The sequence below is a fragment of the Zingiber officinale genome, chromosome 3A, assembly GCF_018446385.1.
Source record: "Zingiber officinale cultivar Zhangliang chromosome 3A, Zo_v1.1, whole genome shotgun sequence".
Taxonomy (NCBI): Eukaryota; Viridiplantae; Streptophyta; class Magnoliopsida; order Zingiberales; family Zingiberaceae; genus Zingiber; species Zingiber officinale.
In genome coordinates this window covers 162,449,387-162,585,016 of record NC_055990.1, presented here as the reverse complement: position 1 = coordinate 162,585,016, position 135,630 = coordinate 162,449,387, and the positions used below count along the sequence as shown (strand labels likewise).

General features: G+C 39.5%; 11 protein-coding genes across 17 annotated transcripts; 5 read left to right on the top strand and 6 right to left on the bottom strand.

Annotated features, from left to right (window-relative positions):
* Nucleotides 1-6,940: 6,940 nt before the first annotated feature.
* LOC122053227 lies at nucleotides 6,941-11,063 on the bottom strand. Of its 2 annotated transcripts, XM_042615171.1 has the most exons (3): nucleotides 10,427-11,063; nucleotides 7,314-7,366; nucleotides 6,954-7,136 (listed from the first exon to the last, which is right to left on the bottom strand). In XM_042615171.1, exons 1-3 carry the CDS (start codon nucleotides 10,807-10,809, stop codon nucleotides 7,105-7,107), a joined length of 468 nt encoding a protein of 155 aa, XP_042471105.1. In that variant the 5' UTR covers nucleotides 10,810-11,063; the 3' UTR covers nucleotides 6,954-7,104. The 2 variants fall into 2 exon arrangements, 1 of the variants encoding a protein (XP_042471105.1); XR_006132179.1 differs by lacking the exon at nucleotides 10,427-11,063 and adding an exon at nucleotides 8,760-9,097 and having other exon boundaries at nucleotides 6,941-7,366.
* Nucleotides 11,064-44,667: 33,604 nt separating this feature from the next.
* LOC122054219 (uncharacterized protein At2g34160-like) lies at nucleotides 44,668-46,440 on the bottom strand. 2 transcript variants are annotated; one of them, XM_042616032.1, is made up of 5 exons: nucleotides 46,261-46,440; nucleotides 45,571-45,619; nucleotides 45,392-45,454; nucleotides 45,258-45,322; nucleotides 44,668-45,160 (listed from the first exon to the last, which is right to left on the bottom strand). In XM_042616032.1, the coding sequence occupies exons 1-5, from the start codon at nucleotides 46,384-46,386 to the stop codon at nucleotides 44,864-44,866; spliced, it is 600 nt and encodes a 199-aa protein (XP_042471966.1). In that variant the 5' UTR covers nucleotides 46,387-46,440; the 3' UTR covers nucleotides 44,668-44,863. The 2 variants fall into 2 exon arrangements, with proteins under 2 accessions (XP_042471966.1, XP_042471967.1); XM_042616033.1 differs by having other exon boundaries at nucleotides 45,571-45,607.
* Nucleotides 46,441-49,830: 3,390 nt separating this feature from the next.
* LOC122053226 (beta-galactosidase 5-like) lies at nucleotides 49,831-55,722 on the bottom strand. The gene is made up of 19 exons (XM_042615170.1): nucleotides 55,266-55,722; nucleotides 55,031-55,126; nucleotides 54,792-54,904; nucleotides 54,644-54,710; nucleotides 54,393-54,485; nucleotides 54,164-54,307; nucleotides 53,668-53,756; nucleotides 53,433-53,538; nucleotides 53,263-53,350; nucleotides 52,684-52,802; nucleotides 52,420-52,584; nucleotides 52,092-52,270; nucleotides 51,817-51,926; nucleotides 51,640-51,749; nucleotides 51,450-51,560; nucleotides 51,243-51,356; nucleotides 50,965-51,170; nucleotides 50,464-50,800; nucleotides 49,831-50,316 (listed from the first exon to the last, which is right to left on the bottom strand). Exons 1-19 carry the CDS (start codon nucleotides 55,440-55,442, stop codon nucleotides 50,185-50,187), a joined length of 2,556 nt encoding a protein of 851 aa, XP_042471104.1. The 5' UTR covers nucleotides 55,443-55,722; the 3' UTR covers nucleotides 49,831-50,184.
* A 26,976-nt stretch (nucleotides 55,723-82,698) lies between these two features.
* On the bottom strand, nucleotides 82,699-85,167 carry LOC122053225 (IQ domain-containing protein IQM2-like). The gene is made up of 9 exons (XM_042615169.1): nucleotides 85,055-85,167; nucleotides 84,623-84,974; nucleotides 84,355-84,535; nucleotides 84,197-84,285; nucleotides 84,016-84,106; nucleotides 83,791-83,937; nucleotides 83,623-83,715; nucleotides 83,449-83,550; nucleotides 82,699-83,358 (listed from the first exon to the last, which is right to left on the bottom strand). Exons 2-9 carry the CDS (start codon nucleotides 84,940-84,942, stop codon nucleotides 82,855-82,857), a joined length of 1,527 nt encoding a protein of 508 aa, XP_042471103.1. The 5' UTR covers nucleotides 84,943-84,974; nucleotides 85,055-85,167; the 3' UTR covers nucleotides 82,699-82,854.
* Nucleotides 85,168-85,939: 772 nt separating this feature from the next.
* On the top strand, nucleotides 85,940-88,238 carry LOC122053224. The gene is made up of 2 exons (XM_042615168.1): nucleotides 85,940-86,265; nucleotides 87,885-88,238. Exons 1-2 carry the CDS (start codon nucleotides 85,986-85,988, stop codon nucleotides 88,037-88,039), a joined length of 435 nt encoding a protein of 144 aa, XP_042471102.1. The 5' UTR covers nucleotides 85,940-85,985; the 3' UTR covers nucleotides 88,040-88,238.
* Nucleotides 88,239-91,881: 3,643 nt separating this feature from the next.
* On the top strand, nucleotides 91,882-94,720 carry LOC122053223. 3 transcript variants are annotated; one of them, XR_006132178.1, is made up of 4 exons: nucleotides 91,882-92,223; nucleotides 92,842-93,417; nucleotides 93,566-93,676; nucleotides 94,439-94,720. XR_006132178.1 is itself a non-coding variant. In XM_042615166.1 (4 exons), exons 1-3 carry the CDS (start codon nucleotides 92,062-92,064, stop codon nucleotides 93,629-93,631), a joined length of 786 nt encoding a protein of 261 aa, XP_042471100.1. In that variant the 5' UTR covers nucleotides 91,882-92,061; the 3' UTR covers nucleotides 93,632-93,676; nucleotides 94,439-94,720. The 3 variants fall into 3 exon arrangements, 1 of the variants encoding a protein (XP_042471100.1); XM_042615166.1 differs by having other exon boundaries at nucleotides 92,842-93,399; XR_006132177.1 differs by having other exon boundaries at nucleotides 91,883-92,223; nucleotides 92,842-94,330.
* Nucleotides 94,721-95,594: 874 nt separating this feature from the next.
* Nucleotides 95,595-100,984, bottom strand: LOC122053221 (transmembrane ascorbate ferrireductase 2-like). Its single transcript, XM_042615164.1, has 4 exons — nucleotides 100,701-100,984; nucleotides 98,658-98,706; nucleotides 96,275-96,474; nucleotides 95,595-96,194 (listed from the first exon to the last, which is right to left on the bottom strand). Exons 1-4 carry the CDS (start codon nucleotides 100,956-100,958, stop codon nucleotides 95,889-95,891), a joined length of 813 nt encoding a protein of 270 aa, XP_042471098.1. The 5' UTR covers nucleotides 100,959-100,984; the 3' UTR covers nucleotides 95,595-95,888.
* Nucleotides 100,985-101,147: 163 nt separating this feature from the next.
* LOC122053222 (V-type proton ATPase subunit e1-like) lies at nucleotides 101,148-109,054 on the top strand. Its single transcript, XM_042615165.1, has 3 exons — nucleotides 101,148-101,378; nucleotides 102,315-102,362; nucleotides 108,767-109,054. The coding sequence occupies exons 1-3, from the start codon at nucleotides 101,281-101,283 to the stop codon at nucleotides 108,831-108,833; spliced, it is 213 nt and encodes a 70-aa protein (XP_042471099.1). The 5' UTR covers nucleotides 101,148-101,280; the 3' UTR covers nucleotides 108,834-109,054.
* An 800-nt stretch (nucleotides 109,055-109,854) lies between these two features.
* On the top strand, nucleotides 109,855-111,345 carry LOC122053220 (transcription factor MYBS1-like). Its single transcript, XM_042615163.1, has 2 exons — nucleotides 109,855-110,507; nucleotides 110,670-111,345. Exons 1-2 carry the CDS (start codon nucleotides 110,032-110,034, stop codon nucleotides 111,100-111,102), a joined length of 909 nt encoding a protein of 302 aa, XP_042471097.1. The 5' UTR covers nucleotides 109,855-110,031; the 3' UTR covers nucleotides 111,103-111,345.
* Nucleotides 111,346-113,102: 1,757 nt separating this feature from the next.
* On the top strand, nucleotides 113,103-115,655 carry LOC122054218. 3 transcript variants are annotated; one of them, XM_042616031.1, is made up of 4 exons: nucleotides 113,103-113,295; nucleotides 113,385-113,875; nucleotides 113,974-114,068; nucleotides 115,472-115,655. In XM_042616031.1, the coding sequence occupies exons 1-4, from the start codon at nucleotides 113,202-113,204 to the stop codon at nucleotides 115,491-115,493; spliced, it is 702 nt and encodes a 233-aa protein (XP_042471965.1). In that variant the 5' UTR covers nucleotides 113,103-113,201; the 3' UTR covers nucleotides 115,494-115,655. The 3 variants fall into 3 exon arrangements, with proteins under 3 accessions (XP_042471965.1, XP_042471964.1, XP_042471962.1); XM_042616030.1 differs by having other exon boundaries at nucleotides 113,358-113,875; XM_042616028.1 differs by having other exon boundaries at nucleotides 113,352-113,875.
* A 10,999-nt stretch (nucleotides 115,656-126,654) lies between these two features.
* LOC122053219 (protein kinase and PP2C-like domain-containing protein) lies at nucleotides 126,655-132,527 on the bottom strand. Its single transcript, XM_042615162.1, has 12 exons — nucleotides 132,349-132,527; nucleotides 132,146-132,272; nucleotides 131,887-132,053; nucleotides 131,265-131,332; nucleotides 130,954-131,177; nucleotides 130,237-130,288; nucleotides 128,569-129,091; nucleotides 128,428-128,497; nucleotides 128,138-128,357; nucleotides 127,949-128,053; nucleotides 127,611-127,706; nucleotides 126,655-127,180 (listed from the first exon to the last, which is right to left on the bottom strand). Exons 1-12 carry the CDS (start codon nucleotides 132,473-132,475, stop codon nucleotides 126,986-126,988), a joined length of 1,974 nt encoding a protein of 657 aa, XP_042471096.1. The 5' UTR covers nucleotides 132,476-132,527; the 3' UTR covers nucleotides 126,655-126,985.
* Between the last annotated feature and the right edge of the window lie 3,103 nt (nucleotides 132,528-135,630).

Below are 135,630 nucleotides of genomic sequence, written 5' to 3'. Positions count from 1 at the left end.
ATGACCTTCAGGCAGAAGGCGTCTTCAGCTGGGCTGAAGGTGCCTTCAACCAGCCATGGAAGGTGCCTTCCAACCCATAGAAGGCGCCTTCGACCAGGCAAATTTTGCCATTGGTAGTGGATAAACTTTTATCCACTACGCCTCGCTGGAGGCGTCTTCCAACTCTGTGGAAGGCGCCTTCCAGCCAAGAATAAGATTTTCCAAGGGTTATAAAATGACCCCTGGACCTAGAAAATAGGTAACAACTGCTGTATTCATTTCCTAGCTACTTTCTGAGCTTTCAACAAGTGTAAGAGGCTTGTCCGCCTTCAAAGAAGAAGATCTTTAGTGTGTTTACTTGCCTTGGATTAACAACCTCTCCGGTTATAACAAAGTAACTCTTTTAGCCTCATTTTTTTGTTATTTATTTATTCTATTTTTTTATACTAATCTAAGTTAAAAGTCGAGGAAGGTTTTTCTTAACAGCCAGTTCACCTCCCTCCCTCCGGCCTACCTTAGGTCAACAAGATTGTTGATATCCCGTGGTAGTTTTAATGTAATCAACCAAGTTAGGTTAGGTCCTGTTAGTATTTAACTCTTGTGTCTAAGTGTACAGAAGCTTAGGAACACAAGAAGTCGAGCGGAAGACGCAGCTAGCGAGAAAGATGGCACGAGAAGGGAACTGACAGGCTCGGTGCATCCGAGGGACAAGGTGCTGCGGAAGAGTACACCGGTGGACGAGAAGGGTGTGCACGATGTTCGAGGGACGAGAAGTCGGAGCGGAAGCCTGCTCGAGGAGAAGGTCAAAAATTGGGTTCGGGTGAGCCCTATTTCGATTAGCCGAAATCACCTAGGCAATCGGAGCAGAGGAAAAGCTAAAATGGAGTTATGGAGCTACTGGAGGCGCCTTCAACAGGAGTTGAAGGCGCCTCCAGGACCTTCAGGCTAAAGGCGCCTTCAACCAGCCATGGAAGGAGTCTTCCAGGCCATGGAAGGCTCCTTCCAACTCTGTGGAAGGCATCTTCCAGCCACGGATAAGATTTTTCAGGTGCTATAAAAAGACCCCTGGACCTAGGAAATAGGTAACAACTGTTGTATTCATTTCCTAGCTACTTTCTGAGGTTCCAACAAATGTAAGAGGTTTCTCCGCCTTCAAAGAAGGAGATCTTTAGTGCGTTACTTGTCTTGGATTAACAACCACCCTGGTTGTAACCAAGTAAATCTTTTTGCCTCGTCTTTTTTAGTTGTTCATTTATTCTTTTTTTTTTATCTGAGTTAAAAGTCGAGGAAGATTTTTCTTAACAGTCAATTCACCTCTCCTCCCCTCCGGCCTACATTGGGGCAATAAGTGGTATCAGAGCCAAGTTTGTTTCAGGAGGACTAACCGTCGAACGAAGCACATGAGATGACCGGATCAAGTATCTACCAACTAAAGTTCGAGGGAGATTTCGTCAACCGGAAAAAGAATATGAAGGTATTTTTCAAAACTAATTTCGATTTGCTTTTAATAATGAAATTTTATTTTGTAGCACCAGAAGATAAAGAAAAATACCACTGGACAAAAAAGGAGCAAGCCGATTTCAAATGGTAAAGTAGAGTTTCATCTGCTAAGCGTCTACCGCCACAAGAAGTCAACCAGATCAGGGCCTACAAGTCTGCAAAAGAGCTCTGGGAGAAATTTTTGGAACTATACAATGGAACCTCGGAGGCGAAACTCGCGAGATAGGATCTGCTTAGAAACCAGATCAGCAACATCAAACTGGAAGAAGATGAAATCGTTGCACACCTTCACTCAAGGATTAAGGAGCTCATCACTGGACTCACGAATCTCAGAGAAAAGATAAGTAACCAAGATTCGGTAAAATACGCTCTTAACACATTCCCTAGAAATACTTAATATGTATCATTAGTAGATACTTATTATATCGAAGGATCTAGATTCAACTACTTTAGAAGAATTATTTTTAACTTTTGAAGTCTATAAAATAAGATGTGCAGGTTTGAAGAATGAGCATACCATTGCCTTAAAGGCAAAGGCGGGCGAACAAGATTCAGAATCTTCTCTCGATGATAGTGAAACAACATTGATGGTACGTAAATTTAAAAAGTTATTTAAAACTAAAAGATTTAATCATGTGCAGGGTAGGAAAAGAAGGATAAGATGCTACCACTAAAATAAAGAAGGGCATGTGAAAGATAACCTCTCTAAATTGAAAGACAAGGATAAGAGCAAGAACAAGAAGCCGATCCAAGCGAACAAGTACAAGAATATGAAAGCAATGTGGGACGAAACGTCGTCCGAATCAAAAATTGAAGTCATCACCGGACTTGCGCTAGTGGCAAGTCACCAAAAAGAAGGAGACGAAGCAAGCTCGTTCGAAATGAGCATCGAAAGCATCGATAAAGGAGGAGCGATATCGGAAGAAAGCAGTATTTCAAGAGAAAATTTGGATCACGAGATTGACAAGATAAGTCAAGTACGATATCTTCCTCTTGACAAATTATTTCGATTTATTAAATTATTAACAAAAAATTACTGTAAATTAGTAAAAGAAGTTAAGGAATTAAAATCAATACTAGTTGAATCTTGTCGATTAGAAGACTTTGATAAAGTTAAAATTGAGAACGAAAAATTATAAAAAGAGATAGAAACTTTGAAAAATCACACATGCTCAAATATTCAACATATTAGAAAATATAGTGGATTGAATTAGTACCTTAAATATCATAAGAGCTAAATTAGAAAATTTTCAAAGAAATACATACATAAGAGATTCCTAGTTAACCCGGTTGGAAGGAATCTATTTTGGATTCTAAAATTATATCTAGATTATTTGCTTTTTGACTTAAGACTTTCAGAGAAAATTAAATATTGAATTTTTTTAAGAAGCTTTATCTAGATTAAAAAAATACATTTAATTAATTTTTTTAGCAAAAAATTAAGGTATTTTTATAACTTCTAAATGCTTAACAATTAGTCAATTAAATACTTATTTTAATAATTTGCTTCCAGGTTGTGACGAGACATATCCCAATGAAATTAAGCTTCCCGTGTTCGCCCCGAACATACAACTTAATTTCATCAATAATAATTCATACCACTAAAGAATTATTATTGAACTACCGCATCAATCCCAAATTACATTTTGAACTCCTTCTTATTATAAGTGTGTTAATCTCCTGTGTTTAAGATGTCGGATGTCCACTAATTAATTGAGTTACTGACAACTCATTTTAATTAATATCTTAGTCCAAGAGTAGTACCACTCAACCTTATTGTCATGCCGGACTAAGTCCACCTGCAGGGTTTACATGACAATCCTTATGAGCTCCCCTTGGGGGCATTATCAACCTAGATTACTAGGACACAATTTTCTTCTATAATCAACAACACACACTATAAGTAATATCATTTCCCAACTTATCGGGCTTGTTGATTTATCGAGCTAAATCTCACCCTTTGATAAGTCAAAGAAATAAATACTAAATATATGTGTTTGTAATTATATTAAGATTAAGAGCACACACTTCCATACTAACTAAGGTCTTGTTCTTTTGTTAAGTCAGTATAAAAAGAACTTTCCTTAAATGGTCCTGCTCAATACACTCAAAGTGTATTAGTGTAATTTTATAGTTAAGATAAACTAATATCAAATTACACTACGACTATTCCAATGGTTTGTTCCTTTCCATCTTAGTCGTGAGCTACTGTTTATAATTTATAAAGAACCGATAACATGATCTTCTGTGTGTGACACCACACATCATATTATCTACAATATAAATTAATTGAACAACTATACTTAGCATATAAATGTAGACATTTTTGACCAATGTGATTCTTTATTTCAAAATAAATGTTTACAAAAGCTAGGATTTTAGTATACACTCTAACAGCGTCTTCCTCCACATCTCTTCCTCTCCACTTCTTGCTACGATTTCTCACAGGTTCACGCCAGATCTTGAAGCTTCTTGGAGTAAAGTGTTGCTGCACTTCCAAGGTCAAGTGGCGTTCCACACAAGGAGAAGCAAGCTAGGGTTTTATAAATCTTGTAAGATTTGTATTGTATAAGCTTGTTTTTCTTTCTTCTTGTATTGAGAGGTTATACAAGCTTCTTCGTCTTCGGTAGTTACCGAGAAGGAGTGTTTTATTAGTGGATGAATGAGTGAGGGTCGGATCCTTGGATTAGTCACCTCTTCTTGAGTTGGATACCAAGTAAATTCTAGCGTTAGCATTGTGAACGTGCTTTGTGTGTATTTCCGTTGCATATCACCATCATCAAAGTAAGACAACGAAGCGCGACGAGCTATTCACCCCCCCCCCCCCCCCTCTTACTACAAATCGACCCTAATAGCTAGTTGCGTCTTTCACTTGACTTCTTGTGCTCCTAAGTTTTTGTACACTTAGACACAAGGATCAAAACACAACATGGCCTAACTTGATTTGGTTGATCACATTAAAACTATCACGGGGGTACCTACAACAAGTGTCCTAGAAATTCTAATGACGCTCGGCCGATAGACCTATCAATGTTTTCTATTTTCAAGTTTCCTGGTAAGATAATGGGTGCGTCTAGTTTTAGATGGTTAACTCAACAAGAACACCATGCTGCAAGAACATACTATGTTAATAACTTTAAATTTCACGTGACACAATGAGATTCACACAGACTAACTTTCAATTATGGTGTTTGTGTAAAAGTATCTATCAACAACAATAATTCCTAATTTGATTATTATAGGAGACTTGAAAAAATCATAGAGGTTGAATATCCTACCTTATCTATTAAAAGGTATGTGTTATTTAAATATTCTTGGTATGATCTAACTTCTAGGATAGGTACCAAAGTACATTCAAACTACAATTTAATTGAGGTAAATATAAACAAAAGTTTTAATAAGTATGAATATTCCATTTTCGCGGTATAAGCGGGTCAAATTTTCTATCTTAAATATCCAACAAAGAAAAAAAGAACTAGTGAATGATTAGCAGTTTGTCGAATAAAGCCTCACTCTACCATATAAATGTTGAACTTCATCATGACCTAAAATTATGATGCATTTCAAAATGAACAGTGGAGATACATTCAATAAATTCCCAGATTCAACCAACATCTCAATTACTTATATATGTTAATGTACTTTATGAGGAGATGGATGATAAAGAGATGTCCAACAGTGAGGAGTTTATTTAACTAATAGAGTCTAGTGAGAACCTACAAAATGTTAATGCTAATGATCAAGATTCTTAAATCTGACTAGTTATACTCTATTAGTCATTTATATTTAGGTAAATTTCTATTTATATCTAAATTTTACTAGTTCTATTATTTAAGTCATTATTGTTCTGATTTAATTATTACAAGTGTAAATGTGCATATGTTATGATGTAATTGTGCAAATATAGATATATCGGATGTGGTAGCTATACCTGGTGAGTAGACTGTTTTGCGATGTTGGGGGTTAGTAAGTATAGGTGTAATTAGTAATTTTTATTGCATATATTTTTTTTCTATAACATATTTCTAATATTTCTATTTGTTTGATGTAGTTTTATCCTAGATGGTCATCAAGTAGATCACGTTGACATTTAAAGAACGATTCATCCCTGCTGGTATTACGTGGAAGCATGCAGACCAAGAGATGAAGTAGTTTTATTACGATGAATATTTGGTAAGTAATTTTAATTATCAGGATTTTTAATCTTTTTATACTAATTTGTGAATTTATTATTGCAAAAAAGATATATATGGGAGGCAAGGCATGAGACAACATTTTATGCAACATGAAACGTAACTTGTGTCAAATTGTATAAAAATATGTTATACAAAACAAGACAAAAGGGAATAAAGTCATTCTATGTACCATAAGATAGTTGGGATGCATGGCGAGCCATCAGGGCTATAGACAGATGGTAGGAAAATGCAATGGCAACTCGAGCCAACAGAAACAGTGAGTTAGCTGGCCCTAGTACCGGATCCACAAAGCATGATCCCAATCGATCATCGAATCTGCCTTGGACTTGGTGAGTTTACAATTAATAAATTTATATAAAAATTATGTGATTATTAATGACTTCTAATATTTTGATTTAATTGTATTTTTAAATATTTAGAAACATGAGCTACAACGACCTCCTATTTATTGGAAGATATTTACCAAAAACACATAAGTCAAAAGACATAAGAATATAAAATGATTATCTTTTTTTTAATAAATATTTGATAAGAATAATTTTTAATATAAATAGGAAGAAATGGATAATTAGAGATAGAATTTTAATATTCTATCGCCTAATTTACGTTACTATGTTTATATATGATTTTTAAAAAGTTATGATAATTATATTTATATTCCGTCTTTATATAACAACGGATATTTAAAATTCCCTCTCTACTTAGTGATGAAAAATTAACTTCCGTCACTAATGTTCATATATGAAATTTTAAAATGTTACGTTAATTAACGACGATATTTATTTATCCGTCTCTATTTAGCGGCGGTTTTTAATTATTCCGTCTTAAATCTTAGCCATGATATAATGACACCGCTAGCAAATTGAACAACAGAATTAAATTAATCGTCGCTAATTAAAGACGGAATATAATATCCGTCTCAACAATTAGAGACAAGATTAACAAACGTACATCTCTAATTTAATGACAAACTTTTTTAATCTCGTCGGCTAACGACCAATTTCATAGCGATAGCAATAATCGGTCACTAATCGAAAATAGGGATGGATTATCGATGGATAATCCTGTCGTTAAAACTTTTTTTTTAGTGTGAAGCTTAACCATGACCCGCCTCTTGGCCAACAATGCAGGCTTCATGCCATTCTTGTGAATCTCCTTTCCAATGTCAACCATGTCCCTCGGCAACTCAATTCTCTGGAAAAATATGTCTCCTGAGAGTTGACAACAACCAGACTTGAACAGCTTACTGGAGAGTCTACATGTGGATAAAATGATATGGATTTGAGCATGGTAAGAAAGGTAGCAAGAAACAAAAATTCTGACAACTCAATTGCTAAGCAACATTCATCGATACACCAAGTAATAAGAGCAGCCAAGTGATAAGAGCAGTCAATTACACGAAGCTCCCGTCGATGTGAGATAGAAAAGGTCAACAAGCCAGTGACGCAAACAACAAAGCTCCTATTAAATCTAAGGCAACAACAACAGAAATCAAAGGAAAATGTTGAGTAGGGTTAAGGAAAGATTTAATGCATGCATAACATTTTAGTATATGTTATTATCCACAACTAAAAGGTAAGTGAACAAATGTTACTACTCTAATACTATATCAATTAAAACATCGATAGCGTATTTCACCCATTTGGATTTTCCTATGCACTCGTATCAACATGCTTCTTGGTGCCAAAAGCCTACATCATAACAAATATGCCATTAGTACGTATTCAACAACCAGAACCTAACAACTAGAGTGCATCACTAGTAAAATTCTTGTTCCATGACAAACTATGTCTAGGTCCATACACATAATAGGTAGTAACAACAATCAGCTTGAAGTATCAGTATGGCAACATGAGCAATACCCTACTAGAAAAAATTACCACCACATACACTCACAAGAACAACTTTCATAATATAAACCATAAGAATAATCATAATATCAACAATGAAACTAAGTCCACATATCAGTAATGGTGACCAATTCAAAACAAAATATGATGACAAACAACAACAATAAGAGCAAGGGCAGAGCCATGTCTTAGGCTATCCGGGCTTTAGCCCGGGGGCCGGACAACATTGAGAAGGAGTTGCAGCTATAGAAAGGAAAAACGTGAGAGAAAGAAGAAGGCAGCCCGAGGTGACAGCGTCGGCATCGTGGCCTACATCCCAGGATCAGCCCGGATAGATCAGTCATTCTAGCTCCGCCATTGAATAAGAGTATAAATGAAAAGAACATATTGAAAGGGAAAAAAAGAATAGCAAGCTTTTCAATGTTTCCCTGAATCACTATAACAGCTGTCTCCTACCTAGGTTTCAATCCCCTATATGATAGATTCATTCCCGTGTTATCACATCAAGGTTTACAAAAACTTGATTTCGGTATCCGGAGTAGCGGAGGGCCTCTGTGTCCTAGCTATCTCAGTGCTCAAATTGATTTCTTTCTAATAACACACCCTAAAGTGAACTTCGTTGGCCACTCAAACATTTTTTTTTTTTGGCACAGACAACTCCACCTTTATCTCTCTCTCTCTCTCTCTCTCTCTCTCTCTCTGATATGTATGCAACGCAACAAACTCTTATCCTCTCACACTCATTGCCAACCCAGTCGATTACTGTCATTAACACCCACTCGCCCATGGACACGTCCTTGCAGCCGACCAGACTTTGCCGATCAACTCTTCTTGCTGAAGCACAAGAATCGGCCACAGTCCCTGAACTAACCGATCACGCACACTATATTAGTCAAGAGTCCCAGGCTGCTTTACCATCACAACAATAAATTCCACGCGGAGCATTCACAAGTCAAGACCTAATTGCTCAAAAAATACAGAGTCTAACTCCAACTGGACACTTACCAACAGAGTTCTTGACGCCGGAATCAAGAATCGATCACACTGCTGATGAATCAATCATCCATTAAAAGAATCATCGATAACCAAACTAAACACACAAATACGAAATATTATAATCCATCGGGGGAAAAGACCTAAAAAAAAGAAACAACAGAGCATCGCCGCAGGACGAAAACTGACGGAAAGCATCCGAATCCAAGGAAATTAAGGCATAGATCCTACCAGAACTCACAATTACACTCTTAAATTGAATTCTACAAGCGCTTCCTCCGCCCCTCCTTCGATCGCAAGTTCTCAGCCATTCGGGAACTCGAAGCCCACAAGCGAAGTAGGCCAATGCTCACACCCAGTCGCTCGCTTCAACCACCCTCGTGCCCTGCATCACCACTATGTTCGTTCAATAGGCGCCGGAAGCTGCCTTCAATCGGCCTTGGTTTCTCCTCGGCCGTTACGGAAGAGACGAGGAAGGGATCGATATAGTTCGTCCTCCGACACGTTCTCCCTGCTTAAATAGGCCCAACTTCGACCAGTCAGCTTCAATCAAACCGCCCAATTTGACCCAATCCAATCCAGCCCAATCCTCCTAGGCCCAATAAAAGCCCATGCTTATCTAACCCAACACGTGCCTTTAAATAAGCTTGAACTCATTTTTAAACATACAATCAATTAAAATGCTCATACACAAATACGCACAATCATTTATCTTAATAGTATTTTATTAACGGGACATATAAATATTTTTGAGAAAATAAAAGGTATGTAGAATACCCGTAAACTAGAAATTTATCTCAATTATTGTATTATTGTATGCGAATTTTAAACATTATTGTATTATTTTAAATGAGGGATTAAACATTACAAACGAATGGGAACAAACAATACATCTCTGAATCTGAGTTTGTAGCTGAAGGAGTTCTCAACTCAGTCAAAGTAGTTGAGAAGGAACTGACTCAGCCTAAGTCCAACTCTTCCTAAGTTGATTTTCTCGAACTTAAGATGGACATAGAATGTGACTGCCAATGAAGAAGGTCCCCAAAACCTCCCTTGAAGCTATGAAAAAGCTCCCTTTTATCAGTCTTGAAGGCCATTGCCAGTCTTTATTGAAAGAAGGTACTACTACATGCTCGTGGAGAGCTGAAGGCAGGAAAAAGAGTTATCTTTTCTCTACCAAAACTTGTTTGTAGAGTGATATGATTCAGCAAATAATCTTGGGACTTCAAAGGAATAACAACAATGCATGTCTAACTAATCTCTTGAGATTGAACCAAGAGTAGGAAGAAATACACCTACAATCAGGAGCAAGAGTGTTTATGTATGCTTTAAGAAACAACCGAGATCATCGAGCAACACAAAGGTTCATCATTAACAATTGCTAGCTAATTGAGATAGTGAAGAAAGAAGATACAACAAACACAAATGTAACTCACAAATGCTACAATAATTCACCCCGAGAGGAGTTTCTGAAACTGTATTGAGCCTAATAATTCAGAAATGTGTTGGCTGATTGAGGAAGACATGAAGGAACTAAAGTTCTCTTCCTACTACAAGAAATATTACGATCATTTCAAGTTCTAATTAATCTACCAAAGTCAATGACAGTATGGGAGGAAAGAGGGCATTGTTGCTTGAATCCAAACACAAACTTCGCAAGAAAATAGCATCAACCAATTGGGGGAATCTCATAGACAAATCGGAAACTAGAATGATTTGGATCTGTAATTTCACTTCAATCTTTTTCATTTGAATTTTAAAGATATCAAGAGAAGATCATCCAGCGATGCTGCTCAAATTCATCCGATCTCCACAGCTTTGCATACAGATAAAAAGAAAAAAAAAAAAAAAGGGGGCCAGACAGAAACTGGAGAAACAAAGCGACCGATCAAAAACCTCGTCATTTACCCCGAATCCAATCGCTTGCCGGCGCTCAGTCGCCGGCGGGTGCTCCGCTTCCATGGCTGCAACACAGAATCCTTGAACCTAGAAGGCATTGTCGATTCCCTTCTATTCCCTTTCCGCTTCAATCCGCCTGCAAACTCTTCCTCCCTCGCCTCGTTTCTCCCGTTCTTCGCCGCCGCCTCGCCGCCTCCGCTCCTCCCAATGCGCTCCTTCTCGAAAACTCTGTCCCCAAAGATTTCGATCACAGCGAGCACCAGCAGGTCGAGGCCCTCGCAGCGGCTAGAGGAGTCGTCGGAGGCAGGGGAGTGATTGGAAGAAGAAGAAAGGCATGGCGAGGGATCGGGATTGGAGCTCAAAGGTGGAGACTTTGACGCTCCACTTCTCATCGGGAGTGGTCTTCTTGTCGGCTCAGAGGAAAGCTAAGATTTTGGCGATCCTAATTAGGTCAGAATTGGAGGAAGAGATTGGAGAGGGAATCCATGAGAGATGCAAGATTGAGAGGAGCAGCAGAATGCTCGATTCCAAGTAGTAAAGCTTTGGGCCTTCTCGCGTTCCTTTACATGGATGGGAAATTGCTTCTTCTTTCTTCTTTTTCTTTCTTCTTCTGATTCGCACTGTTTTTGTTTCTTAAAACAAGACTAACTCCAACTCAAAAATCTATGGTCGATCTATTTATTGTAGTATTATTTATTGAGATTAATAATATCTATCATGAATTATTATTATTATTATTATTTAACATGCCTGACATTCGATAAGAAGATAACTGTTATGACCTTTATTTTTGTAACTCGAAAATAACTATAAAACAAGATTGACTGTGCAAAAAGATCTAATTAAAGATAAGTTTTTTTTTTCAATAAATTTCGTATAGTTCAGAATTAATCATAAATGATTATTATTATAAAATTATAGTAAAGATTGAAGTACAAACAAACAAAATTATTTAGTAGTTATTATCACAATCAAGGTACAAAAAAGTTTATAATCGCGACTATTGATTCTAAATATGTATTATTACATGAATAGTGATAGTTAGGTGACTATGAATTTACTCGAGCAATTAAAAGTAGTTAAATTTTAATTATTATTTAATGGAGTTAACATAATATTACTTAAGAGATCGTGGAGAATTGAAAACAAATGTGGAAATAATATTGTATAGATTGATTTTTTTTCAAAAATAAGTAAAAAAACAAAGAAAAATAAAGATATGAGAGGCAACATGAGAAGAAAAAAAAATGAAAATGTTAATGAAAAGTTAATTAAACATGCGGTTCACTCTCTCTCGCTCTCTCTCTTTTTAAATGAGCTGGAGAACTATTCGACAATATGTCAAAATTAAATGAAAAGGAATTAAACTATTTGTCAAAATGAGTTATTCAAATATATATAATTTACTTGCCGATCAACTAAACAATTATACAACTTATTTAATTCGTATCAGAAAAGGAAACAAGTATTTGTTTTAGTGATCATGCCATCCCCAAAAATTTTAACTACAAATGCATTATTCATAAATATAATATAATATAATCTAATCTAATATAATATAAGTTTCCTCGGGGTGGTGTAGTGATTAAGGCATAGGATATTGCCACATAAAATTTTAGGGTCGAAACTACTCAGATGATCAAGTCAGGAATGGAGGAAATGAAGTGGTGGCATAAATGAAATAAGTATGAGAAGAGGTGTGCACACACATGTATCAGCGGAGAATGACTCCTTTTATAATATCTCTTACAATCTCCGTATTTAATGAAGTATCATCTCATTGCTAGACAATTTGTCCTATCACCATGCTTCCATTGTATCTAATAGTCACATTGTGAATATAGAGCTTCGTTGCTGTCGGGCAAAACTGGAGAGTGGGGCCCTTTGAGAGCTGGTTCGATTGGCAATAGCCAATTGGGAGAGAACACATAGCAAAGCCCCGTGCCTGTCTAACAGAACTGGGGAGTGAGGCTCCTTAGGAGTTTGTCTAATCTGTCGATCTGGAGAGAACGTGAAGCAGAGTCCCATGACTGTTCGGAAGAGCCGGGAACTGGAGCCCCTTGGGAGCCTGTATGACCGGCGGTAGACAATAAGGGGAAAACGGGGAGTAGAGCTCCATGGGTGTCTAGCAGAGTCGGAGAGTAGGGTCGCTTGGGAGCCTGTTTGATTAGTGCTAGCCTAACGGGAGAGAACAGAGAGCAGAGCCCCATGGTTATTCGACAGAGCCGGGAAGTGGGGCCCTTTATGAGCCGGTTCGATCTACATAGCCGATCGAGAGAGAACGAGGAGCAAAGCCCCCATGGCCGTTGTTATATTTGAGAGGTGTCCTAAGGTAATCGCTTTATAGTTTGTACTTATTTATTAGATAAATAAAGTTTCATTAATTGACTGCACGTTCTATATGTGTATAATTTGATCTTAAACTCATCTACTGAATGTCCGTAATACAATTCATAGCATGAGAGAGCTTGTGATTGGATCACAACTTGTGAGCATCTCTACATGTGTAATTATGAATGTATTGAAGCAATCCCTAGTCGATGATTGATGAGTTCGAGCATTATCAATTCTGTGAGACTAGCACAGATTATACTTCTTGGTCTAACCAAGTAATTGCTCCTCACTAGCTCACATTAAGATATTGAGAGTTAAATGTTAATGCTAGTTATGGTAATTAATTCATTAGAGTGACCTGCTAGGAGACTTCATATGATTTTCTACATATATAGATATGTTAATGAAGATCTTATTGCACCTCGAGTGTAAGTTTCTTTTGACTCAAGGTATTCAAGTCACCTTGATCATAGAGACTTATACTTTGACATCTTAAGTAAATATCTCTGTAGAAGTATGGACCCAGGATTATTGGGTATAAGTCGAAGTGCTCAAAGGTGTTTGGATAGCTCACAGAGGATTCACTACTCCTTGCGAGAAAATATATAACCTATGACTACTTATCATGATTATTATTCAAAGTCTTTGGTCAAAGCATCACATATTAAGAGTATTGTACTCTTGGACACATGTACGAGTAATTTGAATCTGCAAGACAAGGAAGTATTTCTTGGGATAGGTGTGATGTAGTTAGTGTAGTGGAGACTAACACATAGACAGTGTCTTGAACTAATTTGTACAAGACGAGTGAAATGAACAAGACATGACTCACTGTAGCTGGTTCAAAAGTGGTTCTAGAATTAACTTTGATTATTCGATCAATTGGGGATTATGATATACTACTAGGTGTCACTCATGATCAATCCATAATTAATGGTTAATTATGGACGACCAATATAACTGGGAACCTATAAGGACACACGCATTATAAGTTTATTTTAAAGACTTAAAATGAGTTTGAGAAATTAGATTCTCAAATCGAGAGAGTGATAGAGATTGGTTAGACCAAACTAAAATGACAAATATGGAAAGATATTTATCGAAACGGAATCACGGATGGACCATGACTATTGTAGGAGATATGGATTCATTATGGTTTGATAATAAATCAAAAGAAGTTTGGTTTAGTTATGAAATAAATTGGTTTAATAATAAACCAAAAGTGTTTGGTTTAATTATGAACTAAAATGATTTAGTTTTGAACTAAACTTAATTTTAATGCTAATGAATAGAGTTGACTTTGCTTATTGGGTTTGGGAGATGACTTGCTCCCCAAGTCATGTAGAGTTGTATAATTACACCTCTATGAGAAGAAGAGAGAAGTAATTTTTTTTGAAAGAAAACTCTAATTTGAATAGGGTTTTTTCTCATCCTCTTCTCCCTCTCCCTCTCCCTCTCTCTAACAGCCACCCAAGCTCTTGCTACCCAAGTGTTACTGTCGGCCATCTCCAGACATTGAATTCAATGTTGACGAATTCGATGCCGACGATTTCAATGCCAACGAATTCAATATCGACGATTTTGGTGCCACACCGCCCACTAAATCATGCCATGGGAGTTCTCTCGGTTTATTTCGTCTTTACGCTTGGTTAGTACCGATCGGAGACAAACGACTTGTGGTTTTGTGAAGTCGTTTCAATGACAACTCGATGTGGATACAAGTAGAGGCAAACTCCGTTGAGTTTACTAGTTGATGTCATTTCCACTTCACATCATTTGTCAGATATACTTAGAGTAAAAGTTATTTTAGAAAATTTTATTTTATGATAATGTTTTATCGTGTTGTATCCTTGCATACGTGTGATATGTATGATGTAATAATTATGAATTATTATATTTTTATTTCTGCTGTGCATGTTTCAGAAACATGATTTAGAACACACCACATCATACATTTTTCCAACAGTGGTATCAAATACTGATCGTGTTTCGACATGATCGTAAAATTATTTTACGAGTCATAGTTGGTCATAAATTAATTTCTAGAAATTTTCCTAATTTATTATGAATTTTTATTTTTGAAAAGTTTCTTAATTTGTTAAGAAATTGTAATTTTGTAAAGTTCAAGATAGGAAATTTTATTTTATAAATATTCTGGAAATTAATTTTTAGATTTTTTCCTAGTTTATTATGAATTTCTAATTTTGAAAAGTTTCCTAATTTATTAGAAAATTCTAATTGGGGAAAGTTATGAAACAATTTAGAAAATTTTAATTTTTAAAATATTTTGTAAATAATTTAGAAAATTTTATTTTGGAAAGTTTTTGAATTTATTAAGAAAATATTATTTTTGGATAGTAAATTCTCATTTTATAAAGTTTATAAAATAATTTAGAATAATTCTAAATATAAAAGTTTCTAAATTAATTAAAAAATTTAATAATAGATTTTCTAATTTGTTAAGTAATTAAAGTTAGGGAATTGTTTCCTAATTAATTTATTGGAAAACAATTACTATATTAAATATATAATTAAAATTTGGAAAATTATTTCTTAATTTAATTAAAGAAATCTTGATTTATGAAAATCATATTCTTATTCATATTTTTATATAAATAAAAATTATGACAATTATGACAATATTTATGGCATGCAGATGTTGTTGGTTGCTACTCGGAAAACCTAGAGGTTTCACTGTATAAAAATTTTGTACAAAGGTCTGAACCTTTTCCTAGCTACCATGTGTTCTTTTAAATTAAATTTTGAATCACCTGCGGAACTTAACACGTTTGATCCAAAACTTAATCTATTCGTTCTTTTAGGTTTTGACTTGGGTCTCCTGCGGAACTTAACACGTTCGACCCAAATCACCTTAAGTTATTAATTCCATTAAATATTAATTTCCATAATTGGTTCCCAGTACTGACGTGGCGAGGCACATGACCTTCTTGGATATGGGAGCAACCACCACCGACTAGACAAAACCTTTTATGGAAAGCTAATATTTAATTTCCTAAAATAACTTTAGGTTAACCGAAAAGAACAATCAAATCACAAGGGAAAGAAAAACAAAAGAACACTATATCGAAAACAAATTCGAAACTCTAGAATCGTATGCCTCTTGTATTTAGTATTATTTCCAAAAATAACTAGTATGATGCGGAAACAAAAATTACTACTTATACCTTTTAGAAAGACCTCTTGATCTTCTACCGTATTCCTCTTCTAACCTCGGACGTTGTGTGGGCAACGATCTTCCGAGATGAGAACCACCAAGCACCTTCTTCTTCCTTACAAGTTTCGGCCATCAAAACTTCTCCTAGGATAAAGAGGTTCGGCCACCACCACCATGCTCCAAGGGATGCTAGAAAAGAGGCTTCTTTTCTCTCCTTCTTCTCCTTCTTAGATCCGGCCACCAAAGCTATCTCCACCATGAGAAGGTTTCGGCCACACAAAGGAGAGGAGAGGAAAGAAAGGGCCGGTCACACCCAAGGAGAAAAGAAAGGAAAAATAGAATAGAGTCGTTAGGCTTGAAGCCTCCTCTACCCCCTCTTTTATAATCCTTGGTCTTGGCAAATAAGGAAAATTTAATAAAAACTTCCTTAATTCTTTTGCCATTGAAAAGGAAAATTTATTTAATTAAAATAATTTTCTCTTTTCAAATTATAATGGCCGGCCACTCTTCTCCCCAAAACAAGGAGAATTTTAATTAAAACAAAAATTAAAACTTCCTAATTTGTTTCTAGAAATTTATAAAAATTTCTCCAATAATTTTAATCCCTTCATGATTGGTTAATAAAAAGAAATTTTATAAATTAAAATCTTTCTTTTAAACATGTGGATAATTTCCAAAAAAGAAAGTTATCTAAAAATTAAAATCTCCTTTCAATCTACAAATAAGGAAAGATATTAAATCTTTTCTTAATCTTTTGTAGAAACTAATAAAAGAGAATTTTTAATTTTTAAACTTTCTTTTAAATCATGAATATAATTAAAAGGAAAGTTTTTACCAAAATTAAAATCAACCTTTTAATCTACAAATAAGGAAAGAGATTTTAACTCTTCTCTTAATCTTTTGTAGAATCTTATAAAAGGAAGGATTTAAATTTTTAAACTCTCTTTTAAATTATATTATCCACATAAGAAAATTTTAAAATTAAAATTCCTTTTTATTTTAATAGGGACGGCCACATGAATTCACCCATGAACATACCCATGGCCGGCCCTAGCTTGGCCGGCCCTAGCTTGGTCTCCAAGCTAGCTTGGCCGGCCCCTATAGGATGGGTAAGAAGGTGGGTATAGGTGGGTATAATACTCTATAATTAAGAGGCTACGATAGGGACCGAGAGAAGGAATTGGTTTTGGTCTCCCGATGAAATTAAGCATCCCGTGTTCGCCCCGAACACACAACTTAATTTCATCAACAATAATTCATTCCACTAAAGAACTATTATTGAACTACCGCACCAATCCCAAATTACATTTTGGGCTCCTTCTTATTATGAGTGTGTTAGTCTCCCTGTGTTTAAGATAACAAATGTCCACTAATTAAGTAAGTTACTGACAACTCACTTAATTAATATCTAGCTCCAAGAGTAGTACCACTCAACTTCATCGTCATGTCGGACTAAGTCCACCTGCAGGGTTTAACATGACAATCCTTATGAGATCCTCTTGGGGACATTCTCAACCTAGATCACTAGGACACAGTTTCCTTCTATAATCAACAACACACACTATAAGTGATATCATTTCCCAACTTATCGGGCTTATTGATTCATCGAACTAAATCTCACCCATTGATAAATTAAAGAAATAAATATCAAATATATGTGCTTGTTATTATATTAGGATTAAGAGCACACACTTCCATAATAACTGAGGTCTTTGTTCCTTCATAAAGTCAGTATAAAAGGAACGACTTCAAATGGTCCTACTCAATACACTCTAAGTGTACTAGTGTAATTATATAGTTAAGATAAACTAATATCTAATTACACTACGACCTTCCAATGGTTTGTTCCTTTCCATCTTGGTCGTGAGCTACTGTTTATAATTTATAAGGAACCGATAACATGATCTTCTGTGTGTGAGACCACACATCATGTTATCTACAATATAAATTAATTGAACAACTACATTTATCATAAATGTAGGCATTTGACCAATGTGATTCTTATTTCTAGATAAATGTTTATACCAAAAGCTAGGTTTTTAGTATATATCCTAACAATCTCCCACTTATACTAAAAGACTAAGCTGCTATATCTGCTGCCATACATCTGATTCCTAACCCTCAACATGTCCATCAAAAGCTCTTGCCTTAAGGACCTCAGTAAAAGGATCTATAGGTCATCATCTGATACAATCTAGGCGGCAACAACTTCTCCTCGTTTATACGATTTCTCGTATTGGGTGGTACTTGCGCTCTATTGTGTTTACTTGCCTTATAGACTTATGGTTTCTTCGAGTTTGCTACTGCACCAACATTATTACAATAAATTGTAATAATCTTTGGACAAACCAGAAATCATATCTAAGTCTATCTTGAGGTTATTGAGTCTTTCAGCTTTTATGGCTACCTCAGAGGCTTGCCATATACTAAGCTTCTATGGTGGAGTCCAGAAAAACACCTATGCTTATCACTCTTCCATAGTTATGACTTTACCTCCTAAAGTAAACACAAAACCCCAAGGTTGACTTATTATTGTCCCTATCCGATTGGAAATCAAAATCCATGCAACCCACAAGGACCAAATTAACTGCCTTGTAAGCTAGCATATAATCTCTAGTGCATCTAAGGTACTTCAATATATGCTTTACTGCAGTCCACTGTCCTTGTCCAGAGTTACTTTGATATCTGCCAACTATGCCCTTGGTAAAACATATTTCTTATCTCGTGCATAGCATTCATTAGGCTTCCGACAGCCAAAGCATAAAGAACTGCCTTTCCTTTATCTCCTTTGATGTCTACAGAGACATATCTTTAGATAAAGTTACTCCATCCTGAAAAGGTAAGAAACCTTTCTTGGAGTTTTGAATGCTTTAAAACGAGCAAGGATTTTTCCGATGTATGAAGCTTGGGATAAGTAAAATATTCTTTTCTTGCGATCCCTTATTACTTTGATCTCAAGAATATATACATTCTCCCAAGTCCTTTATATCGAATTGTTTGGACAACCATACCCTTACTTCTGACAACATTTTGATATTGTTTCCAACTACCAAAAATGTTATCTACGTATAGTACAAGAAATATCACCACGTTTCCATCACATCTTTTGTATACACAAGACTTATCCGTTTACTCAATAAATCCATAGGTCTGGATTACTTTGATAAACTGGATGTTCTAAGACCTTGAAGCTTTGTATCATTCCATAGACTGATTGAGCTTGCACACAAGATGCTCTTAGCCCTTTGCAATGAATCCTTTTGGTTGCTTTATATGGATGCTTTCTTCAAGACTTCCATTAAGGAATGCTGTCTTGACATCCACTTACCAAATAGATAAAAGAATCCGGATAGACTTAAGCATGACTACCAGTGAAAAAGTTTCCTTTTTCATCTAGCCTTGCTTTGAAAGTTTCTACCTTCCTGTCTATCCCTCTTTTCCTATTATAGACCTTTTTACACCCAACGACTTTTACACCATTTGGTGATTCTACAAGCTTCCAGATTTTATTAGAATACATATATTCTAATTCTGTTATTCATTACTCTTTGCCAAGATGTTTGCATTTTTATCTTGGAGTACTTCATCATATGACCGGAGATCAGGTTCATGTCCTCCAGGGATCGAATCCAAAAACTCTCCCAAAACATGAACCTATTTAGGTTGCCTAACAACCCTTCCACTACGACAAGGCACTTTCTGCAATTGTGTATCATTTGTGATACGTGTTGTAGTTTTCTTGTGGTATCTCATCTTGTACAGTTGATACTAGGTTAGACATGCCCTTTATTATTTCCTTAAGAACAAATTTACTTATGAGCACGTGGTTCATTATATAGTCCTTTTCTAAAAATCAGTCATTGATGCTAAAAATGACCTTCTGATTTTTAAGACTATAAACCTACTTTTGTTTATCTAGGATAACTTACAAACAAGTGAACTCTTATTCAACTTATCATTATCTCTCTTTAACATATGTGCTGGATTACCCGAATCCGAATATGCTTCAAAATAGGCTTACGCCTATTCAGCAATTCTATATGAGCAGAGAGTTATGACTTTGGAAGGTACTACGTTCACTTCCGTTTCCAGAGCATATCCTTAAAACAAATTTGGTAATTTTCTGAATAACTCATCATCTATCTAATTATTCCATAAGAGTCATATATCTTCTTTCTACTACACCATTCTGTTAGGGTGTACCAGATGCAGTTAGTTGGGATTGAAATCCAACTTCTGATAAGTGACTCCTAAAATCTCTCAAGAGGTACTTGCCACTACGATTTTCCATAGTGACTTTTTACTTTAACATTTCTCCGCATCAGCCTTGTACTCTTTGAACTAATCAAAACACTTAGTCTTGCGGCACATTAAGTAAATGTATTTGTATCTTGAATAGTTGTCTATAAAATAGACGAAATATTCGATACTACCTCTTGTCTGGATTGTCATAGGATCACACAAATCAGAATGAACCAATTCCAATATATCTTTGACTCCATTCCCCTTAGACTTAAAAGCTTCTTGGTTATTTTTCCTTTCAAGTAAGACTCGTAGGTTGGAAAGATTTCCACTACTAATGAACACAAAAATTCATCAGCTACCAATGAATCCTACTTAAGTTAATATAACCTAGCTTTAGATGCCAAAGATATAATTGGTTCATTTCCGAAGGTTGCTTTCTCTTAAAATTAGAAGATGTGTTACTAATTTCCATTTGTTGTATCGTGGGAGTTATTGGATTATAAATTGTCAACCATCATACCAGAATAGATAACTTTCCTATTTTTCTTGATAACAACTTTGTTATCAAAATAGACACAATATCTATAATAGTTTAGAAACTGAAATCAGGTTCTTTCTAAACTTGGTACGTAAAGACAATTACTTAAAATCCATATTTTATTCTTATCAAAGGATAAACATCTCCCACTGCAACAGCTACCACTTTTACAGTAGTGCCCATGTGGACGGTGATTTATCTTTCATTTAGTTGTCGGGTTTCATGGAACCCTGCAATGAATTGCAGACATGATTAATGGCATCTCGTATCTACACTCCAGGTTCTGGTAGATAACACCACTAGACATATTTCAACTAATGAATTAAATACACCTAAATTGTTCTTAGTTCTAAGAAGACAGTCTACCTTAATGTCCAAGTCCTATTTCCAATCATTACAATTGGGACTACTAAGTCTTTTTCTATAGTATGACTACTAGGGATTGACAAACATCCTAAGAATCACAAAAATATTTGGTCAAGATCAACTCCTTAAAATCTCCATGAATTTTGTGTATGCAAAATCGAAGAGGAGATTTTATTCATTAATTTTATTATCTCGTCAACTTTTCTTTATGACGAATAAAATTAATAGTTGATCTGTCTTTGATCAAATATTTGGTCAAAACTCTTTGAATTTAAAATAACATTGATTCCTCAAACAGTATTATTTAAATTCACCAACACCTCAAACACCGTGAATTTTGCATGCCACGTTAGTGTGGACGTATACAAATTCATCATTTGTAAGAGGAGGGTTTTACCCATTGACTATCTTGTCAATATAACTTTTTGACAAATAAAATTACCTCAAACACCATGAATCTTGTATGTCACGTTAGTGTGGACGTATACAAATTCAAACATTTGTAAGAGGGGTTTATTAATTTTATTATATTGCCAATCTAGTTTTATGACAAATCAATAGTTGGTTTCCCTTTGGTCACACAAGTGATAGTAGTGACTCCGTTGGGGAGGATACTATTAAATGTGTCTAAGTGTATACCATTGCTTGACACTAAGTCCATTAATAAGATTATGCCCCTTCCGTTGGGGAAGATCACACGCTCTTAATTAACTTCCTATAGTCATCCAAAAATGGAAGTCTGTTCTAGTGATCCACAAACAAGCTCATCCGTTATGGAGGAAGGCACTCAGAGCCAACACGCAAGCTTGTTTGCATCACTTACAAACCAGTAATGGAGACCATGAGATTTACTTAAAAATCCCTCTCCCACTTAGTTATTTATAAATGAGGAATTTTAACTATGCTAGCCTACTAAATATGTAAACCAACATGCACACACAGCACAATATAAAAGCAATAAATAGAAAATCTAATTTTCAACTATTATGGCTTTTATCTCTAGTTGTCCTCCGTGTATTGTCATACCAAGCTGCTGCCATATTTGGCCACCGCCACCGGGTCTAGCTGTCGCATCCATCTTGCTCCTAGTTCCGCTGCGCCTCTGGTCCTTAGAAGGTTCCACGCTTTGCAAGATTCGATCCGCGACATAAATAGAATTTTACATTTTTGATCCTATATTCCATAAAAGGAATGTACATGTATCTAGATCAAAAATAAAATCCTAATAAAACTAAATACAGCTCCTGCTGTATTTTATAATACAGCTCCTGCTGTATTTTATAATACAATCATGCACACACATATAAATGCCCTTGACATGTCCAAGGGTCCAATCACACACATAATAACTAAAAGCCATAATAGTTGGATCCTGCATCCACAAAGTTAGCACATCCTACTATTATCCTGCCTAAATTATGTATGACATGTGCATAATTAAACTAATACCAAATACACAGAGGCAAAACCCTAGCTCTGATACCAATTGTTGGTTGCTACTCGGAAAACCTAGAGGTTCCACTGTACAAAAATTTTGTACAAAGGTCTGAACCTTTTCCTAGCTACCATGTGTTCTTTTAAATTAAATTTTGGATCGCCTGCGGAACTTAACACGTTTGATCCAAAACTTAATCTATTCGTTCTTTTAGGTTTTGACTTGGGTCTCCTGCGGAACTTAACACGTTCGACCCAAATCACCTTAAGTTATTAATTCCATTAAATATTAATTTCCATAATTGGTTCCCAGTACTGACGTGGCGAGGCACATGGCCTTCTTGGATATGGGAGCAACCACCACCGACTAGACAAAACCTTTTATGGAAAGCTAATATTTAATTTCCTAAAATAACTTTAGGTTAACCGAAAAGAACAATCAAATCACAAGGGAAAGAAAAACAAAAGAACACTATATCGAAAACAAATTCGAAACTCTAGAATCGTATGCCTCTTGTATTTAGTATTATTTCCAAAAATAACTAGTATGATGCGGAAACAAAAATTACTAGTTATACCTTTTAGAAAGACCTCTTGATCTTCTACCGTATTCCTCTTCTAACCTCGGACGTTGTGTGGGCAACGATCTTCCGAGATGAGAACCACCAAGCACCTTCTTCTTCCTTACAAGTTTCGGCCATCAAAACTTCTCCTAGGATAAAGAGGTTCGGCCACCACCACCATGCTCCAAGGGATGCTAGAAAAGAGGCTTCTTTTCTCTCCTTCTTCTCCTTCTTAGATCCGGCCACCAAAGCTATCTCCACCATGAGAAGGTTTCGGCCACACAAAGGAGAGGAGAGGAAAGAAAGGGCCGGTCACACCCAAGGAGAAAAGAGAGGAAAAATAGAATAGAGTCGTTAGGCTTGAAGCCTCCTCTACCCCCTCTTTTATAATCCTTGGTCTTGGCAAATAAGGAAAATTTAATAAAAACTTCCTTAATTCTTTTGCCATTGAAAAGGAAAATTTATTTAATTAAAATAATTTTCTCTTTTCAAATTATAATGGCCGGCCACTCTTCTCCCCAAAACAAGGAGAATTTTAATTAAAACAAAAATTAAAACTTCCTAATTTGTTTCTAGAAATTTATAAAAATTTCTCCAATAATTTTAATCCCTTCATGATTGGTTAATAAAAAGAAATTTTATAAATTAAAATCTTTCTTTTAAACATGTGGATAATTTCCAAAAAGGAAAGTTATCTAAAAATTAAAATCTCCTTTCAATCTACAAATAAGGAAAGATATTAAATCTTTTCTTAATCTTTTGTAGAAACTAATAAAAGAGAATTTTTAATTTTTAAACTTTCTTTTAAATCATGAATATAATTAAAAGGAAAGTTTTTACCAAAATTAAAATCAACCTTTTAATCTACAAATAAGGAAAGAGATTTTAACTATTCTCTTAATCTTTTGTAGAATCTTATAAAGGAAGGATTTAAATTTTTAAACTCTCTTTTAAATTATATTATCCACATAAGAAAATTTTAAAATTAAAATTCCTTTTTATTTTAATAGGGACGGCCACATGAATTCACCCATGAACATACCCATGGCCGGCCCTAGCTTGGTCTCCAAGCTAGCTTGGCCGGCCCCTATAGGATGGGTAAAAGGTGGGTATAGGTGGGTATAGTACTCTATAATTAAGAGGCTACGATAGGGACCGAGAGGAGGAATTGGTTTTGGTCTCCCGATGAAATTAAGCATCCCGTGTTCGCCCCGAACACACAACTTAATTTCATCAACAATAATTCATTCCACTAAAGAACTATTATTGAACTACCGCACCAATCCCAAATTACATTTTGGGCTCCTTCTTATTATGAGTGTCTTAGTCTCCATGTGTTTAAGATAACAAATGTCCACTAATTAAGTAAGTTACTGACAACTCACTTAATTAATATCTAGCTCCAAGAGTAGTACCACTCAACTTCATCGTCATGTCGGACTAAGTCCACCTGCAGGGTATAACATGACAATCCTTATGAGCTCCTCTTGGGGACATTCTCAACCTAGATCACTAGGACACAGTTTCCTTCTATAATCAATAACACACACTATAAATGATATCATTTCCCAACTTATCGGGCTTATTGATTCATCGAACTAAATCTCACCCATTGATAAATTAAAGAAATAAATATCAAATATATGTGCTTGTTATTATATTAGGATTAAGAGCACACACTTCCATAATAACTGAAGTCTTTGTTCCTTCATAAAGTCAGTATAAAAGGAACGACCTCAAATGGTCCTACTCAATACACTCTAAGTGTACTAGTGTAATTATATAGTTAAGATAAACTAATACCTAATTACACTACGACCTTCCAATGGTTTGTTCCTTTCCATCTTGGTCGTGAGCTACTGTTTATAATTTATAAGGAACCGATAACATGATCTTCTGTGTGTGACACCACACACCATGTTATCTACAATATAAATTAATTGAACAACTACATTTATCATAAATGTAGACATTTGACCAATGTGATTCTTATTTCTAGATAAATGTTTATACCAAAAGCTAGGCTTTTAGTATACATCCTAACAGATATATTAGATGTATATATCATGTGATTGATGTGTCATATTATTATTTATGTCATGCATATATGGTGACTTGTCACCATTTATGTCATGCGTATGATATCATATACATAGTACATTTATATGATGACGATGAAAGCTAAATCCTTTATATCAATATTAAAATATATACCTCTGTTAATCTAGTATGAACTATAGTGTAATTTCTTGTTTGGATTGTTGGACTCACTCTAAGCTCAACATGAATTAGATATGTTTGAACCATTGAGATACAATCTCGTGATTAACAGGTTGGCTTTAACTTAAAGCATTAGCTTGTTGGACTAACTCCAAGGCAAATGCGGATAGGAGTGAAATTGGGTGATATGCATATGATGTATGTTGGAACCCCAAGGTTGTTTTGGTGTGATCAACAAGTTAAGTTAGGTCCTGTGTGTTTCTAACCTAGTGTCTAAGTGTGCAGGAGTTTAGGAACACAGGTATGTTGGTGCAACATCCCTCAGGTCAAGGTTGACCTGGTTGACCAAGCTTGAGTCTTGGTTTGAGTTTCGATGTTTGACAATACAAGGTTGATTGAAGAAGAGTCAAGTAGGTCAAGGATGACCGGATACTTGACTGGGAAGTCCTAACTGGGATGTTAGGCAGAAGGAAAGTCCTAGTGAGTGAAGCTAGGTGAAAGTCCTAGTGAGTGAAGCTAAGTGAAAGACCTGGTGAGTGAAGCCAGACAGAAGAGAAGACCTAGTGAGTGAAGCTAGGCAGTGAGGAAAATCCTAGTGAGTGAAGCTAAGTGAAAGACCTGGTGAGTGAAGCCAGGCAGAAGAGAAGTCCTAGTGAGTGAAGCTAGGCAGATTGGAAGTCCTGGTGAGTGAAGCCAGGCACGGGGAAATCCAGACGGGTCAAGATTGACCAGACATCTGGTGAAAGTCCAAGTAGGTCAAAGGAGTGACCGGATACTTGGCAAGATGAAGAAAAGTCTAAATAGGTCAGAGGGATTGACCGGATACTTGGCAAGAAGAGAAAAGTCCAAGTGGGTCAAAGGGATTGACCAGACACTTGGTGAGAGAGTCCTAGCTGGTCAAGGGTGACCGGATGCTAGGTCTTATGTACCAACAAGTCATGGTTAACTAGATGTTGGTTTAGGGGGCTGTGGACTTGGTTTTGGGCAAAAACCAAGAGCTGGATCGATCAGTGGATCGATCCAGGCCTTTCCTAGCGAACATAGAGCCTCTGGATCGATCCGTGGATCGATTCAGAGGTCCCAATCGATCAGCCGATCGATTGGGACGCTGCTGGTTCGCGCGATAAACGCTGGATCGATCCGTGGATCGATCCAGGCATTTTCCCAGAGCACAGAGGCGCTCTGGATCGATCCGTGGATCGATCCAAAGCCTCCCCGATCGATTGGGAGTTTTCGAATCGATCGGGATCCGACCGTTGCGTCGTATTTGAGCTGCAGGCGTGCGATGGCTGCGAGAACTTCCACGGTTCAATCACGATCTTCACCAGCAACTCCACAGCTCTCACTAAGCTCCAGATCGTCAGTTCTTGAAGGTTCTTGGAGGTTCTTCCAAGTCAAGAGGCGAATCAGAAGCAAGGAGAAGAAGCTAGGGTTAGGGTTTTTGTACTCATTGTAAGCTTGTACTTGTATTTCATTACCTTTCCCTTTCTTCTTGTATTAAGAGTCTTGTAGCGCTTCTCCGCCTTTGGTAGTTACCATAAAAGAGTGTTTCATAGTGGAGGGTGCGTGAGTAGGTGTGAATCCTTGGACTAGTCACCTCTTGTGAGGTGGATACCAAGTAAACCATCCTTGTTAGCGTTGCATGTTTTTGTTTCTTGTATTTCCGCTGCATATATCTGAAGGAGCAAGCAACGACGAGCACCTAACACGCGAGGAGCTATTCACCCCCCCCCTCTAGCTACTTTTCGGTCCTAACAAGTGGTATCAGAGCAAGGTTGCTCTTCACCGGAATCATCGCCGGAAGGGGCAAACAAAACAAGCAAAGCTAGAGGGTGAAGAAGTTGAAGCAAATTCATCAAAAGTCAAAGATTTCAAGAAGCTCAACTTCAAGATGCAATTCCAAGATGGACTTGGATTTGACACAAGGGTGGCTCCACCGTACACTTCCACGAGCTTCGATTCTTGGAAATCAAGAATCGAAAATTTTCTTATGATGGAGATAGAGCAATGGTTTACTCTTATGGAAGGCTTCAAGACTCCAACAAACTCAAAGGGCAAAGTTCTCAAGAGGAGCAAATGGAGCCAAGAGCAAGTCCAAAGGTGCGAGGCCAATGACAAAGTGACCAAGCTTTTGGTCAATTTATTGCCAAGCACCATCTTTTGCAAAATTGGAGAATTTGAAGATGCAAAGGAATTATGGAGTAAATTGGCCAAGCTTCATGAAGAGGTCCCCTCCACTGTACAAGAGCAAGAAGAATCTAAAGAGGGTGACTCTTTGGAGCAAGACCAAGAGGAGGACTCCAAGGTTGAGAGATGCTCAACCTCCGAAGAAGAAGTCCAAGAAGAAGTTTCATCTTCAAGGGAGTGCAATGAAGAGAACAAGGAGGGAGCATACTCCTTGTTCCATGTACAAGATGATGAAGCCTCCACCTCTAGGATTGAGGGGGAGTATAGGTCAATTAACCCGGAGCAAGAAGAGGCCTCCACATCCGGGTCAAGTGAAGAAGAAGAAGATGGTGCCACCTCCAAAATTCAAGAAATATCAAATGGAGGAGCAAGCGTCATCCCTACACAAGAAGGTATAAATGTTTCAATTAAAAATAAAAATCATATAATATGTTTTGAGTGTAGGGAAAGTGGGCACTACAAGAGCAAGTGTCTCAACTTGGCCAAGAAGAAGGGTCAAGTGACACAAAAGGGCAAGGAGAAGCCCAAGGAGACCACCCCCGGGACAAAGAAGAGCAAGGAGCACATTGTGTGTTTCGTGTGTCAACAAAAAGGGCATTACCGAAGTCAATGTCCCAAGGGGAAGAAGATGATCAAGGCTCAAGGAGGCACTAGTCAAGGGGGAGCCTCCAAGGTAAAGAAGAAGGTAACATTTATTGAGCCTACCTCGTTACGTTATGGTAAAAAGCATGATAGTTCTAATTTTTATCATTTTAATGCAATTTACTATAAGAATAGAAAGCATGAGGGCATTAAGGAAAAGCATGTGACCCTACATGCCAAGACTACCCAACCTAAGGTTAGAAAGATAGATAGACATTTGGGCATGAATACTAAGGATACTAGATACAAGTCCAAGAATAAAAATGCTCATGGATCAAATGAAAAATCAAATACTAAGGACTTAGTGAGGGAAAATCAAGTCTTGAGGTCAAGGCTTGATAAAATGGAAAAGACCTAAAAAGGATGGAAAATATCCTAAAAGGGCAAAATGAGCATAGTCTAGGTCTAGGAGCACAAAGGTAATCTAATGACCATAGAGATTTGGGACACAAACCCAAGGCTAAGAAGGATGTGCCCTCTTACCATAGGGTTCCATATAGTTATGGAACAAACCCTAAGTCTAGAGGTCAAGTCAAGGATACAAGGGAAGATATCCCTAGAAGTATCTTTGCAACCAAAGTGACTAAGACTTCTCAGAAGTCTAAGAAAGTCACTAACAAGGTCACAAGGGAGACTATCCCTAGAGTTGACCTAGAAAAAGTGACCAAGGCTTCTAAGAAGCCAAACAAGGTCACTAGGAAGGTATCTAGGGAAGTTATCCCTAGTGAATACCTAGAGCATCCAAAGAGCACCAATAGGTTTTGGGTTCCTAGGAGCATCTTCTCTACCCCATAGATGGGTAAGAGAGTGTCAACTCTAAGAAGAAGGGTAGTTAACCCAACTTTGAAGAAATTGACACTCAAGGAGCATTTTCAAGGTTATTATTAATCTTTGAAAATGAAATAAATTTATCATTTGCTCGTTGAAAGAATATAATGTGCCAAAATTTGAGAAGTATTGATCTTATTTTAAAATGACACATATTGGGAAATCATAAGAACTACCAAGTTGGGATTTTGATATGTTATTAGAAAATTAAAGGCAATTTAAGCCTTAATTTGAAGTGCTACTCTTGTGGAAATATGAAATATGCCAACACCTGAGGAATATGCTTAATTTCAATTGGCATAAATTAATCAAGAGAATTAGAAATGGCAAGTTAGGTTTTGGCACTTAGATAGGTTTTAGGATACTTAGATAGGTAATCTAGGTATCTTATTAATGCTAAACCTTGTCATGATTGTTTGCCCATTATATGCCATGACATCATATTTAGTTTTGTATTTTGCATTCATGATTTATTATGAAAAATACAAAAATATCATGTCATGTCATACATACATCATGTAGCTACATGAATCTTTCTTTTGAAAGCTATTTCTTTTTTATGTATGCCATAACATCATCATGCATCGCTTTATTTCCCTAAAATTAAGGATAAAAGGCATTTATCAACATTTGGTTACCAACAAGTGGTACCAACAATTGATCATCAACAAGTAACATCCTTGGTGGATGTTTATCATTCAAAATACCTAGATAGATATGCATGATCCCTAGATTAGGGCAAAAACAAAGTTTACATCTCACAAAGACTTATAAGATGACTTGTATGTATTTTAGTGCACATTAAATACAAGTGAGATGTAAGGATGATGAACAAAACTCAAGATGTTGAATTAGTACATTCTTTTGAGTTTTAAGTTCATTAAAACACATAGTTATGTGTTTTCCCATCATTGGGAAAACTAATGTACAAGTCATGTGCATTAAGCCCAAGGAATATGGTGGGATATTGGTTTTGAAAAAGTTTTTAAAATAATTTTGGAAAACCTTGGTGAAGGCTATCTTTTGATAGTAATCACCATTGAATAGTTAGACACAAACTTGAAGAAAATACTAAAGTTTTTGCAAGTTCTCAAGTTTATGTAAATCTTTGAAAATATAATGTATTTTCATAGAAAACTATTTTTCCATGATAAATTATACCCTAAATAATGTCTACACAAATTTTTACGATTTTTGGAATTTTGTAGAATTTTCTAGGGGTTTCTGAAATTGGCAGAAATTGAATTTCAGCAATTTCAGGCCTTCAATCGATCAGTGGATCGATTGAAGTGCCTCAATCGATCAGCCGATCGATTGAGAAGGCATTTCTCGCGAGCAGAAGCTCACTGGATCGATCAACCGATTGACCCAAGAATACTGAATCGATCAGTGGATCGATTCAGCAGGGTTCAATCGATTGGAACCCAACTCCAAGCGATCGAAGATGCTGATTTTGGCTGGGAAAGCTTATTTTCAGCACTTTGAACCTATTTTAGTCTAGGTAACCATCCCTAACCCCTGAAAATACATTTGTATACATAAAAAGGGTGTTTTCATGTGGAAAACAAGGATGGATTGGTTAAGGAAGGCTAAGTTGAAGTTTAGGTTGAGGTTTGTTTCAAATTTTGAATATTTGAACCTCAAAACTTCTAAAATTTGGGTTTCCTAAAGTTTTAGGGATTCCAAGTCATTGTTGGTGCAATAACAGAAGTTACCACCATGTCTTTAGGGGGAGGGACTCTTTAAAGACATGAAAATTAATTTTCATGAACCTTGGAAGGTGGTTAACCTTCCGTTAAGAACATGCTCAAGGTTGAGCGTTTGAACCTTAATGGGGAGTGGATATCCTCATTGTTCAAGTGGGTTCAAGTGGATAATGCTCAAGGATGGGCATTTGCCTACATTGGAGGGGGGGGGGAATGTAGGGTTAAGGATAATGAAGGGTATGGGACCTTCATTATCATGTTGATCACAACGAGTGAAGTTGTGAACAACGATGAGCAACTCTTCAGGGGGAGAGTTTTCAACAAGTGAATTTGTTGATGTGTACCCAAAAAGGGGGCATGGTTTGATGTGTGCCAATAGGGGGAGAATGAAAGAGAGTAAGTTATTCTTTCATTACCTAGAAGGAGTTTGCCCTCTTAGGGGGAGAATGAAGGGCTTAACTTATGTATTCATTACCTAGTGGCATGAAGAAGGTTTAGGCTATGGGATTAGCCTAACTTACATGTGGTAATTGTAAGTGATAGTGTTGGTATTGTCAAATATCAAAAAGGGGGAGATTGTTAGTGCAACATCCCTCAGGTCAAGGTTGACCTGGTTGACCAAGCTTGAGTCTTGGTTTGAGTTTCGATGTTTGACAATACAAGGTTGATTGAAGAAGAGTCAAGTAGGTCAAGGATGACCGGATATTTGACTGGAAAGTCCTAACTGGGATGTTAGGCAGAAGGAAAGACCTAGTGAGTGAAGCTAGGTGAAAGTTCTAGTGAGTGAAGCTAGGTGAAAGACCTGGTGAGTGAAGCCAGGCAGAAGAGAAGACCTAGTGAGTGAAGCTAGGCAGTGAGGAAAATCCTAGTGAGTGAAGCTAGGTGAAAGACCTGGTGAGTGAAGTCAGGCAGAAGAGAAGTCCTAGTGAGTGAAGCTAGGCAGATTGGAAGTCCTGGTGAGTGAAGCCAGGCACGGGGAAATCCAGACGGGTCAAGATTGACTAGACATCTGGTGAAAGTCCAAGTAGGTCAAGGGAGTGACCGGATACTTGGCAAGATGAAGAAAAGTCCAAATAGGTCAGAGGGATTGACCGGATACTTGGCAAGAAGAGAAAAGTCCAAGTGGGTCAAAGGGATTGACCAGACACTTGGTGAGAGAGTCCTAGCTGGTCAAGGGTGACCGGATGCTAGGTCTTATGTACCAACAAGTTATGGTTGACTAGATGTTGGTTTAGGGGGCTGTGGACTTGGTTTTGGGCAAAAACCAAGAGCTGGATCGATCAGTGGATCGATCCAGGCCTTTCCCAACGAACAGAGAGCCTCTGGATCGATCCATGGATCGATTCAGAGGTCCCAATCGATCAGCCGATCGATTGGGACGCTGCTGGTTCGCGCGATAAATGCTGGATCGATCCGTCGATCGATCCAGGCATTTTCCCAGAGCACAGAGGCGCTCTGGATCGATCCGTGGATCGATCCAAAGCCTCCCCGATCGATTGGGAGTTTTCGAATCGATCGGGATCCGACCGTTGCGTCGTATTTGAGCTGCAGGCGTGCGATGGCTGCGAGAACTTCCACGGTTCAATCACGATCCTCACCAGCAACTCCACAGCTCTCACTAAGCTCCAGATCGCCATTTCTTGAAGGTTCTTGGAGGTTCTTCCAAGTCAAGAGGCGAATCATAAGCAAGGAGAAGAAGCTAGGGTTAGGGTTTTTGTACTCATTGTAAGCTTGTGCTTGTATTTCATTACCTTTCCCTTTCTTCTTGTATTAAGAGTCTTGTAGCGCTTCTCCGCCTTTGGTAGTTACCATAAAGGAGTGTTTCATAGTGGAGGGTGCGTGAGTAGGTGTGGATCCTTGGACTAGTCACCTCTTGTGAGGTGGATACTAAGTAAACCATCTTTGTTAGCGTTGCATGTTTTTATTTCTTGTATTTCCGCTGCATATCTCTGAAGGAACAAGCAACGACGAGCACCTAGCACGCGAGGAGCTATTCAACCCCCCCCCCCCCCTCTAGCTACTTTTCGGTCCTAACAAGGTAGTCGAGCGGAAGACGCAGCTAGCGTGAAGAACGGCAGTCTGAGGGACGAGGTGCTGCGGAAGAGTACACCGGCGGACGAGAAGGAAGCGCGCGATGGCTCCGAGGGACGAAAGTCGAAGCGGAAAGATTGCTCGGGAATCAAGAGACGTAGCTAGCGAGAAGGACGACACGCGGTGCGTCCGATGGACGAAGACTGCGGATGAGTACGCCGGCGGACGAGAAGGAAACACGCGGTGATTCCGAGGGATGAGAAACCAGAGGGAAGCCTGCTCAAGAAGACCGGAACTTGGGTTCGAGTGAGCCCTATTCCGGATAGTAAAGATCACCCAATCAAGCGGCTCCGGAGCAGAGGACTCGGACGAAAGTCAACCAGAGTTGACTCAGCATTTAGGGCGCTCGGAATTGTCCGGGGCACCCGGACCAGCCCGGGGCGCCCGGAAGGGAAGGCGCCCGGAAGTCAGTTTTTTACCAGATCGAGCTTTGACTCGATCTGAACGTTGGGGGATAAAATTTATCCCCCCAGGACGCCCGAAACCCTTCCAGGCGCCCTAACCAAGGCTATAAATATAGTCTTGGTCCAGAAGCTTTTCATTAACTCAGAAATTTATATTCCAAACACTTATGTGCTTCTGTTCTAATTTAGCTTCTATCTTTTGTGTTTTCACTGTTGTAAGAGGTTTCTCCACCTGAAGGAGATATTTTAGTGCACGTTCATTCCTTGGATTAACAACCTCCTTGGTTGTAATCAAGTCAAGTTGTGAGCCTCTTCTTTCTGTTTTATTTACTGCTAATTTACCTTGTGCAAGTGTTAGCTTAAGAGTTCGAGAAGGGTTGTTCGTTTTGATTTTACAGACTATCCAACCCCCCTTCTAGCCGGCCGCAACAGTCCCACAAGTGGTATCAGAGCCGAGACGCTTTAGGAGGACTAACTGCCGAACGAAGCAACAAGATGGCCGGATCTAACATCCATCCGCCAAAATTCGAGGGGGACTTTGCAAGCTGGAACAAACACATGGAGGTATTTTTCAGTACCGATTTTGATTTATTACTAACAATGAAACTCGGTTTTGAAGCTCTCGAGGGCAAAGTAAAAAATTCATGGACAAAGAAAAAGCAGGCCGAGTACGTGGCAAACAAGAAAGCGGAATTCCATCTGCTAAGCGTACTTCCGCCACAAGAATTCAACCGTGTCGGCACCTACAATTCGGCAAAGGAGCTTTGGGAGAAGTTCCTTGAACTACACGAAGGAACATCTGAAGCCAAGCTTGCGAGACGGGACTTACTTCGCAAGCAGCTCACCAACCTCCGTCTTGAAGAAGGTGAAACAATTGCACATATACACTCGAGGATACAGGAGCTCATCACCGGACTCTCGAATCTCGGAGAAGAGGTAAGTAACCGAGATTCGTTCAGGTACGCTTTAAACTCCTTTCCTAGAAACTCAAAATGGGCATCACTAGTAGATGCCTTTTACATTTCGAAAGATCTAGAAAAAATTTCACTAGACGAATTCTTTTCAACATTTGAAGTGCATGAGTCAAGATGTGCAGGAATAAAGGAGCCCAAGAACAACATCGCCCTCAAAGCATCGAGAGACGAACCTGAATCGGAATCTTCTCTCGACGACGAGGAAATGGTAATGATGGTAAGAAGATTCAAGAAACTTTGTAAATCTAGATTTACTAACCATCCGCAGGGGAAAAAGAAATGGACAATCCGCTGCTATCACTGCGATGAAGAAGGGCATGTCAAGGACAACTACCCCAAACTGAAGAACAAAGACAATGAGAAGGGTAAGAAGCCTATCCAAAAACGAAAGGCCCTGAAGGCGATGTGGGACGATACGTCGTCCGAATTGGAAGTCGAAGCATTCTCCGGACTCGCGCTGATGGCGAGTCATCAAGATGACGACTGTGATTCAAGCTCTTCCGAAATGAGCATCGAGAGCATCGATGAAGGGGGAGACACGTCGGAAGAAAGCAGCAGCTCAAGGGGAGAAACAGACAACGAGATCGACAAGGTAAGTCAGGTACGATCTCTTCCTCCCGATAAACTTTTTAAGTTTGTTAAGTTATTAACTAAAGACTGCTGTAAATTAGAAAAAGAAATACAAAATTTAAAAATAATTTTAGCTAAGAATTAGATAAATCAAAATTGAAAAAAAAATTGTAATTAGAAAATCAAAATTTGAAAAATCAAATAGACAACTTGAAAAACTATGCATGCTCATCTAATTTTAGAAGGTTTAAAAGTTTAAATTGGTATTATAGATATCACCAGGGACAAATTAGGAATATCTCTAGAAAATTTGTCCCTAAGAAATTTTTAATCAACCCAATAGGCTGGAACCTTTATTGGGTTCATAAATCTTGCTTAATCTAAATATTAATAAAAGTTAGCGCTTTCAGTGAGAAAATTAAATAATGAATTTCTTTATGAGACTTTATCTAAGGAAGTGATTGTTGCTCCAATAACCAAGAAGGTCTAGTGTCTCGCCACGACCTGGAAGTCAAAATATTGAAATAAATGTTTAATTAACTTTTTGTCAAAGCATTAAAATTAGAATTAATTAATACTTTCAAAGTTTTTCAAACATTTTTTTCAAAATATTTTTTTACTTAGAATTTTTTTTTGAAAATTCTCTTTAACACTTAGAAAAATTCTCAGAAGATTTCTTTAGTTAAAGGTTGTAATGAAATTGAAAATTTCTGCTTAAAGTTTTTATAAAATAATTTTTTTAAAAAAAATTATATATAGATATATATATATATATATATATATATATATATATTTGCATAAATGCCTAAGTTAGAATTTTTTCTTATAATTTCCCTTAGAAAATTTTACTTAATTTTTTTTTTCAGAAACTCTTTGTGTGAAAATTATTGCAAATTTTTAAAGATATCAAAATTTTCTAAGTCTTTAACCCTTAGATTTTTTTTCTTGAAACCCCATTTTTTTGTAATCAAAGGGGCAGAAGGATTAGTATAAGTCTAGGGGGAGGTAGACAAAATATTAACTTATTTTATTTTTGCACTTAAATTGTAAATTAAGTTAATTTACTTAATTTTATTTAATGTCTATTTTAACTCTAGCTTAACTTGGGTTGATCACACCAAAAAGGGGGAGATTGTTGGAACCCCAAGGTTGTTTTGGTGTGATCAACAAGTTAAGTTAGGTTCTGTGTGTTTCTAACCTTGTGTTTAAGTGTGTAGGAGCTTAGGAGCATAGGTAGTCGAGCGGAAGACGCAGCTAGTGTGAAGGACGGCAGTCCGAGGGACGAGGTACTGCGGAAGAGTACACCAGCGGACGAGAAGGAAGCGCGCGATGGTTCCGAGGGACGAAAGCCGAAGCAGAAGATTGCTCAGGGAGCAAGAGACGCAGCTAGCGAGAAGGACGGCACCCGGTGCGTCCGAGGGACGAAGACTGCGGATGAGTACGCCGGCGGACGAGAAGGAAACACGCGGTGATTCCGAGGGATGAGAAGCCGGAGGGAAGCCCGCTCGAGAAGACCGGAACTTGTGTTCGGGTGAGCTCTATTCCGCATAGCAGAAATCACCCAATCAAGCGGATCTGGAGCAGAGGACCTGGATGAAAGTCAACCAAAGTTGACTCAGCATCCGGGGCGCCCGGAACTGTCCGGGGCATCCGGACCAGCCCGGGGCGCCCGGAACCCTTCCGGGCGCCCGAAAGTCAATTTTGGACCAGATCGAGCTTTGACTCGATCTGAACGTTGGGGGATAAAATTTATCCCCCCAGGGCGCCCGGAACACTTCCAGGCACCCCGACCAAGGCTATAAATATAGCCTTGGTCCAGAAGCTTTTCATCAACTCAGAAATTTACATTCCAAACACTTGTGCGCTTCTGTTCTAGTTTAGCTTCTATCTTTTGTGCTTTCACTGCTGTAAGAGGCTTCTCCGCCTGAAGGAGATATTTTAGTGCACGTTCATTCCTTGGATTAACAACCTCTTTGGTTGTAACCAAGTCAAGTTGTGAGTCTCTTCTTTCTGTTTTATTTACTGCTAATTTACCTTATGCAAGTGTTAGCTTAAGAGTTCGAGAAGGGTTGTTCGTTTTGATTTTACAGGCTATCCAACCCCCCCCCTTCTAGCCGGCCGCAATGGTCCCATAGTATATTTGTTAATGAGTTAACAACTCGATGCTTATGTAAATATTCAAATAGTTGATAGCATAATGTGTTAGTTATGTATAAGCGATACATAATCGGTATTTGTGATACTTACCACTATAGCTAAGAATGACTTGTTGGACTCATTCTAATGTTGTTTTTATCTATGGTAGATATCAATCTATTTTGAGAAAAAATCTACATCTGTTGGACTCATTCTAATGTTGTTTTTATCTATGGTAGATATCAACCTATTTTGAGAAAAAAATCTACAATCTCTCTAATTCAAAGTAAGAGCTTGTGAATTTGATAAATGAATGTGATTCTAAAATATATGTCAATTGTTTACAAATACATTATAAAATCATCTTTCTCATATTATTCCCGATTTTGCATTTTCTAGGTTAATCATTTGATCATGACGTCTTTGAATTTGCATTCGATTTTGGATTGACCGGGTCAAACTTCTTGGACTGGCTTAGAACCTAAAAATTATTCTTAAGGTTGAAAAGCTTGCATATATCCTTGATGAGCCTTTTTCCCACTTATATAAGAGATGATACAACTACGGACCAATTGTTGGCCCATCAAAAACATACGACTAATTCTAAGCTTGTTAGTTGCATCATACTAGTCTCGATGACTCCTGAGCTACAGAAGCAGTATGAGCATATGGATGCTTATACTATTATCTATCATTTTCATGAGCTTTTTGATGAGCAAACTAGATCTGAAAGGTTCGAGGTCTCCAAGCTTCTCTTTTGCTCAAAGATGCAAGAGGGTTCGTCTATGGTGCAATGTGTACTAAAGATGAATGACTACATGAGTGGTTGGGATCACTCGGAGTTACGATAGATCAAGAATTAAGTATTGACTTAATTCTTCATAGTTTGTATTGGGATTGTAAGGTTGCAAACATAGTTCCACATTGAAAACACATGGGAAATATCATGGGTTTATAAGAAAAAGATATCTCCATTGGCATGAGGTCTTTTGGGTAAAGTCCAAGAGAAAACCCATGAGGGTTTAGGCCTAAAATAGACAATATTATATCATGCATTGTGGAGATATCTAAATTTTTTTCGATCCAACAGTTTGCCCAATAGTTATTCACAGTTTGTTATAAATTATTGGATGAACAAAATATCTAAATTCTTTTCGATCAAATAGTTTACCCAATAGTTATTCATAGTTTGTGATAAACTATTGGATAAACAATCTTGAATCCACCATTCTCGAAAGGATCAACATGTTCAAGACTATGGAGCCTTCTATTAAGAAAGAGCAGAAGACTGTAATATTAGTTGACCCTTCTAAGAAAGGTTCTAAGAGAAAGTCAAAACATCAAACCAAAGGGAAGAAAAAGGCTAAGAAGGAAAAATCGGCACAAAAGGGATCATGCCACCATTGTGGTAAGATGGGTCACTGACGAATAAATTACAAGATCTATCTGGAGTTGCTGAAGAAGAAATCGGCATCCGATGCCCCATTTGCTTTAGGTATCTTTGTTATTAATTATTCTGCTTTAGGTATCTTTGTTATTGATTGTCATACTATTTCTTCAAACACTTGGATATTGGATAATATGTGTGACTTGCATATATGTAATGACATACATGAGCTAAGAAATAATAGAAGACTTGCCAAGGGACAAGCAAATTTGTGAGTTGACAATGGAGCAAAGGTTGCAGCTATGGTCATTGAAACATATTTGTTGAAACTTCCTAGTGGACTTGTCTCAGAACTAGATAATTGTTATTTCGTTCCTACATTAATAAAGAATATTATTTTTTTTTCTTGTTTAAATAGAAAGGATTTTTATTTGACATTTAGTAACAATTATTGTTACATAACCTTGAATGACGTTCTTTATAGTATTGAAACTTTATACAATAACATCTACGCCTTAGATACATCCGGTGGCGTATTCAATATTGAAACAAGCAACAAACGTGCTCGAAAAGATGATCAAATAACCTCCTATTTGTGGCATTGTCGTCTTGGCCACACTAGTAAGAAACGCATGTCTGAATTATAAAGACTTGTAATATGGAATCATTTGAATTAAATTCGTTTGATATATGTGAATCATGCTTAAAAGGCAAGATAACCAAGTTTTCTTTTTAAGGAAAAGGTGAACAAGTGGGAGAATTGCTCGGCCTTATACATATTGATGTATATGGACCAATGTCAACTCAAGCATGAGGAGGTTATTATAAGTACTCCGCATTAGTTTTGATGTGATCAATCAAGTCAAGTTAAGTCAAGTTAGGTAGCGTTTTATTAAATAATTAGAATGACTATGAGTATGAGTTTGATAGTAAGGTGGAATAGGAATGGGAATAAGAATGAAACTCTCCTAGTTATATAGGGTTGGCTGATTCCCATAAATCTAGAAATCATTCCAAATTATCATTCCCAAACCCACCAACCAAACACCCCCTAAGTGTGCAGGAGCTTAGGAATACAAGAAGTCAAGCGGAAGATGCAGCAAATGAGAAGGATGACACGAGAATTGAGTCAACAAAATCGGTGCATCCGAGGGACGAGAAGCTGCGAAAAAAATACATCGGTGGAGCTAGAAGGACGCATGTGGTACTTCCGAGGGATGAAAAGTCGGAGCGAAAGACTGCTCAAGAAGAAGGCTGTAGTTGAGTTCGGGTGAGGTTAACTCTGGAAGGTAGCAGAATCACCCAAACAACTGGAGATGAAGCCAACGATCAAAGAAGACGTCGGACGGTCAGCATGTGGCTGACTGATCCAGGCCCCTGGACTAGATAGTCCGAGCACCTGGATTGTTCGAGCGCCCGGACCACCTAGTCTAGGCACCCGGACCACCAAGGCACCCAACAGACGTCTCGTCATAGAGTCGTTGTGGATCACCTTCAGGTTCATGCTACCAACTGTCTAGGCGCCTGGAGAAGGTCCAAGTATCCAGACATGAAAAAACTCTATCATTCAACCATTGCATAGAGATAAAGTTTACCCAACTAGGGGCTTGGAGATGGTCCAGACGCCTGGAGATATCACGTCAGTAAACGACTAGTTTCGACTAGTGTGCTATAACTAGAGTTCTAGTCTTCTTCATTCAGAACAACAACACTTGTATTCGAATCTTTGAGTTCTGTTTTTATTTTTCTGAGCTGTTAATTGTTGTACGGGGCTTCTCCACCTCCGAGAATTTGCTCGAAGAAGTTTGGATAGTGCACTTCTTTTGTCTTGGATTAACAACCTCCTTGGTTGCAAATCAAGTAAATTTAGTAGCCTTGTTTACTTTTATGCAATTTATTTATGATTTTCTAACAAGTATTTTTTAATTAAAGTCGAAAATCGTGAGAAAGTATATTTGTAATTTCAGGCAATTCACCTCCTTTTGCTGGCCTAATGAAACCAATAGTTATAACTATTTCATTACTTTTATCAATGATTACTCACAATTTGGTATATACATTTAATAAAATACAAGTCTGAGGCCTTTGAAAAGTTCAAAGAGTTTTGAAATGAAGTAGAGAAATAACTTAATAAAAGTATTAAGATACTTCAATCCGATCGAGGTGGTGAATACTTAAGTCAAGAGTTTCAAGATTATCTGAGGAATAATGGAATATTATCTCAATGAAATCCGCCTTATACGCCACAACACAATGGTCTATGTAAAAGGTTCATGCAATCCTTCCCAAATGGAAATCATGATTAGATTAATGATGAATCATACAATCATTTCCAAATCTTTTTTGGGGTTATGCATTTGATAATTATTTACTTGCTAAATAGAGTCCAGACTAATCCAGTCTCTACTACTCTATTTAAGAAATGGACTAGTAAAATCCTCATTTATCTTATTTGAAGATATTAAGTTATCCTGCTTCTACTACTCCATTTAAGAAATGAACTAGTAAACCCCCCTCATTTATCTTTTTTAAAAATATTGAGTTGTCCTGCTTATGAAAGGAGGACGGTATTGGATAAGCTAGATGCTAAGTTTGATAAGTGTCTATTTCTTGATTACCCTAAGGAAACTAGGAGTTACGAACTCTACCATCCCTTAGAACAAAAGGTGTTTATTTCAAGGCATGTTATATTCCTAAAAAAAGAGTTTCTCTTATAGAAAAATAGTGAAAGTATGGTTGAACTTGAGAAAGTTCAAGAAATTCCAATAAACACAAAAAGGATGCCTAGTCAAGAACCATAATCGATTACTCATAATGATGAGCCATCAGATGAACCAATGGAGGCACAACCTCTTCGTAGATCAAGTGGGAAACATAATATTCTTGAGAGATATAGATTTCTCCTAAGTGAATTGAATGACGTGTTGCTCATTGAAGATGAAAAATCTACTGATTATAAAAAAAGTTATGAAAAGTTTAGGAAGGGATAAGCATCTAATAGAATGAAGTCGGAAATGAATTTAATGTATGAAAACCAAGTTTGGAACTTGGTGGACACACCTAAAGACATTATGCATATTGGGTTTAAGTGGATTTTCAAGAAGAAAACCAACATGGATGGTAATGTAATTACCTATAATGTGAGATTAGTGGTGAAAGGCTATCATCAAAGGCTAGGTGTTGACTATGAAAAAAAAAATTCACCTGTAACTATGCTTAAATTCATTCGAATATTCTTGGTCATAACAACTTGTTATGATTTGAGATATGACAATTAGTTGTGAAATCAACATTCCTCAATGGGAAACTGTTGAGGGTGTGTATATGACACAGCTCGACGATTTCACATCTATTAAAAAAAATAAAGTATGTAAGTTTCAACGGAAGCAAACATCCAAGAATTGGAATATCCATTTTGATGAGATAATCCAAGAGTTTGATTTCTCACAAAATCCTCATGAATCTTGTGTGTACAAAAAGGTTAGTAGGAGTGTGGTCATGTTTCTAGTGTTGTATGTTGATAATATATTGCACATAGGAAACGATGTGCTAGTTCTATAATAAGTCAAAGTTTAATTATCCAAAATATTCTCCATGAAAAATATGGGAGAAGCAACCTATATCCTTAGAATTAAGATTTATAGGGATAGATCCAAACAGTTGTTTGGTCTTTTGCAGTCTATATATATATATATACACACACACACACACAAAGTGTTAAACCAATTTAACATGTCTGAATCTAAGAAAGATTTTATACCCATCATGCATGAGATTCATCTTTTGAAGTCTATGTGTCCACACACAGAAGATGAGCGGATTTGCATGAGTAAGATTCCTTATGCATCAGCTATATAATAGGATTTATTATGTATGCTATATTATGTACGAGACCTGATGTATTATACACTCTGAGTATCATGAGCAAATACCAGTCAGATCTAGAAATGGATCATAGGACGGTTGTTAGGATAATTCTAAAGTACTTAAGAAGAACTAAGGAAGCATTCTTGGTATATGGAGAAAGTGATATGATATCACTGGGTATATAGATGTCAGCTTTCAAACAGACAAGGATAATTCTAAGTCTCAATCTGGATACATATTCATATTAAATGGAGGCACAATAAGTTGGAAGAGTTCCAAGCAAGACACCGTCGTTGATTTGGCGATTGAGACGGAATACATTGCGGCTTCAAAAGCAGTAAAGGAAGTAATTTGAATCAAGAAGTTCATCACTGTACTTGGAGTGATTCAGAGCATTATTGATGCATTACCAGTTTACTACGATAATAATGGAGCCATAGCGCAAGTTAAGAAACTCAGGTCTCATCAGCGATCTAAATATGTATTTCATCGCTATCATTTGATAAGAGAAATTATTAGTAGGAAAGAAATGCAAATCGTGAAGATTCCCATCGAAAGGAACCTAGCGGATCCTTTGACAAATGCTCTATCACAAAATAATTTTGAGAGTCATATCCAGACATATGGTATTAGATACCATAGCGATTAACATTAGGTCAAGTAGGAGTATGTTATATTTGAGAGGTGTCATAAGACAATCGTCTTATGATATATACTTATTTATTGGATAAAAAAGTTTCACTAATTAATTGCACGTTCTTTATGTATATGATTTGATCTTAAACTCATTTACTGAATGTCCACAATACGATTCATAGCATGAGAGAACTTGTGATTGGATCACAACTTGTGAGCATCTCTACATGTGTAATTATGAATGTATTGAAACAATCCCTAGTTGATGAATTGATGAGTTCGAATATCATTGATTCTGCAGTAAGATTAGCACGAATTATACTTCTTGGTCTAACCAAGTAGTTGTTCCTCACTGGTTGGAGATATTGAGATATTGAGAGTTAAATGTGGATGCTAGTTATGGTAACTAGTTCATTGGAGTGACCTGCTATGAGACTTCATATGGTTTTCTACATATATAGATATGTCAATGAAGATCTCATTGCAGTTCGAGCGTAAGTTTTCTTCGACTGAAGGTATTTAGTCACCTTAATCATCGGAACTTATACTTTGATATCTTAAACAAGTATCTCCGTAGAAGTGAGGACCTGAGATGATTGAGTATAAGTCGAAGTGCCCGAAAGACCATGACTATTGTAGGAAATATGAAAAGATTAAACGGAAAGGACAAATATGAAAAGATATTTGTCAGAATGGAAAAGCGGATGGACCATGACTATTGTAGGAGATATGGATTCATTATAGTTTGATAATAAACCAAAAGGAGTTTGATTTATTTACGAAACAAATTGGTTTATTATTTAATAATAAACCAAAATAGATTGGTTTAATTATGAACTAAGATGGTTTGATTTTGAACTAAGTTTAATCTTAATGGTAATGAATCGGGTTGACTTTGCTTATTGGGCTTGGGAGATTAATTGTTCCTCAAGTATTATAGAGATGTATAAATACCCCTCTATGAGGAGAAGAGAGAAGTAATTTTTCTTTGAAAGAAAGCTCTAATTTGATTAGAGCTTTTTGTCATCCTCTCCTCTCTCTTCCTCTCTCTAGTAGTCACCCAATAGTTACCGTCGGCCATATCCAGCCATCGAATTCAGTGCCGACGAATTCAATGCCGACAATTTCAGTGTAGACGATTTCAGTGTCGATGAATTCAGTGTCGATAATTTTGATGTCGCGCCACCCACCAAATCATGCCATGGGAGTTCTCTAGGATTGCTTCGTCTTCACGCTTGGTTAGTACCGATCGAAGGCGAACAACTTGTGGCTTTGTGAAGCCGTCTCAACGACAACTCGACGTGGATACGAGTAGAGGCAAACTCCGTTGGGTTTGTTAATTGATGCTCGTTCCACTTTGCATAATCTATCAGGTATACTTAGAGTAAAAGTTATTTTAAAAAAATTTATTTTATGATCATGTTTTGCTATATTGTATCATTGCATGCGTGTGATGTAATAATTAGAAATTATTATATTTTTATTTTCGCTGTGCATGCTTTCTGAAACGTGTTTTAGCACATACCATATCAGGCCCCAGTTGTCCAACAGAGCCAAGCAATGGATCCCCTCGGGAGTTTGCCCGATCAATGATAACTGATCGAGAGAGAATGAGGAACATAGCCCCGTGATTGTCCGATATACCCAGGGAGTGGGACCCCCTGGGAGCCGATCCAATTGGTAGTAACCGATCAAGAGAGAACATGGAGCAAAGCCCTAAGGTTGTTCGACAGAGCCAGGGAGTGGGGCCCCTTGGGAGCTTATCCGATCGACGGTAACCAATCGGGAGAGAACGGGGAATATAGCTACGTGGGTGTCCGGCAAAGCTAGAGAGTTGGCACGGTAGCTAATCAGAGAAGAAAATAGGGAGCAAAGCCCATAGATATATATCGCGATCGCAATAGAGTGGAATATAGGGGCCTCAAACAAGCACATAATAAAGTCTTCTTCAGGGCAAACAATCTTTTATTTCATTTTGATCATTCAAGAGCCGTTTATGCCAAAGATCGACAGATACAAGAAACAACAACACCCATCAGACCTAAGAACGCTTATTTCTATGCTATGGCATTCTTTTCATCAAGGTCGACAACCTGTATTTACAGAACATCCAACATCACTGAAGCGGCGCACATCCCTCCCATTACTCCTTTTTCCCATCTTCAGCTGCCTCACAAGCTACTTGGTCAGCGGAAACAATGCCATTGGAGATCTCTTTCGTTCCATCCCCAGCTGGATCTTGAGCAACTTTGTCAGCATGCACAATGCCATTGGAGCTGTTTGTCTTTCCATTATCTGATGTATCTTGAGCAGCTTTTTCAGCAGAAACAATGATTCCCTTGGTGCTGCCTTTCGTTCCATTTTCATCTTTCTCTTGAACTATTTTGGCAGTAGCCACGATGTCATTGAAGTTGTCAGTCTTTCCAAGTAAAATCTCAATCTGCACAGCAAAGCAGGGGCGGCAACAAGCTACAACTTACAAACTAGAACAAGAGAGGATGGCATTAAAAGAATGTGCTGCAGAGAATATAAAAAACCTTCGCCTTCCGAACTAATCGCCCCTTTACTTCATCTTTTGTGCCGACTGTAGAGGTCTGGATCACTGTTTGCATAACAACGATATTGTTGGTTAGTTTAGTTCGTATAAGATGTCTGTTCAGATCATGCTTACTCTTCGCAGTAGCAAGTCCATTATTTTTCAAGATTTCTGCAACGGTGACCACCGTGCCAATAGCTATCACCCATAAGAAAACCAAAGAAAAAGGAAAAGCTATACTATTAGAAAATTTCTTTCTTTGAAACCATGTACATGGAAATATAAATAAAGATTCATAGGAAGTGAATACTTACCCATTCCCAAAGCTGAGAGCTCAATCTCATCGTGTTGCTGCATGTACCTCTGTTATCAGGAATGGTTATAGTATCGAAGAAATTGCATACATTGAACATTATGAGAAATCAATACAGATTTATAGTAATAAAGAATGCAAAGTCAAGAGAATCAAAGCAAACTGTGGCACTTAAAGAAAGATCCATCCATTGTGGCAAAGATCCATGAATGAAGGGTAGGTAATCAATGATAACCAAACAATTCTTGTTTCCAATCTAAAGAATAAAGAAAGATCAAATTAAGCGATGCCTGCAAACTACTAGAACGAGACCTCATAAGAAAATTACTGCCACACAACCAAGTCCGGCCACAACTACATGATCACCGAATGCTTATATAAATAGAAAGCAAGAAATATCGTTTTCAAAAATCAAATGCTACATTGATAAAGGCACAATTATCTCATAAACTACGATAAAGCAAAGAACCACTTATCCAGAATCTCGCAATTCTAACTTAATTTCGTGAACTAAATGAAGAAGAAAACAAGATATTTCCGTGCGAAAAAATCCAGATCACATACGAATACGAGAAGGAACAAATCCAAGGGGGGATTGCAAAGCGGAAGAACATTCATCAAAGCATAAAACCAAGATGCTATCTCAAATCCTAATTTGGGAAAGGAAGAGAGAAAATGAGACGAGCGATACCTTGGCGAGATTGACGTAGAAGAAGAGAGGCTTCTTGTTGGTGGATACCTGGATCCGGTTCTTCTTGCTACGCCCCGCCGCCGCCACCACTGTACCGTCGTCGCCAACCGCCGCTGTCGTCGCCATCTCGCTCGCTCTGTCGCTCTCGAATCTCAATCGGCCGCTCGCTGAACATTGTCGATCAGCGCTTGCGGAACAGTGCTTTATAAACTTTGGTGAGCCAAAGATCTCCCGCCACGTGGAGGGATGAGCCAAGCGTCGCCTTGACGGTTGGTAGCGGCCATTTCCGGTGTCTACCGTGCAAAGTGTTCACATGACCAAATTGCCCCTGGAGCGGTCTGAACCCGGTTCGACCCGATGCAGATGTCAAAATCCGTCAAATTTAATCAAATCGAACCGAAGTGTTTTTGGTCCGGCTTGGTTCTCAATAACCGTCCATCTTTAGTTTTTCTTGTGTAGAAAAAAAATATTTTTTGTTTTTTTAATAATAATAAAATTATGTCAGATTCAGATCTCTAATTCAAAGGTATTTAGTGATACATGGTGTTACGTAATTGAAGGAGATTGAAAGGTAGTCCTCTACCTTAGCTTCGATGGTGTGTGGTGGGGGATTGAAGATGCTTAAATATACAATGGATTAATCTTCTGTAAATTAATCAAATTTGATAAATTTTAATTTTATTTTATGATTCCAAATAAAATGATATTCAAAATAAAAAAGTAATCGCTGACTTGACTTTTGTATGGATATCTAACAGGAGAATCTGTTGATGCCATTGGAAGCATCTTAATTTGTTTTAAAAGTACAACGTCTGCGCATTGTTTGCCTTCAACTGGCGTCGTATAATCTTCAATAATATTGATATATATTGATCCCGTGGGAAAGATGATACATTGGATTGATGATTCTGATATTTGTTGGTGCGGAAGGTATTTGACGATCGAATTTAAATTTTAATAATGATAAAGGATTCAAAATTAAGATTATTTGTTACTAATGTGTTTGAATAAACTTGCAAGAAAGTCCTAAGTGTACTTAAGCAAACGTCCTAACTGCGGTTAGGTAGATGAAAAACCCTAGGAGAAAGTAACCCTAGATCCTAGGAGATGGTAACCCTAGGCGAAAAGTCTTGGCGGGTCGAGGGTTTCAGACAAAAGTCCTAGAGTCGAGGACTCTAGGTGGAAAGTACTGGTGTCGCGAACCAGATGAAAGACTGGACGGGTCGTGGAGCGGACGTCCAGCGAAAAATCCTGGAGCCTCGAGCGCTGAGCAAAAGTCCAGTTGGTCTGAAGGATCAACTGACAACAGGTAAACTCTCCTGAGTGGAGTAGGTGAGGACGTGTTCCCCGATAAGGAACAGTAAGCGTCGGTTCGACCTAGAGTTTCCGGTCGGAAATCCGAAGTTAGAACTAGACAGTTCGATAAATGTCAAATACTTTATTTTACATGTCTATCTTGTGCTAACTTTGTTTTGCAGAGTATAGTTGGTTTGTTGGGCTAACGTATCTTGAAGAAAGCAAATTGGACAACTTTGCCTCGGATGAACAGTACTCGAGGCACCCCCCATGGAGCTTGGAAGCGCTTTGGGTCGTATGCGGAGACTGCCTCGTAGCTTGGTGCGAGAGTGCCCTCATGGAGCTTGAGGGTGCCCTCTATGGAGGTTGAGGGCGCCCTCGAGCGGATAAGCGGCGAAGAAGTCAAAGCTCATCCACACTGCGGTTTCGACGGAGATGAGGGCGCCCTCTATGCTGTTGAGGGCGCCCTCCACGAGGGCACCCTCCACGAGCTTTATAAGCAAGTATCGAGCAGTAGCTTGAAACGACAACGAAATTGCAATCTGTCTTCTCCGTGCTGCTCAAAAGATGATCCAGAAAAGCTATAGCAAGACCCCGACGACCAGGAGTTTCAAACTTATTATTTTCTGTTGTCTGTATAAATTTTATTACTGTTTTAATTGTATTTCAAAATATAATATTCTCGTGCTTATAGTGATTGTCCAAAGTAAACGCTCAACAAACGTGGGTCTTGGAGTAAAAGTCGCCCCAGGCTCCGAACCAAGTAAATCTTGGTGTTCGTGTGTTTGTATTTACTTTTCCGCTGCATGTTTTAGTTCTGATTCTTCCGAAACGAAAGTGAAAACCCAACAATATTGACTAGTGGAAGATTTCTAATTAGAAAAAATGATTCTATGCGATATTGCATGTCAAAATGAATGTCAATAATTAGTCAGGGATGGATCTCCAGCAATAGATATTCCGACGCTCAAGTTAATAATCAAGTTGAAGGCAATGAATAGTAGAACAAACAATGATTATAGATGCGTAAAGTTGCGTCACATCGTGTACCTGTGCCTATAGATAGATATCCCATTTTATAGTATTACTGTTTGTCTGTGCGTGAATTTCAAAGTATTTTCAAAAAAGGACAGACCATAAATATGGCCTGACATCTTTCTCAAAATTAACCAACAATCTTCTATGCAAAAGTTTCTATTGTACAGCTGGTACAGGAAATATTCTCTTGATTCTCTGACAGTTGTTGCACAAGACAACAAGAGGGGCTCTTGGTATGCTTAGTTGGTAAGCTGAGCAGATTTCCTTTGACAGTCCAATCGACTATTGTATGTAAGAGCAATCAGATCATATTTAAGGAAAGTCATCAAGGACTCGGTCTTCGTCCGACCTCCCAATTTGGCCAATAAATCTGGTAAGATCAAGTGTTGTGTCCTATTGGACGTAAGATCTAATCAGCTAGATCACCTGGTCAGGACAGTAGCTTACGCTATCTTAAGTGACGAAGAGAACTTTACTCTAAAGGGCACTAGCTTAGCTCGAGGCTTTGTCTATACTGAGGGACTCGAGTTCCTACCGGACCAAAAGTCTGATTGGATGACAGCTTGACCGAGACAACCGACCATGCTAATCCTGAGTGTTGATCTCTCCTTGACTTTGATTGTCATGTCAACTAGTGTCTTAGAATTTGACTCGATTTGGAGGCCCTATCTTATTCACCGTATCATACATGATGGAATTACTCCTGACCATACTGCTAATCCACTGGTCTCTGATCCATTTCTGATTAATCTACACCGTGATATTTCTGGAGTTGATGAAATCTTGATTATTCAATGAACAAAATCTCTTTTTGTGTCTACTTTCAGAGGTCAAACGAGGCAGGCAGCTGCGGAATACTGTAAACAAACAAGAATAAAGAAGAATGAAAAATGTAGATTTGGAGGAGACGGTAAAACTGTGATCCAAAAAAAGTGACATCCGATGCATTGCAAACAAATAGGAGATCAGGACAAATTCATAATCAGGCAGTGGCTGGCACGGCCTTTGCCGGAAGGTATATGTCATCCAAGTCCATTGACACTGTTCTTGTGTAATGGACGTACTGTACTTTAAATTAATAAAACTGCTGGGATTTTATAATCAAACAGTGGCACTGTTAATTGTTTACTATGTTTACTTGAATGATATTTGAATATCAGAGAACAAACCGGACAAGATCCAGCATCAATGTTATGGAATTTCCAATGTTTAGAAGTAAATCCATGGCAGGTCATAGAACAGCAAGAAAAAGGAATTTTGATTCTTGCAACACCTAAAATCACATAAAAATGACAAGTTCATCACCATACTTAAAGTAACATACCTCTATCAAAGCACAAGGAGAGAGAATTTTTCTCTACTTTCCTCTTGCTTTCTATTCTGGCGCTGTCTTCTGATTAAACTCAGGCAGGCCAAACATCTAGGACTCCAAATAAGTAACTTGGAATGACAACAAATTCACACTTACTAATTGTCTTTCTCCTCTACTTGCAAATACCAGAATACAATCACCTATCTTCGACAACTGCGCCGGGATCTTCTGGGTGATCTTTCAAGCTACTAAGAACTTCCTCTATGTGTCTTTGAAGCTCAATGCATTGGCTGAGCAACTGCAGAGCATATGGCTTCAACTGCAACTCTTTTCATGACATTTGGGCATGGATCCCCACCAAAGTTGGTGGTGGAGATCGCAACCATACACCTCTGAAGTCCAATGCACTTCTGTACAATCGAAAAGGAAAAGGAAAAAAAAAAGATTTCATGTTTCCTTGTCAAAAAACAGTGACCAATAATGACTTTGGTGCTCTTCTATGGACAAACTAGAAATGCTTATCCAACAAGAGAAGGATAAAAGAGAGGTGTTGAAACCTTTTCCAAAATGCTGTTGGAATTTGATGAATGGCATGCCCCCTGTTGGAAATTTCCGCATGTTCCAAGGGGTGTTCCATAGCTAGCAAATTTAATGGCTGAAATAACTTGTCCCGGGGTGCATCGGAGGTGGACCTTTGGCTTGTGGTGTTCTTCAGGCTGGCCATAACTCTCAATCTGCCAATTTTTTATCATGGGGTGCCATTCAGATACATCGGCGCACACACTGGAGATGGATCTCTTCACTAGAGAAATTTTTGTCGCATCACCTCCTAGTTCTTCAAACACTACTAGTAGATTTCTTGATGGCTGTAACCACGAACGTGGCACATGGTACCTGAATATCCAACAATAAGCCCCATTATTTACTAAAATTTCCCTACTGAAATTGACAAACATAATCCTACTTCAATCCAACTAAAGGAGTAATAGTATGAGTTCCTTCTGCCAGCATTTCAAAGAATAAATAGAATGCAAATATTTGTTTCTGAAAAAAATTACCATTGTTGGGTTGGTTGGCCGCAGCCACTTTGACACTTTGGTGATCGATATGTCCCTGTGTAACTGCATGAATTGCAATATTCATTAGGGGCAGAGGCAGTCCAGTATCTTCCGATACTTTGTCCATTTATCCAAATGCCGCCCTTTCCCATACTACTCATATCCAAAGCTAATGGCTCATCCCCATCAGGAGCATCAAAATATGCCTGCAAATGGTTGTCGAAGAAACTTAGATGCTAAAAGCTATCATCTTAAATAAGTAAGGTTGATGCACCTACCCTGTACCATGTTAAGGGCTGCTCACTTTGAGCTACCAACGAAGATCGCATCCATTCAACAGAGGAAGCACCCTCCAAGGAGTTTAAATTCATAGCTTCTCCTTTAAGACCAGTCTATGAAAGAAGAAGACGAGGAGAAGTTATCGCTTTACCATGTTCAAAACTTACCGGTTTGTAAACAAAGCTATAATGGACAAGGGCTATAACCTGATATGACCATTGGTGCCATGTTAGGTCTTTACTTCCCCCATCAAACCCATGTAACACGACAGGACCTAGAACTCCAGTATTCCACAACTCATAATGCATGCCCGCGTTCTTCACCAAAAAATCTAGTTCAGTGTCTTATTCCTGACTAGAAAATCTAGTTCATAGAAATGGGAAATAAGTAACTTACAGGTAGTCCGACAGCCACACTTAACAGCGCAATTTTATTAGTTCCAGCACGAAGATTGACATTACCAGAAAATTTGAGCTTCCTATCCTCCCTGGTCCCGTAAGTGGAACCTACATGATAATATTCAAAGTTTAAATTGTTTTGATGATCAAAGCCTTTAAGAACACATTTATATACCTGAGAGTTGTCCATTAATAAAGACATGAAGAGCATGACCAGCCGATCTGACTGTGAGAACAGGAAGCTGACCTCGTTGTAAAAATCCTTCAGTTGGATTGACGTCAAGACTACAAAAAATAGCATAGTATTGTAATTGATTTAGCGAATGAATCATTATAGTGCACTCAAATACTAATCTCATAATGCATTGTAGAAAGGCAAACAAAAAAAACTAAGATTGAATGGATCTATCTATGCTTAAATTGAAAAACGTATGTTGGATAAAGTCACACCTAGTGATGTACCACAAGTAGTCACTCGTATCCCTAGTGACATTTATCTGTTCTAGCAGCCCAGTTGAAGTAATCAATGAGTTTTCTCCCTGTGAAGCCACCTCCTCGTCATAGGTCTCCCACATGAGTGACTGAGCATTAACGGGGCGCATTTGCATTTGGGAAGTTTGAACTCCAACCTGTGGTTATTTGACGACAATAAAACTTTCTGATTAGTGAGATTAACTATGATAGTATAGCTCGAACAAAAAGAATGGCTCAAAAATAACCAACAAAGATGTTTATAGCATCCGACATCATCTGGTAAAAGTAAAACAGTTTAACTTGCCTTTGCAGTGTTGAATACTACATTTCTGCAGTCTGGTAAGATGCTTATCGACCATGGTGGGAGGCTGTAGTGCTTGTTGTTGAACATTACCCTTGCGAAGGAATTTGTATCGTAATTTGCAAGGAAAGCTGCACATCCACCAGATTGGGAGCTGAAAACATGAGCCTAAAATCGAAGGCAATCAATTAGCATTGGCTATTCAGGTTAATCTCCAATATCATGGAAACCTTATTCTAGTTAGTGATAACCTAGAATCCAACTAACCTCTTGGAGGCTTCCCAAAGAAGTAACAGTAGGATCAGACGAAATAAGAGCTTGCTCACACAACTTAATGGCCCTATGAAGCTCTTTCAGATGCCCATATTTTGGTTCTCGAATCAATCCTGCCATTTTGACACAGCAAATCAGAAGATACAAGTAACACAGACCAAATCTTTCTTTCTGAAAACACATTTTCTGTAATTCAAGTGACGACTCATATCGGATTTTTTGACAAGAACCTTAGCTTATGTTCAGCTGACAAATAAATAACATAAAAAAGAAGCAACTACATTAAATGCTTCTGAGAGTCAAATTATTCACCAGTCCTAGATATAAGTAAAGCATCCTAATAGGCGGTTATCTGGTACAGCCATATTGGACGAGTTACAATTGATTTTCTAAGGATTTGTTAAGTTAAAGAGCAAACAAGTTTGCTAGGACCCTATAGCCATTCTAATGTGACAGCAGGTCTATGGAATATGGCTGTTCATCCAATCCAACTCAGGCAAACAATCAATGACAAATTTCAGTCATTTTTTACTCTTCTTGAAAGATGAAAAGAGTTTTTTTTTCCCATCATACCATATTCATCTATCGGTGCATCATAATCATAACTGGTTGTGATGAAGGGTCCTCCAGCTGTGCGCCCAAAATTAGTTCCTCCGTGGTACTTAACAAACAACCAAAGGAAAATTAGCAATTTAGAATCATTAATACGCAAAGACAATTTAGAGATAGATTGCAGTTCCAACCATGTAATAGTTTATAAATGAGCCGCCCTTTTGTATAAAGCGTGCCACAGCGAATGCAAGATCTTGAACTGGTCGTTGACGGATGGTGCCTCCAAATTCTGTAAACCTGCAGTGACAGCACAGAAGAAGTTCGAGAACCCTCAGCATTAATCTATATCCTCATGGACATGACAGACATGATAGTCCATCTACAAATCTCAATTTAAAATGAAACTAAAACTGATTAGCGACTTACCAACCACTCCAAGCTTCAGTCCACATGGTAGGCTTCTCAGGTTTATTAGGAGTGAAACTATGACAGTAGAAACCATTGCACGTATTTATCTGTTCAGAATATTAGAGATTCTCAGAAACATATTGAAAACATATATCAAGAAGAAGGCAAATGCAGTTTAACACAGTACCTAAAGCACAAGCCTAGATGGCAAATGTACTAAATTAAGGTATAAATTTCTTTCTATATACAGCTAAACACCAATTTGTGCTCTTAGCTGAATAGATATCTGTTCTGTTCTATAGTGGCAAATCATAAATACACTTTAGTAGATGGCAATCCACAGCACAGATACACATAGTGGATCATCACATAAGGCAAATAAAAAATGATTAAATTTATTTGAATATAATTAATGACTTTAGTAGCTTTGCATATAGCTCAGTGGGGAGATAAGAGTCTTGTAGCTAAACACAAAGAAAGAACCGAGCATAGAATAATAATATTTGACTCCTACCACTAGATCCGGGGCATCATCCTCCTTGCACATAACCCATGGAACACCAGTTCCCAACCCGACAGCCATTTGTGCAGCCCAGTTTAAATACGCATGACCAGCAGCGCCAAATGCCTTACTTTCAGGCCCATACTCATTTTCAATCTGCATTCAAGACCCCATGAAAATAAAACTTAGGAACACAATGACATTAAGTTACCACATTGAGGACACACGAGAAAAAATATACCTGCGAAAGGATGATCGGACCGCCTTGAGAAGCAAAAAGTGATTCAGTCTTCATCATATCAACAATTTTCTTGGTGAAACCTTGCATAGCCATCTGTATAGAGCATTTAAGCATATACTTGCAAGGCATGCACAAATCCAACAAGTAACCCCCTTTGAAACTTAAAATAAACAGGGAAGACTACATTGTTCTTGCATCAACAATCCAACACAAGAAGAATATAATATGAAAGAGTGGTTTAAGGAATTTACCTTGAAAGGCTCATTGTCTGTTCTGAAGCTGATTCCAGGGACATATTTTAACCAGACTGGAAATCCTCTAAACAAACGGAGAAAGCAAAAATGAGAAACATAACAGTTAGGATGAGTTAACCACACGAAGAATCTGTGAGAGAAGTACCCAAAATTCCACTCAGCGCAGACATAAGGTCCAATTCGGAGGTGGACGTACAGTCCCACCTTCTGGACTGTCTTGATAAACCTCACCAAATCATACCTTCCTTCGAAATTATACTGCCAAAAAAGTAAGAAAAACAAATCGCACTGACTCAAGGCGATCCATCTAAGAAATATACTTCTCCCTCAAATCAAAGCACAAGAAGCAAAAAAAAACAAAACAAGAAATTAGCAGGAAAATACACTGCCAGGTGAAGGCTCATGGCCATTCCAGAAGACGTAGGTCTGTATAACATCCAAGCCTCCATCCTTAGCTTTTTCTGCAAGTCCTTCCCACATCTAACACGCAAACAAACAACAATCAACGATGTGCATCTAAAATTAGGACGAACCCCCTCAACAAGAGTCATCTACAGAGCCAAAAGAAGATTAATAAAAGATAAGGGGATAAAAGGAAGGATTTTTCATGAGAATGTACTTCTGGGGTGCTCCTAGGGTAGTGAATGGAGCCAGAGATGAGAATCCTTCTCTGGCCATTGATGACGATGGCCTTCCTGTCATAGGTCACGCCACATTGCGCCGCGGGGAGGAGAAAAAGCAGCAGGAGGAAGAAACGAAGTGGGGAGAGAAAACGTGGAGAGCTCCGGACTACCATTCTCAATCCCACTCCACTCTCTGAGATCTCACACTCCCTCCCTCACTTCACTTTCCTCCTTCACGAAAGCGAGCCCAAGCAAAGACAAGCCAAGCCACTGAGGATTAAAAAGGGGGAGAGCTAAAGGCCACTGGCATGACCCTCGCTACAATGCCAAGGAGAGATCCTGCGGCTGTGCAAGTGATACGAGATCAGAACACTCAGACAGGTAGCTGACTAGTATTGTAATTTACAATAGAAAAGGGCTAAAGAACAGGTGTATGTGGTGTGGCATCTGCCTTTACCTCCTCACTCGAGATGAGCAAAGGGTGTAGAGTTATGGCAGCTCGACTCCTCAGAGGCCGCAAGATTCCAACTTTTTTTTTTTGTTTTGCTTTTCGCCTACAAGGCATTAAATGAGGCCATTTTTTGTTGCCCATCTTCCATGGATGGTAAAATCTTCTTTACCATTGGCAAGATTTGTTCTTGAAGACTGGCCGACACTCTTGAATGAGTGCGGTTATGGAAGATGGCTGTAAATCTGCAAGTCGAGTAATGGATTTGTCTCGTCGGTGGGTTTTTTGGCTTCGCATGTCAGTGCTGTTTGGCTTTGCATGTCACGCTGCAGTAGAGTTCGGCGTCCTCATGCATGTTGGGTGCGTTCTGTCGTCTTCATGACAACGCCACCAACCAGCTCAAAATTCTGTCCGACTTCCATTGATCAAACGATGATATATCGTTGCCTAAATACTGTACGTACCGAATTGCACGGGAGAAGGAATGGAGAGACATGATGGATATGGAAACGGACGGAAACAAGCAAGTGTGAGTGCATGTGATCAGGAATGAGGACATTCAAGAGGCCGGTTGGGAAGTGTTAACCTTTGAATGACTGGCCTGGTGGTCCATGATCACACATACACATGGCTTGAGATCCAAGCAATAATTAAGTGTGTTTTCCAAGAGAAACACAAACTGTTTCTTCTTCACCAGCTAGCGGCCATAGATCCCCAGATGTTCCCATCCAATTTTCTTTGGTCACAAAGGTCAGCTCGCGCGATCTTAAGAGCTTTTTCATATACATCATTTTTATTTGTTCTATATTCCATCATTAACGGCTTCACGTGTAGGTCTAGAGTTGAGAAATCAAATATAGAATCAAGTGGGCTATGTGAAGCTATTAGAAATTGAGAGTGGATATCAAATTCAAACATTACCAATGAATAGAGAATGTGAATTCACATTTAATAAATTTAATAAATATAATGTCTCAAGAAGCATGGAGTGGATGGAAATCAATTGTGTCGTATTTATGAGTATTTGGATCCACTGTATAATTATTTATGTACCTGAAAAAAAATCTAAGTTAGATGATCGAAATCATAAACTTATTTTATTGGATATAATAAAAATTTTAAGAGAATAGATATATATAGAATTTGATAAAAATGCATTATGTGATTTGAGTTCTAAGTAAGAAGAAGGTCTTGTGATTTTTTTTCTTACTTTGTTGTAAAACAAGAAGTCCAAGAGGAACGTACTCCACTAGCAACTCTACATTCACTCGGGTTATCAATCACACCGAGATCATCTTCAACAAAAAAAATTCTAAAATATTGAAGTCTTACGGATATCTATAATGAGATTCTTGTTATTGATTAAATAAGTTTATTTTGATTAATTACAGATGTTGAACCTTTGAGCTTTGAAGAAGTAGAAAATGATGACAAATAGAAAACAACCATGGATGAAGAAATTCAGACCATTATAAAATTAATACTTGGGAATTAGTATCTCTTTCAAAAATTCACAAAACTATTGGAGGTAAATGAGTATACAAGACAAAAATTAATGTCAATCGAGAAAAAGAAAGGTATAAAGTATGACTTATCACTAAGGGCTATAAATAAAAACAAGGCATTGATTATGATGAGATGTAGTTAGATTGAGACAATTCACATGTTGATAACTCTTGTTATCCAAAATCATTAGAAGATTTATCAATTGGATGTTAAATATGTATTTCTTGATATTTACATTGAGCAACTTATCATATTACAGATATGTGGTTAAAGGGCATTGATCCTATCTGAAATGTTAGGACTTTAACGCCCGCTAGAGGGGGTGAATAGCTTCCTACAATTGTTAGTTGTAGCGAAAATAAAAATACTAATAAATAAAAGAAAAGCAAACTCTAGAAAACAATAAACAAGAAAGCAAACCAATACGCGTTTGTTTAACGTGGTTTGGATATTAGGGCTCTTACTCCACGGTATGTCCATAAGTGGGCGAAACTTCAATCCATCTATGGATCAATCCCCGGCAAACTCCGACTAGCTCGCGTAACTCCTTATAGGTGGAGAAATCTCACCACAACTCGCACAAGACCACACTAGATTACTTTGACACTCTAATTAGGGTTAACTACCATTAACTTCATCACCTTGCTCAAGCATCCCAATCTCCATTAAATAGAGCTCGAATGGAAACATCCAAGCAATGTTTCCACTACTAGTCGACTGCCATATTTACCAGTCGACTGGCCTTCGTGGATTTCGACGGTTACAGGTCAACAGTCCGATATCAATCGACTGATGAAAACACCAGTTGACTGCTACAAAAACACTACAATGATGCTACAGTAATGCTACAGTAATATGGAATTTTACCCTGAGTACAGTCTCTCATGCACTCATCCTTGTCCGCACAACTTAGACCTAATCTTCTAACCTCCTCCATCAGCCTCGCGTCCCTTGGATGTCTCCCCATCCTTTACGTCTTGCCTTCTAGAGCTTCAATCAGCCTTGTCATTATTGTCGGGTATTCCTTTGCCAAGAGGTTGCGCCTCCGGGACTTCATCCATTGTCAATTTACACTTGAACTTACGTTGCCAAGACTACATGCTTGGACTTTCCTCCTTTGCCAAGATCACACTTGGATTGCCCTTGTTGTACTTATATTCTACACACTCATAATGTATATCAAAGATAACAATGAACCTAATTTAAATCTTTGTCCAAACATTAAAATATAAGGCATCTAGATTGCTCCAACAATATCTCCTTTTTAATGTAATAATTGTTGGATCGTGTAGTTCGATAGAGGGGGGAGGGGGTGAATATCGATTTAAAAAAGTCGAAAAGAAGATTGAGTACGCAGCGAAAAAAAGTAAAATTGAAGCAACGCTAACACAAGTAATTTTTTACTTGGTTTGGAGCCTTGGTCGACTCCTACTCCAAGGCCCGCACTCGTCGAGTGCTTTCGTTGGACAATTCACTAGCAATTCGAATAAGTTTTTATAAAAGTATAGGAAATGCTAAAAGAGGTGAAGTACTTGTTGGGACCTTGACGTCCGCTAGAGGGGGGGTAGTGAATAGCGTCTCACCCAAATCGATCGCTTCCTATAATGTTAGTTCACAGGAGAAATACAAAAACAAATACTAACAAGAGAAAGCAAACCTAACACATTGATTTAACGTGGTTCGGAGATAAAACTCCTACTCCACGACTGTCCGTAAGGTGGACGATCCCGATCCGTCGGTGGATGATTCCCCGGAAGACCTCCGGCTAGCTCAAGCTCCTTGTCGGTGGAGAAATCTCGCCACAAACACTTGAATACAAGCACACCGATCACACGAAGGCTTGGGAGACTCTAATAGGCTTTAACCAAGTCTATTTCGTCAACCATGCCCAAACACCTCGAGCTCTATTAAATAGAGCTCGAGAGGAAAATACTAAGCTGTTTTCCCGCTACCAATCGACTGGTGTATGCATCAGTCGACTGGTCCTTTAAGTGAAGCCGATCGTTACCCAACGTTCGGCTACCAGTCGACTGCTACAGTGTACCAGTCGACTGCTACAGTGTACCAGTCGACTGCTACAATGACTAGTACTGCTACAGTGCCACTGCATTTCTGCTACAGTAAATCCAAAAACACATAGAATTTTGCCTTGAGTACAATCACTCAGCACTCGTCCTCGCCCGACTAACCTAGACCTAGCCTTCTAGCCTCCTCCATCAGCCTCGCGTCCCTCGGAAGTCTCCCCATCCTTCACGTCTTGCCTTCTGGAGCTTCTTTCGGCCTTGTCCATATTGTCGGGTCTTCCTTTGCCAAGAGGCTCCTCACCTCCGGGACTTCATCCATTGTCAAGTCACACTTGGACTTACAGTGCCAAGACTACATGCTTGGACTTACACCGCCAAGACTCATTCTTGGAATTTCCTCATTTGCCAAGATCACACTTGGACTTTCCTTTTTTTTTCTTTTTTTTTTATAAAATAAAAAACCATACTAGAAGGGGGGCTAACCTGACCTTCCAGTATAGCTTATTTACAACGACTCCAGCCACTTACATTAATCTCTATAGTAATGCAGAAATTCTAGTACTACTCCTTGTCATCACATAATAAACCGAATAGAACCACATGCACAAGGAGATCCACCAAACACTATCAAAACCAATATTTTCCAACCTATTCCACTTCCTGTTTAAAACAACGACACCTAGCATTATCAGCGGACTTCAACCAGCTTCTCAATTAGAAAAGCAACACCCAACAGCAAAAACTGATGAATTCAACAGCAACTTCAGCTCCACAGAAACTCAATTTTTCTACACGCGGTCTTGCATCAACAAATAGCAGCAACCCATAGTGGCAATTACAACAAATCCAACAAAAACAGCTCACTTACACCAAATCTCAACAATTTACCATTCCTAGCAAACATTCACCGCTTAACATTTCTACAATTAAAGCCTCCATCACCATCGAACTTAATTAAAATAAACCATAATAGAGCCAGCTACATGTCCTAAAATTCAAGTGTTTCAGCAACTTGCCCTTCATCATTGAAAATCCAGATTCTTCTCTTTTCTGCCACTGTTCAATTTGTTGGAGCAATCCCAATGGTTCGTGGGACCATGTGTTTTGGTGTTTGGGCAAAGGGTTTAAGTTAGGTTTACCCTCGTTATTTGATATGTGTACTTGAGTTGTGCAGGACTGCAGGTGACACATTTGACTCAGGTTGACGGCTTCGGGTCCGATGAAGGATGGCATTGAGGACAAGCCGCGGGCTTGAATGCATCTGAGGGATCGTGGACAAGGCAGCAAGGACAAGGGCCGAGGGAAGCGACTTCGAGGCATACGCGAAGGATGGCATTGGAGACAAGCCGCGAGCTTGGATGCATCCGAGGGACGAGAGCCAAAGGAAGTAGGCTTGAAGGCAAGAGGTCAAAGCTGCAAAGAAGAGTCAAGTGAGTCGTGAGGGTCCGAGTGCGAGTGAAATGTACTCGGGATGGGAAACCCTAAGTTTAGGGTTGTACCAGTCGACTGGTACTGGGACCAGTCGACTGGTGGTGAGCACAGAAGCATTCTGTGCCCGAAATGGCTGGGATCAGTCGACTGGTCATGAGACCAGTCGACTGATAGATAGCCGTTGGAGTGCCGTTTGGCTGGCACCAGTCGACTGGTGCATGGACCAGTCGACTGGTAACGGGCAAATCAGCAAGGCTGATTTCCCCAAGCTCTATAAGAAGGAGCTTGGTATGGCCGGCCAAGGCGACGAAATTAGACTTGGTTAAAGCCTAATTAGTAGTCATCTAGCGCTCTAGCAATCCAAGTGTTCTTGATCGAGTTGTGGCGAGGTTTCTCCACCGACAAGGAGGATTGTGCTAGCCGGAGTTTCCGGGGACTAATCCACCGACGGATTGAGGGATCGTCCACCTTACGGACAGCCGTGGAGTAGGAGCATCATCTCCGAACTACGTTACATCGACGTGTATTGGGTTGCTTGTTCTTTTCTTTGTCTTTAGCTTTCGTATTCGTAATTTGTATTCTTTGTATTCCGCTGTGCTAACGAATACGTAGGAAGCGAGTTATTGGGGGCGCCGTCCATTCAACCCCCCTTCTAGCTGGCCACCGATCCTCCAACAATTGGTATCAGAGCGAGGGCGCTCTCCATCGGACTAACCGCCAAGGAAGCATAAGATGGCCGGGTTGATTGTCCCTCCAAAGTTTGAAGGAGGAAGCCTTGGGGACATCACCTATTGGATGATGAAGATGGAAGTCTTCCTCGAGACGGATTGGGACACAATGATGGTCGTCGAGGAACCATTTGAAGTCCCAAGAGACAAGAAAGGAAAGAAGCTCCGATCACGACATTGGACGGAAGAGCAAATCACACGGGCAAAGGCAAATTCAAAGGTAATATCAATTTTAATTGATATTTTGCCTAATGACATGATGAGTCGTGTAGGAAAATATGAGAACGCCCACGATTTGTGGAGCAAGGTGAAGATGGTTCTACGGGAAGAACCTAAACCTACACAAGAAGAAGAAGAACCCAAGGAGATGGGTTTAATTGCTCAAGTTGAAGAGGAGCAAACGGAAGTTGAGCCATGCTCAACATCCGAGGAGGAGAAGGAAGATGAGGCATCATCTACATCCTCAAGAATTGAAGAAAATTCCAAGGCAAGTGAAGAAGAAGAAGAGGTCTTGGAAGTGGTCAATCTAGCAAGCACCTCCACCGAAGCAAAGTCAAAGGACCACATTGTGTGCTTCGGATGCAATGAGAAGGGACACTACAAGAGTAGGTGTCCAATGGGTAAGAAGGTAATTCCTAAACCCAATCAAGTTATTTTAAATGCTAACATGGGTGGTAGGAATGAAGAAACCCAAAAGAAGAGGATGCACATTGTATGCTTCACATGTGGAATGAAGGGTCACTTCCACACCAAATGCCCCAAGAAGGGAGAAATTAAGAAGCTAGCGCATCTAAAGAAATGGGAGAAGAAGGAGAGGAGCTCAAGTCAAGGGGGAGCTTCAAGGGTAAGGGAGGTATACCCTAATTTGAAATGCAATTCAAATTTTCATTCCTCCATGCATGCTAGGAATAATTCTCATTATTTACCCATGCAAAATTTTGGATTTAAATATCATGATAAGAATAGGGTTAATGTAGATCAAAACCCTAGGAGGCCAATTCATGAAAAACCTAGGAATGGTAGACCTAAGGAGGTCCAAGGCATTAATCCTAAGAAGGGGAGACATATGCCTAGAAAGGGTAGGTCTAGGAATGTCCAAGGTGGACATGTTGACTCTAGGTTTAGGAACCTAGAAAGGGAGAATCAAGCTTTGAAGGCAAAGCTTGATGGTTTAGAGAAATTCCTTAAGAGATTCACTATTGGATCTAAGGGATTAAGTATGGTGTTGGGGAGTCAAAAACCCAACAATGATAGATCGGGTTTGGGATACCGATCTAGTGTCTCCAAGGTCAAAAGGAGACCATGTGCTAAGGTGGCACATGATAAAAGCAAGGGAGAGTCATCCAAGGCCAATAAAAATAAATATGCTAGGGTTGCATATGATTATGGCAAGGATGATGTGTCCAAGGTCAAGAAGATAAGGAGATCTTCTAAGGGACATCATTGTGGGTTGGTCACAATAGATGAGTCACCTAGGGAGGTGACTAAGGTAAAGAGCTCTAGGGGGAGCTCCAAATGTCAATTTGGGACCCATGGCCAATGGATCTCAGGTGGGTTCTACTTGGGGGTCTAGAGGAGCCATGGAGTGTGCCAAAAGGTTTGGAGATGGATTTGAGTCTCAAACCTAGGGATTTGGCACACATGGGTTGTGTTTCATGCTTGAAAATATGGCATTGGGGTCATATAGCATGATAATTGGTTTTGGATGTATAGATGCCATATAAACCAATGCTAGGGATGCATTGTGGGTTAGTATGGGCAAATACATCAAAAGGAAGGCAAAACTAGGACTTTAGGTCAAGGTTCAATTGAACCATTTAGCTAGTTTTGGATTTTGTGTCAATCTTGGGATTGGTGATAGATACATTTTGTAATGTATTTTTCCCAAGTAGACACTGGTACAATAGACCTCTCCACAAAATTTGGGAATTTTTGGAGGTCTAGGGAATTATTGGTGCATTTCTGAAGTTGGCCTGAAAAGGCTGATTTTTTCAGAAATAGGGTACCAGTCGACTGGTACAGATACCAGTCGACTGGTAACAGTGTTTTTCGACCACAGAATGTTTCTGTAAGGTTCTGTCGAAGGGGGGCAGTCGACTGGCACTTGGGGCAGTCGACTGATACCAGTCTGAAACTGTTTTCAGCATTGGTATGTGACCATGTCAACTCGATTAGATGTATGGGATCCAAGGGGGATTAATACATGAGTTTAGGGTCAGTTAGATGATAAGGTTTCAACAATTGGGATATTGTTGGAGAACTTTTTGGATGTTAGGCAAAGGGGGAGAAGTAAGGTTTAGTTGGGAAAACCTGAAAGTACCTTTGTGTAGGGGGAGCCTTGGGATAGGTTCTTAAAAAGCCCGTTGTAAACATCCTAGCTCATTGGGGAGCATAGGTGTAGGGGGAGCCTTGGGATAGGTTCTTAAAAAGCCCGTTGTAAAAATCCTAGCTCATTGGGGAGCATAGGTGTAGGGGGAGCCTTGGAATAGGTTCCAATACATGATCCATTCGGCGGTTGCCAAGTGTGTAGCCTTGGCAACGTAAGTCCATTCGGCGGTTGCCAAGTGTGTAGCCTTGGTAACGTAAGTCCATTCGGCGGTTGCCAAATGTGTAGCCTTGGCAATGTAAGTCCATTCGGCGGAGTAAGTCCAAGTGTGTAGCCTTGGCATCGTAAGTCCATTTGTTTTTAGCATGTTTATTTGCTATATGTTTTCCCTAACTTAAACGTATTGCCAAACACCAAAAAGGGGGAGATTGTTGGAGCAATCCCAATGGTTCGTGGGACCATGTGTTTTGGTGCTTGGGCAAAGGGTTTAAGTTAGGTTTACCCTCGTTATTTGATATGTGTACTTGAGTTGTGCAGGACTGCAGGTGACACATTTGACTCAGGTTGACGGCTTCGGGTCCGATGAAGGATGGAGCATCCGAGGGATCGTGGACAAGTAGCAAGGACAAGGGCCGAGGAAGCGACTTGAGGCATACGCGAAGGATGGCATTGGAGACAAGCCGCGAGCTTGGATGCATCCGAGGGACGAGAGCCAAAGGAAGTAGGCTTGAAGGCAAGAGGTCAAAGCTGCAAAGAAGAGTCAAGTGAGTCGTGAGGGTCCGAGTGCGAGTGAAATGTACTCGGGATGGGAAACCCTAAGTTTAGGGTTGTACCAGTCGACTGGTACTGGGACCAGTCGACTGGTGGTTCCTGGGACCAGTCGACTGATAGATAGCCGTTGGAGTGCCGTTTGGCTGGCACCAGTCGACTGGTGCATGGACCAGTCGACTGGTAACGGGCAAATCAGCAAGGCTGATTTCCCCAAGCTCTATAAGAAGGAGCTTGGTATGGCCGACCAAGGCGACGAAATTAGACTTGGTTAAAGCCTAATTAGTAGTCATCTAGTGCTCTAGCAATCCAAGTGTTCTTGATCGAGTTGTGGCGAGGTTTCTCCACCGACAAGGAGGATTGTGCTAGCCGGAGTTTCCGGGGACTAATCCACCGACGGATTGAGGGATCGTCCACCTTACGGACAGCCGTGGAGTAGGAGCATCATCTCCGAACCACGTTACATCGACGTGTATTGAGTTGCTTGTTCTTTTCTTTGTCTTTAGCTTTCGTATTCGTAATTTGTATTCTTTGTATTCCGCTGTGCTAACGAATACGTAGGAAGCGAGTTATTGGGGGCGCCGTCCATTCAACCCCCCTTCTAGCCGGCCACCGATCCTCCAACACAATTTTCCAATCTTCATTCTAACCTGGTTTCGAAGACAGCCGAATATATGAAAGACCACTCTTATCCAAATTACAAATTCCACGAAGCCCCTTATCAATCTCATGATTATAACATATTCTTTCTGTATACTGAATAGGAGGAGCATTCAATCCATCATCCACAAGTGAAATGAACGCTTGATTAGCAATTTGGTCAGCAGCTGCATTAGCCTCTCTGTATACATGAGAAAACCATACCTGATACCTACAAATAATACATTTGATTTTACGTATCAAATTACGCCATTCCCATGAAAAATAAGAAGCTGATATAATTTTCAAAGCTATCACAAAATCATATTCCAGTCAAATCGGAAAGAACTGTTTTTCTACACATAATTCCAAGTCTTTAAGGATTGCCATCAATTCTGCCCTAACATTCGACCCCCTACCAATTAGTCCATACTTTACCATCACGACGTTACCATTATAATCTCTTATAATGATTCCAAAAGAAGATAGACCTGGATTCTGTTGGGACCTTCGGACGCGGCTAGAGAGGGGGGGTGTGAATAGCCGACTCCAAATTCACGTTTCTTCCTACAATTTTAGTTAGCGCAGTGGAAATAAAAGATAGAAACGAAACAGGAGAATATCAAACCTCAAACGCGACGATATAACGAGGTTCGGAGATGATACTCCTACTCCTCGGCGTGTCCGTAAGGTGGACGAATCCTATCAATCCGTCGGTGGATGAGACCCCGGAAAACCGGCTAATAAAAACTCCTTCTGGGTGGAGAAACCTCGCCATAATCTCTCTTGCAACAGCAAGATCGGAGTACAAAGATAAAGCAAGAAGCCAAGAACAATATGAATGTAAAAACACTAGTTTGCTTGCCTTCTCGTCGACTGGTGATGAAGCAACCACTTCACGGATGCCAACAACAACAGCAACTGATCAGTTGGAGTCCAGCCGAGGGAAGCTCACACGAAGCTTCAGCAGTGGAGAGCTCAACAAAGCTCAGATTGCAGGAGCAAGAAGAAGTCAACCTTATCTGTAGAGGCCCTCCACCTCTTGATTTATATGAACCTGAGAAGAAGAAGACACAGACACAGAAATCTAGTCGTTGTGACTCAACGGCTAGACCTGGACCGATCAGGCTCCACCCTGATCGATCCAGGACGGATCTGATCGGTTAGGGGACCGATCAGGCCCTAGGCTGATCGGTCCCCAGACCGATCCCAACTCTCACAGAGAGTTGGTTGCAGAGCCCTGATCGGTCTGTGGACCGATCATGCCATAGGTGGATAGGTCCACAGACCGATCCCTCCTATTCCTTCTCCCAATCTGTTTGGTTACTGATCGGTCACTAGACCGATCAGATGACCCACAGTGAGAATCAGTGTATCACTAGATCGGTCAGCAGACCGATCCAGATACCCATAGTATCACTGGATCGGTCTGTTGGATCGGTCAGCAGACCGATCCAATTTTCCAGCCTTAAACCCTAAAGCCTTCCTGATCTAGAGAACGAGCTACTGAGCCCTCTTTGACCTAGTCCGGAGAACGAGCTACCGAGCCCTCTCTGACTTCCACGTCCGGTCCAGAGAACGAGCTACCGAGCCCTCTCTGACCTAGTCCAGAGAACGAGCTACCGAGCCCTCTCCAACTTCGCCCGGTCCAGAGAACGAGCTACCAAGCCCTCTCTGACCTAGTTCGGAGAACGAGCTACCGAGCCCTCTCCGACTTCCACGTCCAGTCCAGAGAATGAGCTACCGAGCCCTCTTTGACCTAGTCCAGAGAACGAGCTACCGAGCCCTCTCCAACTTCGTCCGGTCCAGAGAATGAGCTACCGAGCCCTCTCTGACCTAGTCCGGAGAACGAGCTACCGAGCCCTCTCCGACTCCATCCAGTCCAGAGAACGAGCTACCGAGCCCTCTCTGACCTAGTCCGGAGAACGAGCTACCGAGCCCTCTCCAACTTCGTTCGGTCCAGAGAACGAGCTACCGAGCCCTCTCTGACCTAGTCCAGAGAACGAGCTACCGAGCCTTCTCCGACCTCCCATGCCAAGCTTCCATACTTGGACTTTTCCCGAATCAGGTCAACTCAAATCGGGTCAACCAGGTCAACCTTGACCAAAGGTTGCACCCACAATCCCCCAAGTTCATATTCTTGTCAAACATCAAAATATAACTTCTCCATTCTTGTCAAACATCAAAATATACCTCGAATCAGGTCAACTCGAGTCGGGTCACCCAGGTCAACCTTGACCAAAGGTTGCACCAACAGATTCCCCTTCGAGCATCCATCCGTATTCAACCTGAACCAACCAACCTTTGTTTCTTCCACGTCACCACTGAGATGGTATTAACAATTCTTGGTTTCACCAGCAACCCCAAGTTTTGAGCCGCCATAATAAAACCCTTCCAAAGGTCTGGTTTAATGATCCTCGTAGCTATACCAGTAATAATATATTGGGAAACATTCCAAATGATCTTTTTAGCTACTATTCTTATCCCACAATGCTTAGCATCATTTCGTACACACCATAGAAACCAAATAATCAAGAATGGGATAGCCTCCCTAATATAACCTCCATAAGACCAATTCTGCCCACATCTCCAATTTTCAAAAACCAAAAACCTATCAACACCAAACAATTGAGCAAAATACCTCCACACTTCTAATGCAATCGCTCCATGATAAAACAAATGATCCCAAGACTCCACAAAATCACAACAATAACATTTTGAAGCTAGGTAAACTCCCCTCCTTTGCAGCACTTCATCCACAGGTAAACATTTCTTAAGAAAGCGCCAAACAAAAACAGAGATATTTGGGAAAATAAGCTTGCTCCATACTGCTCTCCAGACAGCTTGCTGTTGCCCAACTCCAGCCTGTTGCTGGTCTTTCCAGGAACCCTTCCAAGCAGATTTCATAGTAAACTTTCCATCCAAAGATGGCTTCCATACTATACAATCCCTAACACCATTTTGTACAGCCTCATCCACATTTTCTACCTCTCCAGAAATTCCCCCAGGCAGAGCAACCTCCTTAATTTCATCAACAATCTGTTCCGGCACACAACTTTGAAACTTATCTACATTCCAGCCTAAATTACAAATAAACTCGACAATTCTACTATCCGGATTGCCAAAAATTGGACACAAAAGGTAAAGATGACCACTATCCAACCAATTATCATACCAGAAATTAATTTCTCCATTTCCAATAATCCAACCTATATTATTCTCTCCATAATTCCGTAACTTCACAAGTCGACGCCAATATGGGGAAGCATTTCTTTTTAAAGAAACCACACATGGAGAGGCATCACCACAATATAACCTAGACATAAAAATTGCTCAAGAAGATTTTTGCTCCCTAAATCGAAACCAAAATTTCAGAGTGAACACCATAGCAACATCCGAGAGCCTTCGTATCCCCAAGCCTCCTTCCAGTCTTGGTCTACAAATATCATCCCAACTAATCCAATGTGGCTTCTTGTTGGAGCCTAGAGAACCCCAAAAGAAATTAGCAAATATCATTTCTAACTGATGGAGAATGGATAAAGGAGGGAGCAAAACCTGCATTAGATAAAGAGGCACCGAACACAAAACACTTTGAATAAGCATGAGTCGACCTCCATGAGAGAGCTTAGAGAGATTCCAACCAAGCAGCCTTGCCCTCACTTTTTCTAAAAGAGCCTGGAAATAAATTGCCTTTCGATTGCCAGAAAATAAAGGCACACCCAAATATATAATCAGAGCAGTACCTTCCTTAAAACCTGTAATACTTGCAATCTGACCCCTTCTATCAATAGAGATCGATTTTGAAGTGTAGAACAAACTCTTGGCAGCATTCACAGATTGGTCCAAAGAGGCCATGTAAAAATCTAAAAACTTTTGAATCCTTTTAACACAATTTATCGAGCCATTCATCAAGATTAAAATATCATCCGCATAAACTAAATGAGAAATCCTCATAGTACATCCAGATTCAAAAAACATTTGAGGATATTTAACAAATAAGCCATCCAAACTTCTTGATAAAAATTCCGCCATTATAATAAAAAGTAAAGGAGATATAGGATCACCTTGTCTTAACCCCCTTTTTGACTGAAAGAAACCAGACAGTTGCCCATTAATTCTCACCGAAAACTAGGAATCACTAATACATCTCTTGATCATATCAATAACCTTGTCAGAAAAATCGAAAGCAGCCATAAGTCTAAACAAAAAACTCCATCGGATTCTATCATATGCCTTAGTCATATCCAATTTCAAAATTAAGTTCCCTCCTCTAATATGATAGTTCAACTTATGATTGAATTTGTTGGAACCCCAAGGTTGTTTTGGTGTGATCAACAAGTCAAGTTAGGTCCTGCGTTGTATTTAACCTTGTGTCTAAGTGTGCAGGAGCTTAGGAGCACAGGTACTCGAGCGGAAGACGCAGCTAGCGAGAAGGACGGCACGCGGTGCGTCCGAGGGACGAGGTGCTGCGGAAGAGTACACTGGCGGATGAGAAGGAAGCGCGCGCGGTGGTTCCGAGGGACGAAAGCCGGAGCGGAAGATTGCTCGGGGAGCAAGAGACGCAGCTAGCGCAAAGGTCGGCACGGGGTGCGACTGAGGGACAAAGACTGCGGATGAGTACGCTGGTGGACGAGAAGGAACACGCGGCAATTCCGAGGGACGAGAAGCCGGAGGGAAGCACGCTCGAGAAGGCCGGAACATGGGTTCGGGTGAGCCCTATTCCGGAAGGCCGAGATCACCCAAGCAAACGGAGCCGGAGCGAACAGACCCGGACTGAGATGAGCTGGATCGAGACGAGCTGAACCGGAGTCGAAAAGTCAACTTATGTTGACCTTAGGGCTCCGGGCGCCCGGAACCGACCGAGGCGCCCAGAACCCTTCCGGGCGCCCGGAATCGACTTTTCAACAGGATCGAGTTTTGACTCGATCTGACCGTTGGGGGATAAAATTTATCCCCCCCAGGGCGCCCGGAACCCTTCCAGTCGCCCGGACCAAGACTATAAATATAGCCTTGGTCCAGAAGCTTAAAAAGAACTCACTGATTGTAAATCCAGTGCTTGCACACTCTCTTTTAGTCTAAGCTTCTGTTTTCTGCACTTCAACGCTGTACGAGGCTTCTCCGCCCGAAGGAGTTTTATTGAGCTTAATCTTCCTTGGATTAACAACCACATCGGTTGTAACCAAGTAAATCTTTTGTGCCTCGCTTTTCTTTTATGCTTTTAATTTACTGCTTAGTTTATTTATGCAAGTGTTAGCTTAAAGAGTTCGAGGAGGGTTTGTTTTTCTTTTTGTGTTAGCAGGATATCCAACAATCCCCTCCTAGCCGGTCCAACGGTCCTACAAGTGGTATCAGAGCCGAGTACGCCTCAGAAGGACTAACCGTCGTCTGACGCAACAAAAACGATGGTCGGAGCTAGCGACTACCCACCTGCATTCGAGGGAGAGTTTTCCATCTGGAAACAAAACATGGAGGTATATCTTAACTCAGATTCTGATATTTCTTTAATAATGAAATTTGGTTATGAAGAACCAAAGAACACGAACGGAGAAGGACTCGATCTACGCCTCTGGAACGAAAAGCAACGTGAGGAGTCTATGGCAAATGGGCGAGCAAAATATTATCTTCTGAATGTAATATCAAAGGAAGATTTCAAAAAGGTCGCAGATTATGAAAGCGCAAAAGAACTTTGGGAAAAGTTCTTGCAGCTCTACGAAGAACCTTCAGAAGCTGACACCTCAATAGACACCGAGCCACCGACAGAAGAGTCCGAAATCGAGGTAAGTACTACAACAGCCGAAGTACATCCCAAGATCGATGAAGGGGGAGAATCTTCGGAAGAAAGCAACTCGATAGGGGGAGAATCAATTACTGACAAGGTAAGTCAGGTATGGACTCGAACCTCTGATCAATTGAATGATTCAATCGAAGAATTGCTTGAAAATTTTTGCGAATCATCGAAAGAGTTTTTTATATTAGAAAATCAATTGTCAAACTTATCCTGCAAATTTGAAATATTATCGAAAGAGTTCTTCGAATTTCAAAATATCTTAACAAAAGAAGTTTGCAAGTTGGAAACTTTGCTAAAAAACTTTTGTGAATCACAAAGAAGTTTTTCGAAAGAATTATACAACTTAGAAATATTATCGAAAACTTTTTCTGGTCCTAAAAATTTGGAATTACAAATTACTTTATTGAAAAAGTTTTATGAATTAGAAATTGATTCATCGAAAAATATTTTCGGATTAAGAAACCTATTATTAATAGATTCCTGCAAATTCTTATTGTTAAAAAATTCTGGCAAATTACAAAATATTCTTTCAAACGAATTTTTCACATTGCCGAAAGATTTTTTTTATATTATTGAGGAATTTTATCAAGTTAGAATTTATGCTATTTGAATATTTTTGTGAAGTTGAAATTCAAAAAATAATAGAAATTAACATGATACAAATTGTTGCATGTTTAATATTTGTGGCTTTAAATTTGAAACAGTGTGATTTAAGAAGTTTTGATAAATTAAAATAGAAATTTAAATTCTGTTGATAAAGAGCATTAGAACAACAATTAAATAAATGCAAAGAAAATTTTTTTTACGTTATCAATTTTGCTAAATTTTCTTAGAATGATTTTTTTTGGTGAAAATTATTGCAAAATTTTCAAAGTTCTCGAAATTGCTCTAAAAGGATCTTAATGACTTAGAAATTCTTTTGTTTAGAGGTATTTTTTTCTAAGTCTTTAACCCTTAGATTGTTTTTCTTGAAACCCCATTTTTATTGTGATCAAAAGGGGAGAAGAGAAAGTATAAGTCTAGGGGGAGGTAGAAAAAATTAAAATTTTCTGTTAAATTCTGTTAAAATTTAATTTTATCTATCATGTTGCATGTTATTGCAATAAACTGTTTAATTTCATATCTATTTTTGTCTCTAGCTTAACTTGGGTTGATCACACCAAAAAGGGGGAGATTGTTGGAACCCCAAGGTTGTTTTGGTGTGATCAACAAGTCAAGTTAGGTCCTGCGTTGTATTTAACCTTGTGTCTAAGTGTGCAGGAGCTTAGGAGCACAGGTACTCGAGCGGAAGACGCAGCTAGCGAGAAGGACGGCACGCGGTGCGTCCGAGGGACGAGGTGCTGCGGAAGAGTACACCGGCGGACGAGAAGGAAGCGCGCGCGGTGGTTCCGAGGGACGAAAGCCGGAGCGAAAGATTGCTCGGGGAGCAAGAGACGCAGCTAGCGCGAAGGTCGGCACGGGGTGCGACTGAGGGACGAAGACTGCGGATGAGTACGTTGGTGGACGAGAAGGAACACGCGGCAATTCCGAGGGATGAGAAGCCGGAGGGAAGCACGCTCGAGAAGGCCGGAACATGGGTTCGGGTGAGCCCTATTCCGGAAGGCCGAGATCACTCAAGCAAACGGAGCCGGAGCGAACAGACCCGGACCGAGATGAGCTGGATCGAGACGAGCTGAACCGGAGTCGAAAAGTCAACTTATGTTGACCTTAGGGCTCCGGGCGCCCGGAACCATTCCGGGCGCTCGGAACCGACCGGGGCGCCCGGAACCCTTCCAGGCGCCCGGAATCGACTTTTCAACAGGATCGAGTTTTGACTCGATCCGACCGTTGGGGGATAAAATTTATCCTCCCCAGGGCGCCCGGAACCCTTCTAGGCGCCCGGACCAAGACTATAAATATAGCCTTGGTCCAGAAACTTAAACAGAATTCACTGATTGTAAATCCAGTGCTTGCACACTCTCTTTTAGTCTAAGCTTCTGTTTTCTGCACTTCAACGCTGTACGAGGCTTCTCCGCCCGAAGGAGTTTTATTGAGCTTAATCTTCCTTGGATTAACAACCACATCGGTTGTAACCAAGTAAATCTTTTGTGCCTCGCTTTTCTTTTATGCTTTTAATTTACTGCTTAGTTTATTTATGCAAGTGTTAGCTTAAAGAGTTCGAGGAGGGTTTGTTTTTCTTTTTGTGTTAGCAGGATATCCAACAACCCCCTCCTAGCCGGTCCAAAGGTCCTACAGAATTCTTGTGCTAGCAAAATATTATCAGAAATTAATCTTCCAGCCACAAAACCACTCTGTGATGGAGAAATAATTTTATCCAACATCAATCTCAGCCTGTTTGCCAACAATTTAGATACAATTTTATTAGAAACATTACATAAACTAATTGGTCTAAACTCTTGCCAACACTGCGCATTGTCAACTTTAGGAATAAGCACTATTGTAGTTGCTGCCATGCCTTTCGGAAGAGAACCCCCTTGAAAAAATTCTACAATAGCTTGGTACAGATCCTCCTTTATAATATCCCAGCATGCCACATAAAAAGCTGCAGAGAAACCATCTGGACCAGCTGCGCTGTCTTCACTTATCTCCCATACCACTCGTTTCAGCTCCTCAATAGATGGTAATGCTGACAAGGCTTGGTTCTCTTCCAAACTCACCAATTGTGGAATGATGTCCATATCTACAGAATCACACTCGAAGTTCTCCCCTGTTAAAAGTTCTTTAAAGAAACGAACTCCAGAAATCTGGATAAGATTATTATCCTCTAAACAAACTCCTTCATCCCAAATCCTGAATATTCGGCTTGTCATCCTCATTTTCCGTACCAAATTATGGAATAGTTTAGTGTTCCTTTCACCTTCTCCAAACCATTTCACCGCCACTTTTTGTTTCCAAAACATTTCTTCCATATCTAATATGTGAAACAAAGAAGCTTGACATTTAGCCATATATATTTTATTCTCTAACATTGGGGAGCAATCAAAAGCCTGTTCTGCCGACTCAAAAACCTCTTCAGCCTTCTTTACATTCTCAAAAATATTACCAAATACCTCCACATTCCACCATTTCAAATGTGTCTTCAACCTTTTAAGCTTGAATTGAAATTTCTGAAATCCAAAACCTGAGCACGGTAACATCCAATTTAGTCTTACTGTAAGAGGAAAGTTGTGGTGTTTAATCCACATTTTTTGAAACCTGAATGAAGCCCTTGGCATAGTAAAGCTAGGGAAAGAAATATACATAGGGCAGTGATCTGAAGCTGCCCTACTTAAATGCTCCACCCTTACCATATGTTTTTGTTCTCCCCAATATGTTGATACCAAAACCTTGTCCAACCTCTTCCATACTTTGCCATTTGTCCACGTGAATCTATCACCCACATATCCTGCATCTAGAAGTCCAGCTAACATAATAAAATTATTAAATTCATTTGTGGTGCCAGGCTTAGCAAGAGACCCTGCCGAATGCTCACTAACATCTGATATTACATTAAAATCACCACCTACTAGCCAAAATGCATCCATTTCCGGTTTGACAGCCAGAACATCATCCCATAATTTCCTTCTTTTAACTCTATCACACTTCGCATATACCACAGTTACCAATATAGATATAGGAAAATTAGGAGAGCAAATTCTAAGATGCAAAAATTGTTAATTATCCATCAGCACAGTACAAATTATTGAATAAGCATACAAAAACCAAATCTTACCAGAACAATTAGAAATAGCACCATCAAAACCCAATCTTCTAGTAATGAAATTAACATCAAGTGGAATAAATGGTTTCAGAATTCCCATAAAATTAATATGGTGGACCTTCTTCAAGTAAATTAATCTTCTAAGAGAAGCATTATTCCCTATCCCCCTTATATTCCATATTAAACCAGGCATTTAGGGATTAAAGAAAGAAGGAGCTTTAAGTACCTGAGCCTTACTTCTAGTAACCATTCGGCTAACTCCAGGTGGTACGTACATAGTAGATGTTTTCCAAAGAGGGTCTTTCACATTAGAAGCCAACGGGAAAGATGAAGACCTCTGTAAATCCACTGCCTCTCCATAGTCAGAATCATCCTCCTCCTCAAACGACTTAGAAATATCATTCCTATCAACTTCATCCTTCAAATTTCCCCCGGCCATATCAGAAATCCCAGAACCCATAGCTGCATAAGCTTCAGTCCTGAAGATAGAATTATCATCCATTTCCTCTATACTTGCCAAACACATTGGGCTAGTTTGATTCTGCAGAGCAGCCACGCATCCCCCTGCTGAAAACTTCTGCCCTGGTTTTATTACAGTCTGACCTTTTCCATCTGAAACCTAAGCAGCCAATTTAGGACCTGTGGTCTCCTTCAGAAATGGCACCTCCAAATTTTGAACTAAAGTACTACCTTGATTGACTTTTGCAACCTGTTGACCTGCCTCCTTTTCTAACAAACCAACAACAGTTTTACCCTTCCTTATTCCCGCCTTTAATGTCTTGGCCTGATTAATAACAGGAATCAGATCTAAATCAACAACCAAATGCACATCTAACTCATCTAACTTTTGTTCCTCAACTTCAAAATCTTTCTCTGCCAATTCCTGCTTCCCCTCTAAATCACCCATGTCCCCTCTACACCCAGAATCCACAATAGCCACTGCTTGCTTAACCACCTTATCAGCACTTCCTTTTTTTTCCTCCTCCAAATCTGCCAGACAATTAAAACTGTTTCCTTGAGCTTTAACAAAATTAGAGTTAGTAGCTTGTTCTTTTGAAGCACCTTTCTTTTGTATCCAAACTTGCTTTTCAACCCTCTGAATATTACCATCCAGTGTCTCAGTGTGAAACTCAGAATCCACCTTTTCTATAACATCTTCATTCCTTTTGTTTAACTTCTCCCTTAAATTCTCCCCACCAGATTTAGGTCCCAATGTCGAACCCCACCCTATTGGTTTCACATTATTTCCACTTGCATGACATTCCTCAACCGAATGGCCTAGATGCAAACACTGAACACAGTAACTTGGATGTTTCTCAAATTCCACTCTTTGTAGTCTCTTTTCCTCTCTTATACCAATCCAGAAGTCTTCAATCTTTGGTTTAAGCAAATCAATTTCCACACACACCCTTGCTACAGATAGCCTTGAACAGTCTGCTGTAGCTTCATCAATTTTAATTGGCTTCCCAATGATGCTGGCAGCAGAAAAAAGTGTAGCCTTGCTGAACATGTGAATTGGAAGATCAGGAAAATGTATCCACACTGGAACTACTGAAGATTCAGCTGTATATGAGAAATATGGTGTCCATTTGAATATTCTCAAAGGCACACCTCCAATATACCACACTCCTCTAATCCATACCCGAGCCATGTCCTCACTCGATGTGAGGTGCATGAAAACATAACCAGATCTAAGAAATCGGATATTAAAAAAGCTCGAAAGACCAAGATTTCGAAAAGCTTGAAGAACCACCGCATAAGGAGGACGAGATCCAGAAAATTTTCCAATCAAACAAAACTCAAATGGTATGGCCAACGATGAGACTTCTTCTTTCGTATAAAAAATACCTGGCTTATTATTATAGATGATTGCTGGTTTAAAATCCTCTCCAACGCCCTCAAAGTTCTTCTTAGATGCTCGAGGGGAAAGTGGTCTCAGCGCCGCTGCATATGATGCCCTAGAAGGTACCTTATCCGCCTCGTATAAAGATTTAGGCATCATATTTTCTGGATCTGCCCTCACCACAGCAGAAAATTGGCGAGATGTAGATAGAGGAGGAAAATGGGAAGGATCTATAGCCGACGACATAATGCCGTCGGCGACCATCGACAACACAACGCTCCTTGTTCTTCAGCTGCTTCTGAGAGTTGAGGAGAGGGAACTCACAGAAGGCGACAACGGCCCAAGAATACCTGTATCCTGCACACTCATAATGCATATCAAATACAACAATAAACCTAACTTAAACATTTACCCAAACATCAAAACCTAGGGCACCTAGATTGCTCCAACAGTACTAACAATAATGAAAATAAAAGGAAGTGCGTGTTGTCAGAGAATTTCAACGTCGCAGGAGCACAGCACGACAGAGCAAGCGTTGGAAGATCTTGTTGTTCGTTTGTTCTTTGCTACAGGGTGCATCCTCCTTATATAGGAGGCTCCGAGCGTTTGGATCCCTTCCGGGTGCCTGGGGTGTGACGTAGCCCGTCCAACCAGACTGCTCCACGTGGTGACGCATCGAGGGGATAAAGTTTGCATCCCAAGCGTCCGGACCTCCAAGCGCCCGGATCCCTTCCGGGCGCCCGAACCTTTGTTTTTCCAACAACCTGCAAAAAGCATTAGTCCAAGGCAAAATTCAAAACTACCCTGCAAAATAAAGTGTTAGCACAGTTAAGTTATAAGAGTAATAAAGCAATAATTAGATTTCGTCTCCTCGAGACCGGAATCTAGTCACGATTTCAATTTAGATTTCCGAAATTGATCTAAGTTGGATCGACGCCTAATGTTCCCTTCCCGGGAACGCGTCCTCATAGTCACTCCCCTCCAGTGACTTACCTTAACTTACCTGCTAGACGTCCGGTCAACCCTTCGACCCGTCTGGACTTCGTGCCAGACGTCCGGTCAGCGTTTCGACCTGTCTGGACGTCGTGCTAGCTATCAGGTCAGCCTGTCGACCTAGCTGGACTTCGTGCCAGACGTCATATTAGCCCGTCGACTCATCTGAACTTCGTGCCAGCTCTCAGGTCGACCCGTTGACCTAGATGGACTTCGTGACAAACATTCGGTCAGGCCATCAACCAGTCTGGGCTTCTTGCCAACTATCAGGTCGACCCGTTGACCTAGCTGGACTTCTCCTGCACACTTCGTCAAAGTGTTTAGATCAATATGAAACTAACTTAACCTACTTTGTCATTCATTAAAACTTGAGTTAGACCGTTAGTACTAACCGCATCAATAATAAATATGCATATATACTGATGCATAATTCATGGAGCCTAACTCTAGGCTCTCCCTTTACCTAAGCTCCCCCTTGAGCTAAAATTTCCTATAAAATTAAACTTCTCCTCCTTTACCAACAAGTAAGTAATTGCTCCTCCTTTACCTAAGCTCCCCCTTGAACTAGGTTTTCTTGCAAGGGTGTGAAGATTTCCTGCAATGTGAAATCTGTCTTTCTTGATATTTACATTGATTAACCTATCAAATTACAAATATGTGGTTAAAGGGCATTGATCCTGTCTGAAAGTGATAGAAATGACACGCTGGGTAAATGACTCTGTTGTTGACTGAGAGAAGATATTGAGAGAGAGAAGAAATGACACTTGACACTCCTTCCTCACACTCCTTCTTGCACACACCACAAAGAGAGTAAAGGGGAGCATTAGAGTAAGAACTAAGGAGGCAGTTCCTGGCGCAGACACTCCAATGCTCAAGTCAGTACTATAACCGAGCGAAAGCGGAGAAGAAGATGAACTATAGATGCGTGCATGTGTGTAATGAAAATCATACCTAGCCAACAGAAAAGACCCCCTTTTATGTTGCCTCATAACCTCTGTAATAATGAGGCGACAATGAATATATAGTGTCAGAGTATGTCGGATAATGAAAAAAGTACAGTCTGGAAGATGTACAGTCATCCCTTGAGAAATCTCCCGTTATATGTATATGCATAGTCTTTTATAACCTCCACAATAAATGAGGTGGCTGAGAATGTATGATGTCAGAACCTGCCGAGTAACGCCAGGTAATGGAAGCGGTATGACCATCCTTGGAGGAAGGTTCCATTTCATGTATGTGCTTTGGTGACAGAATACTTCCTGGTAAGTAGCTGTTATATTCCAATACGTTGTTGTGATTCCTTGACAATGTTGTCCCCTGGACACAGTCTGACTGGCCTAGTGGCTGACCGACTATTTGAGGGGAGACTGGAAAGAGTAGTGGGCAACTAAGTCACTTAACTTTGATAAACTTTTTGGTCGACTGGTCATATGTTGAAAGTTGCCTTAATACTGAGAAAGGGGAACTGCACCCTTTAAGTTCGACCGACACCTTAGCCGACCGACTATATGCTAAGAGTTGTATTGTAGAAGCAGAGAACTGAGCCCTGTATACCTGATCGTTGCGGGAGCCAACTAGTCTTATTCTGTGTATCTTGACACTGAGGAATGGAGCATTACGTTCCCTAAGTCTGACCGATTGTGAGACCGACTGACTGTATACTGAGAGACGTGCTCGAAGAATGGGAGGGGGCTGAACCCCGTAAACTCAACCGACTTTTGGGGCCGACCGATCTTATTCAGTGTATCTTAGCACTAAATGGAGCATTAAATCCCCCAAATCCGACTGGCTATGAAGTCGATCGACTATATACTAAGAGGCGTACTTAAAGAATGAGGGGCAAAACCCTGTAAACCCGTCCAACTTTTGAACTGATCGACTCTAAAAGTGGAGTGCTAAGGCTCTTAGTCTGACCGGCTCAGAGGCCGACCGACTTCATATTGAATGCCTTAGCGCTGAGGGGTGAGGAGTTGAGTTCCAGTGAGAGTGACTCATTCAACTCCATATGGTTTGACTCTGATTGCCATCTTACTCTGACTTTGACCGCCACCTTACCTTGACTTTGACTACTATATCATCTTGACCATTGATCTCACATTGCTCTTGGGACCACCCGCAACCCACCATATCATGCATGAAGATAAAGTGTTGAAGTTAAAGAAGGTGCTTTACGGGCTTAAACATGCGTTAAAATCTTAGAACAACCGACTTGACAAATATTTACAAGAAAATAATTTTTTGAGATGCACCCATGAGTATGCACTCTATGTAAAGAAGAAGGTCAAATTTCTTACTTATTTGCATTTACATGGATGATTTCATATTTACATGAAATCATTAAAGAATCTTTGAAGAATTCAAGATAACTATGAATTATGAATTTGAAATGACCGACATGTGACTCATGACTTATTTCTTGAGAATCCAAGTAAAGTAAATGGAGGATGAAACTCATATTTCACAGGATAGATATGTGAAAGAGGGTTTTAAAAAATTCAACATGTTTAATTGCAAACCAACTGAATATTAACTACTATGTAATTTAGAGCGCAACTATCCAAAGTGAAGAAAAGAGAAGAGAAGATTGATCCAACTTCGTTTAGAAGTCTTATTGGGAGCTTAAGATATTTGATTTGTACAAGACCTGACATTTTATTTGCAATTAGAATTATGAGTTTGATGTGGTGATATTAAGATGAGGACACGTGGGCAAGGGGGGCACTTTGGTCCTTCTATTGTTGTAGGGCTTTTGGAGGAGGGGGAGCGTCGAGGAAAAGGGGACTTTGGCGGTTCGTGGTTTCAGCTGCCAACGCCGCCAAGCACGCATGGTCGTCTCCCCCTCTCCACGTTGATGCCATCGCGAGCAACCTCCTCTTCTTCCTCTCCACACGGCTGTTGCTGACTCCTCCCCCTTTCCCCTTTCCCCTCTCCATGTCGTTGCCAATGTCGCCTCTCCCTCTCGACATCACACCACACCTCGCCCTCTCTTGCTGCCTCCTCCATTGCTCGTCAGACCTACTCTCCAGGCCATTTCTCTGCCAAAAGCACGATCCAGCTCCCCATCCCCCTCGCTCCTTTGCTCCCTCTCATGGTGAGGAGGTCGATGGCCTGTCTCGCCGCCTTCGCCCTCAACCGACATAGCATCTAGCGGTCGCCATTGCATCTAGCCACTACCATCGCCTCCAACGGCCAAGCGCCACCTCCTCTCACCTCCTTCATTGTTTGCTCGACCACGTAACCCTGACACCTCCTGTCTTCTGATTCAACTAGACGGCAACCGCCATCTCCATTTTTGTGTTGGCAGCCCTCCACTAGCTGACTCTACAACCCCGTGTTGTCTACTCCGTTCGACTTCTTGTGGTTTACTATGTTCGTCCTTCGAGCCGTTCGACCTACGAGCTATTGTTATATTCCAGGCTACGTGCCATGTTCCAGCCTTCGAGTCATTGTTGTATTCTAGCTGCGTACCGCTATCATATTACTACATGTTGCTACTATATTTTGGCCTACATGTTGCTGCTGTATTTCAGTCTGCGTGTTGTTGTCGCCTCCAACTCTGTGTCATCGCCTCCGAATCCATGCCGCATTTGGTTCCATGCTATCATCTCTAAGTCCGCGCCATCACCTCTAGCTCTACGCCATCACCTCTGAATCTATGTTGCATCCGGCTCTGCACCATCGCCTCCGAATCCATGTTGCATCTAGTTTCATGTCATCATCTCCGGCTCCACGCCATCACCTCTAACTCCGTGTCATCATCTCCAACTCTATGCCACTGCCTCCGATTCCGTGTCGCTTCCGGCCCACTCTTGCGGGCCCGGTATGCTACATTCAGTCATTTCATTATAGTACTATTTATTTTCTTTATTTCTATCACCGGAGGTTAACTTGAGTGTAGGAGGACTAGACCGGGGTAGCTCCCGATCTGATTTCTAACAACCTTACAGACACTATTGATCGAAAACTTTTGGACACCTTTGGTCTTGCTCTTTTTTGGGGGTCCAATGACTCAGTCAACATAGAAGACATCTCATTACCCTCTTCCCTTCAGGTCATGGAGACTTGGTTAACATTCCAATCATATCACCGACAGTCCTCCTTCTCAACTTCTAGACGGGATCAGAGTTGATTTATGGATAATCTAACTTGTAGCAACCACATTGACACACAATATTATTTTATTTGAGATTGCATTGCAAAGAAAAAAGTTGATTTAGAGTATATGAAGATTAATGTTATTTTTACAGAGTCACTAAGTTTGGTGATTTTTAGAAGTTGAGATTCATGATTGAAGTCAAGAAGATTCAACTTCAGGGGTGTGATAGAAGTTGAAAAATTAAACTTAAATACGTAAACCATAATAAATGCTTCATGTCCATGAACGAACAGATACATGAATTTTGTAATTCATAGGCGGCAAAAGATGATAACCTCATCCAAGACCCCTTCAAGACTGCCCCCATGTGTATTGGAAGGAAGGTAAATCTAGATTCGACCTCTGCCTATCGATGACAACTCACTATGTAGGTACCAATTTTGCTCATCCATAGGGGCATGGATTTTATAATTTGTATACCTAGATAGAAAATGTGCATGAATCTAATTAATGGATTATGATCTAAAAGTTGACTACAAATAGTCATGTAATATAAAGTTGTCAAAACAATTTGCAATACAAATCAATTGTACTGCAACTCTTTTTCTCTCTGCAGAAAGGTACCAACACTGAAATTCTGTGGCCACAACTCACCACGCAGGTACCAACACTGCTCACCCATGGGAGCATGAAATTTGTAATTCGTGTACTGGATAGAATAAGTGCACGAATCTAATTAATGAATTGTGGTCTAAAGGTTGACTAAAAATAGTCATGTAATAAAAGTTGTCAAAACAAATCATTTTGCAATACAAATCAATTGGACTGCCACTCCTTCTCTCTTTGTGGAAAGCTATTTGAGAGCCCATTGCCTACCAACACAAGCCACAGCTTTCTTGGTGTTAGCCATCTCTCCCAATCAGTGCCAAACTTGGTCCAGTCTCCACTGAAATGTGCTTTCCGCCATGCCAAACTTTCATTGTAATGCTCCTGTGGTCAATCGCCAGCAACAAGTTGTTTGAAGGCGTCGATCACAACAACGACGTGCATTCATGAACCTGTCTATGCAGGAAGAAACCTTCTTCTTCCTGCACTTACTTTTTCTCCTCTCTAAGTTCCATGCATGTGAAGGATGCACATCATAGGAATTTTGAACTAGTTTATTGAAGGGATGCTATTGACTTCTGTTGATACATCTAAGTTTTGATACAGTTTCAGTTGTGCTAGCTATTTCTCTAGAGACCACAAAATAAATGAATTGAATACTCTTTTCTTTTGTATAGAAACAAAACAATTCAAAACTGGGGTGTATCAGTATCCAACCTTGACCTACTGAAATTTCTCGGCGATAGATTTACTTCTTCCATAGCTCGGAATTGTAGCTCCGAGGGATAATCCCGCACGCATCCGATTCGGGGTCCTGCACCGGTTGTCCACTTACAAGAGAGCTTTTTACCCAATTGATATGATCTAATGACCCTTTTTGAGTTTATCCTTCGAAAATTAAACTCTGATGATGTGAGGGTGTGTTCATCCTCTGTGCAAGAAGAGTCCCTGTTTGGCTCTTTGACACTAAGTTTAGACTCGTCCATCTCTTCTTCACTCTCTTTACTGCGATCGATAATTATAGGCTTATCGAGATCGCTGATGCCAAGTGATGCTCCTGGTTTTTCTTCTCCAAACTTTGTACCATCTGGAGAGGCTTCACCCAAAGCAACATTTAGCTCGGCCAAGTTGAGTTCTGATCGGCTGTGCCTTAGCCTAATGCAGAGTTCTCCATCCTCTTCAGTTGGACTTTTCTGTATAAATGAAGAACAAACACAGCCAGAAATTCAATTCCTGCTTATTTTTAAGCCTAAATAAACAAGTAACATCAATGACTTGCTCACCTTAACTTCAGTAAGATCCACATTGTTTTCTTCAAGAAAGCTCATGAACTCTTGGAAGTTCTTCTCCGTCGGACGGTAATGGCCGCTATGAGGCCACACAGCCTGAAGTCAATAACAAGATCAGTATTTTTCTTTTCTTCAAGAAACTCAAACGAAGCTACAAAAGTTCTTCACCTTCAGCACTCCATTCTCTACTACTAATTGTCCGGCAGCCGATGTAGCTCCCCCGGCGAGAAAACTAGAGTGCTGAAATGTGCCTTTCTTCTTCTGCAATATTTCACACATGAACTTACAGAAACTATCCCTGAATTGTGTAGTTTTTTCTAGGATAAGAAGATTCACCTGAGCAACATACAATTTCTTCGATGTGCTCAAGACGAAAATCCACTTAACACCTTTTGGGCCATCACTTGTGTCTAAAACTTGCCTGCTCTGCTCGTATACAAATTTTCGGTCGTCGATAATAACTTCATAAGCTTCCCTTTCTTTCTGCAGAATCAAATAAACATGTTCAGATATGCACACAAAAACTCTCAACTGTATGTTTGGAAAGAGAGTTCTTCTTACAGGGCCAAGATACTTGATGCATTGCTGTTGAAGCTTCGATCGAGCGCATTGCTGCTCGAGGTTGACCTCCTTCCCCTCTCCGACATCAAGCCTGTTAATCGAAAATAGTTTTGTTCGTTGAATACTCTGATTACGGTTTTTGGAGATGAAGCATTAGAACAAATGGGCCGAGCAAACGAACCAGTAGAAGAAGGGCTGCATGCTCTCACTCTGAAGCCAACAATCATAGTAGAATTGGAGATTGTGGCCGTAACGATGTCGCGGATCGATCTGCAATATTGCGGTAAATAAGTAAGAATTTCAATGTCAAGGAAATGAGCAGAAATCTTCGACACCTACTGCCTCAAGCCAGTGCTGCAAAGCAAGTTTCCGAGCTTTCCCATCCTTCGACAAACCCTTCCCGACCTTAGCAGCTCTGGATTTCGCCCTGGACCATCGAGAAACCGCAGATTCCTGTTTGTCGATATCGAAAAACGACACCGAACTCCGCCTGAGCAGCGCGAAATCGAGTAACTTCCACCTAAAATGTGCATAATCTGAGATGTCAGCGAGCTATTCAGCAAGCGTGCGTGCAACCATAGAAAATCAAAGGCATCAAAGGTCGTACCAGCGCTGTTCCACCAGAACTGCGCAGTCCGCGAGCTGTCTCCTTGTCCTGAAGCTTTTGTAGACCTTCTGTAGCTTCACGGCAGCCTCATGCTTGGGGCTGTCAGGTTGAATCAAGATGGAATCCAGGGACCTCTTCCTCAAATGACCAGGCTTCCTAATTTGGAGATCGTGAGGGCTTCTAAATTTGCCTGGCTCAGGGGGAAGATCCATGTCGCTTCCAGTAAGGCCGTTAAAATTGCTGCCTAAAATGAGGAGAGCTTCCAAGCCTCTACTAATGACATCGCAACCTACAATGGGAAACGAGAATGTCATCCCCATTGTCCTTCTTCAGGGATCGATCGGTAGATCCTCTGCGAAAAGAAGAAACTATAATTGTTCTCTTCAAATATTAAGGGAAAAAAATACAGTAAAAATGATCATCAAAGCTCACCTCAGTCGACTCTGTCTTGAAGAACAAGTGAACAACTCCTAATAACAAAGAATAGTCCTAAAATTGCAGGGCCTCCTCCATGCTTAAATAGCAGCAGGTAGGAGGAGAGGATAAGGCGACGGTGGAATACGTTCAAACATTTCCCAAACACGTGGCCGATCATGCAAATGCCTTTTAAATTCTATTCACAAAGTTTCTTTTCCGTGTGACGATCATGCAATCCGAAGCACCGACGCAATGAGGTGTCAGCTTCTGCTCCTGAAACAACGTAACATAACAGTGAGCATCATCCTTCCTGCACGTAACATAACAGTGAGCATCAACTGTTACGACAAGATATCTGGATCTTGTCAATCATTGAGATGATTGATAATTAGTTGACAATCCGTCACATCTCTAGCTAGCACAGTTCGTGGGAAAGTTGCTGGCTGGTCAAATAACAGCTGAGATGGAGATGCGGCAGTGCTCTTCTAATTGATCAAGTTCAACTGCTGATTAATTTAAACGGGACGTTGACGACTACACGTTCCAGGTTGGAAACAGTGGCACAACAGCTGGTCGAACACTGTGCTACTTTTTTGTCTTGTATGAACACCGTCCCCGCCGCGACGACGCCTTCGACCGGTCGCCAAATCACCGACTGTCCTTTTTAAAAAAGTCGAGGCGTGTCGATGGATCGTTGACATTTACGATCTCGAGGACATCGAAAAGCGAAGAATGCTCAGCTCAAAAAAAGTCAACTGGAAGTGAAGTCAAAGGAGGTGTACGTGGCATTTGGTGGAAGGACACGCGTTGCTGGGTGGAAATGTAATTAAGATAAAATTTTGGTGGAAATTAGAATTGACCAATGAGTTCATTTGGGCCAGTTTATGAAGGCCCATCAGATTTCTGATCCGATTTCTGATCCGTTTGTCGAGGGAGAAGAGGAGAAATGGAGGGGGCAGCATCGCCGGCCGTCGCGTTATCCCTCCCTCGCGCTCAACCTTCTTCTTGCCCGCTTGGAACGCGATGGCCAGTGTCCTTGACCTCCTTAACGAAGGGTATTTGGCCCTCGCCGCTTTTCCGCAGGCGTTGCGCCTCCGTCGTGCGGGGCGAAGGCGGCGCTGCCGCTGGGAAGACGGTACTGCGGACGTGTAAGAACTGCAAACGCCAGTTCGATCCAGCTCTCAACTACTCCTCCGCCTGCCGTTTCCACACCGCCCATTTCGGGGGTAAGTCTCCGCCTCCGACTCTATTTTCCCATCTGGCCAAAGAAAAGTTGTTTCTTGGGTTGAGTTGACCGCTAGCTACACGAGATTAATTTGGGAGAATTCATGAGTGAATCTTCGTTTTCATTGCTGATGAAATATTGCTGTTTGGTGAAAATTTACGTTAGTTTCAATTTACTCGATGCAATCTTGTGATTTGACGGATTTGGGAGCTCCGTTGTGAAGAAAAAAGAACAACTTTATGTGTTCGAACAAACTGTCCGATATGTTGATTTGACTGGAAGATTAAGGATTTGACTAGGAAGATGGGTATTGTATAGAATAAAACAAAGTTAGATATGTCATTTTGATTAATGGCTCAACCGTTCAAGGAGCCATGGATTTATCTAATTGCTGTTTCTCTCTTTGATTTGAGAGGAACATATGTCCTGGTTTTTGTTCTCCATTTGTTGGTCCTACCCGACTGAGTTATTATGGAATGAACATATTGATTGATTGAATTGTTTAAGAGTGCATTTCCATCTCTCTACAGAAACTAAAGAGCATGCATAGCTACAATCACCTACATGATTCCTAATGTATAGATAGTTCATTCTGCATAATGTTTATTATCACTCATAAATTGTTGGTCACACGCTTTTATGTTAGATTTTATTGTTATTACTAGTTTTCGGTGGGCTTAATTGTACAATGACCTGGAGGGATCTTGCAACTTGTGGTAAAACTTAAGGCAAACATTTGGATGAAGGGTAAGTGCAAATGTTTTGACTGAGTTTAGCAGCGTGCCACAAACCTAAACCAGAAGTATGTTCACTTCTCATTGATATGGTATGGAACAATGCATGCTACGTCTGTATGCTCCAATATTATACTTTTGCCTCATTATTTTCTAAGAATATTGCTATAGTTTAAAATCTCACCAAGCAGATGGCATAAATAACAAGGAAATTCAGGTTAATGATCTTTATGGATAGAATAGACTAAATAGCAAGAATATTGGTTTCCTCAAACTCTTATAAATGCAATCATCGTCATTGCACACACACAAACCTTCTCATTATGAATGTTTTACCAACTTGTCGTCTTGTGGATATCTCTTGGAATTTGTCAGCCACTTAGCAGAATTGCCATGCTTTTCTGAAAGAAAACATCTCGAAGACTTGGTCTGTTCTCTTGTTAGCAGGTATTTTACTTGGACCTATCATTGAAATTCTTGCTGCAGCCTCAGATGCCTGGCCATACGTATAAAGACCTTATCAATACTTTTAACATTCTCTACTCTATTCAGCTGAATGTTTTTGCCAAACATGATTTTAGAGTTTGAATAAAAAAGAAGTTGACAATATTTTCTAGCTTTCTATGTTGGTGATCTAAATATCATAACTGTTTGATTTACTCACCACTTTTGTAATATTTTCCATGCCCGTTTTCTTTTCTTAGCTTTCTTCTTTGTAACTAAAAAGCATATCATATGGTATATATTCCATAATATTGCAGTTTGACACTAGCTACCATTTCTTTCACTGTGTTTTCATTAACAATTGCTTTCATCGCCAAGTTGTATGCTTTTAAGTGAGTTATATCCTCGGTTTCATTACATATAATTTGTTCTGAAATGCTAGGAGAAACAAAGAGAAAGTTTGAAAGTGTATACACCGGCGGTACCATGGACACACCCGACTCAGGCAAAGTGTTCCAGTACTGGCATTGTTGTGGCTCTGAAGATCCATTCGATGCCGGTTGCACCGCTGCGCCTCACTGCTCATATGATGATTGATTTCTTGTTTTGCTTCCGAAGGCAAGTGGTAAATATGCTGCTTTTTGGCAACTGATCTACCATTCTCTAATGTCTGCTTGACTTCATTTGCATATACATGAATTGTAAAATTTCTGTCAGGATTTAGATGTTGATATGGTTTCTATGCATTTGCTTGTTTCTTAATTATATAAATAAATTGCCAACAGTTTCATGTTTACTTGGTTGTTGTTTCTCTGTTGTCTGAGATTTGATATGTATCTTAAAATATAAAATAAAAATGACATTAAAAAAAACATAGGTAGTGATATCAGAGTGCCATTCAACATATGAATAATATTTTCTGAAAACATTTAATATTTCACTTATGTAAATTTAAATGTTTTATGTTATAAATTTTATGCATATAGAATTGAACAATCAAATAGGCATCCATCATTTACATTTTCATCAGATGAGGTTTCACTTTTTATTAAAGTCAAATGAGTGTTCTACTTCATTTCTTTTAAAATGATCTGTCCAAAATATTCTTATATTATCTGATCATTTGATTGTGTAGAAGCTACAATGCTAAAAACTAATATTTATCTTCTACAATGTGTAAAAGTTACTTGTTAGCTTTTACAACACGGCTAATTGTTAGTTTTTACAATACCTTATATGATCTATCAATTGTGGAAAAATTAGATTATTAGCTTCTACAATCATAGAAGCTAGCATCACACCATGTATAAGCTAGATGATAACTTCTATAATGTACAGCAATTAGATTGTGGAAGTAAATATCTAATTTCTACAATTATAGAAGTTAACATCTAACTTCTATAAGAATAATTTATATCATTTTGATTTTTGATTTTATAAGTGATAATATAATTAAAATAATATTTCAACAAGTAAATCAAATGATGAAGACTTCCTGACACCTAATCTGCTAATTATGATGTATGTCCAACTAGTATATAATTTTTCTAAAGTATAATAACTACTTCTACAAATGGTAAAATCTAACCAATAGATTTACACAATTTTTATAACGTATAACAGCTATTTCTACAAATGGTAAAATCTAACCGATAGATTTACACATAGAAGTTAATGGATAAACTTCTAGCAGAAGCTTAATCTACCAATGGTAAAATCTAACCGATAGATTTACACATAGAAGTTAATGGATAAACTTCTAGCAGAAGCTTAATCTAAAAATATTTTCAGAACAAGAAACACTCATTTGTTTAAAGAGGCTGTTATTTGACTATTTTAGAAAAATGGTTTCTGTTAATTCGAAACTTAAAACGCCCTTGTAATCTTTACCCTTTTTTTTAATTTATAAATCTAGAAATTCCTTTCTTTTCTGGGTTAAAAAATATTTATATTTGGTTTATTATTTTGGCCATTTTTTTCTGCATTACATTTAAATTAATTATCAACAAAGACAAGTTTCATTTTAATTTTTGACTTCTTTTATCAAAATATTAATTTGCTAAGATTACAGATATATTAGTAAATATACTAATTTAAGAGCATGTTTTGTAAACTTCTTTAAAAGGAGACTAAATTTCGAGCTATTAGCATAATTTTAAAATTTGCAAATTCATGATATACAAATTTGATGAAGGCTATAAAGCCCGTTACCATGCATTAATAAAATAGATAAAATAAACCAAGTTGTCTATTTAAACTTTACAATAATAAATGCTGAATCTATCATCCTTTGTTCAGACGGTAAAGTGCATGCCTTCAAACTTATTTAATAATAAGATCACTAAATCGAATTTAAAATGAATCAAATTTTTAATTAATTGTTCATTTTTTTAAAGTTTAAACTTACTTAAAACTTAATTTCTATTTAATTTATTTAAATATTAAAACTTAATTTAAATTTGATTCATTTAAATATTATTAAATTCTTAATTAAGCTTCTTTAAAAATTTTAATTGTTTAATTAATTATTAGATTTAATAATTTAAATTTATATTATTATATATTTATATAATATATTAAAAAATTTATTAATGAATATAGTTTATATTAAGAAAAGCTGAACGCCCTAATACATAACTAAATTTAAAGTATCAAAATATATTATAATAATTAAAAAAATCAAAATAAGGTCATAAATGCATATAAAATAATAAAAAAACATGCGATGCACGGTCGGTAATCCACCCAATTACAATAAGGGAAAACAAGGGCTCACGCTATTTAACAAGAGCAAAAAGGCTCACGCAATATAACAAGTATAAATGATCATAATTGAATCTGTTTACCTTTTATAAAGCCAAAAAACAGGACCAAATCCAAACAAAGAATGATTCTTCCCAATTAGTTGTCTAATGCTTTATTATTATTATTATTGATGCCACAACCCCAACAACCCATTTCCTGATTCAAAGCTACATCAAACACTCCAACATCCTCATTATTCCTTCATGAAATATCAAAACTCTAGAACAGTGAATTTACACATAGAAGATATCTAATTAGTTCATGAAAGATCAACCACAGCACCATTCTTGACTTCTTCATTTATGCAGTATGTCATCTGCTCTGACCTGTTAGAATATCAATGAATACCAGACAATTAGCAAAACAAAACAAAAATTAAGGTTCCTGCAAAAGATTACGATATCCTGCTGTTTCTCTATATAGTGCTTCTGAAGTAGCTTCATGAAAGAACAAGTTGTGTATAAATATGAGAAAAAAACAGTGATAAAATAAATAGATGCAGAGCTCCCTTCAATCCAAACAAGAGTGAGGGTGGGCTGATGCAGCTCCTGAGTTATGCAAACCACAGTCCTATCCCAAGCTCCACTTCTTCCAATTAAGTTCATATACGTTGATTTAATTGGAATAGTAGAGTAGAAACCATAAGCCAGCAGCTGAATCGAACCGTCCAAGGCCCTCATTTGGACTTCAAGGAGTTCCACCTCCAACCTAAACCACAACAAGAAGAAGATAGAGTTGGGAAGAAGATGGAGGAGTTCTTCTCCCTCAGTGAACCACAGCAAGAACAAGATAGAGTTGATAAAGGGAAAGAAGATGGAGGAGTTCTTCTCCCTCAGTGAACTGAGGTATGTTGGCTTGCGTCCTGGTGCTTTAATAGAAGAAGCAGAGGAAGTGGGGAGGCTCAAATCTAGAGAAGATGGAACGTCGGGAAGCGAGTTGAATGCCATCTCTGACCACTTCACATGCTCGTCTCTGTCCTCTGTCCTCTGTCCTCTGTCATATCATGGCTCCCACTCTCTTTCTTCTTCTTCTCTCTCGTGTTCCACGGCACTATATAAAAAAGAATTAAATGAATATTAAATTATGTTGGACTAAAATGTATTATTTTATTTTATTTTGATGATGGAGAAAGATGAGAGTAAAAGACAAGTGAGGGAGACAGCTCTATGACAGGCAAAGAGCGAGAAGACAGAGAAAATAAAATAAAATAAAATCAAAAGCTGTCATTTCATATATTATTCACCAGTACTTTCTTTTTCGATTGGACGGCGAAGATGATGCAGTTGTATCATTCGACGGCGGATCCGTCACCGTCGGCTGTGAAAACTAGCGCCCGAGAAGATCTAGCGTTAGATCCTTGTAGCAGATCGCCGTCTGGGTTCGGTGGGGACCAGCGCAAGGACCGGTCCGTTCTTCCGGTTCGAGACGGCATTTAATTAGCAGTAGGCCAACCGACGCGATTCAAATTGGACTCTGTGTCTTATAGTAAAATGGCCTGGCAACGGCCCAAGTTGAGTCCGAGCCCCTAAACAAATGGATGTAACCAGATTGCGGAGTCGGCCTGATTCGGACTCTTTTGGGCCTTAGGAAACGGAGTCACGCGTCTTATTGTCAATTCGATCGATAACAGAATTGCCAAAAAGGCACCGACTGATGGCGTATGATTTGTCGAGCAACTCGCGTCGCTTACCTTTTTGGTTTCCCACCTCCGCCTTGTTGTTTCTGTTTTGCTCGATTGCTCCCTCCCTCCGGATCCCTAATCTGCAACGACGCGAAGAGGAGGAACAGCGCGGAGGAGGAGGAGGAGGAGTGAGATGGAGGAGAAGTATCTGGACCTGGTGTTGGTTCCGCTGGGCCTTCTGCTTCAGGCGGCGTTCCACACCTGGCTTTTCTTCACCGTCGAGAACGATCCCGATCGCACCGTCATCGGCCTCAACAAGAAGGTCCGGCAGCACTGGGTTGATACCATGATGAAGGTCGGTCGGTCGGTCACTCTTCTCCCTGCATCCCCTTTCTCCCTCTTTTCCGATCGGCATTTTTTTTATTAGTTTCCCATTTATTTCGATTTTCTTTTTCTGCGATCGATCGACAAATTTGATGTTGGAGTAGACTAGCAAAACAATTGTTATCCCGTCTAAGAAGATTTCCCTTTTTGTTGGACTCACTGCTTGGACGCTGATCTGTGCCCGTGGCAGAGTTCTGAAATTTCTGAATGATTCCTTCTTACGCTTCATTTTTGCTCAATCTCTTGTTCGATTTCTAGGAGTGGAAGACGCTTTTTGATCCGATTCACTTGAAAACATTATGATTTTGTTTGAATCTTAATAATGGCTCAATTGCAGTGTGAATAGGTATGGAAAATTGACATTTTTTTTTAAGAAAAAAAATTCTTCTGCCTGAGGGAATTTGAGTCAGACAATCTACTTTGATAGTCTAAAGTCTATTTGCCTTTGTTTTTTTCTATAAAATTAATTAATTATATTTTATGATAAATTAATTTCGGGAGTTTGTGCTCTCTTAATTATTAAATTATCATTGGTAATTATTGTAGCTTGCTTAGCAAGTTGACTCGTTGATTTTCTGCCACGTGGCAGGATCCGGTGAAGAACGGCGTTCTGGCGGTGCAGACCGTGCGCAACAACATCATGGCGTCGACCTTCCTGGCGACCACCGCCATCACCCTCGCTTCCGTCATCTCCGTCTTCGTCAGCGCCACCACCTCCTCCTCCTCCGACTCCGCCCTCGTCTACGGCAACACCTCCGGCGTCGCGCACTCCGTCAAATTCTTCGCCATCTCCCTCTGCTTCCTCTTCGCCTTCCTCTGCCACGTCCAGTCGATCCGCCACTACGCCCACGTCAGCTTCCTGCTCACCCACGCGGCCACCGCCGACGAGGTCGACGTGGAATCGGTCTACGTCGGGTGGAGCTTGAACCGGGGGAGCCTCTTCTGGTCCTTGGGCCTTCGGGCCTTCTACGTCTCTTTCACCCTCTTCCTCTGGATTTTTGGGCCCATCCCCATGTTGGCCAGCAGCGTCGTAATCTGCGCCATCTTGTTCTTCCTGGACTTCACCAGCGCCTTCACCAGGAAGTACCATCAGCCCGTCATCGTCAAGCATGAAATCCTTAGCCAGTCTGCAAGTCACAGAGTTGATGTATGATCCAAGATCACGGTTTGCACTCTCATGATTTTTGATCGTGTCAAAAGTTGATTTTTTATTTATGGTTTAAATGTATAATAATGGAGGTGTTCAAATATGAGTCTTTTTTACTATTTGCATTTCTAAGTTGTGTTGTCCTAATTTATGTGGCCGGAGATAGAAAGTGGATCCAACCACCTCCACCAGTCTCCATCCAGAGGATAATGAAGCAAGCAAAGTGGTGTGAGATCGCAAAGGATATCCATGGACAAGAAGAAGTAGTGTCTTCCAGGTCAGAACCAACACAATCTTTATCTCCTTGGCTTAGCCTTACATTATTGTTAAATATTAGTGTAAGTAGATCAAATCTTCTTGTTAGATCCAACAGACCAACACATTTATTCTCTGAACCATTCTACTTTGCAAATCTGGCATTGCCTAATAGTAAACACAAGGGATGGTGTTGCCTGCATCTTAGCTATTGCATAATCTTGATTCGATTCAAATTATCTGTAGGAAATCTAGTTACAATTGTAGAAAAAACTTTTGCTAAGCTTTTAGTTCGATATCTGGGAGTCAATACTGCCTGTAAATTTAAATTTGCTGCAGTTGATGAGTAGCATCATGTCTCACCAATGAATTTGTTTTGATATTTGTTATAGTGCGACACAGAGAGGCATCCCCAGTATTTTTTTATCATTTGGACAGCCGACTGCTAGATAAAATATACTAGAAATAGGTCAACTTTTGACCTAACTACCACATGCCATCTCTCCTCATCTTTCATTTAACCCAACCTGTCATCAGCCACTAGATAGAGGCCCCTCGATGGAGCACTCCACTTCAAAGCCCCTCTCCTTCTTTCTACTTCTTGCACTACTCTTCTCAGCTTTGATGACCTCTCACAGCACAAGATTCCCAAACCCCTATCATCATCCTAACAACGGTGTGATCTGTTTAAATTTCCTTTTTTTTGTCGGTTTGGCGCAAAACAATATATGTCTCATATCTGTTCTCCTCTTGTTTTGTTTATCTGAACATTACAAAAATGAAGGTGGACATGGTGAGGTGATCAGTAGATGGTTAGTCAGGAAGAGGTCTGCCAGGGAGTCACTGCTAACGCCACCTTCTCCAGAAGCCAATACAAGCCCCCCTGGAGAACCTTGAGACGTGCATGCCATGAAGGGATTATCTGCTAACTCGCCTCATTTGGCTTCGATCCCTTTTTATCGGTTCATGTTTCACCTCTCTTTGCAAAGATATATATCTTTAATGGTTTTTCCAGCGCTGGAAATAATCTCATAAGTTGGTTTAGTATTCTCATTGTTTTACCAAATTTATTCTTCACTGATAATAATCGAGTAATAAAAAAAACAAGTGTTATGTGGTAGAGGCGAGGAGCATCTAGTGCCTAAATAATCTGCACTCGGAACACTTGTGCCCGTGCACGTCCTTCACTCCCATTTAAATCCTGGATAACTACGACTTAATGTATATATTCAATGAAGCAATAACACGATTAATTATCGCTTTTAAAACAAACAAAAAAAAAAGAAAAAATTCTGCAAATCCATTTAAAGCAATTAGTTAATCGATCGGGGACCTAACTCATGCATGGCGATCGGCGATCTCTTGGACGCGGTCTCGGCGCTGTTGAAGACGTGCAGGGGGCGGCGGTGGCGGAGCCACCCTGCCCTGAAAAGGAGGCAGCGCGGCGGGCCCGACGACGGCGGCAAGAGAGTTAAGAAGATTATCATCGTGGAGGAGGAGGTGGCAGTTTGGCAGAGGACTATTCTGCTGGGGAGGAAGTGCCGGCCGCTGGACCACGCCGAGGCCATACACTACGATATTTACGGGAGGCAGATACCAAAGTTCCGACCGCCACCGCCGCCGCTTCTCCGGTTCAAGTTGGTCCACTTGGAGGAGGGGGGCTGACTCCGTTGGCTTCCCTGCGGCCGCTCGTGGATTAAACGATGCAATTAATCTCCGTAATTCCGGTTGACTACGTAACTGCATAATTGCAGAGCATTGCCATCTGTCAGCATGCATTCGTTTCAGATCTCTCACCAATCTAATTATTTTAGTTTCATCCGAATAAAAAAAAATAAAAGCCAATTAACTACAATTTTGCTTTCCTGATCAATTATTATATATGTATACAAATGAGTTTAATGTTAAAAAAATTATGTTGTTTGATTTGAAATTGTAGATTGATGTGGTGCAGCCCATCCGAACAGTTAAATGAGAGTCATGGTACAAGGAAGAAAGCATAGAATGAACTCGAATAATTGAAACATGACAAGCCATTACAGGCATTAGAAAATAGAATACAATTGAAAAATGGGATCCAATATTGCTCGGTACATAATATGTAGGGCGTTTATTCTGATAAAAAGGATGATGATAAATAAACATATATGTAAAAAAGATCTTCCATTTAACAATCCATTCAAAACCTCCCAACTAACCAAATTCATGCTAATCCAATAAAACACGAGCTTTTATTACTCTGGAATCCCTTTGTATGCGTCAGATTTTATAGATGGAGGCATTATGACTGCGAGAGAAACAAAGCCGCCGAGGATTATGATCAAAATACCCATGAAGTTAATTAAGACGGCCTCATTTGAGTATCTTGATATCAAATTGCTGCTTTGAAGAAAGGTGGCCTTTTCTAAGAAGCCAGTAACAGTTGTGGCAATCGCGAGAGAATAGATGTATAACCCGAAAAACACGTGCCATGGAAGTAACAAAGCTCTTCCATTTCTTGAGCCTCCAGGATACCAGAAGGTGTAAAACCCAAGTAGCCACTGTGCAAGGTACAACTACTTGAAGAAACAATGAAAGGAAGAAAAGTAATGGTTGTAGTAAGTAGTAACCAGTGAAGTACCTGAATGGCAAATAACGCAAGGCATGCCAGACCCAACCACGAATGCAGACTGTAGAAGTTGTCGATGCCCCTTTCGTTATGGAATTTTAAAGCTGCCCAAATGCCGATAGACCCCAAACACAGGGCAATAAACTGAATTGTAAGATGCAATGCCTTCCTAAAATTTTTGGTTCCTGACAATGTCTTGTATACTAGCATGGCTGCCATTACCAGTAAGCAATTGCAGTAAGAATAATTAAAGAAGTTTAGTAAAAAAGAAGCAAAGGTTGCTACACAGACTGAGATCCATGACAGATTCAAGAAGAGAGGTTTATGTTTACGACATTTAATCTCCAGACCCATCATTCAGATGCTCATATGAATGTAGCTTTTGAAGGTTAACAAAAGGTGAAGTTGATGTAGCTTATCATCAGAAACTAGATGTTACAAAAAAGTAATACTTAATGTGTGAAGTTGAAACAATGATAAGAAATTTAGAATCTGAAATACAATAAGAAATTGTGATGTGATACATCCTTGAAAATAAACTATTTTATAATTTGCTCTAGTTGTTTGCTTTTTAGAAGCTAGCTTCTATTGTTGTTTTTTGGTTATCTTTTGTGTTAAATTATCTTCTTGAATCTAGAGTCATGCGACAAGCATGTGAAGGAAAAACACAGGCTAGCCTCAACCAGGTGAGATGAGAACAAGAGGCATATGCTTAGAAAGGAAACTTATGTAACCCTATAGCTAAGGTTTAACACAAGCTGTTATAGTAACTAGTGATTATTATGGAACAAAATAAAGATGAATCTTTGCTTGTTGCCAGAAGATTGAGACACATTAAAGTAGTACCAAAGCCTGAGGATCAGAGTCAACATGTGTACAGCTCAATACTGTACACACGATCGAGGCTTTATGTAAGGACTTCACAGTCAAACACAGTTGCTATTACACATCAATTCATCTCTTAAGACAATGGTTTCACAGAATGAATATCAGAAGAGGCATGAGCGGCTGTGGCAGATGCAAGAAGAATGCCTAAGTCCCAACAAGCAGAGATTGTGAGAATGAGACAGATGATCAAAGACCTAACAAAGTTTATTCAGAAAAGAATGAGGGGATGCTTGAATGGAGATATAGACTAATGGCCTTTGCCATAGCAGAAGGTAGCATTGATAGCTAGAAGATAATCCATTCAACAAAGACTTGTGTTCATCTTGAAGCACACACAAACAGACCAAAAAAAAAAAACAGTAGTGCTGGAGAAATGCTTATGGCAGGAATTGGACTTCAACAGTGGGGGCATCTAAGTAGAAATTGCTAATTTCCAAGAAAAAAAAACATATGCAGAAAAGGAAGCCGATTTAGACGAAGAGAGAAAGGTGCTCTTTTTCAGGCTTAAACTGACAGGAGCCTCTATGCACAATGGTAAAGGCATGAGGAGCAAAGATCTAGAAGGTAAGGCCAAGATCTGAAATTGGGAGCAAATGAAGGCAAAGTTTAAAGCAAAATCCTCTACTGATAATTTCATGTACTTGTATAAAATTTCACTCCTTGAAGAAAAAAAGGATAGTGGCTGGTGAAGGTTAACAAGGGTCAGCTTAAAGGAGATAAATGAACAAATTACATGTTGCTTGGCAGGATTCCATTTGGACATCAGAGTTGAGATTAGGGTCAAGCATGTTTTCAGCCCAGAAGATGCTCTACAAAAGGCAACTATGAATCTATGGAGCCAAAGGCTTTGATAGGGTGAAATATATAGGTTTAAAGAACATAATGGTTGTTCACACTAAACAGCTTGCAGGTGGACAAACAACATCAAGACCAATTTTCGAAGCAAGTCAACTAAAGGGCAATTCCCAAGAGATGAAGCAGGCAAAATCACAGTAAAGAATGGAGATTAGGACGGCACAGTTTACAACTTGTTTAGAGCTGATAAAACAAGTAAAAACAACATTGCTTTACAAGAACTCAAATGCATCACATCACCAGTTAATTATTAACATGATGAGAATGCATCGACTGCAACTAATTAAGTACACTTTTCTTTGATCTCTCAACAATATCTAGAATCTTCAAACTAATTTAGCAAATCATAAGAATAGCTACCTAGAGTTGCAATCTATCATGAATTAAAAAGTAAATTAAAAAATCAAAATATGAGATGGAGACATAAACCACAGTAGCTGAAAGATTTTAGGAGGAAAGTGTGGAAGAAACAATTGAAGAAAAGCAGCATCTTACATATGTAGTAGTTAAAATTGAAGTTCGCTTAGTATATAGAGGAATATATAAAGTAGGAAACAGATGCCCTTGATATACAAGAATTAAAAAAAAAATCAGAAACACTTGTAATTTTCTTTTTGAAAAAGAAACTTGTAAAATAAGGAAGAATCAGTACCTTCACCATTTAAAACTATGAATCCAATAACCACTAGAACAGGGTGCACCTACAAGTGTCAAGAATCTCTGAGTTGATAATAACCAGATTTTTCTGTTTATGAAGTGTAATAAACAAAACAGTATCTATTAGTCGCTGAGATTAGTTTAACTTCAAAAGGTACTATTGCCATATTGATTGTCAAGCAAAAGACATAAAGAGAAATCACAGGCAATACCAATATATAACTTCACCACACAAAGACAATAACCCATTAATCCTTACCTTCAAAGACTAATTAGTGATCATGTAATGACATGTTGGCAATATATCAGGATACATTGGTTGTTGAACACATCTAGCTATTTTGGTGAATCAAAGAAAGATGAAGATGAAACAGTGCTTCAATCATAGATAACTACACAGAACCACACCAAATCAGAAGGCAATCACTGGATTAAATTGGTTATTTAAGCTTGTATGATATAAGGTCATGATTACTTACTCTGCCAATATTTAAAAGACCCCATTTTTTAATGTCTGTTTCTTTTGACCAAAAATAGAATAAGTGAGATTAATGGTGGATTTAACTTTTAAGTTAAACTAAGCTATACCAGCTGAGTTATGCTATCTCCGGATACTTTATTAAAGATTTTTGTAGAAATTTGACAATGCAAGTACAAAGATGATTGTAGTCTGATCTAAGATGTCTTTGCTTACGAGTGAACCTCACATGGCATTCAATCACGACAGATTCTTATTGTTTAGTTATATCAGTTCCTTATGATGCAAGAGCCTTGGTCTTAGTTTATGATATTATAGACCAGCAACCTACTTGTTAAATGTGCTAACTTGGTGTAATCTTATGGATGGTGTTGCTCAAAATCTCAGAACATGCTTCCTAATGTATATGACATATACAAATCCAGCACAAGGTGGCTTGAAGATTCTTCTCAAAACACCAGCAATCACAGATTCAGTGTGCATCAATGTAGTGACCAATACACTATGCTGCCCATGCTGCTTGAGACCATCTCATGCTGGCAATGGCTATGTTCTATCAACAGATAGTTAGACACTTCCCCTTCTCCACCTATATTAAATGCCCTACCAACTTCCTCTGTTCTCAACTAGCACATTTACTCTCTCTAAACTCTCTACTTTCATTACTTGGAGGAGAGGACGAGGGAAAGAAAATAGTTTAAGCTGTTAAAAAGAACCAAAAGGAATTGAAGATTGATTCCTTCATTTATGTTACTTGAGGAAAAGTGTGAACCAAAAGAAAATACAGAGATTTGGAAACAAAAATAAGAGGAAAAAAAATTCAGTTGGCCATTGGTGACAAATGTTGATTGATAATTGTTTCCGTGTCTCATTTCCTTCTATTTCCGTCCAATTTAGATAAGCAAGCGAAGGCTTGTTAACTCCTAATTTCCTCCTTTCTTCTCTTCCTTATTTCCTTCCAAATAAATAAAAAGGAAATCTCAAGGTCAACCTTCAATGCCTTTAATTTCCCTCCATTTCCAATAAACAAGGCATAATCTTTCTTCTTCAAGACTTCATGTGTGGAAGTTCTCAAGGTTAAACGTTCATTTGAGAGAATTATATGGAAGTAGGCAGTTGCATTATATTATTTCATCTCTCCTTCATGTTTACTTTCATTTATGATAACTAAGCTCAATCAATATAACAAGTAACTCTACAAAGGCAACAACTGATACTAAATCAGTCAATTATCTATCCTAATTCACAGCACTTTATAAATAATTGCTATCTTTACCAGTCAATTATATTGGTAGGTGGAGGAACCACACATATGAAGCAATACTTAATTGACAGATATCCTAATGTTGGAAGTATGTTAATTTCCTACAGAATCAATATCATTTTAATACATTGAAATCATAAGACTCACAAAAAAAAAAAAAAAGGGAAAAAAAAAGTAAATTAGAGAATCAATATCAGTTTAATGTTGGAAGTGTTGCGACTACAGCTCATTTTGGCAACGACATTTGAAAAAAAAAACACAGAAAAGAAACCAAATCAGAGAAAGAGAACGATTACGTTAAATATCAGGGCTTTGTTATCGGAAATCAGGGCAAGTCCGCCGCGGAAGTAGACGGCCCAGGTGATGACTAGGGCGGCGGAGGCGGCGCCCAATAGGCGGATGATGGAGACGATCGGATGATGTACTACAGGGGCGTTCATTGTAACGTCCTCAGGAGTCAACGGCAGCACCGGTGAAGTTTCGGAGCCGGCGAGATCGGAATCTTCGGAGATCGCCGAGGTCACAGCTTCGATGGCCGTCGACGGTTTTATCATGCCGGCCTAACTTTCTTGGTTCAAAGAACCGGTATTTGGAGTCCGCCGAATCGGGTCGGATTAGGATTGCCTCGGGTTCGAGTCCAAATCTGGTCGTCACCCGTAATGAGACAGGATTTCGACGAGCACGACCCATCTCCGCGGGTGTGGATTTTTTCTATTAAACCCGTGGACCCGATTACGAGCGACACGTATCGTGGCGAAAAGGTTTCAAACCAAAAAAAAAAATCATCGTCGAGATCGGGGAGAGAGAGAGAGAGAGAGAGAGAGGTGGAAGACGAGGAGGGCGAGAAGAGGAGATCTAGAAGAAGGTTTGGGCGGGATGGGTTTCTGGATGACGACCATCGTGTTCTTCTTGTTCGGAGTCATCGCTTCCGCCTCCGTCCGCCTTTGCTGTAACCGCGGCCCCTCGACCAATCTGTATGGCATCCCTTCTATATCCTCATCCTTTAGTTGTTTTTCCTGATGGGCATTTGCTGCCGGAATCTATGTGAAAATAACGATCTTTTCCATTCTGCTTGTATTTTATTGATGAGAATCTGATGCTTATTTTAGGGTTTGTTAGCATGGCCGATTAGGTCAATAGAAAAGTCAGCTTAGTTTCCTTAGTTTGTTCTAGTAATTTGTGGTACTTCTTCTTGTGTTAAAAAAAAAGGACTTCCTTGTAGGTTTTGGTGGTATTGGCTGATTTATAGGAATTCTTGTTGTATGTGTTCCTTGTTTCCCAAATTTTTGAAATATATGATAAATCTGAAGAAACAATAAAAGAAAAAATTGAATTGAATTAGTTTAAGCAAATCTTTGGAAACATCCAGAGTTAAAAGTAACTGTTAAAATTGGGGGATGGAGTTGGAAGGAGCTATTTCGCTTAATCTTAGAAATTTTAGAAAGATTAAGCAAATTGGAATTTGGGCTTCTCTGAAAATGAAACGGCCAATGATATTTTTGAAAAATAAGTTACCAAGTGACTTCTGCTGTCATTGTTTACCAGTTAGCTCTTAAGCATGAGTTATTTCAGACATTGAACTAATCTAATTATGTGATTTGTGAGGGAAGGTAAAATGACCTATTGCTCCCAACTGAATCATTTCCTCTTTCATGTTAAAGTTTCATTCTCACTTTTATTCCCTAAGCTGCAATTTTGATTTGCATAAATCCTGTCAAGACAAAAGACTTCCATAGCTTCTAGTAGAACACTCAATGGCAGATTGTCTGTTAGATTTACTTAAGGGGTTTAAGATTATGATATTGATTGTATTTTTTTTCCATTTAATGACTATATCAAACAATTTATGTTGTTCTTTATCATTTGGGCTAGTGACAATTTTAAAATGTAGGACCAATTTGGTTTTGCAGGTTTCATTTAACGCTAATCATCACTGCAACAATTTGCTGTTGGATGATGTAAGTTCCTCCATCCATAGCTACATGCTTCCTTTGCATGAATTCGTTCCACTATACTAGGGTGTTTTCAATTCACAAACATGATAATTACGTGTAATTTGTAAACATAATTTTGCTTCCATGTAGAGAACTACTTGCATTTCTACATGTTATTTTGTCTTTGTCAGTAGTTATGCAGTTTTCCAAAGGTTTTCTGTAGTGAGAGAAGTGATCAGGATTGCTTTGGTTAATAAGAGCATAGTACTAAGATGATTGTAAGAGATAAATCTTTCCTCAGATTAGGTGAATCGTTTCTTTGAAGAAACTAGAAAGTAATGCTTTAAATGATCCCATATCGGAGCATAGATATTCATCTATTTTCAGCTTGTTTCACAAAATAGCAAAAATGTCATGGAACACTTTACAATGATAACAAAAGAGCAATATTGGTATATGTGCCTAAGCATAGCCAATGTTTGTTGGATTAGAACAAAGAACACGAGGCATGCAGCGACATAGCGTAGTATTAAATAGGAGAAAATTTCTCAACTTGTGGTCCCTGTGATAGAGGGGATGTCGTTGGGCGGTCGGAATAACTATAGTGAGTTCGAAGTCAAGAAGGTTTCTCGTGAGGACATACAACTGGTTCCTCAACGGTAAACTCGCTCCTCTTCCTTCCCCCTCTACATGGTTTCTTTCGAGTTTCTTCTTTCTGGGTTTCTCTTTGGTCTTCCTCCTCTCCTATTCATCAAGTTTGAAGGGACACAAGATAGCCTAGGTTTTTCCGGTTTCAAAGATCTCAGTGGTGGCCTTCTTTCCCAGCAACTCCCAATTCCAGTGACACTTCCAGCCAAGATGGTAGGAAAGGAAGGTTTTGGGGTCATTAATGAGCATTAATTCTCGCAGCAATCAACATTAATTGGCCACATCTTCTAATTGGTTTGGGCGATCTGCTGTGATTTTTTTTTTCCACCAATGGCAACGAATAAGAAAGGAGGCAAAAACACCCCCACGAACCAATCAAAAGCTCATGCAGCTAGTGAAGTTAATGATCTTGTGCTTGCAATGCAACCGTTGGCTGATCAGGTGGTGATGAACATACATCAAATTGGAAAGGTTGCTGACTTGGCAGATTTGAATAAAGGGGATGTCGCTGCTGATGTGGATGTAAGTGGTGAGGTGGACGGCCTGGTGGAATCTGATGGGCATGAGAAAGCTGCTGAAGAGCAAGGGCTGATGGACAAAGGCTGCCAGACAGTACTGCAGGTGAAGAAATGCCACCGGAAGATAACCCTGAGGTTGCGACTCGAGATCATGGAAAGTCATGGGTTGGACTCTTCAAGGACAATCGTAAGACGACAATGGCTACACACTTACAGCAACATACAATCACAGGGAAGAGGAGTTCGGATATGATGACATCGAAACTGTGGAGGACTCGATTGGTTATTGTCTAGTGGGATGTTTTATGGGTAGGCATTCGGGGCGTGATGGTGTGGAGGCAGTGGCTCACAGATAGAAGGTTCCTTACAAATTCTTTATGAACAAGAGCAATTGGATAGTTTACAAACTTAACACGTCGCAAGATCGAGAGAAAGTCTTACTTGGAGGACCATACTTCACTTTTGGAATCCCTTTATTCTTGAAACACATGGCAAGTTGTTTTCTTTACAACGAAGATGGGAGGTTCATTCTAGCATGGTCTTCCCCCGGATTGTTGGTCACCGAATGTTTTGAGTTTGATAGGCTTAGAGATTGGCAAGCCACTCTACACTGACAAATTAATAGGGACATGAGAAAGATTAACTTTTGTGCGGCTCTTGGTAGCAGTCTCGATAATTGGTACACTGTCACAAGTGTTCCCATCACCCTACCTATGGGTGTTCAAATTGACTTAGAAATCATGTATGAGGTTATGCCAGATTTTTGTGAAGTTTGCCGAAAATCGAAAGGAAGTTTTCTATAAGGGGGATATATCGGTCGGCTACACCGCTAATCAGTCAAGGGGAGGGGGATGGGTGCAATAGTGGATCCAAATCAAAATAAGCCTGGAAGGCAATGGTCTCAATATGCAAGAGGCCATAGGCGATTAAGGTATAGAAGGCGAACAAGGCAGGCATGAAGGCAAGCAGGTGGTGTGCATGATGAAGGCGGATAGGAAACTGCAGATGTAAATCACTTAGCAATTGTGGAGGTGGCCATCCCGATCCCGGTTGCGGTTGAAAGTCTCCCGAGCCCAAATGTTAGTCCTCGAAGGACAGAGGAGGCAGCTTCTCAACATCCGCGGCAACAAGGGGAAGAGGTGGAACCAGCAGCACAGAATGCGGAAGGGATGGTTAATCATCTGGAGGTCTTGAATAGCTCAGGAGCTTTTTCCTCATCTGCAGCCCAAGTGACACAGACATCAAGCGATGGGGCATCTGTGACTTCGGCGCCGACATCTTCTTCATCAAATGCATCTATGACCTTGGCCTCAACTTCCTCCTCCTCGGCTGAATCTGTGAGCAATGGGGCAGTAGGCATGGTAATGACTGGAGCTTCAACACCTATGTAAAGCGGTAGATAACCATGGATTCAGTAGCCCGCACAAGGGGAGCCAAATGAAGGTTGCTGCTTGGAACATCTGGGGCTTTCATAAGTCCCTAAGACATTGAGCGGGGGGAGACATCTTCTCAGGCACAAAGATATCCATGTGATGGCTTTATTCGAAACGAAAATCATGGAGGAATCTCTTCAATCGATTATACAACGGCGTTGGGGCATGCTCCTAATTTTGGTATATCTAATCGTGGTCATATATTGCTTTTATATGGGATTTATAAAGAGTTGATATGGACATTATTATGACGACCGATCAGTTTATTCATTCATGTTCGGTGTCATGGGTCTGGGAGGGCTTTCTTTGTGACTTTCATTTATGGGCTGCAAGCGCTTACGGAGCTTGGTGGGACTATGTTTGAGTCGTCGATGATTATGAGGGATTTTAATTCAATATTATCAATTGATGACAAAGAAAGGGGTTCTCTAGTTACAAATCATAAAATGAGAGATTTTCAAATATTTGCTTAGGTGTGCGGCTGGTGGATTTTCGCTCCATTGAATGTCGGCTCACTTGGACCAATGGTATGGTTTCTTCTAAATTGGATAAAGTTTTAGTTAATTCACATTGATTAATGGTAGATTATGATGCTCATGCAGAGTTCATGGCACCTGGTTATCTCTCGAATCACTCTTGTGCTAGAGTGCCCACCCTTGCAAAAGACAGAGTCATGAACTAACCTTTCAAATTCCTCAACTTGTGGACACCGCATGGGGATTTCAAGGTGGTGGAGGATTCATGGACTGCTCCAGTTATAGGGAACACTCAGTTTGTGCTTAAGATGAAACTAACCCGATTGAAAGGTCGGTTAAGGGAGCTGAACAAGAATCATTTTGGGCACATCTCGGAAAAGGCGAAAAGGGCAAAGTCAAATTTGGAGGAGATGCAAAAAGGAGTTCTAGAGGGAGGGGCTATTCCTACGGACTATGGGCAAATACGGAGGCAAACCACTCTTCTTGTGGAAGCGGAGAAGTAATTCTATCAACAACGGGCGAAGAATGTTAACCAAAGAAGTTAGGATAAATGTACAAAAATTTTTCATTATGTGGTGAAGCGTGACAACAAAAGGAATGCTATCATCACCCACACCATAAGAAATAGGGATCAAACAACAAGTATGGGAGAGGTGGTGGATGAATTTGTAGATTTCTTTCACTCTTTGCTTGGGCATTCATCACAGTGCAGTCTGTGTGACAGTTTGTGTGACAGGCCGGTATTTCTCGGAAAAAAGCTAACCAACGGCCAAACAACGGATCTATGTAGGCCTGTGGGAGTGGAAGAAATTCAGGCAGCCCTTCTTGGCATTGGGAATGACAAGACATCGAGTCTGGATGGGTATGGGGCGAAGTTCTTCACACCTTGGGGCATAATTGGACCGGATTTTATCACAGTAGTAGAAGAGTCCTTTTACTCAAGGGAGTTGCTAAACCAATGAAACCACTCTGTGATCTCTCTAGTACCAAAGGTGGATCATGCATCAGAAGTTGCGGACTATCACCCGATCTCGTGTTGTAATATTTTTATAAGGTAATAGCCAAGTTATTAGCCGGACGGTTAGCCATGGTTTTGGGATACTTGTTGTACCCGACACAAGCAACATTCGTGTAAGGGCGTTCTATAGGAGATAACATCAACCTAACCCAAGAACTACCAAAGAAATATGCCCGCAAAAGAATCTCACATGTATGATTAAGGTGGATTTGAAGAAGACCTTTTACATGGTTGATTGGGATTTTCTTAGTTCAGCGCTCGTTGGTTTTGGTTTTCCCTAACAGTACTGAGGATGGATTAAAAAATGCATCACGGTGGTCTCTTATTATCGCTAAATGGTGGCCTTTATGGATTTTTCAATGGATGGCGTGACTTGAGGCAAGGTGACCCTATCACCCATGTTTTTCGGTTTATGCATTGAGGTACTATCAAGAAGAATACATGATGCTTCATTGCTACCCTCTTTTCACTTTCACCCTATGTGCAAAAAGGGTAATATCACCCACCTTGTTTACGCCGACGACTTGATGTTGTTCGCACGGGCGGATGAAACCTCTACCAAGTTGTTGGAGGATTGTTTGGAACAATTTGTGAATGAGGCGGGCTTGAAGGCTAATCCATTGAAATCCCACATATATGGCAGGTATTGATGATAAATGAAGAGTCGACTACTCAACATTATGGGGTTCCAAGAAGGCATGTTTCCATTCCGGTAGTTGGGTATTCCTCTACGGCGGAAAGGTTGCGAATTGTAAATTATGGGCTCTTAATTGATAATATCACAAGGAAGATAAACGTTTGGCCGAAACATATTATATCCTATGTAGGGCGTTTGGAGTTGGTTAGATCAGTCCTCCAAGGAGTGGTGTGTTATTGGCTCTCCGCGCTCCCCATCCCTGGTGGTGTTATTGAGAAGATCAAAGGTTTATGCCAAATGTTTGTGTGGTCCTCCAAGCACCCACCGATATCATGGGCCATTGCTTGTTTTTCTAAACAAGATGGTGGCTATGGACTTCGTGATCTGCACGCATGGAACAATGCACTACTAAGCAAGACACTAAATTGATTCGCTATGGGTAAGATGGGTGCAATAACAATACATCAAGGGTACATATCTTTGGCAATGAAAAGTCAAAGCCTCAAACTCTCCCCTTATTAAACGGCTCATGGACATAAGTGATGAAATCTTGCAGGGCTTTCATGGACAAGGGGTGGTCAACATGGAGTTGATTGGGTGGTTCGCGGCGGAGAAAAATGGAATTGCAAACGCCTATGATTTCTTCCAGCCAAGAGGACCGGTGGTGACTTGGGTACAGGTGGTTTAGAGATCAGAGATCTTGCCAAAGCATTGATTTATTATATGGCTACTAGCACATGTGAAACTACGTACGATTGACAGAATGACGTATGTTTTGGACAAGTCTTGTGTGCTTTGTCGTGGGTATGAAGAGATGAGCAGACACTTTTCTTTGAGTGCCCCATCACTCGTGCTCTATGGGACAAGGTGAAGTGGTGGATAGAGTTTAGACATGATGTTCGAACAGTGGAGGAACTCTTCTAGTTTCTTGGGCGGCATTACAAGGATGGTAGACGTAAAATGAAAGATCGACGCCTTGGCGTCTCATGTATGATATATATTTGTGAGAAGCTTGCTACCAGTGTTGTTTTGATGGGATTGCTCCTGATGTTGATAGGATATTTTGTAAGATTCAAGTACATGTTTATCGTTTTGTGGACATGCATTGAGAGTGAGTAGACGCAGATGTCTTGTATCCATGTGCTGCTGTGGTGTGACCGATTGTGGGATGATTGAAGAGTATACCTCATATGTAGAGGTTGTTAAATCCTATTTTATGATTGTATCCGTTTTTGCTGATTACACCCTCTTGAAGTTTTTTTTATACATTTACCTCTTAAAAAAAAGGAAGACCAATATTGGTTGATAAATGGCTGAGAGATTTGCTGATGCAACACTGAAGTTGATAAATGGATCTGATCTACAAAAGAGAAAACTTTTGCTATTTTCTTCTTCCTTGCTGTGAATTGAATATATTCCACATTACTGAAGTTCATGAAAAAAAAGATATGACATTTATTGTGAAAGGTTCTGAAGAAAAATAGTAGTAAATTGTGGGTTCCAATATTTACTTAGTTCCACACAAAGAGAAAATATTTAGAGAGATTTACTAAAAGCCAATTTTCCTCCTCCAGAAACGAGGAGGAGATGTAAAAGGAGATTGAGTGAAGTTTAGATGTCCACACTAAACATTTTGATAGGAGAAATTTAGTAGTCTTATATTCATTAAATTGATTTATATTCATAAATTTTCCTCAGGTGGGCGATTGTCTATCTTGCTCAGCTGAAGCCTCTAATTGTACCAATCCTCAGCGAAGGAGAATGAGATGCTCTCGAGGAATTATTTGAATCATTTGCTGTGATTCCAGAAGGCACATTCCATTTCAGCTGCAGCACTGTGCTGCCACGCATCTTATTGCACAATTTATTCTCTTTGTCTTTACTTCTTTTCTAAAACGATCTCTGAACAAAGTGGCCTACTGAAAATTTTGGTTTGTGCCTATTTGTATTATGATGCCAATTTCATATAAATGTTAAAATTCTTAATTCCTTTTCTTTTCTGTTGGTTTCTGAAGATTCCACACGACGTCATTAGACAATTGAAGAGTATATGGTGTAGGACCAAGTATCTAATTTTTAACTTGTCATACTTTTTGATTCAGAATTCAAAATCAGATTCTTTCTATATCCAAATATATTTTTTTTATTGTTATGGTATTTAGAATATTTTTGGTATGTTAGTATTTATGGATTATATTTTGTATATTGATATGATTTTTTTTTACTTTTTCTGTAGTATTTCTTTCCTTTATATACTTGATAGAAATCTTATATTCTATATAAATAGAATCATGCTTTATTAATAATAAAATTTCCTATTTTTTTTTGGGGGTAGCGTTATCGACGTCATTATACAAGGACAAAAATCAAGAGAAGGACTATTCAACCGATCAGACAATGAGCTGGTGGATAACGTCTGCATCCTTCAATAATAAGAAATGCAGAATCGACCACGTCACCGGTTAAATCTTTCCAAATCTTCCATCCCTTTACATATTTGTCCTCCAAAATTATCTATTTATTCTCAAAAAAAAATTCTTCAGGCACAATGTTTGACTAAGAGATTGCATCACCTTCACGTCTTCACGGGCATCGCGTTAATAATTTAAAGCACAGGTAACGTAATCTTAATTGTTTGAGATCGACACGAAGGGTAAGATTAACGTTTGTTAGTCAAATTTGTGAGAGAAGTTTCTTATTGCTCTATCTTCTTTGAGTTTGTGAGTAATCGATATGGAATTACAGAATATTGGAGGGTGAATTCGTAAGTTGGGAAATCGCGTTATTAAGTGGTCCGTGCTGTACCTTTCGGGTGGGGTTTGCCTGCTTATTCTATTTCCAGCCACCGTTGGTGAGCGGACCGGTCGATCCGGTCACCACGCGCAGACCGTTATAGTCACCGACTCGGCCGCGTTTCGTCCAACCACCACCGCCTCCACCCTTATCGCGCGCGCGACCGCCGGATGGCCGGAGCGGCAGCGGAAGCGGGGGGCGGCGCGGGAGGATGGAGCAGGGAGGACGACAAGGCCTTCGAGAACGCGCTCGCGACGGTGCCCGCGCCGCCGAAGGAAGAGGGGGCGGAGGGCGAAGAACGCGGCGGGAGATGGTGGGATCTGATCGCGGCTGGAGTCCCTGGGAAGACCGCGGCGGAGGTGAGGCAGCACTACGAGGTTCTGGTGGAGGACGTGGAGGCCATCGAGGCCGGAAGGGTCCCCGTCCCCCGCTACGGCGGGGAGGACTCGCCGCCTTCTTTGACTCTACCGTCTTCCTCCAAGGAGAACCAGAAGCACCGCCACCAACAACAACAAGATCCTAACAGCCACCTGGGTTCGTCGGATAGAAAGAAAGCGAGGTCTGACATTAGAGGGCCGAGCAAGAGTTGCTCCAAGGCGGAGCAAGAGCGGCGGAAGGGAACGCCATGGACCGAAGAAGAACACAGGTTTTTTTTTCCCCCTTTTTCCAATTTTGTGTGAAATCTACTACTTTCCTGCTCAGAGAAAAAAGAGAGATGCGTTTTCTCACATTCCCGTTGTTGAACTCTCGATTTTGTTCAAATTGATACCATTACAGAGCAATTCAATGTGTGAATTTATGAATTCAGGCTTTTCCTGCTTGGCCTCGACAAGTATGGGAAGGGTGACTGGAGAAGCATATCGAGGAACTTCGTCATCTCAAGGACACCAACACAAGTTGCAAGCCACGCTCAGAAGTACTTCATTCGCCTAAACTCCATGAACAGAGACCGCCGGCGATCGAGCATCCACGACATCACAAGTGTGAATGGCGGCGACGCCTCTTCTCAGCAGGGCCCTATTACTGGTCAGGCCAACACGGCCATGGCGGGATCATCTATCAAGCATCCTTCACTAGCCAATGTGCAAGGGATGCCGATGTACGGGCCGCCGGTCGGTCATCCATTCGCCGCCGGCCATATGATCTCAGCAGTCGGCACTCCGATTATGCTTCCTCCTGGCCACGCCCCTTACGTCATGCCTGTCGCCTATCCACTGCCTCCTCCACCAATGCACCAGTAGTCCTTGCAACATCCTCGTGCAGGAGCTTGGCGTCTTCTGACTCCCATTGCCTTGACATTTATTGATAGAGTTCAAGAGGATATTGGAGATTAATCATTAATACAGGATTTTGTTTTGGTGCAATAATAATTCAGTAGCTGATATCACTTGTAATGACCATTAAAGACTTGCCGCCGTAATTATGGGATATAATTGACCTTAAATAATATTTGTAAATCTAGTAGGGGATGTCTTCCAACTCCATATCAGTGTTCTTCAGTGTTTATAGTACTTTCATTCAGTCCACACTATCCTTGACTTTCAGACTTCTTGTCATTCTCCAAGAGTGAGGATGCGAGAAGAAAAATAAATATGTTGAATTTGTTTTGATAGTTCCGATTAATTTATTCTTTTATTGTTTGAGATAGGGGTTACAATAGGTTAAGCAAAGGAATTAATGGAGCATATTATGTTTAGCATTTTTTTAAAAAAAATTATCAAAAGATGGTCTCACCTCACCAAACCTATAAAATTACATAATCCTCTTCAGTATAGTATTCGGTTGGTTAGTAGTTACGATTTTATAATTATTATATTCTAAATTTTGACATATTTATTTAATATTTACATTGAAAAAATTATGAAATTATAGTTATTATAACACACCGAGTTATTTTACAGTAGAAATTCTCTGGTCCGTAAATTGCGGATCAGGGGATGATCCAATGATGAGGACCTTTGATTTGGATGGACCTCATCTTTAAATAGGTGGGGTTCATCGTGAGATCAATCTAAATTATCGTAATTTGCGGACCAAAGGATTTCTTTATTTTATTTAACAATATTCATATTGTATTACAAAATCATAATCATTACAACATTCTAATAATATAAAATTATATTATTATAATATTATACAGTAAATATAAACTTATTGTGACAAAAGAGAAATACATTCATCTCCCACGCCTCTACCAAAAATACAAATTTATCATGCTCATACAATTAGCCGACCAATTTAGGATTTAAACTTAAAGCAAACTAAAAAGTTAAAATTGGCGTATCAAAAAGTCAAAATCGAACAAAAAATATACTTGGCTAATAGGATATGACGTCATTTTGATATATATTTTAAAAAAACAACACCCTTATTATTGCCTATTTAATTTTCATATTTTTTATTTTTTTTTAATTAAATATGAGATGAAAGGATTATTTAGTTGGTGTTATGTGATTGGACATCAAAAATAATCAAAGGATGATAATCATTGCTCTTGTCTGAAAGCATAGAAAGTTGGATATAGGGCAACTCCAAGTTGGATATAGGGCAACTCCATTGTCTAGAGGAAGACTTTCTCTTTCTCTATAAAATAAATTAAATCAGGGAAAGGGTCATTGATGTACCTCCAACGCTTAAGTTAGAAATAAAAGTTGGAAGAAAAACTAAAAGTAGTAGAGACAGAGATTGATCTTACTTTTCTTCGTACTTGATCATCTATTTCTATTTAATATTATTAATTATCAACAGAAGATTTTTTTATCTTGACTTCTGTGTATTAATGATAAATAGAGTGTGCCCTTTTATCTTGGGTTCTTTATATTCAATGATGGTGAAATGTTTTCTTTTGTTTTCTCTTCCTCTTATTCATCTATACAGTATTATACCCCATGCTGGACGGATGGTTCGCTTGGCCTGCGCTTCTGCTGACCTGGACAACTAGACACTGGTTCATCCATTTGACTGACCGGATGATGGCTCATCCATTCGGCCGATCGGACTGTGGTTCATCCGATCGGCACGCTCGGGTCATATGCTTAGCTCTAATGTTGTCCATCCTGAGTTTGATCGATACCGTGATAATTGACTCATGACAACTAGGCTCTTCCTGATCACGGCATCAATTATCAAAGAAAAATTGTCAAAAATAAATAATTATTTAGCTAAATATTTTTTTAAAAAATATATTGCTTTCATAAATGTCAGTATATAAACTAAACTCTTGCCCTCTTCGATCGGACGGATAACAGATCTCCATTTCTATTTTCCCGCCCATCTCCAGACCAGCCCTCTCCCTCTCCGGATTCGATCAGTTGTTTCTCAATTTCTCGATCCATCGCCCATGCCGTCGGGTCCGAGGAAGAGAAGAACCGCCAGGCGGAAGAAGGAAATGGTGGAGCAGATGAAGACCATCTCGTCTTCCGATCCTTCCCAAGGTATCTTCTCTTCCCTTTTTTTTTCTTCGGTTCGTGGCGTCCGATGATTTCTTCAGATTCAGGGCAAGGGGATGATCTGGTAACGGAAGGGAGCGGCGAGGTTGATAGCCATTGCACGGCATTTTCCTCTGCCCCGACATCGCCCTCTGCAGAGAGCTATTACTCTTTATCCTCTAAAGAGTGGTCTGGATCGGAAGCTGTCGATGGTGTCGCGAAAAAGAATTCGGAGAATCTTGAAGCCGAGGGCTTTACCGAGCAAGATGAACTGGAGTTGGCTCCTGCTGTAACGGAAGTAGCTTTTCTGCCGAAAGATGAATCGGCCGCTAAATCAGATGAATTAACCGAATCTGAAAGGGGAAACTCGAAAACTGCCGAGGATTCGGACATTTCCGTCGATAACGCCATTGGTTTGACTGAGGAAAGGAGCCAAGTCACGGAGGTTGCTGCTGATGTTCTTGAAGAGATTCCGCGCGGCGACAGAGAAAAAGCAGCGGAAGCCCGTGGCCTTGATGGGGTCGGTAAACACGGTGGAAATGGCCGTCAAATTGCTGGAGTAGACGAGACGTTACCGACGACCAAGGTGCTAGAGTTGTTGGGCGCTTGTGGTTGTGACTCGTGCTACTTCTCTTGCTTTACTTGAATTAATGTACTGATTAGGGAATATCTCGTGCTATGCAGGTCCAGCATAGCGCTCCGCTGGTGGTGCATCGTTCGCAATGGTGGAATTGTTGTGGTTTGCTGGATTTGTCACAAATCCTGTTGGAAAATTTCAGGTATTTTAGTCACCTCTTAAGATAGTTTATGCTAATTTCTCTGTCTTTTCCATTAGTTAATCACTTCAAAGACCCACAAAATTTGATTATTAACTAAAGAATGTTCATGTATTGATAGTTTACAAATTGTGCGGTTTTCATACTTTTTTTGTAACTTGCAATTGATAAGTTAGTGTACCAGAGCTTAGAGTGAACAGGTCATCTGGTTTTCTTAGGCCACCATATTTGATGGTAAACAATGTATACATTTTAGAAACTCAAGACGTTTTAATCGGGTAGCATTGCTTGATTAAACATGATAGGAGATGAATTGCACGGAAATTTTCTTGGAAATATAACACAAGATATTAGGAATGGTTTCAGTAAAATCTGAAATTTCGTGGACATGGTTGCAAGAAATTAAGATAGTAAAGAGTCTAGAAATTAGTCAATATACAACATTTTGGTGGAAAGTATGTAAGTGATACTCAATTACTGCGTTGGGACTATCATTTCTCAAACATTGGACACATTGGAAAAGGTTGCATAGTAACAATCTGAAAGCTAAATCTGCAGTTTTAGCTCCTTCGGAGCATTTCTTCTTTTCTTAGTTTTCTTTCAGTTAAGCTCCAGTTTTGAAATGATGTTTTTTCTTTGTAAAACTCATGCAACTTAATCATATGTAAGATACACAGTATTCATGTATCATGTTCCTTTAAAATAAGATAGCTTTAATTTTTTTTGTCTATTATATATATTTTAAAATTTATACGATGAAAAATACCTCAGCCCAGTAGTCCTGGGTTCTGCTGGGCTCTGCACGACCTAACTAGTAGCGGTCTGCCTGCAGACATAGCTCGTTGAAACCTTTGCTGTAGTCCTATTCCTGTTTTGCAAAATGCTTTCAACATGTCAAAGTTGTTGTCTAAACTTTCAAATTTCTTATAGTCTATCCTGCAAGCCAAATTTCATTAGACAATATCCACATGACACTCATGTGGTGGGTAGATTCGACAAAAGGTAAATATAATTGTGCCTCCATGCTCAACATATGTTTGCTATGTGGCCACCATGTGCACCTCCATGTTCAAATGGTTTTTCACCAAATGGCATAGGCCTTTTTTTTTAATTTGTTGGGAAAATTGAGAAGGAATCTTGAAAATCTGAGCAAAAATGGAATTTTTCGTTTATTATAGGAGCAAAGCTTACGAAGTAATTCCATGCGAGGACTATGTTCTTGCGTGTGTTTTCATTCATGTGGTAAATTATTACAAACTAAAAAAATTGTTGGTATGTGTTTAACTCCTTGATATGTAAATGCATTTTTTTCTTCTTTCTAAGACAGCCTTTTATTTGTTTTTCCATGTAGCTTTGTTTTTGCCTCCTTGCTTTGTCTAACATATCTTAACTATCTGGCAATGCAGATGCAGTTATGCTAGTTTCTGAAAGATGCCCAAGTAAAGATTGTGAAAATAACTGTGGAACATTTTAATGGTAGGTGTCAGGTAAACTAAGCGATACTTTGTTTGCTTGCTTATAAGCCGTTAAATAACTTTGTCACATTCTAGTTCAACTCTATACACTTTGAGGTACTAAATTTGGTAGCATTGTTGTGAAAACGTTATGTGGATTCATCAACTATTTCAGAGTATTGGAGAAAACTAATTCTATAGTGCGTCAAGTGGATACTTGATTAATCGTGAAATTGTTTTACTTCTAGGGTTTAGTGCATCTCCAATAGTTAGGACTCCATATGAGATATTTTTAGAGCATCTCCAATGCAAGCTTTATTAGAGGTTTGTAAAATTGAAAAATCTCACCAAAAAGAGCTTTTATGATTATGTATATAAGGTTTGGGGTTTTTAATTTAAGAGCAGGTTTGAGTTTTCAAATCTGCTTTTTTCTCTTAAACATAGAGCTAATAATTAATGTTAATGATTGTCATAATGTTTTATAATGTTTCATTTTATAAATAATTAATAATAAGTCCATTTATGGAGAGAATTAATGTGCATAAGCCATGCAATTACATGTGGAGAGAATTACAAAAAAACTCACTTAGAGCTTTAACCATTAGGAATATTTCAATGAGTTTTTATAATATTTGATCCTGTCCGAAAGCTGAATCAACGGACGCTGGGCACGTGGCGCTCTCCAGTTGCTAACGTGGGTCTTCGACTGCTGGTGCGAACTTCCGGCGATCCTACAAAGAAGTCGGGCCGGGAAGGGGCTCCCGGCTACGACCCTCCGACGCTCAAGTCAGATAACGAATGGCAAGAAGGTGGCTCCAGAGATTTCAGATTGCATACCTCTGGTGAAGTCTAATGGTCTTTATATAGAGCCACGGGAACTTGGTGCACACCAATTGAGGTGTACACGTGTCATATCCCTTACCGCAGCATGGGCTTGTCAGAAGGGCATGTCTGACTCCATACCGCTACAGTCTGAGCGTCTAATTGATGGGACAGCAGAATATTCGATCGCACCATACTGCGTATGGTTTAGTCTTCGAACATGTCTGTTGTCAGCAACAGGGGTTACTGAGATGACGTCCACACTGTCCCCTACTCTTTGACTTCCTCTTCTAGGATCGACCATACAGCCGCTCGGCCAACGCGCTCGTCTTTAGTCAGACGTAGGTGGTCGCCCGTCCGGGAAGACTGAGGGTCGTCCTTCCGCTCGGCCCTTCGTTCCTGTTCAATCGAGCGCCGGAACCCCGACTCCTACCGGGGCGCCTGTTGCCATCGGTTATTCACCGGTCGGCCGGCCGGGAGGTCGGCCCATCCTTCTCCGGTCGGCTGATCGGTTCGCCCTTTTTCATGAGTCTGGTCGGTCCATCCTTATCCAATGGACCACCTGGACTTTTGACTTCCACTTGGCGTTGACTTCCCAGCACGGGGGTTCCCTATTCTTACCGCCGGATCACTTGCCTCCCCTTCAAGTCTAGTCAAAGGAGGCGAAGTCCGACTGACTGGACTACCGATCTGACTGAGTAACGGCCTTTACAACCGAGGACCACGCAGAGAGCTACCCGTCCTGCGGCTTTATAGGCTCTGGTTGCCCGCCTTTTAACGTCGATTTTTACCGTCGGAGCTCGACGGTCTTCCGATCAGAAGGTTTATAGACGTCGATTCGTCTCTCGAATTTTAACGTCGGAGCTCGACGGTCTTCCGCTCGGCGGGTTTATAGACGCCGGCTCATCTCTCGATATTTAACGTCGGAGCTCGACGGTCTTCCGCTCAGCGGGTTTATAGACGCCGGCTCGTCGGAGCTCGACGGTCTTCCGCTCGGACGTTTATAGACGCCGGCTCGTCTCTCGATATTTAACGTCGGAGCTCGACGGTCTTCCGCTCGGAGGGTTTATAGACGCCGGCTCGTCTCTCGATTTTTAACGTCGGAGCTCGACGGTCTTCCGCTCTGCGGGTTTATAGACGCCGGCTCGTCTCTCGATATTTAACGTCGGAGCTCGACGGTCTTCCGCTCGGAGGGTTTATAGACGCCGGCTCGTCTCTCGATTTTTAACGTCGGAGCTCGACGGTCTTCCGCTCGGAGGGTTTATAGACGCCGGCTCGTCTCTCGATTTTTAACGTCGGAGCTCGACGGTCTTCTACTCGGAGAGTTTATAGACGCCGGCTCGTCTCTCGATATTTAACGTCGGAGCTCGACGATCTTCCGCTCTCCGGGTTTATAGACGTCGGCTCGTCTCTCGATTTTTAACGTCGGAGCTCGACGGTCTTCCGCTCGGAGGGTTTATAGACGCCGGCTTATCTCTCGATTTTTAACGTCGGAGCTCGACGGTTTTCCGCTCTGAGGGTTTATAGACGCCGGCTCGTCTCTCGATTTTTAACGTCGGAGCTCGACGGCCTTTACGGCTAATTTTAACACTGATGACATACGCCCTACCGAGCGGCGAGGGGTCTTCGTCTTCAATGACTTGGCTGGGATAATTTTTACGCCCGGCCGAACGGCACAGGGTCTTCGCCATCGAGCTTGACTGTTGTAACCATACGCCCAGCCGATCGGAACGGGTCTTCGCCATTGAGTCGGTGGCTCGGATCTTATACATCATGGAGATAGGCCGCTCGGCCGATAATGCCAATTGCGTTTAACATTTTGCTTCCTGCATTTCAAATATACAGCCAAACGGAAAATATACAGCACACATTATATTGGTGCACCTTTCACCCTGCCCCGGAAAGGTTGGAGATAATTTGCGTTTCATGGTTGATCCAAGTCCCAATCCATCTTCATCCGCTCGGCGATGCTCCCCCTTGAATGTCGGTTGGATCATTGTCTCGGCGAGGCGTCCACTCGGGGATCATTGCCTCCGCTCGGCCACCTGATGCTGACGTTGTTTGTTGATTCAGCCGCTCGACTTGCACATTCTCTCTCTGTTGCTCCACGAGCTTAGCTGCTCTTGCCTTGATTAGAGCGTCGAGCTCCTTCGTGGAGAGCATCACCGTGTGCGGTCGTCCAGTCTCGTCCATTGCTTCCGATCGGATGCAGGAGCGTTCCCACAGACGGCGCCAAATTGATCCTGTCCGAAAACTGAATCAACGGACGCTGGGCACGTGGCGCTCTCCGGTTGCTGACGTGGGTCTTCGACTGCTGGTGCGAAATTCCGGCGATCCTGCAAAGAAGTCGGGCCAGGAAGGGGCTCCCGGCTACGACCCTCCGACGCTCAAGTCAGATAACGAATGGCAAGAAGGTGGCTCCAGAGATTTCAGATTGCATACCTCCGGTGAAGTCTAATGGTCTTTATATAGAGCCACGGGAACTTGGTGCACACCAATCGAGGTGTACACGTGTCATATCCCTTACCGCAACATGGGCTTGTTAGAAGGGCATGTCTGACTCCATACCGCTACAGTCTGAGCGTCTAATTGATGGGACAGCAGAACATTCGATCGCACCATACTGCGTATGGTTTAGTCTTCGAATATGCCTGTTGTCAGCAACAGAGGTTACTGAGATGATGTCCACACTGTCCCCTACTTTTTGACTTCCTCTTCTAGGATCGACCATACAGCCGCTCGGCCAGCGCGCTCGTCTTTAGTTAGACGTAGGTGGTCGCCCGTCCGGGAAGACTGAGGGTCGTCCTTCCGCTCGGCCCTTCGTTCCTGTTCAATCGAGCGTCGGAACCCCGACTCCTGCCGGGGCGCCTGTTGCCATCGGTTATTCACCGGTCGGCCGGCCGGGAGGTCGGCCCATCCTTCTCCAGTCGGCTGATCGGTCCGCCCTTTTTCATGAGTCCGGTCAGTCCATCCTTATCCGATGGACCACCTGGACCTTTGACTTCCACTTGGCGTTGACTTCCCAGCACGGGGGTTCCCTATTCTTACCGCCGGATCAATGTTGATGTGGCATATTGAAATCTTCAAAAAAACTCATTCAAAGCTTTAACTATTGGAGATGCCCTTAGTCTTTAGTATGTCACCTCAATATCACATCAAAAATATAAAAACATGTCACTCTTTCCACATTCAAAAAACCTCCTTATAACTTTTTTTGTGGATCCTACATTATCAACTTTTTTATGCACCATTTGACCCCACTCATTGTTAATTTTGAGATGAAAGAGCATGTTTGAAATTTTGACATCTCCAATTGTTAGAGCTATACATGAGCTTTTTTGTAATCTCTAATATGTCATCTCAATAAATATCAAATCCTTTATCACATTTGGTATAACATTTCCTATAACATTGAATTGCTTGCCAGCGGTATCAAATTTAATAATTGTAACTTCTTGGCACCCGACAGCCTCATATTTATAAATTTGTCACACGGTCCACACCCATAAAAATGTTCGGCAATTGTGGTCGGATTCTGGCTAGAATCTTGCCGCAATTGACTGTGATCCCTCTCTGGGTTCACATTCTCATCCAAATTGTAGTTTAGGTCACAGTAGGCAGTCGAAGGTCGCCCGAAGGCCGCCGACGATGGGCAGGCAGCCGGGCAACCGGGTACCGAGAAATTGTAATTATTAAATTTGATACCGCTAGCAAACAATCATCAATGTTATAGGAAATGTTATACCAAATGTTATAGAGGATTTGCTCCCATCTCAATACCACATCAAAAATATAAAAATCTCCATAACTAAAAAATCTTCCTATAACTTTTTTATGGACCCTGCATTATCAACTTTTTGTGTATTATTAATTACTAACTTCACTGATATTGTTAATTTTGAAATGAAAGAGCGGGTTTGAAATTTCACTATCATTCTTAAACTATAAATCTCAAATCTTGCATTCATAATGGTTAGAGTTTTTTGTTTAGTTTTTTTCATTTCACAAACCTCTTTAAAAACCTTCCATTTGAGATACTCTTAAATTACAAACCTCAAACCTTGCATTTAGAAGGGCATCTCTAATGGTTAGAGCTATATATGAGCTTTTTTGTAGTCTCTAATATGCCATCTCAATACTGCATCAAAAACATAAAAACTTATCATTCTCTTCGCAATAAAAAAACCTCCTTATAATTTTATGGTTGCATTATTAACTTTTTGTACATCATTAATTACTCGTCCAACCATATTGCTAATTTGAGATAAAAGGGCAAGTTTGAAATTTCACTACCGCTCTTGAACTACAAACCTCAAACCTTGCATTTATAAGGGAATCTCTAATGATTAAAACTCTAAATGAGGTTGTTTTATGATCTCAATATGTCACATTAATAATATGAAAACTTATTGAAATATCTTCAATGGTTAGAGCTCTAAATGAGTTTTTTTTGTGATCTAATTCATAGCATGCAGTTCCATGACTCTATGCATATTACATCAATTTCGAGACAAAAGAGCATTTTTAGTTTTCATTACTACTTTTAAATCACAAACCTCACATCTACAATGGTTCAAGACTTTTTATTCAGTTTTTTTTTATAAATCTTGCATTGGAGATGCCCTAATGATTAGAGATTTTTTCTTAGCTTTTTCATTTCACAAACTCTTTTAAAAACCTCCCATTGGAGATACCCTAATATGGGTGGGGCTAATAATTAATAATGCACAAAAAAGTTGATAATGTAGGGCACATAAAAAAGTTACCGTCAATTTTTTTAGTTGTGGAGAGAGTGATAGATTTTTATGTATGTGATACTGAGGTGACATAATGGAGACTAAAAAAAACTAATAGAACTCTAACCATTAAAATGTCTTAATGGTTGGAGTTTTTTCTTTAATTTTTTTCATTTCATAAATCTTTTTAAAATTTTCCATTGGAGTAAGGGCATCCATAATCATGAGAGCTCTCCAAGAGCTCCCTTAATGCCACATCAAAGTCATATCAAACGTAAAAAAAAATCCGTATATTTTTCCACTATAAAAAAAATTCTCAACAATTTTTTCATGAGCCTCATACTTTTTTATTATATTTTACCTTATATATAATTTAAATTTAAATTCATAAATTACAAATAACATTAATAATTTAAAAATAAATTACATTACATCAAATAAAAGACCTCAATAAAAATATTTATTGATTTTTTAATTGAAATTTAAATTTTAATTAAAATATGGAAAAGAAATGAGTGACTACCTAAACACGGAGTAGCTTCCTACCAAAAATGAGGGAGCTCTTTCACAACGGAAGGGAGCTCTCATTGTGCATACTTTTAGAGCAGCTATAGTCATGAGAATTCTTTAAGAACTCTCTAGATGCAACATCAATGTCACAGCAAAATAAAAAATTTTACATATCTCTCCGTTATAAAAAAAACCTCACAATGATTTCTTTATGAGTCTCGTATTTTTTTCATTATATATATTTTTATCTCTCTTTTATCTTTTACATTATATAATTATTAAAAATTTATAAAATTTAAATCCATAATATGGAATAACATTAAAAACTAAATTATATTTTTTACATTCTATTTTTCTAAAAAAAAACTAAAAAAACTATTTTAATAAAAAAAATGAAGGAGCATCTTCCTCCTCGCATAAATCGAGGGGAGGAAGCTCCCTCCCTATTGCCGTCGAAATGGTGATCAAGGGTGGCGCCAAGTGACGTTCTATTTGGGCCGGAGCCTATGGGATCAACACTGATGATTTTGAGATGTCAAATTTGTGATGGAAGAAAGAAAAAAAAAAATGAGGTGATAGCTTGAGAAAAAACAAAAGAGAGAAGATAAGTTGGCCCTAAAAAAAGTGAGGAAGATATATTAGAGATTTTTTTTGTTTCGATCAATCCGAATTATAACTTTTAGCTCCACCTTTGGTGACAATGGTAGCTCCGAATGATGCCCTTAGTTTGTGTTCCTTTGGATGCATTTTTGAGGTGCCCTTTAAAAAGGTAGATCGATTACTGCAACGATCCTCTTAGACCATCTTCAATTCATCATCAAAACATCAAATTTAGTATCAAATTAGCACTAAAAGACTCCAACCCATACATCAAATTCCACACCAAATATGATGTGTTGAATAGTGCAACACCATGTTAGATGATGCACTATTCACATCACCATATTTGGTGTGGGAGAGAGTTTTTATTTTTTTAATTTTATTATATAATTAATAAAATCAAATGCAATAAATTTGTAATTATTATTTTCTTTGTCTTTACTTATAGGATATTTAAATGTAATTATTATTTATTATAAATTTAAATTAAGTGTATTTAATAGCATATTTAAATTTTATTATGTATTATTGTAAATATTTAATTTATTAAAATTATTATTTTATTAATTATATAATAAAATTAAAAATAAAAATTATATATATATATATATATATTATAGGTGGATACTGAATTTTAAAAAATTTAAAATATCAAAGATTAATAAAATATTAATTTTAAATATAATAATTATCATATAAACAAATTAATAAGAATAATAAAATATTCTAAAGAATAGTCTTTTTTGGTGTGATATGGTATGGATGGGTTAGAACTGAAATAGTATTTTGTGTTAAAATTATATCATTTTAGTGTAAAATTACACCAAATTTAATGTTATGGGTTGAAGATGGTCTTACCGTCTGTCCAAGCCTACTGTTCACGTTGACCAGCAGCTTCTCGTTCAGGAATTGCTCGACAAACAACAGCCAAGTGATCACGAGAATTCCGGCAGTATGAGAAGCTGCGGCGCCCATCCTTGCGCCAACATTCCCTTACCGTCGCCGCCGACCGCCTTGTTCTCGAACCCCTCTTGTAAGCCATTCTGATATCTCTCCGGCATTCCGCACGACCCAGATGAACGGCTGGTCAGACGCCTCAAGACCTTGTGCATCTACCGCAGCTGAGTAGCCGTGAACCAGGCCACGCTCTTGAGTAGACGTAGAGGACCGACCTCGGCCTTTTGGTTTCGAGTAGAGCTGTCAATTTATGTTGACTCGCTCCATCAAATAATTTGAGCGGGTTAGGTTGAAATTTTATCTGTCAAAATCCAACATGGACTGACCTGCCTAGGCCCACGACCCGCACGGGTCATGGAACGATGGGCTTGAGTTGACTCGCAGATTGAGAAACACATGTAAGTTAAATTTTATACCAATTTATTATTTTGTTTTATTATAATTTTAAAATAAAAATAATACTTTTTGTCAAATATTTGTACTCATTTGTGTCCATTTATATTTAAAATATTTTCTAGATATATTTGATTGATGAAATTTTTTAAAATTAAAATGTTAAAGATATGAAACTTTTTTTTTTATTTTTGATGGGTCTACAGGTTGGCCCGCTTAACTAACAACCCGCCTTGAATTATATGGGAGAATTCTCAACCTACTAAAATGACAGTCCGACCCGACCTGCCCCCACCAAATGTCTCACCTACCACGGCCCGACCCGCCCCACCAAATGGCTCACCCGCCATGGGCAACTCAAGAAATGATCGGTTCTCCAAAAAATCGATTAATTCCGTTTGGGTTCGGGTTTGAATTTTTTATTCGATTAAACCGAATAGACTGAATTTATAAACCAAATCAATTTTTTACACCATAAATTTTAGACCGAACCAAATTTTTATTGAGCCAAATCAAATTTAAAAAAAATGATTTATTCGGTTTGTTCGATTCAGTTTGTTCGGTTTTATTCGGTTCGATTCGGTTCGATTTTTATCAAAAATCGATTCCGTTCGATTTGTTTGAAAAAAAATCAGTTCAATTTGGTTCGGTTCGGTTCGATTTTAACTGAATACTCACCCCTATCTTAAATGGATCTTCTTCAGTATGTCGGGAACCTCGATCAACAATATAATATGTGAAAATATTTTTTCCCCAACAACAAAAAATCCAAATAGACATATTTTATCTCAAAAATACCTCTGAATCCAATATTGTTATAGAAGCTAGTATCTCAAAAATACCTTTCAATCTAGTGCTATTGTAGAAACTATTAGATAACTTCTATAACTTATCGAAATTATCCGATAACTATTATAATATGTTTAAAGTAGGGGTGTCAAAAATGAACCTGATCTGACGATCCAACTCGAGTCGACCCGAAAAAATCAGGTTCGGGTTGGGCATTTTCAGGTTCGGGTCGGGTTAGGGTTGGAGGGTTGGAGAGTAAAAAAGTTTCGGGTTGGGTCGGGTCGGGTTCGGGTTGACTCGGGTTGACTTAAATATAGGGTTTTGTGTGTTTTTTAGGGTTAAATCAAATTTTATTTTAAAAATTTAGATGTTTTTATGTATATTAATATCATGTTTGTATAATAATGATGGAGTATTGAGATAAAAGTGAAGAATTATAAGGAAAATAGTCTAAAAAAATCATTTTAATTTTTGAATAGGATTTTCGGGTTATATGGGTCGGGTTCGGGTTGATCGGGTTCGGGTTCGGGTTGAGGTGTTTTGGGTTGAACTCGAGTTCGGGTTGGGTTCCGGTTAGGCTAAAAAATAAAAACTCAACCCGACCCAACCCGACCCAATCCGATCCGACCCATCCGAATTGACACCCCTAATTTAAAGTGAGTTTAGGATTTAAAATTTACATATGTTATAATATGTAGAAACTATCCCATGGTTGTTACAATGTGTTTAGTGTAACTTTAGAGTTTAAAATTTTAATATCTTCAAAATATTTCTACAACTATTTCAAAATCATTTGGATAAAATTTAAATAATTTTAACTAAATTGGTAAATTAGTATTCAAGGATCTTAGATCCTAACCACTAAATCATAAATTCTAAATTTACAAAATATGTTATAGTAGCTTCAATATATTATAGTAACTGCTATGTATAAATTATAACAGCTACTTTATAACTTTTATAAAATATAAATTATAAATTTTTAATTCATCATAAATACATTCCAGTAATTACGAGGATACCTTTTATATATCGAAGAAATTACATGTAACTGCAACCGATTGTAAAAGCTATTTGATAGCTTTTATAATTGCACCAGATGAATAAATATTTTTGAAATAAAATCATGAAAGAACGTCCGTTTATTTTTTAATAAAAACTAGACACCCTTTTATAATTTAAAATTTGGGCCACCTTCCGACTTTTGTCAAATTTCATTTGTATGGAGGAACATGTTTCCGGAAAATGCTTTCTCGGATTTTTTTTTTCCAAGTATTTGCCATAGGAAAAACATGGTCGATGAATTTTTAATAGAAAAATTGGGATTTTAAAGGAAAATAATACCAGCCAGTTCTGTTGACAGAGGATGCTGCTATGTTATTCTAAACTTCTAATCAAAAGTGATTTTTTCTATGTTTAGTTGACAACGGATTAATTTTAAGATCCATCAATTTAATCTTATAAAAAAAAATTATTAGTCATTAGATAAATCAAGAGATGCTCATGATAGTCTATTCAAATGACCCACTTGCTCAGATTCACTATCTATTAGAATAAAAATATTCTATAATTCATCATAGTTGAGTCTTGCCCTTAAGACTTCTAAGATCGAAATCCATTATGAGGATAAATCGTGAGACGCTTATGATGATCCATCTAAATGGCCGACTATCCATTGGAGAGAAAATCTCCTACAATTAATTACAACTAAGGTCAATCTTGATATTCCTGAAATCTGTATTTAGAGATTTAACCAATGCACTATAGCCTCGGGCAAAAATGATTTTGTTTGTCAATCCTGTATGTGTGTGATTAAGTGGTAAATTAAGAAAATCATGATTCAACATAATCGGTATTTTAGATTTATTGGATAGAGAAATTAGGAAAGAAGTCCATGCGAGCCTTCTTCCTAATGAATTAGGAAGGGATCAAGATGTCTCCTCTGGATGATTTAATGGTTAACGTATAAGATATTGTCATCATGAAATCTGGGATTCGAATCTCGACATAATCGATATAAATACCTCCCTCATGTGTCAGTCACTATTCCAAAGACTAATAGTTATTCTTGATTTATCTCTTCCATGTTAACCTGGGGATGAATTATCGGAAGCGCTGAGACAAGCCTAGATGCCTTTTGGTGGCAACCAGGAAGGGATCTAGATAGATATTGATTCAACAGATATCCATTAGCAACGAAAGGGGAAAATGAAAACAAAACCATTGCATTGTTTTTACCAACATTATCTCCACATAGATCATAGCTTCCTCTCAAAACAATGCTGCTGTGCCTATTCTTGAAGAGAACAGGGGCAGCGAACAAGGGGAAAACTCATAAAGCATATTGTTGCAAATAATTTCACAAACAACCACAATACATTAGTCCGTTTCTAGAGAGAGTCGATATACCAAATCTTTCTTTTCCCGACTCCAATTCGTTGTCAACTTCAAGAACTTAGACAACTTTAAAGCGAAGAAAATACATTGCTTGATACGACTTGGTATCACAAAAGAATTGATCAGAAAATAAGAGGGCAGAGCTTCACTGGAACTATATTTCAACCGAACGACTCAAAAGTCAGTGAATTCGGTCGGAAGCTAAAACAGGACTGAAAACGCACAGTTACAATGTGCCACTTATGGGATGGTTCCTCCTGAGCTAATACACTCTCTCAGCTGTTGAGACAGGACGGAGGAAAACCACAATGACAGTGATGTTATCTTTGCTTCCTCGTTCAGCAGCTTCAGTGGCTAACCTCTTTGAACACATCCATGGTTCTTTAACAGTGTCTTTGATGATGGACACAACCTCCTCATTCCTCATCACGTCCCACAGCCCATCACTAGCCATCACCTGAGTTCAAAGAAAATTCTAATTAATACCACTAAAAGTGACTAAAACGCCTAGATGATATATTAATAATGATATAATCTTAGCACAGTGCCTTGGAGCATCCACTGAGCCATTCGAGCAAAAGATCCCTCTTCTCAGATGTCAAAGAAAAAAGAGTAAAGAACAGTGAATCTTGAAAAGAAATATTCGCTACAGGAAAAGGTCACTCCTGCTCTGCTGTAGCGAGGGGAGAAAGAGGAGCATAATGAATGGCAGGCAAGCCAATTGATGCAGATGCAAAGTAGCATCATAGGAACTTTAACTTTAAAAGGGACCTATCACCTAGTACTAATGATTCAATCGGTGATGATAATGCAACCCAAAGGTAAAGAAAAAAAGGGACAAATAGTTTGGTTTCAAATTCAGCAACTTAGTACATAAAAGGAACTACCAGAAACTCATCATTGGAGGAAATGCAAGTCTCAACTATTTCTGGTTTGGCTGTCACTGCAGGCTTCAGATCATCATCACCAATTGACCGTGTTACCTGACAAGAGGGGATAAGTTATTAAAACATTTGGCTACTGGAGGCACATGAAAGTATAAAACAAATAAAGTTTGCCATTGGGTTATTGGAAGGGATAACTAAAGAGAGCATTTAGTCTGTTTTTTCAACCGTTTGAGTTGCTTGAGGAAGTAGATTATATTATATATAACTATTCGTATGCATGTGTTCCAATTTCCAAAACTTCAGCCAAAGTAGTTGTTCTCAAGAGAGGATAAGGCAACCTGGAGAGCAGCTGATCCCACCCTCCATGTATCTACTTGCCATTTCACTTCAGCGCCTTCTTCCATGACACGGGTTCTTTCCTCAGGACAGCTTGCAACATGGTCCTACAAGGAAGAGCAGTACCTTAGTGTGTCAATTTTGATCAACGATTATTATCTAAATAGCCAGCACTATGTGACGATTCACACTTTGCTCATAGGAATTGGGCAGCCTTTGCGACTTATAATTGCTCGGCAATCACCAGCGTTTGCAACATAAATGTTGTTCCCAGATATTAGTGCTGTTATTGCCGTGCAACCAGGATGCCAATCTTTCTGAGCAGCTCTTCTAGAGTTAAGGTGGAATGCCAGCTCATCTCTGAAAGCTAAGTCTGTCTTTATAAAAGCTTCAGTAAGCGAGTCTGCAGGACTGCAATTTATTCAAATAAGAAGAGTGATGACCTTAAAATAACAGAGAAGAGCATTAAACAGAAGGAAACCTGCACATATAATCAGAGTTCCTTAGGAACACTGGCAGTGCTTGAGAAGCAAACTCTGCTGCGGCTGCTCCTGCACACATCAAATTTTTAGTTAAGATTCGTATCTTGAGAGTATTAACTGATATTGAATCAAATATACACCTCTATGACCATCAAAAATCCCAAAAGCGTGAACACCCTTGTCTTTGCATAGATTTGGAAGGAGGAAGTGTGTGTCTTCCATTTTCTCCCTTCTTCCACGGGTTGCAAAGGATCCCCAGGACAAAGTTGGGTTATAGCGTGGAGTGTCACAAACAGAACTGCAGCAAGTTGTCATATTTGACTTTTCAGCAATTGCTTTTTTTGCTAATTCTTCTCCACATGCTAACCAATTAAACTCTTCTTGAATATATTTGAGCTCATTGGTGCTATCTTGAAAATGAGTGTTGGAAGTGAATAATGGTAGATAAGAGATGCTTCTTTGATTCATAAGCATCCACAACTCCTTGACAATATCATCAAATGAAGGTCTATCCAGTGGATTTTGATGCCATGACCTTTCAATAAGCGACAACAAACTTGGTGGACCACCAGATTGATGGTCAGCAAGAGCAGGCCTTAGACCAATGGAAACTTCTGATGTAAGTTGTTGTTCGGTATAGCTCATTTCAAGAACAGTGTGTGCCTAAGAAATATTTTAAAATCATCAAGATAGTTCATTTTAAAGAATTCTAAAGGTAGATCAAGAAAAATTAAAGACAAAGCTAGGCGTGCCTATGCAAAATGGATGACGATAATCAAACAACACGAACAATTAAACATCATGGTGATTTTAGAGAACATAGGCTTGGAAGAAAAGTATTTATTTGTGAAGCTTAGAAATAATTGTACTAGATTACAACTGCTAGTTTGAAAGGTTTCAGTATAAAGATTAATAGGTGCCCAATTTTTATTCTAAGGAGAACATAATGAACTTGAAGGGGGGAGAGATAGGGGATGAATATTTTGAGAGGATCAACCTCTATGTCAAAAGCTATACTATTTCAATAATTTGCTTGATGCAAAAGATACCCACGAGTACATATTTATAGGCATCCAAGAGGGTATGCTCTCTACAAGAAAATAATTAATTCAAGAGAAAATAAGGCAACTTAGAAAAATAGAAATGAAGAGGAATTATTATCAATTGATGGGTATTTGAATTAATCTCCATCTCAAATCATATCACTTAACAACCTTGTCCTCGAGGTTGACCAACAATAAACTATATGAATTTTCTTTTTCTTTTCAATGACAAAAAAATTAACACGGATTTAAAAAAAAAAAAACGTTACGGGAGCAGAGATTGCATCAGCGAGAAACAAACAAGTTTTGTTAAGAAAGGGGAACATGGATTGGAGAGGTCATGACGCAAGGCGTTGATCATTTTGGCACTGGTGTTGGATGTGGTCCAATGATAATGCAAGTGAAAATGATGACAACATTAGAAGGGGGCTATGGCTTTCGATGATAGCGGTGGTCTTGATACCACATGCAAGGTGTGACATGGGAAATGAGAAGCAGGAAAGAAAAAGGGGGTGATCATTACAAAAAGGCTTGACCTCCAAATGTGAAAGACTAAATATTATTTCATTAATTTTCTTGATATAAGTGGACCAATAGTGTGATTATTTATAGGCATCAAAAAGAGCACCTCGTTGATAATAAATAAGTAATTCTAGATATAACTTATTCTCCAGAAAATAAAGCTAAATAAATTTTCATTGATCATCATTTAGGAACGTATTATAGATATTTGAATGACTTGGCCAATAACCATTGCAATAGTACCTGGGCTTCTGCTTGTAGATCTGTGTAAGGAACAACACCAGTAAGAATCTCGCTGCACAAGTTCTAAAAGCATTGTGAATAAAGAAGGAACAACAAATAACTAGAATCATTTACTGTACAGAAAATATGTCCGTATAAATATGCTGCACTCAACAACTTCTGTTAATTGTGTACCAAAATGAACTAGTGAACTACCTATAGAGTAATACAACAAATAGCTAAATTGCAAGCACTAGTAAATAATTTCTCAAACATGAACAACAATGAAAGAATGAAACACGAATTATCCACTTCTACTATCTCATTGTCCCAACATTGTTGCTTTCATCACATCTTACATTTGCTCCCAGAATTATATATATATATATATATATATATATATAAGCACATTTTTTGTTAGTTTTCTATCAGATGTTTGCTTTAAAAACAAAATAAATGTATATTTAGCCAGTTCATTTATTGTTTTTGTAACCGAAGCATGGCATGCCTATATACAGCATAATTCATATAAGTTTGCTTTTTCCGTATCGATTATGAATAGCATGCAATTGTTTGTTAACTACTGCTCATTTTATTTTAACAGTGCTCGTCCACAGTAGTAATCATGTATTTAGTATCCTCCATGGCATAAAAGTCACAATGTGGGGTTAACAAAAGCCATATAACCTGAATAATGACAGTTTCTAATTAATATATAGGCAATTCTATTATTCTTACTTTATAGATATTGCAAAACTGTAGACGTCTGACTTTTCTGTGTGAATATCCTTCCTCAGAATTTCTGGTGCCATATAGATGAGAGTTCCCACCATGTTTTTTTTGTGAAAACCACCAGTAGGCTTGCCAGATGACCTCCAGTTGTGAACTGATATATGTTTAAGATCCTTCGTGTAGGTAGCCAAACCGAAGTCAGCTAGATGTGGATGAAAATTCTTGTCAAGCTGCATTATGAACCACCTTAAATATCGCATTGTTTAAGGATACACATACCATGCTAGAGGAGAAAAAAGAATTGCAGATATGCTTACAAGAATATTTGCAGGTTTAACATCCCTATGTACAATTCCAAGGTTTTGTAGGTACAGAAGAGCTTTTGCTAAAAAAAGACAAATATAGGGGGAAAAAGTAAGAATCTAACAGGAATAATAGGGAAACAAGCAGCAGCCTAAAATGATCACATAAATTAAGGATGCTAAGTTATGGTTTAAGTACAGTGTATTATTTCTTCTACATGGAACTGATAGGGGAGGTGAAAAAGAATGCAAAAGAAGATGAAACGTCAGTTCAACAATACAATACAAGACGAAAATTTGGAATCTTTTACATGTAGAAGAGAAATGCTATCCCCACCCCACTCACACCAAGACATTACTTTTAGTGTGAGTTTATTGTGATAAAAAAAAATTAAAAGTGAAACAGGGTCAGGAACAACTAATTTGTTTATGATAATATACATTCATTTTGTAAGTTCATCATTACGGTTAGTTCCTACCAAGGATCATCAAACTAATGACGTATATCATACAATCCCAATGAAGAAGAAGAAGAAGTCTTTAGAACTAGCACTTGGTCCACAAATGTTTCCTATTTTGCACTAATGCAATAAAGCCTACGCAAACTGATATCATCAATCAGGACCACGATCCACACCTAGGTCATAAGCGATGGAGATCACTTGATCCACGCTGGGGATCCATCCATCAGCGTGTAGCCTCTCGGCCAGACTCCGACCCTCATACAGCTCAAAGAAGAGTAGGTAGTCAGGCGGCCTCGCGTTCGCCGCCACCAACTTGGCCAGCCCTGGATGATCCAACTTGCTTGACTCGATAAATCAAAACCAAAAAAAAAAAAATCAGCATACCGAATACAAAGAATAAATTAATTAATTAAAAACTTGGGATTGCTTGACCATAGGAGCTGGAGTTGGCGGTGGAAGTGGTCGAGGTCGTCGGAGGTGGAGAGTACGGGCTTCTTGGCTGCGACCTTGGTACCACTGCCATCGAGGAGCCTCGCCTCGAATACGGTGCTCTCCGCACCTAATTCGTGCATTCGAAACCGACCGATCAATTCCGGCCTAGTAAAAGTGGATCGAAGATTCAGATGGGGATGTACCTTTGGCGATCGGGGAGAGGAGAGAGAAGGAAGAGGATGGGAGGCGGAGGGGGATGGAGGAGCTACTGCAGCAGCCCCGATAGCAGGCGTTCGCGTCGGCCTCCGCCGCCGTCACCGCCACAACCATTCCGATCTCCCGTTGCGTTTGACTCGAGTCCGGAGACAGCAACCACAAGGAAAAGTCTAAGATATTGCAGGAAGCGTGGGCCCTTGGTCGAAAGCCAATGAGGAGGGTCGTTGGACCGTAGACTTGCACGTGGCGGAGTGGTAGCCGCCGGTTCTCGTGGCGTCGGATAACGTGCACCAAATTGTGAGGAAGGCACAGGAGAGGAGACAAGCACTTTCCCTATTTATTTCGGTCCAAAAATAATATCATAAATCAATTTTTATAATATATTATTAAAACATATAACAATTAATATAAAAAAAAATCTTACTATATTTCGGTTATAAATGATTTTATATTTTCAATGAGAAAACTAGTTCTTGTGGTCCCACCATTCCAAAATTAATTGCAAAATAAAATTATTATTATTATTTAAAATATAATACCTTTTTCATTTAGCATTATATTATTAGGCTATCCCATTGGGACTTTTGATTGAAACAGGCATGAGCTGATTTGGTGGACTCACACACAGAGACAGATCCAGGCAAGGATGGTCCAAGCCTATAGCCCAGCCTTTCTTGGATCCTCCCTCGTGGTTGCCTGCCAAGACGATGGTGTAAACGAATATAATTAATTGGATGAAGACAAAATTTGATTGATTGAAAATTATTTTAATCCATTAGTAATTTGAAAAACAATTAAAATGTGAATTTGAGTTGTTAAGTAATTAAGAGGTTGAGTTGTAAATGATTTAATAATAATAAAATTAAATAATTTAAATTGATTAAATTGTTTGACTAATTTAAACAATTATGGGGATTAATTACTCCTATTATTTAGGATTATATTAAAATGTTAAACTATATATTTTTTTTATAGATCGAGAGACAAATTTTTATGATAATTCCGCAGGACTTTATTTGTCATATTATGTCTTTAAATTATTTTATGCATGAATTATATATATATATATATATATATATATATATATATATATATATAGTATTATTATTTTTAAAACGGTATATAATTAATATTCAATATTAGTTAATATTGAGATTTATATAGTGATATGGGTTATGACGGACCAAAAGGTGATGTGGAGATCAAAGTCAAGATGATGTGTCAGTTCTATTCCAAAATGAGTAACATCCTCTCCTTTGGCATGGACCAGTTGCCTAGTGTTAAGGTTTTTAGGTTGACCAGATTGACGTTTAAATCGATCTGGGAAAGATGGACATCTTTTAGGCCGAGCGAATTAGAGAATTTATTGTCTTAAGGATGGTCAGATCTTGGGGTGGTCAAGATTAAGGTCGGTCAACTTTACACATTAGCCGGAATGGCTGACTCACTCTATAACGAACCAACTATAAAGGGCAGCACGCACGTGTATTCGTCCAGTCTTAAAGTCAGGCGAACATGTATGCTCTGTTCGTACAAATATCTGGCCATACAAATATTTGGTCAAGAATTGACACAGTGTGGTTGCATCTCTATTAGTAAAGCTGCATCTCACTTAATAACCCTTTATAAGCTCGGGCGGATAGAAGAATGACCGAGTCTGTAGCACTTATTCTTATATTTTTCACCTGCACGGGATCCCAGTAAAGTACAGAGTTATGCAAAATATAATAAAATAGCTTAATGATTGAGAGTTCAACTAAACATTCTTACCGGGCGACTGGCTTAAAGACCAATCAGGATATACTTAACAGACAGTATTCTAATAAGGTGACCGACTCAAAGACCCACCATACAGCATCATAACGAGAAGGTCAGATTAAAAACCGACCAAGATACATGCAGTATACAACATGACCAAGTCACTTATACAGAATGCAACTGAACGTCTTAAAAGGCGACCGACTTAAGGACTGATCGGGTTATATTCAGTAGATATTTCAATCAAATGGTCGGTGATCCTGTCCAAATCGCCGAACCAAAGGACGCTGGGCACGTGGCGCTCTCCTAGCCGATGACGCAGGCCTCCGAAGCTTCGGCGATCCTGCACAGAAGTTGGGCCGGGCAGGGGTTTCCGGCGGCGACCCTCCGACACTCAAGTCAGGCAAGCAAGTAGTAAAGAAGGTGGCTCCAAAGCTGGTAGAATGCGTACCTCCGGCGAAGAATGAGGGCCTTTATATAGGGCAACGAAGAATTGAGTGTACACTTACCGAGGTGTACACGTGTCCATGGCCCATACTCCAGTAAGGACTTGTCAGTGAGCTTACCTGACCCATACTGCTACAGTCCCAGCATGTCCTCGATGGGACAGCGGAATCCCCTGTCACAAGATTTGGAGCATGGCCCACACGTGAAACATACCTGCTGTCAGAAAAAGACGTTCCTTGTCCTTTTCCCCTTTGCTCCAAATCTGGCTTCCGGGCGGACAGCTCCCTCAACATCCGGCCGGACATATGCGGTGGTTTACTTGGGGAGGTCCTCCCTCACGTGCTTTATGAGGACTATTAGCAGTGTTACCTTATGGCTTTGGCCGAGCGTGAGGTCCGCTCGGCCCACGACCTTTTCCACTGAGCGCCGGAACCCTGATTTCGACAGGGCGCCTTTAACCATCAACCGAATATCGTCCGGTCGGCAAGCCGATCGGACCCCACCCCTCTCCGGGCGTTCGAATCCATTAGCCGGCCGGTCATCCGGTCGGACTCGGCCCTCTCCGGGCGGGCAACTGCCACTGTGGCTTCCACATGGCGTTGACTCTACAGGGCGGGGTCCCCTGTTCTTACTACCGGATCACTTACCTTCCCTTCAAGTCTAGTCGAAGGAGGCGAATAGTCCGACTGACTGGACTAAGCATCTGGACGAGCGGCTCCTTCGTGTTGGTATCCTCCGCTCGGCCAACCATAGAGGTATCCTTCAAGTGGATCAACAATGGCATTGACTGGATCTCCTCGTGCTCCGCGCCAATCTTCGACATTAAGGTTGAGCATGCTTTCATTAAATGCTCCGAATGATTGAATGCCACGTGGAGCACTGCCATCGGCGTACGGCGGCGGTGGCATGGTGTTTTGATGTGATCGAAGCGATTCGAAATGGACGGCTCGATGCATGCTTTGATTCCCGTGACCTGGATCCAACGGTGGAGGACGCCCGACCCTCACCCTATAAATTCTTCGTTTCCTTGTCTCCATCACTTGCCTCTGCGATTTCGACTACTG

Bases quoted from the DNA above. Each gene is read 5' to 3' on its own strand.
- LOC122053227 (XM_042615171.1), bottom strand. From the start codon at position 10,809: ATGAGAAGTGGAGCGTCAAAGTCTCCACCTTTGAGCTCCAATCCCGAT. The intron at 7,367-10,426 runs GTAAATGACGAG...GTTATGATGTAG, and splicing joins GGCAAGCGATTGGATTCGGG to GCTTTTGGCACCAAGAAGCA. The intron at 7,137-7,313 runs GTGAAATACGCT...TAGATTTAATAG, and splicing joins GCATAGGAAAATCCAAATGG to GAGCTTTGTTGTTTGCGTCA.
- LOC122054218 (XM_042616028.1), top strand. From the start codon at position 113,202: ATGCCGTCGGGTCCGAGGAAGAGAAGAACCGCCAGGCGGAAGAAGGAA. The intron at 113,296-113,351 runs GTATCTTCTCTT...TGATTTCTTCAG, and splicing joins GTCTTCCGATCCTTCCCAAG to ATTCAGGGCAAGGGGATGAT. The intron at 113,876-113,973 runs GTGCTAGAGTTG...CGTGCTATGCAG, and splicing joins AGACGTTACCGACGACCAAG to GTCCAGCATAGCGCTCCGCT.
- LOC122053224 (XM_042615168.1), top strand. From the start codon at position 85,986: ATGGAGGGGGCAGCATCGCCGGCCGTCGCGTTATCCCTCCCTCGCGCT. The intron at 86,266-87,884 runs GTAAGTCTCCGC...CTGAAATGCTAG, and splicing joins CCACACCGCCCATTTCGGGG to GAGAAACAAAGAGAAAGTTT.
- LOC122053226 (XM_042615170.1), bottom strand. From the start codon at position 55,442: ATGGTAGTCCGGAGCTCTCCACGTTTTCTCTCCCCACTTCGTTTCTTC. The intron at 54,711-54,791 runs GTACTTCTCTCA...CCGTTTGTTTAG, and splicing joins TGCGCTGAGTGGAATTTTGG to AGGATTTCCAGTCTGGTTAA. The intron at 50,801-50,964 runs GTAATTTTTTTC...TTGGATATTCAG, and splicing joins GGCCAACCAACCCAACAATG to GTACCATGTGCCACGTTCGT.
- LOC122053220 (XM_042615163.1), top strand. From the start codon at position 110,032: ATGGCCGGAGCGGCAGCGGAAGCGGGGGGCGGCGCGGGAGGATGGAGC. The intron at 110,508-110,669 runs GTTTTTTTTTCC...TTATGAATTCAG, and splicing joins TGGACCGAAGAAGAACACAG to GCTTTTCCTGCTTGGCCTCG.
- LOC122053225 (XM_042615169.1), bottom strand. From the start codon at position 84,942: ATGGGGATGACATTCTCGTTTCCCATTGTAGGTTGCGATGTCATTAGT. The intron at 84,536-84,622 runs GTACGACCTTTG...TGCACATTTTAG, and splicing joins GTTCTGGTGGAACAGCGCTG to GTGGAAGTTACTCGATTTCG. The intron at 83,716-83,790 runs GTGAATCTTCTT...GAAATATTGCAG, and splicing joins AGAAATTGTATGTTGCTCAG to AAGAAGAAAGGCACATTTCA.
- LOC122053219 (XM_042615162.1), bottom strand. From the start codon at position 132,475: ATGGTTGTGGCGGTGACGGCGGCGGAGGCCGACGCGAACGCCTGCTAT. The intron at 130,289-130,953 runs GTAAGAATAATA...GAACTTGTGCAG, and splicing joins AGTTTTGCAATATCTATAAA to CGAGATTCTTACTGGTGTTG. The intron at 127,181-127,610 runs GTAGTTCCTTTT...CTTTGAACTCAG, and splicing joins CCTCCAATGATGAGTTTCTG to GTGATGGCTAGTGATGGGCT.
- LOC122053222 (XM_042615165.1), top strand. From the start codon at position 101,281: ATGGGTTTCTGGATGACGACCATCGTGTTCTTCTTGTTCGGAGTCATC. The intron at 101,379-102,314 runs GTATGGCATCCC...TTGGTTTTGCAG, and splicing joins CGCGGCCCCTCGACCAATCT to GTTTCATTTAACGCTAATCA. The intron at 102,363-108,766 runs GTAAGTTCCTCC...AATTTTCCTCAG, and splicing joins ACAATTTGCTGTTGGATGAT to GTGGGCGATTGTCTATCTTG.
- LOC122054219 (XM_042616032.1), bottom strand. From the start codon at position 46,386: ATGGCGACGACAGCGGCGGTTGGCGACGACGGTACAGTGGTGGCGGCG. The intron at 45,620-46,260 runs GTATCGCTCGTC...TCCTGATAACAG, and splicing joins TCTACGTCAATCTCGCCAAG to AGGTACATGCAGCAACACGA. The intron at 45,161-45,257 runs GTTTTTTATATT...TTTGCTGTGCAG, and splicing joins GATTAGTTCGGAAGGCGAAG to ATTGAGATTTTACTTGGAAA.
- LOC122053223 (XM_042615166.1), top strand. From the start codon at position 92,062: ATGGAGGAGAAGTATCTGGACCTGGTGTTGGTTCCGCTGGGCCTTCTG. The intron at 92,224-92,841 runs GTCGGTCGGTCG...GCCACGTGGCAG, and splicing joins GGGTTGATACCATGATGAAG to GATCCGGTGAAGAACGGCGT. The intron at 93,400-93,565 runs GTATGATCCAAG...GGCCGGAGATAG, and splicing joins CTGCAAGTCACAGAGTTGAT to AAAGTGGATCCAACCACCTC.
- LOC122053221 (XM_042615164.1), bottom strand. From the start codon at position 100,958: ATGATAAAACCGTCGACGGCCATCGAAGCTGTGACCTCGGCGATCTCC. The intron at 98,707-100,700 runs GTAATCGTTCTC...TGACACTTGTAG, and splicing joins ACAAAGCCCTGATATTTAAC to GTGCACCCTGTTCTAGTGGT. The intron at 96,475-98,657 runs GTACTGATTCTT...TGGTAATGGCAG, and splicing joins CATAGTTTTAAATGGTGAAG to CCATGCTAGTATACAAGACA.